This window comes from Lagopus leucura, unplaced genomic scaffold (assembly GCF_019238085.1).
Source record: "Lagopus leucura isolate 7727_CA_CO unplaced genomic scaffold, USGS_WTPT01 Super-Scaffold_739, whole genome shotgun sequence".
Classification (NCBI taxonomy): domain Eukaryota; kingdom Metazoa; phylum Chordata; class Aves; order Galliformes; family Phasianidae; genus Lagopus; species Lagopus leucura.
This window is the reverse complement of record NW_024962255.1, coordinates 21,462,988-21,606,489: the sequence shown is the minus strand read 5'-3', so window position 1 is coordinate 21,606,489 and position 143,502 is coordinate 21,462,988. Positions and strand designations below refer to the sequence as shown.

The following is a 143,502-nucleotide window of genomic DNA, read 5'->3' as shown; positions in this document are numbered from 1 at the left end:
GACTTTAATACTGCAATCGCACTGCTCAGCTCAGAAGCTCAACCAACAATCTTCCAATCAACAAAAACAGCCAGTACTTGCAACTCAAGCTGTGAGTGCACATACAGCTAGAGCTTTTAATCCTGCTTCACTCTGGGAGTTGATCCATGTGCACCAGACCCAACAAGATTCACATCCATCACGCGCTTCTCATTGGGGCTCACCTGCCAGCATCCCTTGTCACACCGTGCTCCCACTGCTAACCCAGTCCATGGAGGGCCGTGCTGTCCATCAGCTGCTGCAACTGGAGCTGGCTCTGCCCCTGACTCCTTCAGAGGGAAGGTGACTCAGAAAACAACAAAGAAGAGCCAGCTCCCAGGCCAAGCTCAAGGAGGGCTTGCTGAGGACAAGCCCTGTGCAGCCTCACTCAGCACGAGCCTCTGATTTTGTGCCTGCAAGAAAAGCCCAGCCTTGGGCTCACAGCTCAGCACAGCCAAGCAGTGACTAAGGACAAAACAAACCAGCTGCAAATATTTGAAGTATGTGGATGCTGGGAGGGGAGGGGTTACTGCCTAGCAAGAGGAGAAGGGATGAAACTAGGGCGGGGAATAATTAATCTGAGGGAAAGGCTAAGCTCCCTGCCAGGAGCAGGAACTGGCTGGGGTAAAAATTCACTCTGAATTTAGATAGTCAGCCCATAACAGAATATATCCACTGCTCTGAAAGCAAGAGACTAAATATACTGAGTATTTCACTTCTCCCTGGGAGCAGTGACAGAAATCCAAACCCTAAGGATGAGCTGAAGAGGAACAGACTGGGGCACTTCTCCAGGGCTACCAGGACTCAACACAAAGTTGCCTCACCTGAAACCCACTGGTTCCCTCTGAGGCCTTCTGGTGAAAGTGGAACTGCAGCAAAGCACATGCCTGAGCCTTGGTGGAGAACAGGGCTCATGAGATGCTCACTGGCAGACAGGTGAGGAGCCCTGGGAGGGATTTGCATGGCCTTCCTGGGAGAGCCCCCTCCCAGCTCCCCTTAAGGCAGATGGGATGCACATGCCTCCTGTCTGTATCCTCTCCTCTACCATTCACTCCAACGGTGAACAGAGCATTAATAAAAATGACTGTGAGCAAAAATACCAACAGAAAAAAAAAGAATGGAAAGTGAAAGGCCTTTAAAAGGATATTTTAAGCAGATAATCCAAACACTGTTACACAATCAAGGAAGAGAACAATAATGATGGGTCTATGCTTCAGCAAAAGCAGCAAATGTAAACAGATACATGAATGAATATACAAAAACAGACAATAGACAGTAAACACCAGGAACTGTTAAAAAATGAAAATGAGAAGGAAGATATCAAAAAGATTCACGGCAGAAATAAGAATTCAAGTTTTAGTTTCAAATAGTGGGAAAAAATGTGACTTTATAATCCAATTTTATTTCCACTCCAGACAAGAGAAAGCCTTTCAATGATCTAGTTCCACTACTAAGGGGAGAGAGTAGAATTCTTGATAAGTTGATGAAAAAGGCAGAATTATATGGTAAATGTCTCTTCCCATTTGAAAAGCAGAAGTAAGACCCTGCAAATTAGCATCTGAAACTTGCATGTGAACAACATCTAAAAAAGAGGGCACTTCCAGTGAGATTCTCCAGGGACTGTATTTAGAGTTGGTCCCATATATATTTTCAAAGTAAACAGAAAAAACACTGCTGTTCTGTAGAGAACCAAACACTGATTTTTTATGATGATGATGTAGGATGCTGTACACTAATCACTGACAAAGCCAAGGTATTTTACTCAAACCAACAAGTTTAACGCAGAGAAAAATACCATCAACCAAAAAGCTCCAATTTAGCAGATAAAGGTTGGGCATTGAAAGCTGAAAGGCAACACATCAGCATGCAAAACATTCTAGAGTGAGGATGAGCATACAGCACCACCACGACTGGAGGGGTCTCTCCTTGGAGCAGTGGGCAAACACATGCGAATCTTATCTCAGAGATGCTTTAATCAAAGAGCTCTCTCACTGTGCTGCACTGCAGAGTTCCCCAGGCCCAGCTGGGAGTTGTTTCCAGATGCAGCTCCTGCAGGCAGCCCCTGCCCCATTCTGAGCCTCCCCGAGCTCTGCTCTCACCTTCTCCTAGCTTCCCCTCTGCCCTTTGGACATCCTGGCACCACAAAACCACTCCCTTGCCCTGGGGACAATACTGAGCAAAGTCCCACCTACCAACACAGTGCAGCCTCTGGAGCTTGCTGAATCAAATACCTCGAGAGAACAAATTTCACTGTAAGCTGATAGCCAGCCACAGCCTGCAGCCCTGCTGCCCGGGTGGCTGCTGCACTGTCACACTGTAGTCTGCACTCTAACCTCCTCCAAGGGCAGCACACGCACGGATGCCTCAGACAGATGCTGGCAGAAAGGGTACAGCTGCAAACAGGTCTTCAGATACACCTCTGCCCAACACAAAGGGGCTCCTTCACTCATTCCACACAGACCCCACCACCTTGCAAAGAAAGGCCTAACCCCACAAAGTTGTGTGCGTTCCCAGGCTTTCCTGGGGGGCCCTGCTGCCTCAGCACTAGGGCAGGGTTAAGGAATGCCCAAAGCCACCACAGCGACACCTCCCAAGCATTTCTCTGCATACCTTGCTTCTCCTTCCTGGTCTGTACAAATTCTGAGCGCCGCAGGGTGCTGGGAGCCGTTCTCCTGTACAAACTGTTTCTCTGCAGTGAAGAGCTTGTTCTGCTTTCTTTCTTGGCCTCCTGCTCCCAGACGTGGCTCCAGTCTGGTCGGCCCGTGCGGACCCTTGAGTGCTCTGCTCCTTGTTCCCCACAGCCATTGCAGCCCATGTCCCGTATCCTTGACTGTCTGCAGTAGGGGTCTGACCCCACGTTGGTGCTGCTGTCTCCTAAGGACCAAGATGTCAACAAGTGAGCTCCATGACCTCCAGACGTAACACTGTAGTCCATGGCACGACTTTTCAGCTGCTTGTGCTGCTCAGAATCTCCACGATCCTTCAGATCCCTGATGTTTACATTCTGCCTTTCCTGCTCTCTAAATTCCTCAGAGCCTCCAACCTCTCTATGCCACTTTTTCCTTTCCCTACTTATTTCATAACCTCCATCTTCTCTACACTGCCTCCCCCCTTCCCCATATCTCCTGTCCTGCCTACACTGCCTTTCCCTTTCCCCACAGTATCTTCCATTCCCATTATAGTCCCTAGGACCTCTGTCCTTATGCCACCTTCTGCCTTCCCTGTACTCTCCAGGGCCTCTGCCCTCTCTGCACCGCCTTCCCCCCTCCCTGCCCTCCTCAGGTCCTCTGTCCCCCCTGTACTGCTTTTCTCCCACCTCAGGATTGCAGCCTCTGTATTGAACAGCCTCTCTCTCATTCACCCCACAGTTTCTGTCCTCTGTAAATGGGCTTTTGCCTTTCCAAACGCTGTCTGCTCTCCTGTTGTCCATGTACTGGTTATCTGCTTTCCAAAAGCCTTCACAGTCTCCGTTCATGCTCCATCCATCCACAGAGCTGCCCTCCCCTCTCCTGTCACTGTTCCAGCCTCTGTCTGTTCCCCTCTGCGCCCTGGGTCTCTCATTGCAGCGACTCTCACTGTGCAGGCCCACGACGTCCCCTCTCCTCACAGCACAATCTTCATACTCCCAGCTGAGGAGCCGTGACTTCCGCCTTGAGTTTTCTGTGCCATATTCTGTCCCAGGATAAGAGCACATTGTCCTGCTGGGATGCAGCTCCCTTCGCTCCTGCTCCCAAGCCCACACTGGGGCTAATGCCTCTTCTCGCTCTGCTCTGGCGCTTCCTTCCCAGGTGCAACGCAATGCAAGCAGCGCTTCCTGAAACCAGCCAGCAAAGGTAGGAAGAGGCTCGTGCCCAATCGCCGCCAGCCCCAGCCTCCTCCACCTGCTGCCCAAGCTAATCATTTACCAGTTAGGAGCAGGCTTCCACTGCCCAAACCGGCTCCACTGCTTTGGCAGAGCCCACAGCCTCCCCATGGGCCGCTCAGAGGCAGAGAAAAAGTAGAGCAATGGGGCATGAGGAGGCTGTGCTCTAAGACCAACATCCCCAGGGAAGGGAAAGGTGCGTGTGAGACTGCAGGGAGCCACAGAGCAGATAGCGGGTACTGGATCTCTTTCTCTTGCCTCCACATTCCTGCCAGTTCCAGCAGGCAGCCTGCAGCTTGAACACCGTAGCCGGGCTGAGGCTGGGCTCTGCTCCACGCCTCCTGAGAGAAACTGAAGCCCTCAGGCTTCCTTTCTAACCTGGTGGGTGCTGAGCCATCCTTCTTCCAGTCCTCACCCACAGCCCCTGGGAAGAGCAGGAGGCAAGCAGCACCGGGGCAGAGCCAAAGAACAAGCCTGCAGGGACAGTCTGAGTTATCTCCAACACACAACAGAAGCTTCCAGCCCTCCGGTAACTCCTTGTACCACAGGATTCAGCATATCCCGTTTTCCATATCACAGAACTGAAAAAGCAAGAGGTGACCACAACATGCCCTGGACAGAGAGGAGAGTCCACGGATATCACCCACATCTCAGCTTCCTGCAGCACTGTTAGTTAATGCACAACTCATATTCCATACTCCCAGTTGGGAGAAGGCAAAAATAAACGCATCAGACCATCTTGCTCCAAGTGTTGGAGGATGAGCACTAATCCTGTGCTGGTCTGGTCTTTAGCACAACCTTCAGTGTACGTGCAAGACATGCCTAAGAAGGAACCTGCAGATTTTAAACATGTTTCAGAAAAACACATACTTTTCCTTTGATGCACAGAGAAGTTGGGTCTCCTAAGGTTACTCCAGCCCTACTTTGTGCCCTTAGGTAGGGCACTTATTTACTATAGGAGAAGAGAAGCTACTTTCAAACCCTCAGGTCTCTTGAAGGGGTGAAAAATGCTCTGGGACTACTGTGGAGCTATCTCAATGGGCACAATGTCCCTGCCAGCATGTTAGTTCCTGCCTAAAACTTCCAGTTCAAATAACCAACAGAGCATGGGTTCAGCAGGACTTCCCTCTGTCAAGAAGCAATGGGACAGAGGAGACGTTTCCCAGAAAGATCTGTCCCACCAGAAAATTTCCCAGAGATACATCCTAGATTTGCCTTTTCCTAGCTTCAAACCTCGTATCTTCTAAGCATCCTTCTTGCACTCCACTGATGTGGAGGCTGCGGGTCACCCTGTGCGCTGATATCATCCTTCATTCCCACGTGCTCTGCATCAGACATGATCCTGAATTAGAGTGCCTGGACTCCACAGTACTGATTAAGTGGTGGGAGGATGGAGGCAATGAAATCAGAGTGAGTAATTCCAAGGCAGGAGTTGGCATTTCACTCCACCTCCCGCATGCAGTGCCCACATTTCCTGCACATCGTGGGTTTTAGGAACAGAAGTGCACTATAAGAGCTCCTTGGAGAAGCTGGGGAGAAGGGACTGTGGGAGATGTATGTGGTCCTGCTTCCACTCTGTCTATTGTATTACCAAGTATAACGAAGTTAACAGCACTGATCTCAATATTATACAGCTTTTCAAAGCCCGAATGTGCCCATATAAACCAGACAAGTCTCTCCTCCCAGAATAAAGCCAATTCATGATGATTTGCAGCACCACAGTATTTACAAAAATGCCCCAAATCAAGAATTAAGGAAGACTGGTTCAAGTGGTGCCTGTACCTAGAGGGGACAGCTGTCCCAAAGATCCTCTATTCCATGCTGCTGTACTCACCTCTCAGCTCCTGCAGCTCCACGCTGAGGCTCTCAATGTTGGAGTCACAGAAATCAAGGTTCTCCAGGGTCTCTGCTCTCACCAGCTCATCCTGCTGCTCCTCCAGCAGCAAGCTGAGCTCAGTGCGGGTCTTCCTGTAAGCCTCCAGGTCTCGCTCCACCTCTCCAATCCTCATCAGCAGGATGGAGCAGGGGGAAGTTGATCCTGTCCGTGTTGCATCCTCACGGCTTTCCTCCGTATGCTGCTCTGCTACATTTGGCTGCAGCTGTGGAGGGACCATGCTCCTCCTCTGAGTGCTTGATGGAGGCCGGGGAGCGGGCCGGGAGGGCTTCACTGAGAATGACAGAGACCGGCCTTTGGGCACAGGAGTTGTTGCAAGGGTGCTGGGCCGAGGAGGAGGTGGTCTCAGGGCCTTCCTCCTTTCTGGCAGCTTGGCATGGGGGACACACTGAGGAGACCCACGAACAATGTCCTTCTCAGAGCTATAGTCCAAAATAGAGAAGTGGCGGGAGACCTTGTCCTGCTCAGCACTGGTACTTGAAAGACTCTTCTCAAACTGCACCAGTTGCTCTGTCAGTTTGGAGTCAAGGTCTGTGCCACTGTGCCCCTGTGTTGCCAGTGAGGAGGATTCCCCCCAGCTCCCAGCCCATGTGTCCAGTCCTGTGTGGACACCTCCCCAGCTGGAAAAACAAGGTTTGGACTTTTGCTGGTTGTCCACCAGACCATCCAGGTCCTGAATGCTGCTCTGGTTCTCCTGGGGCTCTGACGCTGCCCAGCTGCTGGGAGGAGAAATGGTCTGGCTTCCGCAAATGTCTGGTGAGAAGCAGGGAGCCTGTGGGGGCACGGTGGGACTGCTTCCATCATGCTCAGGCAGGGCTGGAGGCTCCATTACACCTGCTTGGTCAAGCTCGCTGCTCTGCTGTGGAGGCAGCTGAGTAGAAGGGAGAAGGCCGTTGACCGTCTTTGTGCATTCAAAGGGGAGGGAATCTGTTGTAGTTTTGGGATGTAGTTCCTGGATTCCTGTGTCAGGAAAAGCCTCATGCTGCCTTAAATCAGTGCCCAAAGGAGCCTCAGATCTACCTGCTGTGTGAGACTCAACAGCGTCAGGCTCAGGTTGTGCAACCAAGCCATCCTCCTTGTCCCAGCTGTCTTTGTCTGGCAAAGAGAGAACTCTGGAGCAGGTGCTCTCCAAGCCTTGATGGACAGTCACTTCACAGCTGCCTCCAGTGTGGGAATCACCAGCACCCACCTTTTCCTTGCAAGGGTCAGAGGCCTCTAGTCTCACAAATCTGTGTGGGAAGATACCACGTTTCCCTCTCAGCTCCCCCTCTAGCCAGCCATCCTCCAGAATGCCCACAATCCGAATCCTGTCACCCACTTCAAAATCCAGTTCCTCAGACTCCAAGGCTTGGAACCGGTACAAGGCAACACCATAGGTGCTCCCTGGCTCCTGCCTTTCATCCTCTCTGCCATCTTCCTCCTGCTTGGTGGGCACTGTCCCATTGGTGTCACAAGTTCTTGCAGGCTCTTGATCCTCTGAAGTTCCTGCTGCTCTCAGAGGAGTAAGCAGCTCCACAAAACCTTCTGGGAAAATGCCTCTGTGGCCTCGGAGCTCCCCCTCAAACCAGCCAGGCTCTGGTATGCCAACGATGTTGATCACATCCCCTTCTCTGAAGTCCAGCTCCTCCTCCAGCTGAGCAGAAAGGCCCATCAAGGCCCGGGCTTGGCCCAGTGAGTAAGCAGGCATCTCCAGGAGAGAGTTGTGGGACAACTGATGGCTCCGAACTGAAAGGCACAACTCCCGCACACATGATGAAGGGAAAAAGCCCTTGGAACCCCAGCTGCTTCGGCCCTGGAGCCAGCTGGAGGCCAGAGAACCACCCAGGATCACCAGGTCTCCTGCAGGGAATGAGACACACCAGTTCAAAACTGCCCTCCTGACTGCTTCTCACCTCTTGTTCCTGCCTTCCTGGGGCGTTATTGGCTGTGGCTAAGGCCCGGCACTCCACACAAAGTGCAGTGTTCTGGGGGTGCACAAGAGCAGACTGGAGGTGAGGCATGAAGCATCACCAGTCTCATGCATGCAGATAACTAAGATTCACGGTTTTAGCTCCCTGACTTTCTAGTTGCTAAATAGTCAAGTTGCTTTACAGATTGATTCCCACCCACCCCATCTCAGACACATGTCTAAGATTTGGGGATGGGAGGGCAGTTAAATGGTAGCTGTAGGCCTACCATAATCACTCTGGTATTTGGAGTTTCAAGGGTAATAATACAACAATACAAGAAATTGGTACCGAAGGGTGGCAGGAACACAAAGCTCCACATGCCATGGGGTATCAGGAAACTCTCCCTGCCACTCTAGGGAAGATGCTGCAACTAGGCTCACCCTATGCTTCTGGAAGAAGGGGAGGAGGCTATGAGATGCAAAGCAAAGGAAGAGAATGGGGATTACCTCTCTGTAATGACAAGCTCCCTGGCTCTTGAGATGTGAAGTTACTGGTACAAACAAACAGCTTCTCTCCTTGCTTCAGAAGGGGAACATCCACCGATTCCACAAAGCTGCTAGGAAACTGCCCTGCAATGAGAAGCAGCTGTCAGCAATGAGTCCTTTCTGTAGCCCACCACAACTCCCTCCACCCTCCTTCCAGACCCTGGGATCTACTTTTCATGCTAAAGGAAAATGCTGTACCCACAGCTACCCAAAGACATAAGCAGCATGGAGGAAGAGGAATAGGTCTGGGAGGCAGAAATTTCTGAGGCTTTAAATGCTAACAGAGAACAAAAATCTTTATGTCTTTGGCTCACTCCAGGCAACCAGTACTATCAGCACTGAGTTTCTAGGAACAGATATACCAGGTTTACTCCTTCCTCTTTCACTGTTTAGTTCCCCACTCATGGTCATGACAAGGACCGGGATACAGTAGTGCTAGACCACAACATCAGTGTCTTCTGACAGGGCACATCCGCCTTGTGCTTCTCACTCTGTAAGGCTTGGCCCCAGCACAGCCTCAGCACTTAAGTCAGGACACCAAACTTGGGAAGGCCAGACCTGTAATGCAGAGGCTCTGCCACAGCTCCAGCACTGCTAAGGCTGCAGGAACCTTCCCCATTTTAACACCTCATGCAGCTATTTCACCATGGCACCTACTGCTGGATGCCCCACTATGCTGAGCAGGCCACAGCCGGGCAGGGCCATGAACACTTGTTGGCCATTTGAAGACTTTACCCAGCTACTGATTTCAGTCCCAGCATCACTGGATATAGCAGAGCCTGCTGCAAAGCCCACTACAAACATCACTGCAATCCTTTACAATTCATTGCAGGCAGAAACGATGGAATATGGCCAGCAGCACTTCCAGCATTCACTCATGATGTCTACTCAATATGATGGTTGCATTCTCTTTTAAAACTTGACGACATCATATTGAAGGCACTCAGCACTTTCAACTGGGATTAGGCAGTTTCCCACCTGCTGTCATTAACCTGAGGTGGAAACAAAAGCCCACAGGCTTCCAGTTTCAGTGGCTTCCTTTACAGTTTTAACCAACTCCTCTTTTTTCCATGCCAGTTTCCTGCTCTGTACATGAAAACAACCTAAGAGTGTTAGGAAGGAAATAATGGAACTACATTAATTATTCCCCACAGAGCATTAAGTATTATTATTGGTAGACTGCAGCACTTCCACAGCTTCTACCAAAAAGTGCTTTTTCAATCCCCTGAAACTTTAGCTTAGAAAACTGGGCAGAAAACTATAACAGCTGTTCCAAGGAAAAGCAGGAATGTAAGCGGGGTTTGAGTTAAAGGTCACTAAAAACACACAGTTTGACTTCAGTGTGTTTCTTTATCTTTGAACTATGATGTACATCTGTTTGTTGTTCCTTCATAGCTTCACCTTCTTGAGAATGAGTGCATCAGTTACACTGGAAGAAATAACAGTGGTGAAGTAACTGTTGGTGATTTCTGCAGAAGTAATTTGTACCCAGTAACTTCAGCAGCAGCAGGATTAGGCATGTACTCATTCAATGCCATTTATAAGATAAGTGGAGCACAGGAGAAAATCCTTCCTCTCCACCCTTGCTCCTGTCCATCTTTGTTTTACCCAGAGACAGGCGCCTGACAGCCAACGGCTGGCAGCAGAGCCCAGACTGCTGCTGCAAGGCAGCCCCATCTCCATGGCCAGGCCTGGAAGCACAGCATGCTGAGGAAGGAGGGGGGTTTATGCTTTGAAGTGGCCTGGTTTTCATCTCACTGAAAGCTCACGTGCCTTCTCAGCATCAGTATAAAGATGAGAAACGGCTGCTTAAAACAGGACAAGACTTTCAGTGTTTCACTAAGAGCATTTTGCTGCTTCAGAAGTTTCTCACACTTATCCAAAAGTTTAACAGACTTGCACAATACTTAAGGTGCCCAGGTACTGATGGCAGCTTCTTTGGGAAAGCGTTTTAAAGTAGAAAGGAGGAAGCAGGACTGAGTCAGAGGGCTCCAGGGGGGACACGGAATCTCCAACTGACTTGACCTGACAAGGTCACTTCGCATTTCCATTCTGAGTGCATCTGTTTCCTCTTCCATTCCAGTGCCACAGCAGGTCAGCACATAAACTAGCCAGGAAATGGGCTGTCCCACTATAGAGGATGCAGCTAGCACCTAGTGTTATGAAGCTCCTGTGTTGAGGAGTGACACAACACTGATCTCTCAAAAAACAACTGAGCTGTCTCAGTGAGGTGCAGCTGACAGGAGACTGGTAGCAGGGAACCTGCATCCTCAGACTCATGTGAAGTCCAGTGAAAGTTTTAATAAAATGCATGCTACGCTGGCAGAGAGAAGGCAAGGGAAGATGTTCAGAGCAGAAGATGCGGCCTATGGACCTAGATGTGGGCACTTCCAGCTCTTACCTGTGACGCCTTCCTTTTTGCCAAGCAGCCAGAACTCATCCACCACATCCAGCACCTCGATGACATCTCCCACAAAAAGGGGCAACTCCTCAGAAACGCTGGGACAGAAATCAAAGACTGCTCGTACCACAGAGCCAGCCTCCATCGCGTGGGGTCTGCAGGCAGATTGGGACCTACAGCTGAGACACAATGCAGCAATTAGCATTAGCAGCAAGAAACGCCTGAAATTACCACATTTCAGAAAGGGAAGCCCTTCTCAACTGTAAAATGCAGTGATACTATGAGTGGGTCCTGTCCTGAGCTCACGAAACCCCTCACTGTGCTTCAGACCTTGTTGCCACAGGAGTGGGGTTCTCCAGCAGTCCAACTTGCCTTGTGCAGGCTCTGCAGCTACCTCTGCTGGGACTTGTTTGTTCTTTACAGGGAGAGAAACTGCAAGAAAATCTGGGACTGAATTCTCGTCAGGAAGGAAGCGAGAGAAGAGGAGGAAGCTCCATGCTTCCCTGACGCCAGGGCAGACCCGGAGCCTGCTAGGGCCTCTGTGGGTAGGCAGCAGACATCACTGCTTGTCCAGTCCCTTCTGGCAGGCTGGGCAAATGCAACCCCTTCCCATGTATTGCTTGCCTGAGCTCTTGTCCCTGGAGCTAGTGAAGAATGCGAGGCTCTCTCTGAAGCTCTGGGAACAAGGTGAAATTCCCTCCTTGGAAAGAACTTGAGGGCCATATCCTGCACCCAGAAAGTCTGCCCCTTCCTTTAAAGCAGCTGCTACGCAAAGACCCTGCTGCTGTCCTCCCACACCAGGGTGACAACACTGCAAGGCATGCCGTGAACAGGGCTGTACAGCCTTGCATGGTCCACCTGAGCCCTGGTGAATCAGGAACACTTGCAAACACAGAGCAGAAACACAGCCCTGCTATGGAGGTATGGCAAACTTCCACCACAAGTGCCAGCAGGGGATCCAGCCAGGGAAACGCTTTCTGCTGACAAAACTGCCATGTTTATCCAGTCAGACTCACCTCCTGGGAACAAAGAGGGTCTGTGCTCAGCAGAACCACATCCCTCCCGCACCAGCCATGCCCACATTCTGCCACCACTGCACCTCCGCTCCCAGCCCTGCACCCCTATGCTGCTCTACTCTGAGCACGTGAGCTCCTTGAGGCCCGGGCTGCACTGCCATTGCCAGCACTATGCTGGCTGAACAAACAAAGAGCCCAATATCCAGCCCCGACTGTGCTATGCCACCAAAAACAGATGAATGGACTGGAGTGAATCAGGAGCACAAAGAGCTGCAGTTCAGGATAGCAGGAACTTACTGAGGCAGAAAGAGCAACAGTATTACAAACATGACCATGTGGAGTAGAGAAAAAGATGGAAGGGCCACCAATGAGTTTAGAAATGCTAAAGACAAGAAAGCAGCTCTGCAATGTGTTGTGGTGGCTATGGCACAAGGCTGAGCTCAGGGTCCTAGAAGTATCTGCCGTGAGCTTTGGGGACTGTTTCAAATGAGAGAGGACTGAGAGGGGCAGGTACCAATGGGTTCTTCCACGCACCCAGTAACTGCAGTTACAATGGAGAGCAATTTAAGGACTGACACTAATCCACTTTCACATTGCAGCAGTCACCCGCTATGGAAAGCAGGGAGGGGACGGGATGCTTGCTAAGGGCCGGAGCCAGGACTGTACAAACCCTCCTATGAGAATGCAGGGGATTTCTGATAAGCTCATGCAGATCACTGATGGCAGTGGCCACTTACATTTTCTCCAAACCCTCACCTAGACAAGGAAGCCTCCCAGAATCTTCCAGACTGGTAACCTGTACAGCCCAGATCCTCACCTTTAATGGTGGACATGAGCTTCTCCCAGCTCCAGTCCAGGGCGGCCTGGTGAGAACAAACATCTAGCAGCAGTTTATGCAGACGCTCCCAAAGAATGAGCAGAGTGCAAGGAGAGCCGGGCTCTGCCTGAGATCCCAGTGAGTCACAGTCTGACTGCTGGCTGGGAGCCATCCCCTCTCACCTCCAAATGGGCAATCCCCCTGCCACAGGGAGGGATTGCCCTCCAAACCAAGCAAATGCTGGGGCTGCATCCTGGCAGAGGTCAGGGGTGCAGACTGCAGCAGAGCTGCAGCAGGACAGCATTGCCGCCTCCGCCTAGCAGCAGACCCACATCCAAAGACAGCCTCACCGTGCAAGTATGAAGCGCAGCAGCAAGCTCACTCCACTGAGAACACACTGTCTCTGTCTCACTGCCTGATCCTGAGCACAGTAGGTAACATGTTCTTGGCGCCCTGACACTACAGCACTGTGTAACGAGGCAAGGCGAATTCCCAGGGCATTAATCACTGCTCCCAGCCTCCCACATGCAGCCTCAGCACACATCACCTTTGTGGAAGACAGCCCAGCCCTTCTCGTCATTAGCTCTGGAGTATGTCTGGTCCAGAGCGGGCTGATGAAAGGGCAGACTAGAATGAAATGAGAGCCATTAGCTCAGTTACAAGATTGCTGTGAGACCTTCAGAGCAGATGGGATCATGCCACGCAGCCAAGAGGAGGCATTTACACACTGACTCAGATGACTTCTCTTCTCCCTCTTCTTTGTGTTTGGACAGGGTAGGACTCCTCAAATAAAGAGCTCTCTAAGAAAACAGTGATTACTGTTGGGCACTTGCTCAATGTGCCAGCACATAGATGGAAGCAACTCTACTGAGGATGGTGATACAGATGCACTTTTTTACTCTTTAATGGCAAGGATGAGTATATCGATTTTGTACCTTAGAAACAGGAGTTCTTTCTTCCCTGTTTTTGCTGAAAGATGCTGAAGGAAGGATTTCGGGCTCTTAGAAGGTAAGACAGCAACATAATAGACCACTGTAGATTGATTACCAACAGTATTACGGCAAAAGAAGAGAGCATCAGCTCGTAGACAGCTAATCCAGCGGTATTCCTAAAGTGCTGATCAGGTAGGTAATGAGATAAAAGCAATAAAAAAGCAAGAGAACCCAACTTCTCAGACACTGTGCCCACCTGTTCTCCTCCACATAATACTTCTCAGTTTCTCAGACACAATGCTGTCAGGGCTGGGTATGGGCAGTGCTACAGCACAACTCACCAGTGCAGTAACCAAGAAATGAACCTATCACCAAACAAAACAAATGCAGTGCAGGCTTTCACATGCACAGGTGGCTTGTGCAAGGGATAAGTATGTTCTTGTGCAGCAGATGTCTCAGTCTTTTAAAAACTGAGAGCTTGCTTAGCAGTAAACCAAGTAGGATTCTCATTCCGAAAAATACACGAAAGCCAAGTTTGTTGCAATTAAAGAATATTAACAAATACCACCGCTAATCTTTATTTTTTTTATATACAGTTGAAAACTGCCATGCATTTTACCTATGCTATTTCACACCTCTTCCTGCTCACGGGAACCCAATGCCTGTCCATGGAAGATGGAATCTACCTCCAGAAACAGAGATGCCCTTCTGCCTGCTCTGTACGCTCCCCAGCTGCCAGTGTGGCTTTTGCAAGAGATCTGCAGTGTGCCCCACGGACGGGACATTGCTCACACGACCTCACCTGGAGTGCACACACGGGTCCCTGTCAGCCACAGCCACTCCCCCAGCACTCTGCAGAATGCATTGCACTGTGAGCTGCCTGAGGTCCTTGCTTGCCTGCACATTCCTGGGTGGGAGGAACAATACCCCATTGAGCAAAGCCCTGGAGATGGTGCCAAAGCAGGGACCGAGGCAAACTGCTGAGCCAGCCCCACCAACCCTGACAGAACAGACAAGCAGGGCAAAGCCAGGCTTGGAGGTGCAGAGAGGAGCCTTCTGCCACCAGACGCAGGCTGATTGCTGCAGCCCCTCATTAGGACATGCTGATCATCTCTGCAGATCCCAAGGAGCCCCCGCTGAGCTGCACACAGTGGGAAACGTAAGATCTCCTCTTATATACTCCCATCTCCAAACACCATCTGGATCCCAAGAGGAAGAGGAATCTTCTCTTTTAAAAAAGGCTTCATTTCCTTTATGACTTGACATCCAAAATTCATGACAATAAATACACTTATCATCAAGCCCTCCAGAACCGGGACTGCTGGGAAAAAAAGGCTACCTAAGCAACCACTGACATCCCACATGTGGCAGCATTTGCCACACAAGCCATTCAGGCCATGTTTTCTCCCTCCAGCTGGACACTGGCTGTCACAGCGCTGTCACCTGCCCTTCAGCTGGACACAGCTCAGTGAGGGCTGGCAGGGTTCTTGGGGCAGGCGTGGGCTGGGGAAGAAGGAAGAGGAGCTCATGTTGGGCCAGATGGCAAGCAAATGAAAATCATCTGGAAACCGGAGCACATCATCAATTGTTAATGCAAAACAGAACACCTTGCCAAAACACGTGAGCAAGGACACTGTGATGGATACTTCATGCACAGCCTCATGGACCTAAGCATGCACATAGGTCAGAACATCAGTTTAGGAGATAAGAGCTTCCCAAATCCTACCCAGGCTGTACCAAGCAGCTGCACACACCATTACTGAGCCCTGTCTTCTCCCACTCCAAAGAACACATTCGTCTCTCTTGCCATTGTGGCAAACAGACAACAATGATACGGCTTAAAATCAGAACCATACAAAGTCCCAACAGCAGCACTTGTGCTGGGCAATACCTGTGGCTGGGCTCCTGCAGGTAGGTAATGCACAATCACAAAATTAGTCACTGCATATTGAGTGCATATCCCAAACAGGTTGAACTGTAACATACAAGGATGTTCCTCAACACTTGAGCACTCTGTACACTGATCAGTATTTTTCAGTGCAGCTGGGCTTGTTCAGCCTGGAGAAGTGAGAATTCATAGTGGCTTTCCAGTACTTCCAGGGAGCTTACAGGCAGGAGGGGGACCAGCTTACTACATAGTCTGATATTGATAAGGCAGGGGGAAACAGCTTTAAACTACAAGAAGGAAGATTTAGGTTAGATATTTGCAGGAAATTCTTTACTCAGACGCAGGTGAAGCCCTGGCACTGCTTTCCAGAAAGCAATGGGTGCCCCATCCTTGGAAGTGCCCCTGGATGGGACTCTGGCCCCTGACCTGGTGGGAGGCAACCAACCCACTGAATAATGGGATGATCTATAAGGTCACTTAAAACCCAGCCATTCTGTGCTTCTATGATTTTGGGTAGAAGCTCCCTACAGTGCTTTGGTTGTTGGATAGGGAGTCCATAAACACAGAACTCCAGTTTGAATTGGAAGCTTTGCTCTTTGTCCTCCCTTCACTCCTGTTCTGTGCTGCTTGTTATCTCCAGAGAAATTAAATCCCCAAGGAGAGACTGTTGATACTCGATATCATGTCGACCTATGCCCTGCAGAGCCTCTTGGTGCTCCTGAGAAGGAAAAGTAAAAGATGTGTCATGCAGAGCTAGGGTTGAGCAATCACTACAGGGTGATTAGGAAAATACTTTTAGGAAATCATCAGTTAATAGAGTGAAGTGCTGTGCAAAATTCCAGGTGCCCCACCTAGACACAGATCACCACCTCTACAAAGTCCGTCAGAACAGCCATTCCCTGCACTCATACTACTGCTGCATGTTGAACCGAGATTCTGTGGGCAGCTACTGCACCTGGTGCTCTGTGGGGATCCCACCTTCCTGTCCTGCACTGCTCAGTTCCTCCTGCCACGCTGTACCTCAAAAGTTTTTCTACATGTTTTTGATGTCACTAACCCTAAGTGGAACAGTAACAGAGTGGGCGCCAGGCATTAGGGAAAAGGGGCACTGAGAGAGTCTGGAGAGAGAACTGAAACCGTTGTCCTAGTTAGAGCAGTGGATGTCATGAAACAAACAGCAAAATAAGGCAGCTCAGAGATGTGAGCTTTAAATGTGCTACAGAGGGCTCTTAAAACACACAGGACACATTTGAACACAAGGCTAAGCACGACTCACAGCCAGAGGAGTGAGTCAAGATGAGGGGGATGATGGTGACGTCTCTCAGCACAGAACAGTACAGCTTCCGAAAAAAACCTACAAATTCTGCACCTAAACTCTTCCAGGCCTTTTGTGAAGGTAACAACAGAATTGCAATGGAAGGAGAGGAGAAAATGGCAGAGGCTAGGGGCAAACAAGCTACTTTGGGCAAAACTGAAAATCATGGAAACATGAAAAGCCCGAAAACAGATGTTACTTGCAGTGTATTACACAACTTGAGGCTTCCTGGGCACTCTGCAAGGAGAATGAGATGTTTAAGGAGCACGCTGGGGGCAGTACTTCCAACAGCAGAAAGGAAGCAGGGCTCAAAGGCCGGACAGCACTGAGGACCAGCTGAGGCACTGCCAGAGGGTCAGCACCAAAGCTGCACTTTCGGAAGCTACTGAGAACGCAGCAAACATCCATCCCCCATTGAAGGCAGCAGAGGTTCACCTCCAGTACGAGCAGTGCTGAGGGACAGGCGCTAACTGGAGCGAGAAGTAGTAACTTCTCCCAGAAGATGCTCACGGAGGGACAGCTGGGAAAGGCACAGCTCTGGGGTTCCCCCTCTCCGCGTGGGAACACCAGGCCGCCCCTCACCGTGCCGTCACCGCTCCGGGTGTTGAAAAGAGACAGCCCCGCGCCGTTCCCGCAGGGCCCACCGTGCACGGGCACGGCTGCAGCCTTCCGAGCTGCGAGGCCGCTCCGCCAGAAGGCACGGCGGGAACGAACCGTGCGGCCCCGCCGTGCCCACGCAGCCCGGCTGTACCCAAAGCCCCTCCGTGACCCGGCCGGCAGGACAGTCCCGCCCCGGCAGCAGCACCGCGGCCGGCGGGGCAGCACGGCAGCGGCCGAGGGCCGGAGGAGCGGGCGCGGAGGCGCAGCGCGGTGCCGAGAGGCCGCGCGGGGGCCCGGCGGAGGCGAGGGCCGAGGGGCGCGCGGGGCGGGGGCGGCCGACTCTCCGGGGGCGGCGGCCGGGCTGGGCCCGGCTCTCCACGGCGGGTCCCTACCTGCTCCCGGCCCGCTCCGGCCCTGCGGGTCCCGCTCCCTCCTCCGCCCCCACCTCCTCTCGGTCCCGCGGCCGAGCGCCCCGCCCGTCCCCGAGCCGGCCCGTCCCCCAGCGCCCGCCCGGTCTCGCAGGGCCCCGCCCGGCCCTGCGGCCCGCCCTCCTGCCTCCGCGCGGCGTGGGTGTGCGGGGCGGCCGCGGTCGGAGCTGTGCCCTCTCACGGGCGGCGGCGGAGCGGCGGGTTCGCGCGGCGTGCGTTCTCCGTTGTGCTGCCAGAGCACCGAGGTGGAGAAAAACAACCCGCAGCCCGTGCTAGCATGGGGTGTTTGTGCGGCGCGGGGGTCCGGCACCGCTGGGCCCTGGCTGCTTTTCCTTGCTAGGCCAGAAAAAGCCTTCATGTCCCGTGGGTACGGCACCACGCTGCATGGCCTCACGTCCCAGGGCAGTTTGGCACAGGTTTGAGCGTTTAGCTACACTTCTCCATGACAACCAGAGCTGGCCAGCAGCGAGGAGCAGGGCTGTGAAAGTTGTGTCGGGCATGTACGAACTTGGAGCTGGCTGCCTGCCTGCTTCGTGGCTGTGCAGCACTGAGCTGCTGCAGGGTCCTGCTGCACGAGGACTGGGTGCTCTTCCTGCAGGTATGGCCCTTGTGCGTGCTTTGCTGCAGCTAAAGAATGACACCAGCCCCATGTCAGGTGAGCAGTCTGAGAGTAGAAGGAGCTGGCCACTGTGCAGTGCTCTTTGGGAGCTCTCAGTGGGACCAGTGTGAGACATGGAGGAGATCTGAACTGCATACTGTCAGTGAGGAGCTTGATGCAGCTCTGCAAGTGTTCTCCAGAGTACAATAAAATGACCCCGCAGGTGTCTGTATTCACAGGGCCATGGGAGCACCGCAGAATGGGGCTAACGACAGGTGGCAAGTACAGCAGCATCCCTTTGCACAGCCCTTTGCAGGCAGCAGCAGAATTAGTCTGAACTAACAGATGCCAAGATAGAAATAACGCCATCCAAGCAAGTCTTTTTCTGGAAACTAAGCCCAAACCCAGCCCCACATATCACAACAGACCCTGAAGCTGAGAACCCCCAGATTTTCCCACTAACTTCTGTATTGGGCTGTATGCAATTGGGCAGCCATGTCCCTCTTCTCCCTTTGCCTCTGCTCTTATATGGTGGCTCTGAGCTTTTCATTGCTATCCTCACTTCCAACCTTATCCTTGGCTTTGAGTCTGGTTTTGTTCCAGCGTTCCAAGAAAAGCTACGCACTTAAAAAAGGCTTGTATATTTTTATCTGTGAGATGTGTCTCCCTGCATGCCTCCACTTCACAAACTGTTCTTCATACAATCACCATTTCTAGCTCTCTGATTTAACCACAGCATTGCTGGAGAGTTCATCCTCCCCATGCTCTTGCAGCTTCCTAGGTTAGTGCAATCACCAACCCACCTCTGCTGACATTTCCAGCAAAAGTGTCTCACTCTTCCTGGAGTTCAGCTTTTTTTATCTTCCCTTTTTCTGCCTACTTTGTGCCAGCCACATCACACACACTCAGATCCCACCAGCCACTCCACTGGGGCTGCTGCTCAAGCTAGGATCCTCGCAGCCTTGCTTGCAGAAAATTGCCCCAAAAGGGTCAGGTTGGGGCACTGCAGCCTGAAGGTAGGATGTGAGAGGAGGAGGTATGTGAACTCTCAGTGTCTGCAAGTGTCCCAGAGAGGATGGGGAGGGACCAGCTCTGTAATACAGACCTGCCACCTGCCATCACCTTGGCTGCAGCCTTGAAGGATGTGAAACCACTGCACTGCAGATGTTGTGTCCAAAGTTTGTAGTTTGTCCAGTGTTTTTACCTTGCAACACTTGGGATGAAGTTCACAGCAAGCCTTGGAGATGCAGGCTGGACAGAGAGCTGTCTCGGAAACATTTTGTAACCATGTTTTCACGTGGAGAGCTTGGCCAGGGCCAAGTGGAGCTGTACCAAAATGTTCAACACTGAAGTATTCAGAGCTGGGAGGAGAATGTGCTGGACAAATCCCAGGCTGAAGAGGCTCTTTCACAACAATGTTAAGTCTTGTAGGAACTATTTCATAGGGCAAAAAGGTTTCCACAGAGCCTCTGGCTTCGCCATTGTGCCAACAGCCCCACAGCAGCCTGTAAGGTGGATGCTGCAGCTTTCTGTCCTGGCCCAGAGAAGACATTGCTCTCCTTCGCCCATACACCGGAAAGCAAGGGGAACTGGGTTGGTCTTACATTTTCTAGGACCACCAGAGGGCAACATGGGAGCACCCTGCAGCCAGCAACTTCTGTGACTGTGCAGGGTCGCTGATGGTGTGAAAAAATTTAGAGAATTTGAATTCTCTAGATTTTATGAATGTGGAATTGGCCACCATCCCTGGCCCACAGTGACCTGCACAGACTGAAACCACTCACAGCCATGGCAACATGTGCTACTGATTCTGGCACTTCTTTGTAATAGCATGAACAGATACCCTCTCAGGGATGGTTTGCCGTGCCTTTCCAAGAAAGGCTGAGAGAGCCTCTGTTAGCAGGCAGAGGTACAAGAGTGTGTGTACTGCTAGGGCTGAAAATGCCACCAGCAGCAGAGACAGGAGAGGATGTGACAGTGAGGAGTTGGACCACGTCTTCTCTAACTGAGCTGCAGTCCACATGCACTGTACCTGCACAATGCACTGCTGGTTGGTGTGCATCCACTTTTCCCTCCATTGATGGACCCAAAATTCAGTTTGTCTCAAAGGAATGACAAACCACCTGTCCTGCACACCTTCCATTGCTCATTAGCTCTCACCTAGCTGCTCCTTACTCAGACTAATAGCTTGTGTTGGCTGAAGCAAACCCTTCAGAGAGCCATCTGGTTTGGATCTGAAGCCATAGGGAGTCAGGATAATCCACTGCCTTTGTCGGTGTGTACCGTTTCATCTTGTCTGACTATAAATAATCCCAATGAGCCACCAGGAAGTCCCATCCACACGGCAAAACAGATGTGACATCACTCACCAGATGACCTTGGATCACCACGTCCCAGCGGTGCTGCATTCCTCCTTGTGGTGCTGCAACCCAGAATGAGTATTTGTCCCGCTGTGTTTGAAGCTGGACAAATAACTGCTTTAAAACTATCCTTCTCCTAACTACAGACAACTGTCCTTACCTGAGGGTGAAGCTCACAGCATGGACAAGCCAGGTTCCATGTGCCTGGATTGCAAGGGCAGAACTTGCAATCTGGCTGCCTGGACTCATTCTTCCTGCCATGCACCAGTGTCTGAACACCTCATGTGGGCTGCAGTGACCAGAGTCAGGAGCAAAGGGAGCAGAGCTCTTCTGGATGGCCTGAGGGCAGGAGAGCATCTCCAGACACACTCCCCATATGCATTCTGTTGAGAATTACTTCACATCTTGCTCAGGGATTAAATATTTCCTTATTTAATAACCTAGTAACTTGGGCTAGTTTAATGGATTGATGGAAAGTTCACTGGCTGGAGTCTTCAGCCAGGCCCTGTACAAGGGCTTCCCTCCCTCTGCTCTCAGACAAATCTGTCGTCCTCATCTCTGGGTCCCCCGGCGCACAGCTCTGGGCACTACCTTCTTCTGAAGGGTTTTGTTGTTCGTGCGTGTGCCTGAAGCTTTCCGCTCTGGGGCCTTCTTCACCACATCTTGTTTGAGCTGGAAATGCACCTGTAGAAAGGATAACACCACCCATGTAGCAGTGCTGGCCCTGCAGGACCTGCATCTGCTGATGTCTTCCAATCTAGCTCTTGGCCAAGACAAGCATTGCTCAACTGGGGGCTCAATCAGCGTTGGGATACAATGGGAAATTGGTGCTGTGAAAGGCAAGTGGTTGAGTGGGGCTCCTTCTTCATCTTTTCTCACCAGAGAGCAGAGAAAATGCACTGCTTTGCATCTCTGTGAGTGTTTAGTACACAGAACAGCTTAGGACAAAACAGACCTTTTCAACTGCATCTCATTAGCTGAGTCCTGCTTAATCAATCTTTCAGTAATGACTGTTTCTGTTAGCTCCAGGCAAAAAGAAAATCCAAGAGAGAAACTTCCATCCAATCAAAACAGGATCAAACAAATGGCTGTGGGGTAGGGCTGGAACAAGGCAAACAAATCCCTTCATGGTAGGGAAGGGGTGGAGGTAAATGGGGACAGGTGGGCTGCGAAGTCAGACCACCAGGGAGCAAAGCAGGTAATGTGGAGAAAGGAAAATCTATTACAAAGGAGAACCAAAGAGCAGGGTGCTTAATCCAGCAAAACAAAGGCCAGGGCTGGGCTCGACAGCTCTCTATAAATACATAGAGAAATAAATACCCGGGAAGAAGAGGAGCTATTTAAAGCACACTGTTGGCATGAGAACAAATAGGGATAAACTGACCATAAATAAATTTAGGCTGAAAATTAGAAGGTTTCTAATGCTGAGAAAAGAGCACTGGAAGGACCTCAGAGGCTGGACAGGGTAGGATGAAGAGATGGAGAAAGGGGAGACCATTACAGTGTAATTAAGGCAGAGCCTTACCAATGCGTGCACAGAGCACCAGACATTCTGGGATGTTGCAGCTGGGGGGCTTGCACCCATGCTCAGCAGAGCCTCTGTCTGAGGCCCCATTCTGTTCCCAAGGCAAGGGCTCACCATCCTCTGTTTTTATAACTTATTTCGGGTTGCATAGTCTGCTCTCAGGAGGGTCCTGTTGGAGCACCAGCCCCACTGGGCAGATGACATGGGAGCCAGCACAACAGCCCGGTGCAGCTAAGGCTGCTTGGTGAGGAATCGGGGGCACATGGCATTGCCTTCACCCTGGGAGCTGCTGGAGTTCTGTGTCTGACTCACCAGTGAAGGTGCAGCTGGGCCCACGGTAGCTGTCACCGTTTGAGGCTGGTAGCCCTCTGCTGAGGCTGTGATGGTATAAGTGCCAGGCAGCAGCAGCCGGAAATAATCCCCCATCTCTCCTGAAACACAAGGTGAGAAGAGAAAGCTCTCAGGATGTGGAGAAATTGATATTCCAGCAGCACTCGCTCAGTGCCCATCCTTGAGGATGTGTGTCCTCCAAACTCCCAGCATTTTTTAGCCTTCTTTCTCAATCTGCTGGCAATGTGAGGCCAGATTTGTGCTGGCAGCCTGCAGGTGATGTCTCCCTAGAGCCACACAGCAGAGGTCAGCCCACAATAAACACCAAATAACAGTGCATGGCAGCACTGGCTGCACTGCTCTCGGCAGGGAGATGCAGATCTCAGTATTGCTGGTCAGACAGGAGCAGGCCTAGGGGCATCCACGGTTCCAGTCTGACTCCCTTTGCACAACACAACCCTTAATTCCCATCACATATAATTTGGCTGCATTTGGGTTACCAGCAGCTTTAATCTCCCATCAGATTGGCTGCTCCCCTGCTTGATTCTTCCCATGTAAGGAACACTGGGAGCACTTTGTGGTGCTTGGGGATGGGGGCTGACAACAGTGGGGAGCAGCATGTTATGGATTAATGAGAGAATCTGAGTATATACCCATCTAAGGAACTGCATGGGCACTACGGATCTGTGTCATGACTACAAGTAGCCTGTGTCATTTCAACTGAGGTGGGCTCAGCCTGGTGGGAAGGAGGTGGAGGGAGACCTGGAGGAAAGCTGCAAGGATGACAGAGCCAAACTTCTGATACAGTGGGCAGGTTCACAGAGGGCAGCTTGGGAGCTGTGGGGCAGATTGAAGAGCACAGAAGCACCACATGAGGACTGGAGACCCACCAGAGGTGACGTCATGACTGATTCCCTGGACAGAAATCACTGCTCCTGCAATGCCATTGTTGTTCTCGTCTGTAACCATCCCTTTGATGCCCTGGTGAATCTGTAGGGAGGGAGACAGTGCTGGGTCAATGCCCCTCTGATGCTCAGGAGGGCACTTCTGGGTGCTGGAGGAAGGCAGAGCTCTGGAAATGGCTCTACTTCTCCCTTTCCCTGGACGTGCTGGCTTTCCCCACCCCAGCGCTCTCAGTGCCTGCTGCTCCCCTGCCACCTGAACTGCAGAAGAGGCGTTCAGGTCCCAGCTCATCTCCTCACCTCTTCAATGAAGGCAACAAGTGCCTCCCGGTTGGCCATCCACTGCCGCTCCAGGTCCTCCTTGGGGGGGAATTTATTGCAGCTCAGCTCCAGGGTGATCTCAAAGCAATTGGTGTAGAGGTAATTGAAGTCTTGCATGCCTGGAAGAGGAGAGCCAGTGGCCAGTGGAATGCAACATTCATCCCCATGTCCCAGCCCTTCTACCAGAATTGCCCCTCTCTCCTTTTCAGCCCCAGGATGTCTTGCCAGTCTGCACCCCACTGGGTCAGGTGCTGCCCTGCCCTACCTTTGCTGAGCGAGTACCAGGATGCCCCGTTGGTGATGCCATCAACAAAGTAGTCCCCACAGTTCCAGCCGCGATGCATCCAGCCATGGGCATACGAGTATGTCTTGGCTAGCTGAAAGAGCGTGGCCAGGAGAATGTGTATTAGGAAAGTTTGGGCAACTTGTGTTTCTGGCATCCTTTATGTCCTTCTCAAAGATTGCTGTTTATTTTTAGATATGAAGGCAGGGTTCAAATTCGGACAGTGGATCCAAAGCCTCTCCTTTGCATAAGACAGTTTGAAGAGCAACTGCTGTTTGAGTCTCCTACTGCACACTCTATAGGCAGTGGTACGGTTCAGATGCTGGCACAACCTCATTCTGCCAGCAGCTCTGTTATTTCATTGCATTTTTGACTTTGGAGGCTGTGTGTGGATTGCTCGCCTCCTCCCCAGGCTGCAGCCCTGCTCCCAGCGTGTCCTGGTGAGCCCTGTGCTTCCCAGGAGGGCTGAGCTCCAGCTCACACTTATTTTTCTCATTAGCTGTTCTAATGCCTATTCTTGTGCTGGGTTTCTGTGTTTCCTAATGGAAGACTGAAGGCACAGTTCTGTGGGACATTCAAACAATGGAGAAAAAACACAGGCACAACCAGTGCTGTTGGGACCAGCATCCTGTCCTCACCTTCTGGAACAACTTATCATCAGGGGTGGGTGTGTTGGCCGTGCGCCGGTGGCTCCGGAACCGCTGGTCTTGAGACTTATCGTAGGGATAGTTGGCCACCACTGCACCGCCGTGCAGGTTGGCCGATAGCACAAAGTTGTAGCTGCCAATCCACTGGATCACAGCCAATGTCTCGGGCTCCACCTGGGAAGAGCAGAAGGGAAGAGCTGTGATGAGCATGTCAGTGCTATAGGAGGATGAGGCAGCACTTGCAGCACTGCAGGCCGATACCTGGCTCTTCCAGTTGTCGGGCAGTGGGATGTGATGGTTGGGCCCGCTGATTTCCCCACTGTAGTACATGAACGTGTTGAGGTCAGGGAAGTTGCGGTTCAAGTCCACCCCATTGGCATTGTTTCTCCCCGTCAAGTACCCAATGCCATCTGGGCCCTGTGGGGCAAAGGGCATTGTAGGGGTGAGAATAGAGTGGGGCAGCACTGCCACAGCGAAGCAGACCTGCAGAAGCCCCCCATTTCGTAGGGTTTTTCTGCCCCTACCATCTGGAAGCAGCGCTCGCTTGCCTGGTACCTGGTTGGCAGCCACTTCGTACCCATCGGGGTTCATGGAAGGCATGATGTGGATGCGCGTGTCGTGCAGCAGTTGGATGATCCGCTCACTGCCCCGCCGGTACTCCTCACATAGGAACTCTGAGAGCTGCAGCAGCAGTTCACGGCCCAGCACCTCATTCCCGTGCATGTTCCCCACGTACTTGAATTCCGGCTCCACTGGAGAGAGCAACACAGCAGTAGCACCATCAGCTGGGGCTGGAGAGCCCATTCACGCTGCAGGGAGCCCAGGGGTCCCCCTGTGAATGGCATAAGATGGCCTCTTCACTTGGAAAATGCAGAATTTAGTGAGGGATGGCTGAATGGTCCTCATGTGGGCTGCTCTCTGTTTTGCCATAGCCCAGGTTCGCCACTGGGCTGCTGCTTGCCTCTGCAGTGGGCATGCAACCAGTGTTGGCAGAGTGAGAGATACTGGAAGAATTCACTTAAAAAAGAAGCCCAACTTTCACATGAAAGGTACAGACAGAACAGGCATTGGCAGGCAGAGCTCAGGGATCTTGTTGCGCTGAGGTTTCAGCAGCGATTTCTGGGGTCTGTGACAATGTGAGAAAAAAAGTCACCTGCTCACTGGGTGCCTCCTGCTTCCAGACCCTAACAGTGCTTCCAGAACCCAGACATGCTTAGAGAACTCTACATCTTCCCAACCCAACCACACTGCCAAAACCTAACAATGCCTCCAAAACCCAACCACACTGCCAGAACCCAACTCTGCTCCAGAGCACAATAATGCCTCCAAAACCCAACCATGCCTCCAGACCCTGATGATGCCTCCAATACCCAATCATGCCTTCAGAACCCAACCACACCTCCAGACCCTGATGATGCCTCCGAAATCCAACCATGCCTTCAGAACCCAACCATGACTCCAGACCCCTACAATGCCTTCAGAACCCAACTATGCTTCCAGAACCCAACAGTGCTTTCAGAACACAGCAGTACTTTCAGAAATCTCAGTGCATCCGGACATGCTGAAGACAGATGCTAAAACAATCCTAGTTTTGGCACAAGATGTTGCTTTTCCATATTTGTTGCCAGTGACCTTTGGATTGCCATGCCTCAGCGAAGGACATTGCGGGTGGGCAATATGTGTTGACCTGGTTAGGTTTCAGGAGACTTGAGAACTGACTTAATTAGGTAATCCAGTTATTAAATCTATAAAAACATCTTGGGGTTATGTGCTGCCTTCATTTAAAAAAAGGTCTCAGCAGGGACTCCTCACATGCCTTGAGTCTGAAGCAGGACTTGTCAGCCTATACTGATACACAGACCCCTAAACATTATCCACACAGACACAGAAGCCTGAATTACTGCATAAAAGCCAACTGACTTAAAGTTTTCCTTTTCACAGTTACTTTCCACGGACTTCAAAGAAGCCTGCAGAGTCTGAAAGACACCATACATGTGGAAGTACCCAGAAGCAGGGCCACAAGTCCATGCTGCTTGGAGAACTAGGCGCAGGTCGAGATGAATCTCTGCCCGGTGCCCTCCCGCAACCCTCCCAGCTGCAATCCTGTGGCTCTGCCAAAGCAAAGCCTGGCAGAGCGTTATCAGAACTCTGGCAAAGGGACCACGCAGCCTGGATGTATGAGCCCCTGCTTTGATGAGCAAGCAAAGGTTTGAGAAGACAAAACATATTGCAGGAGGCAGGCAGAATCTTGCCCCAATCTCTGTGTGCTGCTGCCAAGGTGCAGCGGGGCCACTCGGCACCGGGTGGCGGGTCTGGATATCTGCGGGGGCCCAGCACCACCCCGTGCAGCCTGGACAAGGAAGGATTGCACTCCTCCCTCCCACGTCTGCCTGGTTTTGGGGCAGAACGGGGCGGCGGGGCAGGTGGGTGCTGGGACGAGCTCTCCTGCGTCATCCTGCACTTATAAACAGAGCTGCGGCCAAAGTACGCGCCGGGGCCGCGTGCCCAAAGGCAGAGCTCCGGCACCGGGAGTCCCACCCGGGCAGAGAGGCGGCTCTTGGCCGTGCCCCCTGGTGCCGCGTGGCAGCGGTAGCGCTGTCGGGGCCGCCCCGTCCCGGTCGCCGCCTCACCGTACTTACGGGGTTCGTGGATGCCGGGGTAGTCGCTGAACTCCAGCACGTAGAGGTGGCGGCCCTCGACGCTGCGTCCGATGCTGTAGATGCGGGTGACGTACGGACACTCGCTCTGCACGCGAAACAGAGCCCGCACCATCTCCTCGTAGCGGTGGTGCAGGAAGCTGACGGCAGCCGCTACCTCGAGCAGGAGCAGGGTCCCGGCCAGCGGCCGCAGCCACCCCGCCATCGGCCCCCGGCTCCCTCCTCCCCGCCCGGAGCTAAAGTGCAAACTGGAACCAGCTCTTTCCAGTTCCCCCGCCAAGTGCCAGCCCCCTGCACCTGCGGACGGGGGGCGGCGGGAGCGGGGGCAGGGATGCTTCTCCCGGCCGCCGGCTGACTGCCCGCTCTCCGCCGTCGGGGAAGCGTCCAGAGTGCTGCTCACTCATTAACCGGACGGCAAACAGGACCCCGCGCCCCGGGAGGCGGCAGCGCAGCGCTGGAAGCGGGCGGAGAGGAGCGGGGGCTCCGCGAGCCCGCTTCGCCGGGAGGGAGCGGGGCCCCCACGGCAGGGACGTGCCGTGACCGAGCCCCTGCGCGGGGGCAGAGCCGAGCGAGGCGGGGGCTTCACGGCGCGGGCGGTTCCCCCGGCCCCATTCCGAACAGCGCTGCTCTCCTGCCCCATCTCCTGGGGAAGAGGCGGTGGCACCGCGTCGGCACGGCTCCGGCTAGCCCCGCACGCCCGCGGCACGGCTGGGGCCGGGGATGAGGACAAGGACAGGAGCAAGGTCGCACTCTCGCGCCTTTCTGCCCGAGCAGCAGTCAGAGAGCAGCGCGAGGTGCGATGCTGCAGCACAGAGCTCTGCCATGCGAGGAGGGGACACGACGGTGCCCTCCGACATGCACCGGGCAGAAGAGAGCCCCAAAGCTTAAAGGCAACTGAAAAGGTCTGGCTATGAACAGTTGCAGAGCGATTCTGGATTTAGAGGAAGCCAATTCCCCTTCACTTCTCTGCCAGAGACGTTCTTGCCCAAGGGTGTGCAGTCATCTATGCTGCTCTGCCCATGGATGGACGCAGTGTTGCTAAAACACTCAAAACAGCAGCTTTGCTGCTCTGTGATAATAACAAGGCATCCCTGCTCATAGCTTCAATGCAAGCAGTGCAGGCTGCAAAGATAGTAGTTATCATACTAATGCCTTCTTCCAGCTTAGCTCCATTCCACCACTTCCCTGTTTGCCATTCAGCTTCAGAGCAACTCACATTTAAGCATAGGATCAGCATCACAACGTCTTTTGTTAGCTAATGCAAAATGGCCCTGGGGTTGCCAGCTCTTCCCTGTACTGATAGCCAAGGAGAAGCAGCAGAGACTTGTGGGGCAACTGTAAGCAGGATTTGGTGGGGCAGGGCAGGCTGAGATAGAAGGGTGCTGCCAGGGGACACATGGAACAGTGCACACTTTCCTATGAAGATGGATGACACTGACGTGGGGAACAAGAAAAAGAAATGGCAGAATGCTGGATCCTAAAAAAGAGCTGTGAGCAAGATTTGGGGTGGGCGGAGAACACATCTCATGCATGATGGGTCTGGAGAATTAGTCAGCATTATCCATAACACAGGCGTGGAGGCAGCCCACCACCAGGCAGCAGGTTTGAATCAAACAAAAGGAAATAGCTCTGCACACAATGCACAATGAAATTACCTCATCAAAGCTGAGAGTTTAATGAGAGCAAAAGGGAATAGGATGAAATCACAGGGAACATCCACGGGCATCCACAGCTCGGATAACTACACAGGGCCAGATGCAGGCATTTCATCACACATCCAACACATTAAAACACTGATAGAAGCAGAAACAAACAACATAGAACATAGAAACAACACAGGAAGTAAACAAAGACATCATTTGGAAAATGCAGCAAATACATCTGGGACAAATCATCCCCTCTCCCCAGATGTTCAAAGACACAGCAACTTTGAAGCAGAAGGGGGAGCACGAGCAGGAATGTGTTGTGCCACAGCAGAGAAGTGGAGATGAATGCAATTCCTACATTCCAGCCCTTAACCCCACTGCTCCTCTGCTCATGCAGGTGACAGGATCCTGGCCTTGGACAGATCCCTTGTGGTGCCTGAGATTTCATTCTGGCCATCTTTTTACCAGAGAAAGGCTGGAAAATGTGAGGAAAATTCAAGATAAGAGCTGCATGAACAAACTGGGGAGGGTGCACACTGAAAGAAAAATGAGTGGTGACAAGCATGTTTACCTTGGCTGGGCTGCAGCTGCGTGCAGAGCTGCGGCCCTGAAGCAAGAGGTACAGCCTTGCATCCTTCACCTGTTTTGCAGGGATGATCATGAAGGCACTGTGCCAGTGGCGCTGGGGTGAGAGAGAAGGATGGCAAGGACAGAAGAATGCAGGCCTGCAGTGTGGCGGGGGGAAGGGGGACAAACTGCTTTGGAGAGGTCAGGATAAAATGAAGCCAAGAAAAGACGAGATTTTGGCACTAGGTGCCTTCCAGGCACCAGGAGATAGGAAAGGACACAGTGCATTGCTATGCCGGGAGGGAATGCTGCCCCTCCAGCCACCAGGAGCTCCAGATCTGACCCAGAAGAGCAGTGAGCAGCTGTCAGCAGAGGAAACCTCACCTCAAGACTTTTCCATCTTCTATGCCAAAAGCTTCATCCTACCCCTGGGTCGTTCCCATCTTCTGGAAAGCAGTCCGAGAGCATCACTGGCATGGGTTAAGAAGTCTTTATTGTGATAAGGATACAGAGATCGGTGCGTGTATCAGAATAAACTGAGACCCATTTCACCAGGGTGAAGCCACATGAATTTCACAGCCGAGTGGCAGGGCACAGAACTGCTGTTCTCAGCCCATGCAGAGGGGAGGGCTGGCTGTACTGGGTGAGGAATGAAGGGTACTTCTTAAGGTCTGCTGCGGAGTGGGCTGCTCTCTGCAAGAGGGGTGGGAAAGCTGCATCCACACAACAGCTTTCTCTTCTCTCCCCTAGAATGTCACTGACAGTTTTGCCTCTGACCCAACCCTGAGGTGAATGGGAGAGAGCTTGTGGATGTGGAAGTCATCAGTCCCAGAGGAGTCAGACTGCTCCTGTGCTCAGCCAAATGAGCAAGTCATCTGCAAGGAACCTTCCCAAACAGTACTGCTCAACATCCTAGTGCCATGCTCAACCCCTGTGCCATGCCACTCACCCTGCCGCACCTCTCACGGCTCCTGGTGATAAAACACAGGGACAGGAGAGACCAGGGGTCTGGACAGCCCAGTGGAGCTGAATAGCATATAAATATATTCAAGACAAGAACATGTGGTGTTAAAATATGTTTTAACCCAGAAGAGCAAAACTGAACAGGAGCTAGGAGCTGGAAATTAAAGCCAGACTCTAGCAAATCAGAAATAAGGCACAGATATTTATCAGAGAGGCAGATCAACTGTATTAACAAAAGAAATGATATGACATTACTAACACCGGACATATTTGGAAATTCCCCCCACTACCTTTCATAGTATTCATGGTGGGTGAAGTCCTTGAGTGACTCTGGAACATACGCTTGAGCCATACACTGCTGGGTCAGACACAGCACAGAAGCAAGGAAATTAACATTCATTAAATCTCATAACTGACCCAGGGTTTTGGGCAGCTTCCACAGACAGAACCCTGCAATGGCAGAGGAGGTTGTTGAGAAGAACCATACCTTTTGCTGGGAAGGCTCAAGCACAGCCAGTGAGTGATACGGGTCTCGCCACAGTAGGATGCTCTTGGCCAACCTATTCCTGGAGCCTCAGCTTGCTTGGTGGTTTAAATGGCACAGCTGGTATCCCCTTAGAAATACTAGTTCTGAGGATTGTCTCATAAATGTGTTCCAGAAGTCATTAACTTTTAAAAATAACATTATTAATATATTGCATTTATCTCCTTTGGGGCCTTTTACCTTTTGATTTGTCGCTGCTTTGTGAACAGAACAGAAGGAGAAAGCCATGATACCAGGCAATCAGCTAACTCCAGAAGCAAAGGCTTACAATGGTAATACTGTGGTACCTGCAAGTAAAGATACAAAGCACTGCTGAAGCTTTTCTCACAGGTTCTGTACTTCAGCTCCTTTCCTCTGGCATAAACCCTTAGCAGGGACCAGAACAGCAGACTGGCACAGGCTCTCTCCATGCCAGTTTCCACGTGGATTTTCTGCATCTGTTTCAGAAACTTCCTGATAGATCTGCCAGACAAAGCTAAGCAGCACTGGCAGCTGCCTGCTCCATGATGAGCTCTTCTACCTTCCTACCCTGACCAAAGATTATTGTTAAATCTCATCCTATATACATGTCCTTGGAGAAAATGACAGAAAGAAGGCTCCACATCTATATGAATTCCCACATCTCTGTGTTTGCAGATCAAACAAACTGGAAAAAGAACAAACAGTGTGGGGAAATGTCATTTGTGGGTTGACCTTGGTCACTTAGAGAAATGTTCTTAGAACAGTATGTGTTTCAGCAGAGCCAGGCAGAAGGCAAAACATCTCATGACAAAAGACTGATGCACACCACGAGACAGCAGCCATTCTGGATTGCCATGGTAGGAAAATAAGGCCAACTTGCAAGAGCTAAACTGAACAAAACAGCTCCTTATGAAACCTTGAGTGAACAGATCTGACCCTGAGATATATGAATAGGAAAAAGAGTACAGATCAAGAGAACAAGGGCTATTACTTTTATGTACAGTGTTAGGGCATCTACTACCACTTGCTGCTGAAACCTTTGGCATCCAAACTTCAGATGTACAAAATTGCATGGAAGTTGACTCAAGAGCTACACGTGAGTCAAGACAAAGCACTTTACAGAATGAAGGTCAATATTTAATATGATACAATGCTGACTTCCAAGCACCAACAAGAATAGAAGGGATTTTGATAGCAAAGAGTTAGTCGTTTTGGAACTGGTGGATCAAGGTCCATCAGAAGCTAAGGCCAGCTAATTCAGAGCAAAAGACATTTTTGGAAAAAATGCCCTAACATCTTACCATAGGAGAGGGTATATTTTCCCCTTTACCTTCAGTATGTCATGGCTCCTACTCCAGGCATGAACTACAAACAAGTAGAGGACATTTTTCAGCCTGTACTATGTGGAAGAACAAGCTGGGAAAGCACAAAAGCCCTGAGCTCTGCATCTGTGTTTGCCCAAGGGAGAAAGCTTCATCCCTGTTGCATCTCCTGCTTTTCCTGCAACTTTGCTCAGGGAAACAGGTGAAGATGACCATGCCATGCCTTTCTCTCCACAGTATCTGCTTTCTTTTGGCCTCCAGCACACGTGTTTCATTAGGAGAAGAGATTTCTTAGATTACCTCCCAAGCAAATAGGTATCAGTGGTTTCCAATTGCCATAAAAATTGATTGCTGACTTACCTCTCTGTTTTGGACTACGGAATAGGTAACAGAAGAAAGTGATTCATAAACCTGATCAGTGGCACCATCTAGTTGTGCGCTAGAAGATGGGCTGTGGTAAGTGCACTTACAGCACCTAGGTGTTACTGTTTGGGGAGTAGCCTAAGCCACGAGGGAAAGGCAAATTTTCCATGCTTTCGCTGATGGAAAGAGAGGCTGTGTGTGCCCTCATGCTGGCTCTTACCAGCTGTCTTTTTATAAAGGGAAATGGCCCAAAAAACATTTTCCCTAGATCAGAGACTGCTGTATGATCAGCACAGTGACAGTGGATTGTTTTAATGGATGTATACTTGGAGGCACGCTGATCAGATCAGAGTTCCTGTAGATATATGTGCTCACTACTTGTCAAGAATCCTTGGCTAGGATGATGGCGTTTCCTATAATAATCAGCAATGTCTGGCTGGGAACTCATGTCTTGATGCACAGTCAACCTAGGGACATGGGAATGGCTCAGTGTAAGAGTGAGCCAGCTTTGGTCCAGCAAAAACATCAGGAAGACGTGGGGAAAGAGGCTTCTTGCCACCTGTGAAAGGAGCAGACTGCTGCCAGAGCCCAGCTAAGGACTGATAACCACCAGCATGCTCAGTTTCTTCATTCCCATCCCTTCTTGTCCTAGAGTGACATTTGGGAGCATGACCAGCCTTTGAGGGCTAGCTGGCTACAAGTGACCACGCCTGGCAAGCAGAGGTGTGCTGGTGCAGTTTCCCTGCTGGAATGGCTCTTGGGAACAGCTTCAGCAGAGGAAGAGCTGGATCACCCAGTGTGATCACTCCCAAGAGCTCAGTGGCATGTGGGACCCTGAGATTACTCTTGCAGGAGCACTGGCTCCCAAAGATTGGTGCTGCTTTTCTCTTTATAACGCTATGCACAAGGCAATAAAAAAAACAAGCAGCAGAGTTTCAGTGAATGAAAATACGACCCATTCAAGAAGAGAACACTCGCTTGTCTGTCCGTGGTATAGAGGTGGCGAGCCTGATGTCCCAACATCTGTCAGTGCAAGTGAAACTTAAAAGAGACAAATGCCCTTGTTGTACACAGTCAGTAGCTTCAGAGAGAGGGACTCTGCACTACAGCCTGGTCTTCAGTGGGCTCCTAGCCCTGAGCAGCTGGGGCGCCTCTCCCTCCATAGTCTTCCTAGACGATCCCTTTCTGCAGGCACTTGGGCTTGTGGAAGAGAAGCAAAGCAAGCAGGATCACTGATACCAGCACAAGGGAGCACAGAACCATCAGCCCCACATAGCTGCTGTAGGAAAGAGGAGGTGCAGGAGGCTCCTCCGCAGGGATCATGTTGGTCAGGTTCAGCATGTAGCCCAGTGTCCAGCCTGCATCGCTGCTGCCAATCTGAAATGGAGAGGAGCAGAATCAGAGATGGAAGGTGCCAGGGCAGTATCATCCCTGTGGAAGATGGGCAAAGCTGTATAGCAGAGGTGGCAATCAACATACCTTTCCAAGGAAGTGGATCCTTTGCCAGTTCTCTGTAGTGAATCCATAGCCATTTTCCAGTAGAGAGAGGATGTAGGCTCCGGAGAAGCAGTATTCGCTCAGGTACTTTTCTTTTATTTGATGATACTGTAGCTTCACCTAGGAAAAGAGGGAGAAGTCACCAGGCTGCTAAACCTGTGTTCCTGCAGCTCCAGCTTGCACTTGAACATTCACTACAGGTGCTGTGGGAAATCTTCCTGTGCCTGCCTTGGAAATTACCCCCAACCACGCATCCTATTAGGAAGCATTAGCAACACTTGGGACTTGGGCAGTCTGCCCCAATGCAGAGAAGCAGCTCTGCTCACCTCATGCCAAGGCCGGGCACAGAGTTTCTCAATAGCACTGGTCACTTCGTCCAGGGTGAAGGGGACATCATTTGTCAGGTTCAAAAAGTTCATCACAAAGTAGAAAGCAGAAAAGGCCTGAAAGAGAATATTTTAACCTGAGTAGGACAACAGTAATCCCACAAGACAGCTTTATTTAGAGAAACAAAAGAAACAGTCAGGTGAGCCGGCTGGCTTCAGTAATGCTCACACAGTTGTGCATGAATCACACTGGCCTGTGACAAGCTCTCCTGTCCCTGGTGCTGGCCACTGGGAGGGACAGCTTTAAAAATGAATCTGTAAATGAAGTACCACTGCCTCGTAGGCCGGTATCTACTATAGTAGCTCTTATATTTGTTGTCTTCACAGCCAGACAACAAAGACTATTTCTGTAGTTTCATGTCTAAAAAGTTATCTTGGAAATGAATTTCTGCCCCATCCATGGATAATACGCTCCAGCATTGTTCTGAGTTTCTCTTCTTCTGATGGTCTGAATTATAGGGAGTTGAAGAATGCAAACCTACCCCAAAGTCCCCCTGTAATGGAGGTAGATATATCCCATTGAAGGAGCAGCTGGAGTAAGGACAGTTGGTTTTGTTAAAGAGATTCTGGATATTTCTTCGGCATTTTTCATAATTCCCCTCTCCTTCAATATGCAGCTGGCTGAAAGGGAATTGTTTTTTCTCGACTGACGTACAAGGGTTTTTGAAGAAATTATTGATACTTATAGTTCTCTGATATCCTTGGTGAAAGCATGGATCAAAGAGGCTGCCGTTCTCTGTGCTCTGAAAATAAGATTCACAAAAGCTGTTATATTTCACTCTAGAATAACACACTGGGAAAAAACCACAAGAAAGGGTGACCACAAGGCACTTGTCATGATACATCATGCCAAGACACACAAACACTGGGTCAAAGGTGAGGACAGACTTAAGGCTTTAGCCGTAATTTGGGACATGTGGCTACTGCTGCTTGCTCTGTTGCATTCTCCCTTTCAGACCTTGGGCAAGTTCCAGCCATATTTTCTGAAGCTGCTGTTGATTTGGGATTTTCTCAGATGGTGAAGCACCATCTCCACCATCTTTTTCGGACAAGCACAGTATTGCTGCTATCCCATGCCAATCAGTCAAGGCATCTCTAATTAGTAATATCTTTGAAAATGTTGGCTGTCATCTGTGAGCATCTAACCAAACTTTATGGAGGATAACACCACTTTCCAAATCCAGGCTAAGTGATGCGACATTTAGCCAGGACACAGCAGCACCAGTACGTCAAAGCTGTGAGAGTCCAGGACCTCCGCGTGCCACCCCAGATGTACTTGCCTGTAGGTCCCTGGCCAGTTTCTGTTGCAGAGCCTGGTCCTTTCCATAGCAAAGGAAGCTGTGTGTGTACACTTGGTAGTCCTTGCCATAGAGGCGGAAATACAGCAAATTCTGTGGGGACTCAGAAGAGATTTCAGCTGGTACAAAGGTAATCTGTGTTGAGGCTCCTCCAAGGTCTAATGCTCCTGATGTCTCACTTATGGATTTCAGGGAATGTAGAAATTTTTTCCAGCCAGACTTGAAAAAAATTCAAAGCACAGATACATCAGGCATGGAGAAAATGTACTCAGGAACAAAAAGTCTTCGTAGAATAGTAGCGGAAGGACAGAATGCAGGAAAGGGAGTACGGCTTCAAGGGGGGCACGAGATAAGAACCAGAACAAGGTACAGGCTCAGAAGAGCACAAGATGGATCACATCCAAGTGTTTGCAAGAGGTTGAAGAACATGTAACAAAAACAACTGCTATATGAAAAATCAATTTACTGTTTCAGTGCCCAGATGACTTATAAACCTGATAGTAAAGAATCATCATCAAATACTGAAAAGTTTTTTTTTTCTTTTTCTTTTAGCCTGGGTTGAAAATGACAACAATGATCATCTGGTTTCAACCCCCCTGCCATGTGCAGGGTCGCCAACCACCAGACCAGGCTGCCCAGAGCCACATCCAGCTTGGCCTTGAATGCCTCCAGGGATGGGGCATCCACAACCTCCTTGGACAACCTGTTCCAGTGCGCCACCACTCTGTGTGAAAAACGTCCTCCTAATATCTAACCTAAACCTCCCCTGTCTCAGTTTAAAACCATTCCCCCTTGTCCTATCACTACCCACCCTCGTAAACATCTGTTCCCCTTCCTTTTTATATGCTCCCTTCAAGTACTAGTGACACTTTGCAGATATTTAACCAAGCACAGAAGTATTTTAGATCAGTAAGTGAGGAGGATGCTGTACCTGTGAGAAGTTATTGAAACTGTTGTTTTATTTCAGTGCTCTAAGACTACCTACAGTAATTGCTGATGCAAGAAGCACAGCATCCCGATCTGTGATAAATGTCTCACAGGGAGCCTCCTGAAACACCCTCATGAACGGCATGATTCATACAGCACTGCCAGCCAGTGGTTCAAATCTGGACTTGCCAGTGATACAGTACCTGCTTGAAATTACCAAGCAAGTAGTTAATGGTGATCCATCCATAGGCTCCTTCTTCCTGACCACTGATGATTCTGGCGCCCTGGAAATTGAAGGGAGCTGAGCGTAGTGTCTTCTCGACTGAGGACAAGACTTTGTCAGCTGCATCTTTATTTTCCAACCTGAATGAATGGAAGAAAGGATGGAGTGACTGCAGCTGACAGCCCTCAGCAGCTTATGGGCTTCACTCTGAGCAGATAGGCTGCAACCCCCCACCAACCGTCAGTCATAACATGACAGTCCTTCACATGGATACATCCAGCTGTAACTGGCTGTGTCTCTCGATCACGCCTTGACAGCACAGCTGCTACCAGCCCGGACACAGACACTGCAGTTGGCAGCAGGAATTGGAGCATAGCCCCCCTGCTCTCCTAAAGAACATTCCCTGGCAAGGATCACCCTGGGGAGATCCTTTTCACTTTTCACCATTTCATAAGAGACCATGTCTTATGATATCCCAGGGATTTTCCCTAGACAAAACACATGAAATTAGCTCCCTGATCCAGCCAGGTAACAGGTCTGAGTCACCCCAAGAAAAATCATAAATTTGAACTGTATAAAGTTACCTTAGTTTTGGTGATTTCAGGCCAAGTCGAGGTATGCAGGGAGTTAAAACATGACAGGGCACAAAAACTGTGGGTGAAATCTATTACTAGACTGTGAGAGATGTTTGAACAACTTCTCCAAGTAGCAGTTTGGGCATGGCTATGCTTTATAGTGTCTGTGGTGCTGGAGAAAATGGAAGAGGGGAGCAGGTGGAAACAGACCTGCCAGGCAAGTGGGGAAGAGTCTGGGGAGACTAGAGGTCCAGAGAGATGGAAATCTGGGCACAGCACCAACTTGTAGCATTTCCAATGACTTCACTGCAGAGACACCGCTTGGTATCTATGGTGCTCTAAGGTGCAAGGGAAGAAGATGAACACTGCGGTACCTGAGGAGCCGCATGCCAGCAGTTGCTCCGAGGTAGACAGGTGTCTCTCGATGCTGCTTTGAGGGAATCACCTCTTCTGCTTGTCGGAGGCACTGCACCAGAGAGGGACCTGCCTTCTCAGTAGCCTGGGAATAACCTGAGATCCCTGGGCCTGCAAGAAATTGGAAGACTTCATTGCACCATCTCCAACCTGTGAGGGCTGTCATGAGCCTTGTCCACTAAACAATATCACTAGCACGAGCAGCAACAGATTTAACCACCCCATTTCTAGGTTTTAGAAACCCTAAACCATCAGTCATTCCTCTGACAAAAACTGTGACTGACACCATCCTTTATGCCTTCCAAAACCATTACATATCTACATAGCAATTAAATATTAAAAAACAAAACAAAACAAAAAAAAAAAACCAAAAAAACACAACATGCTTAAGTTTAGTAACCTTGTCACTTTTTTCCTTTAAAATGAGATCAGAGCGTTCTCCTTTATCACTGATGTTTATCAGTGCTTTGGCAAGGGTACACACAGAAATTGCATTTTGTTGTTGTCAAGTACAACCCTTAGTGTAGCTCTTTCCACAAAGCATTTAAACTCTGTGCATCCCCAAATGAAAGGAAAAATGGACCCAACTTTTCTCTTTGGAAGTTCAAGCAACAAGTTCTTAGCAGGAAGCAGTGGAATATATGTTAGTTCACAGATTTAATGCTGCTGTCACTATTGGTCAGTTCTCCAAATTTCATCTCCACCACCTTTTTGCCACATTCTCTTTCCAATTCATCCCCTTTCACTGCTTCCTTCTTTCCTCTTACCTTCAACTTTACACACCTCCACCTGCTGCACCACTCCAGTGTCATTCTCCTTCTCTGCTGGCCACTCATACACATACAGGTTTGTGTGGGACGACCCCGCATCTAGCACAATCCCGTACTGTGGACAGAACAGATCCTGTCATCACACCTGAGCCACTGAGTTGGATAGAGCATATGCATGAGCATGGGCAGAAATGAACAGCAAATCTGGCAACTGTGGGGACATGCCACGTCATTACTCTCCCCATGCAGTGTTTTGTTCTAAGTTTTCACTTAAGGGGATGAGAGCAGTAGCAAGATTGTAAATGATTACTTAGGAGATGGTCTCTTGTGAAGGCATATCTGTTTTGATCAGATTGCTTAAGATGCATGGAGCCTGAAAGGGAGATCAGACTGACCCAGCAGGGACAGCAACATGTCCTTGAGCACCATGCATGCCTAAACCTCTGCTTGGCTTGTTTTCCTATAAGAGCCTCAGCTTGTAATACCTTGACGTTCTTCGGAAGTGGCTGGTTTTGGGTCACTGCTACAGCAATTAAAGCAATTGCAGCCAATGTGGAGAGAAATCCGAGTATGAGTAGAATTTTCCTTGTTGTAGACATCTTTGGTTTGCTACCTGTGACTAGAGCAGAAAAAGGATGTTAGCATCCCTGTAACCCAACTTACCTCACCCCAAAAGTCTTCAGGCATGTTCCCGTGTTCCAAATACTGTTTGCATGGGACAAGCACCAGCTTTTTCCATTGCTCTGTCTTTGTTTCAATAACCACTGAGAAGCTGAAAGAACAGACTGCTAATTTAAAAACAACAAAGCTTAGCAGAGCCAAGAGCTTTAACCCCTGCCACACTCTGTCACTGTATACCTTGTGCCAGGTTCTTACAACATTAAAAAGAATTTACAACATCCTTGTCACTGGTAATGCATTTAAAAAGTCTAACACTAACATTTCTGAATCACAGTTTAAGCAGTGCTGTCCTGAACTTTGGCAATGCTATATTAAAAAAAAAAAAGTAAATTAATTTTTTTGTAGTTTAAAATACATTGTCAGCAGTAGAATTATTTTAAAAAGCTACTTATGGTTGGTGGAAATAATTCAGAACCAATATAGCTTTTGAGTTTTCGGAATATACTAATGGCCAGCACAGTGTTGCCTATTGTATTTTTCTACTTTGGCTTCTCCTTCCATCTCCCATGATGGAAATTTCAGTTCACAGCTTAGGCTCAGTCACTTTAGTATTGTTTAATAAAATACGATCCACAACACAAAGCTCTAGACAAGGTATCTGCAAAAATATTTTGTAGACTTACAATCTAGCTGTAAATGGAATAGTTTCAACTATTGGCGCTCTAGTACCTGTTCTTTCTACTATATGAGATCTATTTCTACCCACACTGAAATTCCATAGTCAAAAGCACTGCTTGCCTTACTGCTCACAAGGGTGCTAATTTGTCTTATCCTAGTACACAAATTCTCCTAGAGATGTTTAGAAGTCTGTTATGGGTCATTCAGGGTGACAATACCTCCATGCAGGCAGAGATATCAACTACCTTCACTCTCCAAGAAGATAAAGTAACCATGTTTGCTCTGCATCTGTACAGCAGAACTTCAGTTCCAGAAGTTATTGATTCTCCAGTCCTTTAGGCAGTACTGGAGTAGTTCTCCAAATCCTTCCAGGCACCCCACATCACAAATGCAAATATAAGAAGCATTCATGCTCAGAAGAGAACCACCTTCTAACCACTCTGTTTCACATCAAAGTTGGTCCCAGATGCCAGAACTACACCAAGTGTTGTCCAGCCCTACAAATGACCCAACATCCTGGAGTGACTTCATTTGGGCTAACTTCTGAAAAAGATGGGGGGAGTTCTTGGAACCTCTGCATCTGTAGACAGATAGTTGCTTTCCATCCATCTAAGGAGAATGGAATCTGAAAGTTCTGAGAAAACTTGTTCCAAAAATCTCCCCACAAGGAGGTCCTTGGGGAGCCTAATGCTGACCTGGAGCTTTGTGCTCTCCCACTGTGCTTACATGTAAATCTGCTGATGCTAACGGCAAAATTTGGAAGCTTGTTATGCTCACATTTTGTGACTGTCTGTTAGAGGCACAGCATGCTTGCCAATATCTCCAAGAATGTAGCTTAGAAAAAACAGTCTAGTACACATACCAGACAGTAGGAGGGCAGAATGCATTTTATATTGCTTTCTTCAAAAGGGCCCCAGAACTCAAGGCTTGAAATGATTAAAAACAGCAGAGTGTGACAGCTGGGAGACTTTTCCTCCTGATGGAGATAGTTGGCTCAGGTTATGAATGTACTGAACATGTCCATTGAACAAAAATGAACACTAGAAAAATGAATACAAGCAGGTGATATAACTAGCTGCACAGTATAGATACAAATGAATCATAGAATGGCTTGGGTTCAAAGGGACCCCAAGGATCATCGAATTCCACCCCCCCCGCCACAGGCAAGACCACCAATCTCCAGATCTGGTACTAGACCAGATTGCCCAGAGACCCATCCAACCCACTCTTGAACACTTCCAGGGATGGAGCACGCACAACCTCTTCAGGCAACCTGTTCCAGCGTCTCACCACTTTCTCTGTGAAGAACTTCCTCCTGACATCTGAACCTTCTCCCTTTGAGCTTAAAACCATTCCCCCTTGTCCTATCACTGTCTATCCTTGTTAAAAGTTGATTCCTGTCACATTTATAATCCCCTTTAAATACTGGAAGGGTGCAATGAAGTCTTCTCACAGCCTTCTTTTCTCCAGGCTGAATAAGCCCAGATCCCTCAGCCTGTCTCTGTAGGGGAGGTGTTCCAGACCTCTGATCATCTTCATGGCGCTCCTCTGGACCCTCTCCAACAGCTCCAGTGAAGCATGGTTGAAAACTGGAACTGCTGCTGACAGCTGCACAGAAAACCCACGTAATAGTTGCCATCTTTACTCTTGTCTAGAAGCAGCTACTAACAGCCTTGTTGGGTGCTTACTGTCACAGAGCTGAAAGATGGCATGCCTTTGCATCATTCTAAGATATTCAGATTTCCTGTCATGATGAATATTCTTTGTCAACTGCATCTTTTCAGCAGCAACAGGTTAGGAACAATTTTCCTAATGAAATGGGCCTAGAGAAATCCCTTGCCTGCAGGCAAAGACATAATTTTCTGCATCCCACCTGCAGCCTCAGATGAGTCATTTATTTTCCAAGGCATATTATTTTCTTAGTCCTGAACACAACTCTCACCTCCTGAATTGTAACTCAGTGTCACAGGCCCTTGTCAGGACTGTGACAAGGACTCTTGAGACAGCGATTTCATTGCTGTATCCCATACCAGAGCATCCATTTGCATGAACTGTTATGCTACCAAAGACTTGTTGAAACAAAATACAAAGTACAAATGATAAGCATAACTCAGTGAGTAAGCTAGCAAAACCAAAGACCTGCTAAATGGCACTTTAGAAGAGTATAGATTGAACACAATTTCTTTTAGACATTGCAAAATCCAGATAAAGAACTCAATGCAATTAAAATTTGACCTGCAATTTGCTCAGGAAGTTGAGGTATTTGAACAAGCTCCTTTTCCTATACACTTGGTTATTTCTATCAACTCTAGACATAACTGCAGCTCCTGCAATGCCTACGGAACCTACGCTTTCCCTAGCCTCCTCCAGCTCCTCTGCACTTCATGTCCATGTTTCTGCATGCTGTGCTGACACTCCTCAGCCCCCACTATGCAAGGCAGTCCTTCACGCCCAGCACCTCTGTGATTGCCAGGCATCAGCACTTCTTCATCAGCAGTTTTCCACAGCTAAATACTGAGCATGACCTCCCAGCTTTGTTTCCAGCCAGAGCCCAGGACATCTCTGTTCTTTCTCCTGTTATGTAAATGGTGTTAAAAAATATCATGTAAGGCCATGAGCAGGCATAGCAGCTATGCTACTTTTCTCCCCAAGCTGGGGGCCTGGTTGCTGCACCCTGCCCAGCTGCGCAAGCATGGAGTGCTCTCCAGATGTTGGAGCACAGCCCAGCTGCTCATGTATCTCTGTCTGTTTCTAATTTTGGTCTCTTTGTTGTTTTGTAGGGGCTGCTGCTGGCTCCGAGTGATTGGTGTGGGGCCCAGAACATAAACAGATCTACTATCATTTCTGTCTCTGAGTTAGCTATCAACTGAGAGTGATGCTGGCAGGCACTTCAGCTGGCAGTCGCTCTGCTACAAAATCCCGCTGCTCTTGGTGAGGAACCCAGGAAAGCTTCATGGTGTGGGAGGCAGCTTTGTGCGACAGCAAGCGATCAGGATTGACCCCAGCATCTCCCAGAGCCTCGAGACAAATAGGAAATTTCCTCCAGCCAAAACCACACTGTCCCGTGGCCTCATCAGCCAGGAGATGTCACTCATGACCAAGGCTGCCACCCCCCTGCTCCCTTCTCACTTCGCAAGTAATGTTAAAAGCAATGAGGCAGCCAGCTGCTTGAAGAGATGCAATAAACAGAAGTAACACTGATTTAGGGAGAGATGCTGTGCATGGTCCACAGTCACTCTCAGTTCAGATAACCTCGCTGTGACCCAGCATCTCCACTAACTAAAATACAGTTCCAAGGTCTGGCTTAACACAGCAGCTAAAGGTGACATTTGCTCTTAGCTTTGGATGCTCACACTCAGCCTGTTACAGAAGGGCTGTGCTGCAATAACATTTCCACTGCACAAGTGCCACACTGACAAGTGACAGCTCCCCACTCATCACTTTTCTGCTCTCAGTATACATTTGTACAGCCAGAAACACTCTCATTTTCAGCCTCAATTTATTGCCAGTACATTCCCTTTGTCTTTGGTCCATCTCTGACTCAAAACTTCTGCAGCTCTCAAATGGCCTGGAATTTATTAACTTAAACCAATTCATAAACAACAACCTCTTCCAGATTTTGCCTTTCTGGCCTTCTCTGTCTACCTGAGCAGTTCAGCAGCTCTTCTCCATGTACAGAATTACCTGTTCTTTTCTCAAGCACTCCTGACCTGTTCTGCAGAAACGAGCCTTGCACAATTATGTGCCACTTACACTAGGAGACGCTGCATTCCCAGCCTAAATGAAGCAAAGTGGGGACCTCACACCAATGCTACCTCAGGCTCACCAATCACAGCCAGTGATGAGACATCCTGACATCACTCCTATGCCACCCCAACAAACCCACATTTAACTGCATTTAATTAAATTTGCCATACTTCATGCTCTAAGGAAAGGGAGTTCCAAGGCACTACCTGCCATCCTTGAGGCTCAGAATGATGTCATAGACTAAGACAGCATCACACTGAACCGTGCCCATCTGTTGCTCTTGCACTGATCACCCACGTTACTGCATAGTCTGCTAGGAGCCTCCCAGCAATGGGTTCCCTGAGCAGTTTCCAGGGATGCTTGCATGTTTGTGCAGTCGTACAGCCCAGCTAAAGGGCATATATAGCCTGTGGAACTCCCTAACTCAAGCAAATCAGAGAGCTCGTGATGGCAGGGAGAGGGGATGGCAGCAATCAGTGCTGCTGTTCTGCCAAGGTGCATATAGGTTACATACATTATCCTCCTGCTGGGAGAGAATGAGCTTTTGTTAGTCATGAAATTTGTCATGCTGAAAGGCACACATGGCGAGGTTGATGAGGAATATTTTGCTGCAAAATGATGTAAACCACATGTGTCAGGAAGGCCTTTTATTGGGCTGGTAAGAGGCTCAGGGTTGCCTTATTGATACAAGACCATATACAGTATATGAACTGCTTTGGTTTGAGAGATTCTCCTTCAAAATATCAGGACAAGACATTGAACACTTTGAAGTTGGACTTCAAGGTTCAGACTAGCATTTACATCACTTTTTGTAGCTATTATGTGGAACTGTATAGGGAGCTCTACTCCAAGTTTTAATTGTTCTTTGCGTCTTAAGTACTAGCATGATAGCTGGCCCACACTGTGATGCTCTATACAGTTATAAATACACATTTAGTGGATTATAGTTTTCCAGATGAAGTGCCCATAAATGCTAACATATAAACACTGAAATTCCAGTGAAACCGATAATCCAAACAATGTAGTATGCCTTTTTTCTTGGATGCTGTTTTTCAGATACACTTGCTATGAAACTGCACAGCCCTACCAATCTCAAGAGCTGGCAGACGTGTAGATATAGGCTATGCAACCAGGCAGAAAAGTTTAACCTTGTCTTGAACCTACAGATGCGTTAGCGAGCTGGGAGATGGAATAAAGAACGTGACTACTTGTGATAGCACCAAGTTGGGAGTTAAAAGCATGATGATAAATAGGACTGGAATATAAATAAATCTGGAAAATAGGGAATCCCCAGGGGAAACCACCAGCTCACTTCAGTAAGGACAAGAGCAAATATTTGCTCTTGTTTGGAAAATAGGCATCACACAAAGTCAGTATAGTGAACAAGTAGTTAAGCAGCACACACAGAGAAAACATTCTTGCAGCTATAGCAGTTTGAAGTAATCCTTCCCTCCATCTAACCTGGGTAGAGCCTTATATGAAGTTCTATGCCCAAGTTTGGACACTGCCTTTCAAGAAAGATGTACACTACTTGGAGAAGCTCCAGAAAAGAGCAAGATGGATAGATCTGAGATCTATAAACTTGACCTGTGAGGAAAGATTGAAGGCATTGGATTGTTTAGTTTAGAAAGAGATGAGCAAGGGAGACATTAATCATCTTCAGACAAATGAAAAGTAAAAGGAAAAGAATTTCAGCAAAATCTGTGATAGATGTCAGGAAGCCAGATCTGACAGTGAGAATGGGTAAGCCATAGGGAAGGTGGTAAAGCAGGATCCCACGTGTACAAGCATTGCTTAGGATGGGGGCACCTCATCTTTTTGCTGCTTAACAAGTCACAGCTGGAGCATGACCTGGGGAAACTGCATGGGATGCTTTGGAGGAGCACTGTGTTTCAGGGGAAAAAAATATGAGGAAAAAAAAAGGCATACCACATTCCTGGAGAGCTGGGGAGTGCTGTGAGAGCTGAGCAGTGGCAGCAAGGGACAGAAACAAAGGAGCAGGCATCACACAGAGTCCTTCTCTCCCTGCCCACGGCTGCCTGCGCAGCTGGAAGTGGCCCCGAGGGGCTTTGTGCAGGTCAGTCCCACATCCCCTGTGCCAAAGGAGCCGTGTCAGAGAGTTAAGGGCAGCAGGCCCTGCCAACAAACACCCTTTTGCCCTGCACACAAAGCACATCCTTGGCAGAGACCTTCCCACTGCAGCACATGCACAGCACAGCCCGCATGCAGCTTCCCAGCCCTGCTCCCTGCCATTATACCCCAGCCCCACCAAAACTTCCACAACTCTTTTCATTAAGTCATCTCTCTGTGGGAAAGCTTTCTGCTGGCTTGCATCCCAGTAGCTAGACAGAGATATTCAATATTCTCCAATACAACCAACAAGTGGCAAGATACTGCTGACACAATGACCTTTAGACAGTTAATTTCCACATTTATGTGATGTTTTATTAGGCTTCCAAGTCTGGACTCTCTTTATGATCTTTCCTTCAGGATTCACACATCAAAGAGGTTTTCAAATCAGAAGAAACAACTGTTAGCAATTACATCAGTTGTTACCAGATGACTTCTGGCATAAATTTGTGTTACCAGCCCATTAAGGCTATAATTTAACTGGAGAAGATCTATTGTCATTACCCACAAAGCTTGAAGTTTCATCAGAAAATATCCTGTGAATTCAAGCTTATCACGCAAGTTATTACTTAAATACACTTAGCTATCTAATTATGTAAAAGCATCTATTTTTCTTACAGGAAACAAAGCAGGCTCGAGCACTAACATCCTTCGGTTTTGTTTCCACTGATAGTTCCAATACACTGACTTGCAGTGGGACAGTATTGCTGCTAGACATCCTTTTGTGCTTAGTGCCCTTCAATTCTCTGCTGTTCTTAAGTGTCTGGCCGTATTTTCTTCTTATGCCTCTTTTGACCACCTCCTACACTTTCTGAGTTTGAATATGCATTGATTGCAAACAGCTTCATTCCCCCCCCACCTTTAAATACATATCTTTCTCACTGACGCTATTTTCTTAAAATAGCATAACTTTCAACTGTTAGATTAAGGCTTCTGGGGAAGAGAATAAGTTATTAGGCTGTTTCTGATTTGCATTCCTTTTGATTATTTTAAATACTCAGTTGATTCAGCTCAAGTATTTTGACTTTGGGAAACCATTTTAAATTGCTACTAGACGTTATTCGTTAATGCAGACTAACTATGAATTACTTATTTAATAATACTCATCTATCAGAGCAATGTTTCTTTCTCTATCAGAATTAGGGCGTATCTTTCTCTTTGGCTGATAGCTCCCAGCTCAGCCCCCGCACCGCTACTGCTTACAAGTGTTTAACAGTTGGTGGTAAAGTAGTGGGACCATTACTTTAATAAGCAGATTGGTGATCGGAGGCACATTACCCACCCAGCACAGCTCCCCTCCTCATGCTCCATCAGCCTCCCTGCATCAGCACCATGCAGAAGTTGCCATGACAAAAGAAAGGAAGCGACCTTAAGGAGAATCATTTCCCACCCCAAAACCCACACTCGAGTGAGAAAGTTCAGCAACTTCCTAGAGAACAAAGTCTCAAACATTGCAAATACTGCTAAACCCCACCAGATTATGGCACAGAAACAACCACAGAGAAAATATGTCCAAACCTCTCAGTACCCACAGTGTGTTCTACACCATACCAAGTGTCAAAATATACCCTCCCAGTAGCCACCAGTTTCCCCATTTGCCCTCCCCACCAACAACCACTCCCGCCTTGCAGGGCTGAGGCTGCATCTCAGGGAAGTTTTTCTCTGAATCACAGATTCCTGGGATTGCTTTGCACATCAAGCTCCACTACCGCTTTTCAGGGGCTTACTTCCCCAGCTTCCAAAACAGTAACGTGGCACCAGGAGTGCCACATGCACACAGACTGAGTGGCTGCCAGAGGAAAAGCAGAGCTTCTAGTGCATTTCAGCACAGCAAAACAAGCAGATTTTCTCCTAAAGTTTCACTTCCCATTGAGGATCAAAGGCTGTCGGGGACTGGCTGCAGAAGCACAAAGAGGACTCCAGACTGACACAGTGTCAGCAGAGCTGCTGGCAAAGGCACTTTATGATGAGGCTGCATAGGCAAAAGGATGGATGCAGCTCACCTATGCATGGGATTTTGCCTGTACCTGGATCTCACCACTCCTTACAAGTATGATTTCCTTCACAGGTGTTTCTTCTTCTACAGGAGCATGTCTCAGACCTACAAGATACCCACTGACCTTTTCCTTCTCTAACGTGCATATCACTCACTCAGCAGAGAAATTGGTAGTGACTTTCCCTTTGCAACTACCTCTAGCAGATGAAGTGAGAAGTGCTTTGCTACCAAGGCAGGGCAGCAGGCCTGATGTATCCTTTCAATAAACAAAGGTTAAGGTTGCACGCATAAAAGAGATTGCTTGCTAGTTAATCTCCTTCAGCTTTTCCCACTTACCTCCAGCTGTCAGCACTGCTATCTCCTTTCTTCATGGCAGAGCACAACACTGGGAACATCTGGGGATAGTTTTTGTTTCCTGCTGAGGAATGCCTCCACTGCTTAGCCTTAGCGGAAAAATATACTGATTTCTCAGAGGTCAGCTTTAATAACTAAGATTCCCACAAACCATTGGGAGGATTCAGCTCATGATATTTGGCATGAATATCATGCTCTGTTCCTTATGCTGCTACTATTTCCATTTCAAATAGCAGGAAACAAATTGCCCTGTGGTATTTTTAGGGATAACCAACAGGAAGAAAACAGAGGACCAAAGCCTGTTGTAGGGCACAGACCTCAGCAAAATGTCTGAAAGTAATAAATAAATAAATATATATACCAAAGCCTCAGGGTTGCAAAAGCAGATTTGGGAAACATTAAGAGTTAAATATGGACCTAAATTTTCATGGTTAGAAGCCTTGCACTTAGCAATGCTTGGAGCCTCATGGAACAAAACAGCAAAGGAGTTTTGCCAGATAAATTGTCTGTGACAGGAGAAGTTTCCAAAGTTCAGATTATTTATTACCAGGATATACAGTGAATCTTGAGGAGAATCTGGCTCAGGAAAGGAAATCCATTTATAATCAAGCCATAGTCTGGGTTACAATTTGCACGTCTTCCTTATTTCATTCCTTATCATTGTCTCAAACAGTTATACAGACACAAAATGCTTTGGATAAGGCTGTGTGGACACACTACAGTGATAACGAGGGGGTGACACTGCAAGAACGCACCCCCAGGACAAGTGCCCCTGTCTGCATGCTGCCTGTTGGGGCTGCACTGGAGGCATTAAACCAGGATCTTTGCTGAGTGATGCTGGCAGAGCCTGCCCCAGGGCAGAGGCTTATTTCCTCACATCTCCTGCAGGAACATGGGAGTTATAAAAGACTATTTATTAACAGCTCTGGGACAAAAGAGCAAGAAAGAAAACAAGACCATTTATAAATCAGCTAAGGAGCAAACTCGTGACTCTAACAGCCCCATTTGTAATTCCTTAAGTGTGGCTTCGAGCTGCCTTGGCTTCTCCTTAGGATGCCGAATCAGCATATCAGCTCTACTGGTGCAGTAAATAGCCAGATAAGGACAGAAGAGCTCAAAAGAAGAAAGCTTTAACTTACACTGTGACGAGATTTTTCTTGGCTTCCACTCCCATTTGGGAAAACTGATAGCGGTCAACTTTCTCACCACTAAAAACCAAGCAGTGACTCACATCTACATCCTGCAATCTAGGATATTTGCTTTCCTTTGGGACAAAGTAGAATTAGGATGGAGAGAGAAGACTCATGCAAGAGCTGTCTCAAACAGTACTATTCAGTACTTGTTGATCTTTCAGATCGTCCTGAACACTTTACCAGACTTTCTCCTTTGATAACATTTTTCAAGTGGAAAGAAGAATAACAAAACACTGTTATGTTTAGGAGTTACCCAGAGCAGAGAAAAGCTGAGCTGAAGTTTCCAGCAATTATCAGTACAAATTCCCCAGAACAGATACGTAATGTACCATTATTTTTTTTTTTCCTTAATTAAAATTGGCTGGGATAGGATTTCTACCATGTGGACTGAAAGCCATGTAAAAGCAGCAAGCAATATATGAAAATGACGGAATATCCTAAAAAAACAGCATTAAAACCATGTCTACAACACCCATTCAGACAATTCCCAACAGTGGGCCACCACCTGCTCACCCTTTATACAAACACATCAGAAACCAACTTGGTTCATGTAGGAATGGTGAAGGCAAACATCTGTTGAGATGTTTCAGCTTTGCTCTTTCCATTACTGAAAATTTCTAGCATCTTTCCTTGTTCTCCTATTCCATCCAATATTTCTGCCAAATAATTTCCATCAGTTTCTCTCAGCCCAATATGGGCGTGAGTACATTTTTGAACCACTGATCATGTGGAGACAAACTTATTAAACTCTCCTGACTTTACTCAAAGTGACATCATAAACAAGTTATAAACAAACTAGTTTCACATCTTTTTGTAATTTAAGTATGGAGCAGTTTTTAACAGAGCAATGGTACAGGAGATTAATGTAGCAAAAGCACAAGTTCTCACAGAACAGAAAGAGGATGCGTGTTTTACAAAATCTTTTCACTCTTGCTCATTCCCTCCTCCACACTTGGTTCCCTCATACTCGCACTTCAAGGTCTGGCAAAATTCCACACAACAGGGGACCAGGGTTCATAGATGCCATGCGTCCTCTCTGCATCCCTTGGATTCTTCCTCGATGGCACCAACATCCTGTTGGGCAGGTCTTTTGCTAACACTCAGTGCAGTGAAATCTCTTTGCCTCGGGATCTTGCTAACTTCAACCCCAAGAGCCCTTGGACAGCGGGTTGCCCAGGCTCTGCTAATTTTGATTATCTTTAATGCCTACAGTCTGCCGTCCTGATAGAAGAGAAAGAAGAGGTGCATATGGCAAGCTGCAACCTTGCTGCCATCTTGTTATTGGAGACAGGTTTTGTCCCAAGGAGCCATCCTTGTGGGGCCCTTATCAGCACACAGGCCTCCAGCTGACGAACTTGTGGGCCTTATCGGGGTGCAGAACACAGGGCTTGTCACAAAGACCAGCTTTGCCAGTATTTACCCAGCTTTACTGCACTTGGTCACAGTCAGGGTTATCAGTACACAGCAGGCTTTTAGCCCTTGCTGTTGCTTTATTCAGCTCTGTAATACACATACATTATGCTTTGATCGGAACAATTTGTCTTTCTGCTTCTTCACCTGCACATCTGCCTTCTGCATGTTGTGCCCGGACCAGTGCTTTACCACACACCATCTCTGCAGCTGTGAAAAGGTCCGTTTGGTTTTTTAGGTCTTGGGGACCCCAATAAAAGCAGAAAGAAAGAGGCAGATATCCAAAGCAGCCAGTCAGGGCAGTGCTCAGCACACAGCTCTGTACTTGGACATCGTTTGCCTCCTGCCCGGAGCACCCAGCGTGGCAGAAACAACGCAACCTATCCCTTAGGTGTTACGTCTCATTGGCAATGCTGGAGCTTCACACAGCAAGCAGCTCCCTGTGATGGTGCTGGGTGAGACTGTGTCACCTCTGTCGCTCAGGCCTGGCAGTGTTCTGTCACCGTGCTGACACAGCACGCATGGCACGAACATCAGCCTCCTCCATAAAGCTCCTGGTGACACAGGAAAGTTGCAGCTATCCTGCAGCAGGATCACAGGACTCACAAGGAGGCCTTTGTGCACAGACTTTTTCCCATGCTCATGTCACAGCCTTCTCTCAGCAGATCCACAGATAACACTGGAGCCAACCATCATTTCTCTGTCTGCTGAGGCTCAGCCTTCCCCTAACAACAAACCAAGGCTCCAGCACACTTCCTCCCACTGAGGCAGAGATCCCAGGGCCTAAGGCAGCAGCAGCACACACTTCAGCTACACCTACTCTAAAATTCATCTTCCACTGCTTTGGTGTGTTCTCTCTTGTTTTCTGCCAGACAAACAGCAACTAGGGCATTATTGGCCTAGTAAAGTACACACACATGACTCACACTATAAGATCTGTGTAGTTCTGCTGTTACTTTGAAAGTGTGAGAAAAACAAGAAATGTCATTGAGGCTAGAAGAAACATGAAGAAAAATAGAGGCAGCAGAGCCCCACTGCAGGAAAGAATTACTCCTGGATTTGTTCCCCACAGTCCAGCTTCAGGGATGGAGGCAGGAGAAGCCAGAGTAAGAGAGTCATTTACTACTTTACATTGGCGTTATGGACAACCTTACAGCAGTGCTGCTGCATTTTATGCAATTTCTGTGACATGCTAGCAAGCCTAAGACTTACTGTTACACCACAACCAAGGTTCCAGAGATGTGGTTTGCAACGTATGACAATGTACATTTATGGTTGCAGTCTCTTGAGAAGTAAATGAGTAGAAAAGCCTCTCCAAGGTCCCTATTTATAGAAGGAATCTATTCCTAGCAAGGCTGACGGGATCCAGTTTGTAATCTTACAGCAACACAAAAAAGCCCTCTAATTGGTGGAGAAATTACTAGCCTCTAGAGCTGAGACACACTTTGTAACCTAAAAAGCAACAGTAAAATTACTGTGCTTAACAAGAAGTTCACAGCATGGGGCCAGGTTCTGTTGCAAACTATTTTTAAGATGAAGTACAAAAGCTTTGTTTCACAGTTGGTTTAACTCATCTGCGAGCTCTGCCACAAAAAGGACACTATTCTGCCTCAGTCTGTCTTCTGCTAGTGTTATACCCTGCACTTGTACAAGTGCAGACTTTTTAAAATATCCCACCAAGCTGCTCTTCAGATAGGCCCTGTTCTCTGGTCAGGCTGTTGCAGCCACATGTGTACTAACCAAGTCACAAGAGCAGTGTGGGAAAGGAGCAGAGTTCTGACTGCCCTGCTCAACTGGCTGGGTAGATAGCTGAACTCAATTCCATGTGTTACACTGTGTGATTTACTCCTCTTCAAACTTCTGATTCATTTCAAAATAAGACCTGACTTCTCTCTTGCTAATGACAGAAGAACTCCTAAACAACACTGCTGGAAATTTTTTTTGTTGTTGTTTTTGCCTTGTGATTTCCATGCCTTTCTGTCACAACAGTATTTCCAAGTCTTGTAAACAAAACAATCATTTGCTTTACTAAAGATCCTTTCAGCTTCAGCTGGCTTTGTGTTTTGTAGTCTCAGACAAAGCTAACAAACAGTAAGTTTCCTACACTGTTTCAGGAAGGCAAGGCCAAGTAGAAGCTGCACATCAACTTATTGGGCATATTTAACTCAAGGCAAGTACTTCAAAAAGCATTCCTCACACACCTGCTGGAACCAGCAGGTAAAGGTTGAACTTGGCCAAGACAGGTATCTTCCCTGTCCCTCAGTTTTGGAGAAGCGTTCCCCCTTCTTACCACAGCCCAGAGAGGAGCAGGCAGAGGCTGCAGACACCTCTGCCCTCAGCTGCAGTCATTTAGTTAATATATAGAAACCACAACAGTTCTCTCAGCAGACTGTGAAAAAACACTGTGAACTGAGGAACAGAAGTGGTTCATACATCCTCAGCTGCTGAGTCACCTTTTCCAGGCAGCAAGCAAAGCTCAGAGGCCAATTCTTACTTGAGCTCTGGCTGACAGATTGCAGGCAGATAGATAGTGAAAAAAAAAAAAAAAAAAAAAAAAAAAAAAAAAAAAAAGATGACTTTCATTACTTTGTAAAAAAGAGTCAATTTTTCCTCCTTTCTGTTCCCCAAGAACAATCCAGCATTCCCCACCCTGCATGGTTAGGCGGAAAGTTCTCAGGAGGATCAGAAGCAGAGGGAGAGCACATAACAAGCAAAGAGACATTAACTTCTATTTGTGCAAATTAAAAATGCTTTAGGAAAGGTTCAGGTGTCAGCCAGTACACCATTCAGCCACTATGAGGGTTATTTCAAGAGTAGTAGCCAGGTAGCATACAGCTAAACAAAAGCCATAGGGAGCACGGGACAGTGCAGGGCAGGCTGATGGGCATACATCTCTTACCAGAGACTTAATCACTGCTTACACAATCATTTATATTACAAAAGGAACCTGAAGGCAGACGGTGAAACAGAGATGCAGATGCTCCCGGGAAGCTCTTCCCAAGCTGGAAGGGACTAGCAAGAGCCCTAAAGGATTCATGCAAGAGTTAGAGCAGGTGGCAGATGCAATCTGCAGCATTGCTGGGGCTGGCAAAGCACTGCACACAGTGACAAGTAACTTGCCTGCATTGCCCTCGGGCAGGGAGAGCAGCAGCTTACAGCCGGCACAGCAAGGGGCAGAGAGGAGATGGGGCCCACAGAGGAGGCTGGGAAGACTTTTTCCAGCCAAATTTGGAGCAGGGTGGCAAGTGCACAAGAAGACGCGAGTGGATGAATTTGCACAGCATGCACTTAGCTGACTTTGTTTCTTTCCATCTGGTCTCTCACACTTTGTCCCTTAATTCACTTCTTAATTTGTACTGCTAATGCAGTACTGTTTCAGAGCACAGGGCTGGTTTTATGTCATGCCTCGCCTTACAGTGAAACTCCCACAATAGCTTTGATCCAAGTGACTTTCACCCTTACCTCCTCCCCTCCTCCTGTTCTCTCACTTGGGCTGGTGTTGGCATTCAAGCCAGATAAGCTGAAAATTATTTCAGGGGGGAAAAAACAACAGTGACAGCAACAACAACAAAAACAATAAACCAAGGCTGGAGCCAAGGATAAGCCTCTCTTTCATCACTGAAGCATAGACTTATGTCTAACTACACTGACCACAGAAGCACAGCTTTGGGCTCTGATGCTCCCCACACAAGCATATTGGAAGTGCCTGCCGTAACGCTTCAGCTATGCTCAGGGAAGCTTCTGCCAAGCTGAGAGAGAAAGACAATTCTCACACTCACCTCACAAAAAGGTGTGTAAACATAATTGAAGAAATGCTCCCATCTAACTCATCTTTCACAAAATCAACTGGGGCATTGCTCTTGTGAACATAACCCAGAATTTTTCAACTGCAGTTTGATTGCTTTCAAGCAGTGATAATCCTTTGTAGATTGTCTTGCCAACCAGTGTCATCTCAGCATCATTTAGTTCGCCCCCAAATTCAGCCTAACCCCTTCTGTCTTAACCACAACCCAGTCCCTTTGAGCAGACACTGCTGAAAGAACCTGGCTCCTATCTCAAACCACTTCAAGTCAAATAAAGCTCAGCACTACATAGCCAGTGAGCACAAGTGTTAGTAAAAAGGCAATGTTAACTGCAAAGTCAGGTTCACTTGTTGCTCTCAAACCAGAAGGTGCCAAAGGTACAAAGATGTCCGAGGAAAAGAAGGAATGTGACCAAACGTGGTATTTTTGCACCATATTAAGCCAGTTAAACAACTTGGGAAAGGCCAAAGACTGTCACTTACAGTTTCTATGATCTTCCCCTTTCAGTTGTTCAGCCTCTTAAATTTATTCTTCAAAAAATTCCTTGAATGTTTTGTACATGTTTCTGGTAAACACTACTTAAGAGGCAAACATAGGTTTACTTGGCTACAGGAAGGTTGCCTAGAGAATAACTTTTCCTGTCTACCATGCAATGCAGCCATGCTTATGATAAAGTAAATAAAATGTGAGTTAGGGCTATCACATACAAATATGTATGTATACCTACATGCCTTAGCATTTTTTTTTTCCAAGACAAAATAGCCTGGAAATCGTTCTAGTCCGTTCAGTATTTGAATGTCCAGCTTTCTTCCCAAAGTTACATTAGCTGTGCTTTTACAAGCTGGCTTGAAGCCTATTATTTGCTCTTTATGTTTCCAACCACTCTTGGCTTCCTTAGACTTTTTCCTCTGACTTAATTGGTATTTGTACTGCTCCTCCTAGCATTGAAAAACTCCATCTGTAAATTGGAATGATTTTTTAAGTGTTTTTTAGATCATTATTGAAAATATCTATTGCCATCAGACCTGTTGCAGAATACCACTGGAAGCACAGCTGTTGAATCATGATTTCCTTTGATAACTATTTTTGAGGTCTGTTGTTAATCAGGTTTTAATCCATTAGTTCATTCTTTCCTGGAGAATCACAAAGACACTTTTGTAATCAGAAAGAAAAGAAATTAAAAAAAATCAGAAACGCATCTATTGCTGTGGAGGCAGATTTCTATTTACTATTTGCAATCACATTTGCTGTCTCAGAAAAATAAAGCAATAGCAAATAATATATTGGAAAACAGATCAGATAAAGAACTGCTTGCCTTCTTAGCTCTACGCTCATCCACCCTGTGGCTATCAAATGCTGGACAGGAAGATTTCCATTTCCCCTTCTGTGACTTGGTTCCCAACCATCTGGGAAGTCAGGTCTTAGGGATTCCCTTAGCTTGCAGCCCAGATTTACTGAATATTCACTTGATTTTTAAGAATTTTTTTTTTCCTAAAAATTCTGTAAGCCTCCAACTTCAATTAAAGAAATTCTGAAGAGGATGCTAATAACAATAATATATATAAGACAAAATGGAGCCTGTTTTTTCCAAATGAAAATCATGCCAGGCTTTCTTGATATCTATTTCCTAAGTCAGCTGGCTCTGTACAGAAAAAAAGATTTCAAGAAAGCAAGGGTCTTGGAATATTATGGTACTTGCAAGAGTACTTGGGAGTGCTTTCCTCTCTGTAAACAGATTCACCAGCCACTGTGTTTCAAACCAAAGGGAACACAATCCTACTCTTGTAAGTAGGACTATCTCCATTTTAGGACACAGATTAATATCCTTGCTTGAAGGAACCACACGAACTTACAAGTTTGCTCCCATCTGGGATGAGCAATTTCCTATCTGGTTCTTTAGTTCCTGTTATTTTTGCCAGCATTATCCATTTCTATAATAACATTATTCTGAAGGCCTTTCTGGGAAGTTTCATACTCCATAACCAACCATTAAGACTTGATCAGACAGGAGGATTCTCCAACAACTTACCACTGATGTTAAAATAAATTGATAACAGTTCCCTAGGATATTCTATCTTTCCCACTGTCAGTGATTTCACTAATGTTTGTTGAAAATTAGCATCAATGAGCGTAAATATTCTAACCAATTGGAGCATTTAATCTCAAATTGTTATAAAACTTTATTTCCCCCATGAATCTTAATCTAACAAAACAAGCTACTTAGTTATAACACTACATGAAATGTTCCTTTATACCAAAATTCATTCCTCTTCAAAATGTGGGAAAACATTTAACTGAAACTACTGTGCTTTTTTTTCCTGCATCATCTTTACAATCTTACCCTTTCTACTTCCAAAATGATTACGGGGTTGCTACATACACATTATCTTGTTTCTACAACACAGAACACTTCCTTTGAATTGTGCTGGCTCCTACTAACTTAATTTAGAGAAAGTGCCAACATGTCAGGGAAAAATCTAATCTCCCACAATTCACAGCCAGTACGTGGTATCACGTGTTCTCCATTTCCTCTCTTCACTTTGTATTTACTTGTTTCAACTTCTGTTTGCCTCCTTCAGTGCCCCCGCAGAGCTGGCCAAAGTCATCCTCATTTTTGTTTCTGGAGTGCTATTCAGTTCATATTCTTTGAACTTGCAGCCATTATTGACATTCCTTTACATTCTTTCCCTCAGCTCTTAATTTACACTGCTCCATGCTGGAACAATCCAGTCCATAGAGAGCAGTCACCTGACAGCAGCAATTAAGTCATCATCTCTATAAGCTGTTCTGAAAGTAATGCCTCCTATTTCATTATGTTGGCCCACCACATCAGAGGCGGATGTTGGTGATGTGGCAGTAGAGGTTGAAACTTCTCACCATTTGTATGACAGATGGCAGCAGAAGGGGAGTCTGACACAATGCTGTCTGAAATGGAGATGCATACTGAATTCCTCCACGTAGAATAAATGGCACCCATTGATATTCATTGACCACTGCTGAACGTTTATGGAGATCAAACAGTGGATGTGAGCACAGTGAGGTGGTGGGAGGTGTGTTTCAGCAGTGGCAACAGACAGCAAGGTGAAAGACAAGCCGTGTTCCAGATGGCTATGCAGATGTTTCCTAGCCTGGCATGCAGACTATTGGTCATGGCTGGCAAAAATGCATCGCTAATGGTGGTGACTATGTTGTAAATTAGTGTTTTGTAGCTGAACATCTGCTTTATCAAATAGTGTTATTGTGCTCTTTGTTGTAGTTTCCATGGAGATAAATAGGAGGCATTATTTTTGGAACAATTTCGTAGAATTCTACAATAGTTACTACCTCTTGCTCAGTTCAGTACCTTCTGTGCCCGATTCTACTGATTTTAGATCGACTGAACTTCACTGCTGCCTGCATGATATCAGTACCATATTTTCCCCAGACTGAAGGTCCCCACAGTAACATTTGTTTATTTATTTATTGACTGTTACACTTTGTGCACAAGAAGTTATTCATGCTGACCACTGATACAATCTGTTGCTCTGTAGCACCCCAAGGAGAATTTCTTCCTTGGCCATGCTAGCATACTGACCCACATTTCAATGCAGAGCTGATAGTATCTGTATTAAACGTACGGGTTTCCTTCAGATGAGGAGTAGCGTTTCAAGCCTGTTACAGCCCCTATACACAAAACAGGCAGAAAACAGGTCTACCTTCACTCCTGACTGCACAGATTAATGAGCTAACCTCCCACTTCCACCAGCCTATGCTTTACAACTTGAAGTGCATTAGACTGAGAAAACATTTCTTCCACTCAAAAAACAATTAACTGCAGTCTGTGACATTCAAAGCACGGAGAGGACTAGTTGGCCTTTTTATTTACTTGTAGAAAAACTGAATCATCTTTTGATTCCCTGCTGTAACGCTGATGAGAGCCTTCTGGACAAGAAGCTATCAAACTAGTGCAAACTGCTGCCCCTAAGTATCTAGCTCAGCTCAGTAGCTAAGTTTCTGCCCAGATTCTTACCCGTTTGCTACTTGCCTGCATGTCTGTGCTTCGGCTTTGTTTTAAAAGCCCCACACAAAGAGCCCCGTGCTGTCAGCAGTACAGAAAGACAGCCCGTGCTGCAGAAGTTGCTGTAAATAGTGTAAGCCATCCAGATAGACAAAAGCAGATTTTAAGCTAGAAAATGTTTCTGCCAAACGTTGTGCCACTAGCGCTGCTGTGCTTCATGCTACGCGCAACAAAGCGGCTGATTACAAAAGGCAAGCCCTGGGACAAGAGTTCAAATCAATAACTATGCAATAAGCATCTTCAGCTAACCGCTGCCTGGGGCTGCAGTAAGGCGAGAAGGCTTCTCGGAGGGGAATCCTCCTCTTCCTCCCTCTCCCGAACCGGTTCTCGCTCTGAGCCCGAGCCCAGAGAGCCCCCAGCACAGCACAGCGATTCTCCCCACCTCCGAGCTAGCGCCTTCCACCACCTTTAGGCTTTTTCTGGCTTCCAGCGCCCTTCCCCGCGCCGCGAAGCTCGCTGCGAGCAGCGCCAGGCTGCACCAGGGAGCCCCCGCCGGCCCCGCCGCCTCTTCCCCCGCAGCGCCAGGAAGGGAATCCTCCGCACTGACGGAGCCAAACTTCTGCAAAGCGCAGGCACGCGCCGCTCGGCTGTGCCTCCGGGGGTCCCCCGCCCGCCCACGGCCAGCCCGGAGGACCCCGCGCAGCCTCCGGGGCAGGAGGGAGGGAAGGCAGGCAGGCGGGGACGCCGCAGCCCGCTCTCGGCTGGCAAACGTGCACGAGCTCGTCGAGCGCAGCCTCCTCCAGCGCGATGCCGGCACGGAGCTGCCTGCCTCCCGCAGCGCCGCTTCCAGCGCCCACAGGACGCTCCGTCCTTACCCTTTGGCTCGTCCATCAGTGCCGGTGCTCGCTCCCTCCTCCCCGTCTCTCTCTTTCCCTCTTCCTTTCTCAGCCTCTACCGGCTCTGAGCCGCCTTAGCGAGAGGTGCTCATGTGAAAATGGGCGCTACAGTGGTCCATAGCAGTGGGAGGGGTTAGTTTACACGGCACAATCTCTCTGACTCGGAGGCTGATCTCCCGCTCTTCTCACAGCGGGGGTTTCCTCGCAGCCACCCCGCTATCGCTGCCGCGGGGTCCCCCGCCGGTCAGAGGGTCCCGATGGTGCCTACCTGCGGGGGCTGCGCTCTGAAGCAGGATCGCATCGCTGGCTCCGAGAGGGGATGAGGTCATTTTGGCTGCCGAAAGAAAGCGTTATGTCAGTCTTTCAGGTCATGGAGCACTGAGCAGATTTTGCTTTGTAGAAGTGAGGTGCACGGAGAGAACCGTCCCGTGCTGAGAGACCCACCTTTGCGTGTGAGCTTGCGGCAAGAGGAGACTTGCAATAGTTCCTAGTCACCTGCTGTGCCTGCACCTTAGAAAGAGCTCACACCTCTATGCACACCCTGGGGAGCTTCAGTAAGGAGCCAGTTATCAGTTACCTGCTGGGAAGCCTCAAGGGACCCCACCGACCTGCTGCCCACCTCTTGCCCAAATGAAAAACATGGGCTGGCACCAGATAGGTCTCAGCTCCTCATGTTTAGGCCCTTTCCTGACAACCCATCTTGGGCCCCCAACCCCACTTTGGGCATAACAGCCCCTCATGCCAAAGGGAGTTGCCATCTGCCCCAGCTGCCCCCGCTTTTTCACTTCCTCCTCAAGGAATGGCAGCTCCCCAAGGCTCTTCCTGTCCTTGTGTGTTTCCCTGCTGACTGCTCAGAGGGTACAGGCATCAGGGCACAGTCCACCACTACCACTGTGCCTTTACTGGTTCCTGCTCCTCTGGAGCTTTGCTTTGACTGACTCTCCTTCCTGCTCCTTGGCTGTGACATGTGGACATGCTGCCCTGCCCAGCTGCCCACCACCAGCTTCTAGAGAGCTTCTTCTGAGAGGAGAGACAGGAGGTGCTGGGCCCTGCAGGCTGCTGCTGGGGCTTGGAGAGCCGCGGATGGGCACAGACCTTCACAGCCCCTCTAATCCTCTTGCCTTTGGGCAGCCTTCTGACTGCAGGCCACAAGCTAGCACTAAGGAACAGCAGGCTCTGTGCCAGTCATTTTCATTAAGAAAACAACACAAGAAAGCAGTCCTAGAGTCAGGCATTTGTGCTCAGATAAGTTTGCAGACAGTGTGAGGAGGAAGCTTGAAAACAGAAATAAAAAAGAGGAAACCAAGAGATCAGGATGTAATTTCCACACATCTTGAGCAGGGGTTAAGTATAGCAAAGCAAGAGATGAGTGCCACTCTTCTGTTCCTCTGTCATAACACAAGTATCCTGTGCAATTCTGGAGGAACAAAACACATCTTAAATACCCATCTTCTTCCCAGCCACACTAAGATCTTAGTCTTAGCTATCTCTACATTTAAACAAGCGTATGTATCTAAAAACACTGAATATCTTCATAGATGTCTCAAGTTTGCTGTGTTAAAGATGAGCTATACTGCCTTTGGGACTCAAAAGGAGTAAAAGTGAGCTCTGGGACACTTTGGCTCAGTTTCCAGCAGGAAACAGAAGGAACCATCACTGACACTGGAATCCCATTTTAGGATGGGAGAACAACACAACCATAGGAAAGAAAAATCAGAGGCCTGGGAACAGATGTGCCAGCATTAGAAAGACAAGTAGCTTGTTTCTGCAGAAAGAACTGTTATGAAAAGATCTAAAATACTTCAGGCCGTCCCATCACCACTCAAGAACAGCACTCAAGTCCTTGTGCTTGTTTGCTTAGCCCTGGGGTATATATTTAGATGACAACATCCAAATGTTTTAGGAAGAGAGGAATGGCAGCTTCAAGAAAATCTGTGTAAACACTGGCCTTAACAGAGTTTGGCTGAACACCCCTCTGCTTTCCCAGGCTTCTAGTGTTGGTGTGCTGGTTCAACTCAGCACCAGCAGCTAAAGCAGCAGCCCTGGGAAGGAACACAGAAGGTACACAGCCCTCCACTCCCAGTATCTGTGAGTCAGACAGATAAGTAGTAAAGGTCTCCAGAAATACAGGAATGCTTTAAATTGGTGGGACCAGAGGGAGCAGAATTCCTTACAAAGAGAGGCCGTTTTGAGTGATTCAGGTGGCTTCCATTTGGAAAGAAAGGCAGAGAAGAGGAACAGAAAGGCAAACATCCAAAAACACTGCATGTGCCAAAAGGTATGTCCCTCCTTATCCCTCTCTGCTTTGAGACTTCTTGGCTCACACATCCCATGTTGCAATCACCCCAGACACGGCAGTTTTCACAACACATAGATCAAGTCCTCCTCACATCGCCCTGGCAATAGGTAATGTCTGAATGCTTAATTTGGATACCCCAAACATCTCCTTTGTGAAGAGCAAATCTCTTGGATGACTTCTAAAGAGACAGACAAGAAGCAACAAGCTCTGTGATAAGTCACTATCTGCACTCAAATTTATTTTTAAAAAATGGAGGTAATGGAGAAAGGAAAAACTGCTTTTGTAATTTAAGTAAGAAGATAACATGACCTTCACCTACAAGCTCCTCAGCATTAGCTTTATGAAACACATAATTTATAGGGATGATGTGTCTTTCTTTTACTATAGTTCCTTGTCTTGGTTTAAATATCTGTAATCATCTTCTCAGAGGATATCACTGTGCTGTCACCTACACTCACAGATCTCATCACCCAGGACCTGTGTATCACCTTTAGGATAACACCTTTTCTACTGCATTTTTGTCTTCTATTTTTTAAAAAGCATCAGTAAGTATTACTGCTTCCTCTATCATCCAACTCTACATGTCTCTTTCATTTCTTTGCTGCTTCTTTCTCCAGGCCATATCTGTATTGCTGGTTCCTCTTCCATTTTAATGTAATTTCCTCAGTAATCCTGAAGCTATTTTTCTTTGAAGTGCAACACATAAAAATACCCAACTTGTTAAACACTGCCCTGTCATCTCCTTTTCTGACTGCATTCTTCTCCAGCCCTGTTCACATTCTGTAGCTTTTGCCCATTTCAACTTTTTGTGGTACGGGGATCATAGTGCTCAGACCTTACTTACCTGCCTACTGTTTGTGAGTGATGCCCATAATACTGATAATAGAGGAAGTGATGTTCATTGAAACTGGTGTTTAAAAAAAAAGAAAAAAAGAAAAAAAGAGTTCCTACATTTATATGTAGAACTCAGTCACTTTACTAATTAATTTGTTCATTATGTTTCTCTAAACAGCAAAGCTGTTTAATGCAAATTGTATTTACACCAAATAAGCAAAATAAGTTATCATCCTTATAGTTAAAAATCCATGAAGCTTCAGTAAAACATACAAAGAGATTTTCTCATGCAGCCTCTGGATAACAGAAGCAATATGATTGATGAGCACTGAAATATTTTGAAGGTGCAGTACCAAAGGCCTGCTCTCTAACTGCCAACGTGGTTTACACATTCATCAGCAAATGATTTAACTCCAAGACAGGCCTGCAATACTATACTCTATAGGCTCATCATACCTTCAGTGCTGTTATATCATATGATTAGAGATCCAATCGCCACCTTTGTTTCACTTTACAAATCTACATAAAAGTAGTAAAAGTAAAAATAATTCATTTCATAAATTCTACAGCTTAATTAAAAAAAAAAAAAAGTGTTTGAAAATGTTAACATGACACAGGGTTCATTAAAACCCCATTAATGAACAGGGTCATTAGTTGCAACGAAACAGTTGCTCTTTCTGCTCAGGTTATTTAATACACCTGATTTTACCCATGTCAGCTGTAAATGTTCTGAACTGAACTACAGAGCAATTTACTTGTATATATATATATACTTTAATAAAAACCATCATGGTCCCAGACAACACTGGCAGCATCCTGGCCTATAAGTCTGCTTCTCAAACCATTAACCATCATATTAATACAAGGTATCAGAATTCCCCTACTGGCAACTGAGCTATTGCTTTCTCTTTGAGATAATCAGGCATGAAGTAATATCACTGATTTTGAGCAAATACGCTTGTGCTGGGACATTCCTGAATAGTTAGATCTCTTATTCTCAACGTTTGCATCTTTTAGTATCTTCCTATTGTTTTATCTGACAGAAGTAGCAGACAATCTGATAAAATGAAGGCAAAAACCTTCCAATGTTCCCACAGGAGGGAGCTCTCTTTGGCCACGTGTGACATCGCTCTCAGGAACCATCACCAACTGCCTTAATTTCCTAAGTCTCTCTTTTGATAGCATTAGGCCAGTAACACCTTGAAGAAAGGATGTCTGTGAAGTGAAATCAGTAAAACTTAAACAGAGTAAGAAATTAACAACAACAACAAAAATTCTCAAAGGCCCAAGAATATAGACCAAGAAAAAGAAAAAAAGAGTGAATCAGGAGTCAGTAGTAAATACATAATGAATAGATATAGGAAGACAGTGAACATTAGTTGCCCTGTTTAGCATGTAGAACTTCACAATACCTCCAAAACATCAACTGCAGAGTGAAACTAAGGAAAGTAAACTAGCAGTGGCATTCATGTGTTGAATAATTACTATCTTAAGATAGAAGAAAGAAAATAGTCTTCTTATCTGCTCCTCTGTGTGATTTCATGACCAGACCTCAATTAAGATTTAATAAAACAAAGATTATCATGCTACACATTGGTAGCCAAGACAAAGATTAATATTAAAGTAACCCAAAGCACCTATTTTCAAAAATGAACCATGTATATTTAGATCAGATTAAGTCACTCAATTCCAGTATTTTTTTTTTTTTCAGATAAAAGTACACAGAATGCAGAAAACATGCATAAAATGAAAAGGAATAACTTTAAGTTATTTTTTTTTTAATGTCTGAATTCAGCCTGACTACCCACTCACCCTCTGTTGAGTGATTTGTTCTTCATTAAGTGAGCATCTGCAGAGGAAGACCAGTTGTAGCACAGACACGTTGTCCATCAGATGTCACCCAGTCAACAGCCAAAGCAAAGTTGACTGCATCCATCCAGAAGGACTATCTGAAGAGTGTCATAAAGGGAGATACCATAAGAATCCTGACCATCTTTAATTTGCATATGTTTGTTAGCCATAAATATACCCACGATATATCAGCCCACCTGCTCTGCCATGTTCTAGAGGCAGAAAATATTCTTCTTTCCAACAGAGCTATTTAAAGTAGGCTTTGCAATGTGAAATCGGTAGGCATCAGTTTATGTTGGACCACTTACTACCTTATTCCAAAAGGGAATCACTAGATCTTCATAACTGTAGAACCTGCTGCCTTCTGTACACCTCACCTGATGGCAGTACGTCTGTTCTGAGTTACTGCATGATAGAACCACAGAGAAACTGTCTCTAGAAATGCGAGTTCTCAGATATTTTCAGTCATGCTTTCAGATTTGCACTGCGCTTTTTCTCCATGTGAATTTATATGTGCCTTGGATACAAATGTTTCAGTGTGGTCACCTTACTTAGTCTCTGGGAGGTTTCATGTCCTGTTTTCTTCAGTTTTGCACTTCAGCAGACCAATAAAAATAGGAAGGAAATGGACAGACTGCAAAGTAGCCCTGGATTTTAGAAAATGCCCCATCTTCTTTCACTGATGATGGGCAGTTATTACCTCCACAGGTACAAATACTTCATGTTTACATAACTTCTTAATCCCATTCCAATCCTCTTTGAATTACCAGAAAGAATTAAGTAGCTATTATGTTTAAAACAAGCAACTTTCTATGTACTTGCCTTGATTTACAGCTTTGGCAGAAAAAGGTTAAGGCTTGATGATTTCCAGCTGTGTGAAGCCTCAGCTTTAATCCTAAATTTACAGCCTAATTTGTAATTTTATGAACTACAGAATTTGTGCATATATACAAAGCAGAATCAATTCAGGGTCCAAAGACAAATGACAGAAATAGCTTTCTAGCCCTTCTATTTCTATTAGTTGTATCGGTTGATTTCCTTTTTATTCCTTATCACCAACTCCAAGTGATATCTGTTCCGTATCTAATTTATACCCACAATGAATGACCAGACCTGCCTCCTTACTAAATACACCTGTACCATTTCAAATCACGCTCACCTGTCTCTCCTTGAGCTGTCCTGTACACCCAAGCACAGCTTTTCTCATTCAGCATGCAGGAGGCATCACTCATCTCGTTTCTTCTATTAATACATCTCCCGCTGGGTATCCAGTTTAAATGGCCACGTGTATTGTCACCTTTCAAAACTTCCTGCACAACTCACTTTTAGGGATTTTGCCTCCCAAGTTTGGTACATTAACACAGTCAGTTAGAAATTACATTCAGCTCTCATGTGTAGGCACGACCTTATTTGTACAGTGCTGTTCTTACCCACGTGTGCTTTCTGTGCTTGGATGAAGAAACTAACCACCTGTGCAAATTCTGCTGGTGATATTTCCAGCCATTATTCCACCCTAAAACAGCAATTGCATTCAGCAAATAAAAAGCTCACGCTGTTGGGGTGACAGGACAGGTAGGTGGGTAGTGGCATTGCTGGAGCAGGGTCAAGCAGTACTGGCCAGGAAGGGATGTAGCACCACAGGCAAGGCAGCAGCTGCCACCTCCTGGCTCAGCTCTTGGTAGTGCTGCTGGAAGCAGCAGCAGAACGGCTGCTAGCATTCAAAAGCAGTCACTTGCAAGCAAACAGGAATTTATGGGGTTTAGTCCATTTCTTAAGAGACTTTTAAGTGAGAAAAACAATGGTAAAAACAACAAATAGTCCTAGTTTCAAGCCCATTAGGGAATATCAAATTTCACAATCTGAAATCTAGGTTTAAGTTTTAAGCTTCCTTCACTAAATGGATAACTGGTCTTTAAAGACCCTTCGGTCATCATGCAAAATTTCTCTCCCACAGCTTTCAGCTGAGAGAGTTGTTCTGGGAGTCCAGAATGGACTTCTTCCCTCCTCTTCTCTCTTACACAGCACAGACATCCCTGAACTCAGCTACGTCTGCTAGAATAACATTGCAGCACACAAAAAAATCAAGCATGCTAAAAATACATACTGTAGGTATAATCCTAATTATGCTTAGGTTAGAAAGATTTAGTAACCTTGGAGATAGAAAACAGTGTAGAAATGATATTTTTAGCATCAAGGAACTTCTCCAAGCAACAATACCACACAGTACAAAAATATACCAGGTCAGTACGCTTCAGAGATTTCAGATGTTTCATCCTCTTATGGGCTAAACCATAGTACTCTTCGACTATATTACTCTGAAATGTTTTGTTTTTTTTCTTTTCATACTTATGTTCCCCGTGAACAAAAAAAGCTATATAGGTGTGCAAGGATGTAAAAGAATTTTAAGCATTTCGTCATTACAAACTGAACCTAACTCCACAAAAACTGAGTTACCCACTTCATTTCCACTGTTTTCATACTGAATTTGCAATCTGAGAGCTGAAAATGCCAGTCTGAGTCTGGGTGGAGCGCAGCAATTTCTCAGGGGTTCCACACTGGTTGGTGTATACCTTATAGCTGAAAGCCATCAGGCTTCAGTCACAGGCACCAGCAGTCTCAGTTAAAGAATGCTGTTAGAAGAAAACCCCACATTAATTCTCCCCTCAGAATCATATTTGTGTGCTGACAGTACTCCCCATTCTCTCCTTGGTTTCTTCTATTATGAATGTGCCAAACTGGCCTGCTGGAGCAAGCACAGCAGCATGCCAGCCCTTCCTATCTCCTCACTGGATAGTGAGTGGAAGTGTGTCCGTGTGTTTACGTGGGACTGTACAAGGAAATGACTAAAAACTGTGTGAAAACTGTTAATAACAGCTTTGTTATATTAATAGCAGTTTATTTTCTCCTAAATAAAGTAGAACTCTTCTTGTGTTGCTTGAGATCTTTGCCCCTCCCTGGTTTGATGCCATGCTGGGGAGATAGGCAAGCGTCATGTAGTGTAACTTCTCTAAACGTGTATAGCAAATGAAATTGAGCTTGAACACTTAGTGACAAAGGCTATATATGAAAGCAGGTGCACTGAAGATCCATTAATAAGATTTACCAGATCAGCTTTATTTGTCATTGATATCCAATGCATATCCCTGAAGCTGTGCCACTGTACGCCGCCCCAGTAACTGGCACATGCTTTACCATAGGAAGGAAACAGAGTTTTAGACAGCCTGATTTAAATGCAGGCAAATTTAAGTATTTAACATAGGAACAATAGGGTTCTTTGTGGCAGGGAAAAATGTTTTTTCCTCCAAGTGCTGGCAGATCAGCCACAGCCTATTCGGCTTCTCTGTTGCTCTCAATGCTTTTCATTTTTTTATACTCTGTTTCAAAGAACAGTCTGGAATTGGGGGAAAAGTGTTACCTACCACTGTGACAGAGGCTTGCTTAGCATTATGAAATTGGAAAACGCATTTTCCCAAAGCACACTTTCATTTAAACTTACAAATCTCTTACAAAGCTCCCAGAATACCTGACGAGGGCTACAATGGAGCATACAAACACATGTACAGCCAACCTCAATGCATTGCTCTTTTCTCACATAGCTTTCCTTCACCACGCTCCCTTAGCATTCACTTTTTTTCTGTTTTTTAAATTTTCTATTGCTCCTGCTCCTTTCCTGTTTCTTGTTCTTTCTCCTATAACTACTCACTTCCTACTATACTTCATTTTCTCTAGTAAAAATATTTGTTCTTACTTTTACATTAGGCTTTTTCATCCACATTTTTCACATCTCTTTTATCTGGAGAAGACTTAGGGCAGCTGTCACGGTACAACTGGTGTGTTCTTATCTTTCAAAAATTCTAAATGATATGCTGCTAAACTATGCTTAAGCACGAAGGCTGGCTTTACTTTAGAATGGTGGTAATAACAACAACATTGCATGAAATTGTTCCCAGATGTAGCCTATAAGACTAAGTTAAAGATGACAGCATTTACAGTACTCTAATCAAAGCACTGCATGATTTATGTACTAGTCTATCATCACTGCTCTAAATGACTGCCTATAACTGAGATCTGGCAATCATTTTACATATATTAAACATACTTATCTCTTAAAACATAGTAATGATAGCAGTAAAGGACAGCAGTGACAAGCTGAAGATCTACTGCAGAATGTGCTCATTTGTAAGGACTGTTGTTTCTGTTTCTTATGCAGCAACATTTACGTACAAAAATTTGTTTAAAAGCTACTTGGATGAAAAGATGGTCACTGGCAGAAAGCTAACATTTAGACTCTTTATTTAATTTTTAGAATATTTGCCTGTGCTCTAATAACTGAACTTGTTCAAACTACAGAATATACTCTTCTGATTCTCATTAGTAATTAATTCTTTTGTTGAAAGAGACAGAACTGCAGCTGCTGATTTATTTCCTTTTTTTTTTTCACTCCTCCTTTTTAACTCCAAGGCATGAATCCTAAAATTCTGCAGATTGACCCTATTCCCAGCTGACTGCTCTGGGCACAGGAAAGGCAAAATGCAGTAATGCTGTATTTATTCTGAACATCTATTTTTTCCTTTTATGTATTTTTAAACACGCATCTGTACAAGTCTCCTGATAAAAGAATTCTGCTGGAATTCTTCCAGGCAATTTTCATCACCTCTTTCTAATGGAAGTTGGATATTTGTTATCCACTCCTCAACATCAATCTAATAAGGAGAGCTGACCACTACTGTCAATTTACAGGAGGGAAGGAAAAATCCCTTCACTAGTAATATCACCTCTCCAGACTCACCCTGTTCTGTTCAGCAATCTTTTACTTAGCTTCTTACTCCCATTTCAGTATCTCTTTCCATGCAGTTTTCTGTTTTTCATCCTCACAAACTTAGAAACCTAGCTATTCTTGATGAAACTTTCTTCCTTGAGCCCTTCCTTCAGTCACCCTTTGTATGGCAACTGCTGAGTCACGGCCTGAACCTCTGATTGATCACCTGAGGTGAGCCATGAGTCAGCCAGAGGAGCACAGGTGAAGGCAATTCACCTGTGCTACCGGAAGGGGTGGAGCCAGGCTCCACCCCTCCTGGACCTATTTAAGAGCTGGCTACCAGAGGGGAAGGATCTCTTCTGGAGATCCTCCTCTTTGATATCTTCTAGTGAGCTCAACCCAAGGGTAAGCCCTTCTACTTATTCTCTTTTGTGATCCTTGTTTGCCTTACTCTTTTTGATTATATTGCAATTATAACATCTTGGTTATACAGCTTTGCCTTACTCTTTTGATTATATTGCAATTATAACATCTTGGTTATACACCCTTTTAATAATGAAATCTGCAAAACTACCTTACCCTCCAGTGAGCTGTTAAGATGGCTTTAAAAAAAAAAGAAAACAAAGCAGAAGACAAGCAACAAAATAAACTGTCCAATACAAAATCTCAATGTCAGCAGCCTTAGGCATTGCATTGAATCCTGGTCTTACTCCCTCAACTGCAATTCAAGAGTCTGAGTTCAGGAGCAATTTGGGACTCCAGCCAGAATCCAACAAAAGAGTGAAAGAAGATCCGGTCACTCAGGCTAGAGCTGGAAACTTGAAACAAACAGCAGCCAAATCACCTCCACCATACAGGACACCAAGTGTGCTAATGTGCTTCTGTAGGGCTGCTGGAGAGCAAGCAGACTGAATGCAGGTAAATGTTCAAACTTTTAGAAGCTGTAATGTTCATTACAGTTCAGAGACCGACTATATAAAAATATTCATGCTACAACATTTGAGATTCTTTGCAAAAACTAAAAATCTGAGATCAAACTATGTTTTGATTGCCTGCTCTGTTAGTCTCTTAGTTCAGGGCATTTATTGACTTCAATTTCTCAACATGCTGAAATGATGCAGTGGAGTACTGGGATCTTCTGTTACAAGACAAAGGTCTGTACTCACGGCTTTCTCAGAGTGAGGAAGAGGTGAGATTATATTCAGTGACAGTGCACCCAGTGCAGTGCTTTCCTGGCTTGCCTGTATCTCCCTTGGTTGTCTACAGCCATTTCATGCCTCAGCACCACTAAAACACTCTGCTTTTATCACTTTTATTTGGGATTTGTGCTGCTTCTTAGGCACAAATATCCCTTCAGGATCCAAGCCATTCCCCAGGGAAACACAAATACAGACTTGCTTGAGGCAGAGCATGTGAGCATTGAAGAGTTAGCAGACAGACACAAATCATGGTTGCTGCTCTTTGGGTCTAATCCCAGGCTCGGCAGAGCACAGAGCAGCCCAGGAGCAGTTTGGTCAGCATCCTGGGGCAGCTCCATGCTAAACAAAAAAAAGCGTCCTGTCCTGAGGGCTGCCCCACAGGCTGTTGGTTGGCCAAGCAATCAGTGCATGGATCAGAAGGACAGGGAAAGATTAATCCAGACATATTTCCTGAGTTTGTGCCTTCTTCCAAAAGATGTCCTGTGTGAATAATGTTATCTGCATATTTTGATGCACAAATACTATCTGATATGTTCCTGCTGTAAATGCAAGTCCCGCGAGCAAGCAGCAAGAACTTCTTCCATGCTTGTCACCAGCCAGCACTAACGGAAGCATCGAGTAGTACACAGCACTCTTCTCCCTTTACACACAGTTTTGAGTTATATTTGGCCCTATGGGGTGGGCCAATGTCTGGAAAAACCAGACAGCTTCAGTGGTGAGATTGGAGTGAGAGTTTTTCTGAGGAAGTTAAGGAACAACCAAAACCATGGAAGCAGCAGTGGATGCTTCTCTGACCCCCTAGCAAATGAATGGAAAGTAATTTAAGAAGTATTTTCAAGAGTTTTACTGCAAATATGACCATCATTTCTTTAAGGAGTTGATGTAAAAATAAAACAGCTGACACTGTCACAGGTGAAATAACTTCCTATCCTATCCAAATTTAAGCAGCCATTAGCAGAAAACTTCCAAATAAAGCATTTATAAGAAGGGTAAAATGCAGTCTTTTCATATATTTAAAAAAAATATCATGGTAATTGAATGCTAACTTAACCACTGTGTGTGCAGCAGGATTTGCTTATTGTATGGTAACTGTTGAGTCACACCCTGAAGCACTGATTGAGCACTTGGGGAAAGGACCAGTCAGCCGTGGGAGCACAGGTGAAGGCAATTCCCCTGGAAGGGGTAGATTCTGGCTGCACCTCTCTTACACTTCATTTAAAGGCTAACTGTTTGGAGATACCTCTCTCGTGGAGTTTTTCCTATGAGTCTGGATCTTCAGAGATGGGTGAGCACTATTCCTTTGTAACCCTTCTATCTGTGCTGTTATACTCCTGTATTGCCCTTTTGCTGTTAACCTTTCCACTTATAACACTTATATATTTTTCTATTCAAAGCTGCTTTTTAATGTGCACCACAACAAATATTCTTTTCTCTTGATAAAGCAGTAAAATGGAATTATGATGCATTTACCTGGTGTTCATGCTGTAGAAACAGAAACTTCAGAGTTCATTCTGAGGGTCATTTAACCCATTCAGGCACCTTTGATAGCATGATTTTTTTTTTTTTTTTTTTTCCATTATGAAGGCTATAATAAGAATACTACAGATCAAATACAATGAAACAGCTTTATCTCCAGAGATTTTCATAAAGGGTTATTACAGAGATGCTGATTTAAAATGTTAAAGTGATTTTTGGGCACATCACCTAAAATCATAACCATTCTAAACACTAAATTTTTTATTTAAAATATTAAGGTATTTTACTAACATATTAGTTTAAATGACATAAGGCTTTATCAAAGCATTTTTTCCAGCAGAACTTAAGCCCCAACAAGTGAAGTTGATCTCGTGCCTGAGGCATCTGCAGTCCTCCAGCAGAGACCTCTCCCAGTGCAGTGACACCAGGTACAGTGCTGTCAGCACCACGGAGCGAAGGGGTTGGGGTCTTTGCTCAGAGAGGTGTCAGGCCCTGGCATTGCTGCCCAGAGAGCGATGGGTGCCCCATCCCTGCGGGTGCCCAATGCTGGGTCAGATGGCCCCTGGTCTGGTGAGGAGCACCCAGCCCACGGCAGGGAGTTGGAACTAGATACCTTTAAAGTCCCTTCCAGCCTATGCCTTCTGTGATTGTATAGTGTGTAAATGTAATAGTATTGCTAGGGGCGTTGTTTAAGGCTAAACAAATATGACTATGCACAAACACTTTTGACAGCTACCCAAGATCAATATTTGAACACAGCAGAACTGTTCAAGTAATACAGAGAGCTGATTAGCTAAGGAGATAGGTAAATAGCTACCAGGAAGTCCTTAATTATATAAATCTGCTGGCTGAAATAAGCTATTGACATGGATATAAAATATTAACTATAAACATAACTTAGTCAATACTGTAGATGCATTGCTCCACCTATTTTCACAATCAGCTCAGAGTTAAATGGTCGCTGCAGGTAGTTCTGCCGTTTTCAATAGGGGTGTGTAGTGATGTCTGTAATCACTGTGAGCCAGCAGGCCAGGATGAACACAGCAAGGAGAGCTGCTGAAGCAGAGCGGTTTCTGTTTCTGAGGATGATACCACACTGCCACCTTCAGCAGGAACAGCAAATCAACATTAATATGAGCATTTTCCTCCGTTCAAAAAAAGAAAGGCTAAAGTGATCTTGATTTTTGTTACAAGTGAGCATTAAACACACTTTCCATCCCCATGTACTGCTGGCATGAGCAGCATTTCGTTGTCATGAAATAAATAGATTAAGCACCTGTACCACTGAAGTTTGCCGTGTTCTGCTAAGGCTCCTTGAATATAGGAATAGCGGGGAAAGACAGGCTAAAGAGCAATGATACAGTGGTAATTATTCTTACTTACTAATTAAACTGGTTTGATGTGAATTTTTCACAGGTATACTGTGGTTGAAAGTAAGTCAGAACCAAGTAACTTGTCTTCTTCCCCCCTATAAGCATACAGAAATACACATCTACAAGAACCGATCTCATCTAGCACATACATGATTTAAAACATAACATTAAATGTTCTGTTGGCATACTTAATGTATGCTTTAGCTATCATATTCTCTGTACTTCTTGATATATAACCTTACTTTTATGGTAAGTCTTGTATCAGTTCAGCAGAATACACTCACCTTGGAATCTCTTGATTTCTTATTTGCTCAAGCCTGTACCAACAGATGAAGAGCTACAAAACTGCAATTTCAGAAATATTAAGGAGTAGCTTTTACTTATTTCACTCCCAGATCCTTTTCTCTGTATAGCCTGTGTTCTCTGATTCATTATTCATTTTCAGGGCACAAAACCGTATTTGTATAGATTCCCCTCCTGTCTGTGCTTATGCCTGCTTTTGTTCTGTTATGAATATCATAATTCATCAGTAAGACAGTCAGACACATAGCAAGGAGATAATGCAGGAAAAAAGCAACAACTTTTTTTCATCTGAACCCACCTTTTATTCTCGTATTTGTCAAACTGATCAGAAAAGTATGCCAGAGTGTGCATCCCTGGGCCAAACACAGGAGCTGAACTTCCATAATCTTGCTCCTCATAATTTAGGTACAGACAGCTCCTATCTTCCAGCTGTTTGCTGTCAGCCCAAACCCAACAGTAGAACATTTGGCCTAAAGATATTAGTTTTCCAGGTTCCTCCATTGATGGAGTATTGTAGTGTTATTCTTATGGTCTGGAAACTCGGTTGTAAGATCATTTGTGTATAGCATTGTTACATCATGGTGGGATGTGAATTCAGACAGAAGATTAATGCCTCAATTTGAACAACTACTAACAGGTAATTTCAATCTAAACTGCAAGCCTTTAATGGAATACATGTAAAAAACAGAAGGAAAATTAAGGACAGAAACAGTACCATAGAATAATAAGAAGAAAGCCCTAGGAGCCATTAAGGTTTTTTACCTTAAAAAAAAAAAAAAAAAAAGTATTTAGAATAAGCAGTCTAATATTAAAAATATACACAAAAAAGTGCTATTTTGAGGCTCTGACCACTGCAGTTCAATTTTTAGATGGCATCTTCTATGTTTTGCTGGTTTTAAGAATGCATATGCAGTTAAAGCTGTACTTTTCAAATGCATGAGTGATGAGGAGACAAGCACTGCATGTTGCAAGAACTGTTAATTTAGTAGACTTGAGCTAAATTATTTCCTTAGTAATTTAAAAGAGACCCTGAAGATAATTCTCTCCAATTTCATCAATTACTGTGTGATTTTGAATCAATGTGTCATCCAGGACCGCTGTAGATGTTGACTCACATTAACTTCCACAGAGCGATCCTTACATGTCACGTATATCTATAACTCCTTTTGAACTGCCTTTGGCATTTCCTGTTCTCAGAAGTAGTTTATTCATGTCTGATAGATCAGCCAGATGTGTATTTTGCTCTGGAAGTAATCCTCCTTATTTATCTCCATGGAAGCTACAGCAGATGCAAAGAGCACAATAACACTATTCTCAGCTACAAAACACTTTTTTCAACACCGTCACCACCATAAGTTATGCATTTTCACCGGTGATGAAATCTTGCTATAATCTGACAGCTTTACAAAGAGAAATTCCCAAACAAATAATGATGTGGCCATCATCTCCTTGAAGTGAGCTTGTAGAAAGTTTAACCTCACCAGTTATTGGCTTAAACACCATTAGTATTTCTACATAGTAAGAAATGAGCGGGCTCATACACACTGTATTTATAACACAGTAAAAAGGAAACCGTACATTTTGATAAATGTAAGGTTAGTAATTTAAGTAATATTTAGGATACTATTGTCTTGTTATTTTTCTCCTTGCATATGCTTATATTAAGCAAAAGTCCTGCAAGCAGTTGTTACAATCTCCGTGTTCATGGGTAAATGTTAAAGTAAATATCACTTAATTCTTCTTCTGTTTATACATAGATATTAGTCCTTAATAGCATATTAGCGTCTACACTGAAGGAGATAAATAGGAGGAAGATTACGGAGTAGTGCATAACCAACGTTAGAATTTGGCTCAGTTTCCCCAGTGTGCTTTTCAAACTTAAGAGAACGTTAGTGATAGGAACTTGTAAAAAATACTGTGTTAATAACTATGGAAGCAAAAATAAATTCCTCCTGTTTGTAAAGGAGAGGAACTTCTACATGGTCTCCCTAAAACTTTAGGTTTCTAATGTTGTGACATGCATTGATATACAGTACAGCAGCATAAATTAAACTGCAAACAGATAAGGCGCATGGTCACAGCACAGTGCAAACCTATTTGGGCTGGAAACAATTCTTTTCTGCGAAAGCGGCATTTCAATTATATATCATCAACTCCTTTCATCTTGCTCAGATCACATAGCAGGTAGGACTTGGGAAATGAATCTTTGATATATTAGTTTTTTGTCTTTTGCATGTCTTATGCATAGCTGATGATAAAAAGCAATGACATTTGAGAACACTGTTGGCTGTTTTAGGTAGACTGATCATGGAGTAGGTGAGAGCAGAAAGTGGCACTTTTTAGCCAGCTACTTTCATGAAGAGAAGGAAAGGTTCAGCTGTTGCTCCAGCTTCCCTCTGGGGAAGACAAGTCAATGATTTTACAGTGATTTGGCATCACCACTAGGGCTGCACAGCAGCAGTGCAGTGAACTTGTCTGGCTGGACACTCACTGCATGCCTGGTGCCTCTCAGCTCCTCCTATTCCTGCTTACAGTTGCAGCTTCCTAACCAAGCCCAAGTGCATTTATCATGGCCCACATAACAGCGATGCTAGAAAGGTCATGATGTATGACATCGTTAATAAACTATACAGCTCCCTGCAGTAATGGAGAAGGTGAAAATGGCACCTTGATGCACTTGCTTGAGGCTTTTTATTGATAGCTGAACAAGTACATTCTGCTCACAATTGAAAAGTGAGCATTTCAGGCTAGTGAGACAACCCATCAAGCCATGTCTTCTAAAACAGCAAGATACATCACAGCTGGAGGCTTACAAATTTCCGCTGTCCTACTAATAAAGTGGAAAATTGTATGTGATGCAAGGCTAGTACAAGCCTGCCTGTTCTCGGCAGAATCAGTTAATCTACCTAGCCTTTCAAGCACTGACAGCATTATACAAAGAAAATCAATCGCCTGAGATAACCAAATCCACTGTCTTCATCTCAGCTTTTTCACTTATTTCATATAATTCTGGAGTATTAACATTATTATGGGCATAATGGAAACATAAGTACTTCATTAAAGCCAGCACCTGGACATATGTAATGGCGTAGAAAGAGCTAACAAAGATGGGACAAATGCATCCTTACTGCTATGAATCAAGTGACAAGCGATACAAACAAAAATATGTGCTTCTCAAAACAGCCTCTAAGGAAACAATGGCTACAGGTGGAGGTGCCTTCCCCTTCCAGGGTGGCTTCACCCTGGGGTGCTTTGACACTGTGTGGGAAGACCTGAGCTTAACATCATACCAGAAAGCTGTGACCTGATCTGAAGGTGTTCAATGCAGCGTGCATCCTGACTGCACACAGCAGCATCTGCACTGCTCCAGACTGAAAGGCAGGGTAGTGGAGCCCCAGCATCAACACACTTTCATTTCAGCTTATGAGTAATCCTGCAAGAGGTCAGACCAACATTAAAGCAAGCCATTAAGCCTCACTGACTTCAGTGAAAGAAAGAGGTGAGAAGCTTGCTTGACAAGTCTTGACAAGCAAGAATTTATCAAGAGAAGAGAAATTTAATTCCTACGTGGATCTAAAAATGAGGAAAATATCCAATACTTACAAAAAATGATTGTATTTTGTGACTCTTGCTGCAGGTAAGCAAGAATTTGTTTTCTGAGACTGAGCTGCAAGATACAAAAGGTGACATGCATTCCTAAATTTGATCTACTTGTGTTTTACTACCCATATTTTCTCTGCAATAATCTGGGACGGTTGCAGAATATATTGCCCTGAGGTCACTGAGTAATCATAATCATTTCAGCGCAACTATTCATGCAGCCTGTATTAAGTATAAGAATTTGTATTTTCATGGGCAAACATTCCTATTGGAGTGTAGATTGTATCAAGTTTTAGAACACTGGCTCATCCTCTGCTACCCATAAAATATATAGTAATCAGAAGGCTTTTTTTCCTGCAGAATTCTAAAGCTGGAGAATGTTTTGTGGTGTTATTTGCATGTCTTCCATACGTTAGCTGGGACACTGTACAGTGAAATATAGTTACCCATAGTAGTTTCAAATAGATACTTCCCAAAAAAGCAGATGGGAATCCTCAACATTGGCATTACCTATCTCAATTTTTAATCAAGTAATATTCAAATTTCATATGCCAGCAGGTGTTTTTCTGACTTTTTGCTCAGCATTTAGCTTAGGTGCAAGATTGAATTATTTGATCTCACTTTCAGGTCCTCACCAAAACTGCTTTTATTCAGGACTGGCTTAGTAAGAATTCCAAACATTTGCTGTTGCATTAATATCTCCAGAATACTACCCACAAAATGTTACTATATAAGTAAAAATGGGAATATATTTTTGTTTATATTTTGTTGATATATTTGTTATTTTATGCATCAATATGATACTTAAATAGAAGTTATAACCTTTATAAATAAGCCCATATTTGTTACTGGGAATGCATTTCAAACAATTAAAATTTGATAGCTGATCAGAATTAATACATCTCAGGAATCCCAGGGATGCAGGGGTTCACTGTATTTTCCATTATTCTTAGGGTGCCAGCCGTTGGAAGTCATTACAGATTATAATGCTTTTTTAATCAGCACTGCAGATTACAAGAGGTCACCAAGGCAACAGTTTGTACTGAAAATCTCCCCCAAAACAACTTACCTGACGTAGGTGCAGAGGGCTAAATGCATGGAGTTAAAATGATTTCGTTCTGGGGACATCCAAATTTTGTGTGTTCTGTGAGTCTTTTCTGCAAGTCGTTCTCTGAAACCATTTCATTACTCTTTACCAGCCTGAGGATGAAGTCAGCTGATTTTCCCAGCTGATGAATGGCTCTATTCAAGGATTTGAGCTTGGGGTTAATAATTGAGCCGTCCTGCTCCAGGGCCAGCCTCAAGGGCAGGTGGCAGATTCCGTGCTTCAGAGGTCCTACTGCTGCAAAGGGAAGGGGCAGGAAATGGGAGCCAGAGGCACTCGGTAGAACCCTCATAATCCAGAGTTAGATTAAGCAACATAAGCTTTAGTTTTACATTAAGACTTTACTGACAAACTACTATTCCAAGTCAGGGGAACCAAATTCATTTTCAGCACTGTCATTTAGCTGCTTCTCTGCAGCAGAGAGTACTGCAATTGCTCATGGCCCAGCTGCTGTCCCAGGTGACCCGAAGTCCCAGTGACAGCCATCTTATGCTCTTCTGTGGAGAGAACAGTGCACCCTGCATAGAGTTTTTTTTTAATGCTTCTCAACTATCTTAATGGCTTGAAGACTTGAAATCCAGATGGGTGCTGTTTTCTGACTTTCTTAAAAGTGGATTACCTTTCAGATTTTTCCATTTGAGGACTATGAATGGTAATAGGCAATGCCACACTGCTGCTTTGAGTTTTCTGACAGATTTCCCATCTGTTTTAAATTATGACCTGCAGTTAGAGGGAACTTGAAATACATGTTAAGAAATAAGTAGGAAAATCCCTAGAATTTTCAGAATCTGATACTTTCCATTAGATATAATCTGTGCTCAGAGTACTAGTGGGAATAATAAACAAACATCAGCATTGTTTCTATGCCAGTTAGTAATAGAACCGTCTTTAAAGCTGTTTTCTCAGTTCCATTGCTGTGAAATGCCACATGGGACCAAACCTGCTGATTCTACTTGCAGCTGTTCTGTAAAAGAAGAAATCAGGGATTTTTTTTCTACTGGGGTTCAAGCTTTATGCCTGACTGATGAATGAAGGATAAGCGCTACACATGTTACAGTTCAACTGTGTTCAAACAAGAGATGTGAGGGGAAGCATCCCAGAGCAAGGACACGCAGCACGTATTCCTGACTTAATATCAGATCAGCATTCAGTATTTGGAGGGAATGTGGGATTTCATGTTTCTAATTTCTCCTGCCCACAGATGCAGTAATAAATAAAGGCTTCAGGCAATAACAGCGACAGAAAGGCACAAGACAGCAAGAAAATACGCTCCACTTTTTCAGAGATGTGCTTTTCTTTCTGGACCTCAGCCCTTGCTATAGCTTGGGGCAAGATTCCAGTGCTGCAGCAATGGAGCGTCAGAGCAGCCTCCTATAAGAAGGCATGGGTAATCATTTTGTAGATAAAGACACAACAGAGGACATATGCCTACTTCTACCATGAGGCTAGCACGTGCTAGAGAAAGGAAACAAACCTTGGATCCTTACTGCTAGAAACCAATGGACTGGACCTCTCAGAATTTGCCTTCCTCAACTGTCAACATCAAAAAGAAAAGCAGTGCCAGTGGTTGAAACCAAAGTTCATAGAATCATAGAATTGTTTGAGTTGGAGGGGATCCTTGTAGGCCATCTAGCCCAAATCCCCTGCAATGAACAGGGATATCTACAGCTCCATCACAGTGCTCAGAGCATGCTCCAGTCTGATCTTGAATATCTCCAGGGGAAAGAGCGTTCCTCTTCTGTCATCTCTCTCCTCTGCAGCTTGGACCAGCAGTTCCATATTTTGACACTGGTAATACTGACCTTGTCAGGAAGGATTTCTTTTGCTTTTCTTTATATCCTAACTGCAGGGAGTGCCTTCTGACAGTAAATATTAACCTGTCAGACATTACTTCCCCCAACACAGCCTGGTATAGGAATTGCATTTCCTTCATCTTGTGTTGTATGGAACAGCATTACTCCAAAGAATGCGATACTTTTGTGCACCTCCAATACATAGACAGATCCTGAGGAAAAAGGTCAGAAAGAAAAATAGTGCTAAAGCTAACGTTTTCCTTCCAATCTCTGCAGAGCAACTTGAACAATGTTACCCGGGAACATCCGGAACACCTGGATAGCATGGAAGTTTCTGGCCAAGGTGGCTGGGATGCAACTATTGCAAGCAGGAAGACAAGGCAATCAGTTTTATGAGAGCTTTGCTTCAGGTACATGACAAAAGAAGTACAATGGGAAGTGCCACTATTGATTTTTTTTCGGCAGACATCCTTCACCACTTCTCTCTACAGCACAGTCAACTCAAAGCCCATTGAGGGGAAAAGGAAAAAAAAAAAAAAGCATCGCTTACCCAAAGAAACTAAAAAAGGCAAGAATAAGCAAAGAAATGGCAGCAGCTGCTCAGTGGCACCCACGGGGCTTAGCCATCACGAGCAGGGGGGGCCCTCACTGCCCACCCTCACGCCCCCGGCCGGGGGCGGGCTCGAACCCGCGGTCCCGCAGTCGCCGGCCGGCTGCCAGGCTGTACGGAGGGAGGCAGCCCCGCACTTCGACCTCTGCCGCGGCTGTAGGTAGGTACGGCACCGCGCCTCGGGACATTGCCCAGCGCCGCTCCTGTCCTTCCCTTGTCGTGTCGTTCCTCCCCACTCTGCTCCATTGCTTTTTTTTTTTTTTTTTTTTTTTTTAATAACAATTACAGTTCTCCCCCCGTTTGAGGTATTAAGATGCATTCCTTTAGGATTAAAATATCAACAGCCAGAATAAGTCAAATTACCATTGGCAAAATAAAGGTAAGATCTAAGGAGTGATTTCTATTTCTCACCACCTTCCCCTGTAAAAAAAAAAAAAAACCAAAAACAAAAAACAAAAAACAAAAAAACAAAACCAAAAAAGCCTGCAAAAACTTGTTTTTATATGTACTGCTGGTTGACATATGGTGAAGCTTCTACAGGAAGGATAGTTTAGGAACCAGCTTCCCTATTTTCCCTCATCGCTCTGCCAGATCTGTACTTCAGCTCAACATGAAGGTCAACACTGCCTATGCTTTAAGAGAAGTGTGCAGTAATTGAAGGAGAAATGCATTGGTTAAGCCTGTTGTTGAGTATTGGGTCATAATGAAGGGAAATATTTGAATTAAGTGAAAGCATTTTGTTTTTCTAGCATGCTTTTTTCAAATAAAAAGTAAATCCACCCAGCTAGCAACAATTTCAGCGTCTATTCAAACGTTATAAACAGGTACTTAAAGGCTACTTTACAATACGATACAACTCCAGGTGATTCTAATGACTGTCACAGAATATTGCTAAAGCAATATGTACTCACAGAATGGGAAAAATTCTGAAGCAGTCGCATGCTTATCCCTGTGGGAAGATTAGTTAAATATGCATTAGTGAAGGAAAAAACACCAAAAATACATGTTTTAATGAAAAAAATAGCGAGCACTTTCAAAGCCCTTTTTGTGATTTCCCCTTGGAGCTCTTGCTGACTTTGAGCTCAGTTCCACATCTGATAGAGCAACACCCTTCTTCTGAGTTGCACTTTGAGTATGAGCACACAGCTGAGCCCAGGACACCGAACTTATTTGAGACTATTCACATTTTTGTGTGGTTGGGTGGTAAGAAGTATTTCATCTGTGAACATCGTTTGCTAATGTGTATGTCTCTACTGAGTAATTTTAATTAATTTGGGCCAGCTTGTCTCAAATGCAACAGCTTCCTTGACTGAAAAAGACAGAAATGCTTTAAAATGTGATTATCTCCTGTCTTGTCTGTCATCCTTTTGCACTGCTTGAAATGGTTTGGGAATCTCCCACTTCCTGGACGCTTAGTTCAGCAAAGAATTAAAATTTGAGACCCAAGCTGATGGGAGGTGCTTGGAGGCTGTGTCTCCAGAAAACTAATGCTTTCTGCACAGGTTTTGACTGTTCTTATGCCAGTCTGTCAACAAGAAAAATCTATTATGCAGATTCATAGTTTGCATGGACAACAAGGCATCATTAGGCTATATTCCTCCAGCTAAAAGCCTTGCAGTTGTAAACAAAATCAACCGCAAACTGGGGGTCTGATGCTGTTGTGAATCTTAGGGGCATACTGAGAAATACTCAGCCAGGAGGAGAGATGGGGATGGCTTTAAGCCTGATCTGCTACCGCAGGGCTTGGGCCTCAAGCGCGTGTTCAGTCACGTGCATAGAAGTCTCTAATTCTCTTATCCCAGAGGCTGCATGGAAGCAAGCTGAGGGGAGATGAGCTCAGTTCTGGGCAGTTTCCACCTCACAAGAATGCTATATTGAAGCTCAGATATCAGGGTGTGTGTGGGGGGACTCCTCCAGGTTATAAGCCAGAAGATCTTAGCTTGTTCTTAACTTTCATAAGGAATGATAATTGAAGCTGGCATCAGAAAGACATAGTTTCACTTGTCTTTTCAAATCAAGTTATTACTTTCATAATCTGAAGCAGCATATTCTGTCCAATGTGATGAATTTTCAACTATTTATATTAATCTTATCTACTTTGATAGTGCCCAATCAAAACAGTGGCTTCACTTTAAAACGGGCTGCAGAAACAAGTTAGGCTGGTTTGTATGGCTAGTCAAGTATGGTTACATACCTGCTTTCAGCTTTCACTTATGGGTCCTTTAGAAACCTGATGACCCAAAGTTCTCTCCCAGGTAGCTGCCAGGTCTCAGGTGACCAGGAACTAGTGCTCGAGAGATGGGTGTTCACTGTGTTGAAGCTGCCTGCACCTTTCTTGCCAAGTTAAAAGTGCCTTTGAGGTTAGATTGATCATCTTCAGCCTCTTAAGGCTGTATCGATCTTCAACATTCATCCTTCAAATAGTATGAGAACTGAGCACCTCTCTACTGTTTGCTGCTGTGGTATGGGCACGTGAAGGGTGACCATCAGCCACCAAAATCTATGTGATAGGAGAGTATCCATGGCTGCCTAGGGAATTGAGCACAGGCATCTTGCAGTGCTGACGTACACCTTCAAAGCCAGCAAAGGTCTGAGAGACAAGCGTATGGCAAAGAAAGTGATAGAAGTGCATTTGAATGGAATACAGGCACTACAGAGCAATAACAGGCAATGAAGGAAAATTGGCTCACCTCTTCCTATAACCACTAACAGCTCAAGAGGAGCACAGTCTCTATCCAGAGAGATACTGCCTCCTCAGCTGCTAACCCTTAAATGAGGGTGAGGAGGGGTGCACTGCTTGCATCTGAGCTACCTGAGTTAGCCATGCCTTCTCATCTGATGCTCGACCATTGATTCAGGCTGTGGCCTGGCAATTCTACTGTAACAAGCAACCCTTGAACATCTTCAGATGTCTGTAGAGGGCCAATGACGCAGATAGAAGAACTGGGATGTACCAAGGAAAGAAAGTATAAAAACTATGTACACACATGTATAAGCAAACGCAATCTCACGAACTTTCAATCAAATTGCTGTGTGGCACACATACAGATTTTTCAAGCCATATTTAAACAGTAAGGAGTGGCATATTTAAACAGTCACAGGTTACTCTTGAATACATTTATTAAAACTTATTCTTTGATTGCTTATTACTACATCAATTTTTATAGGTTGTTGAAGCTCTGTTTACTGTATTATCATCTCAGTGCTGTGATACTTGGAAATAGGACACCTGACACTTACTCTCTTGTTTCATGAAGGTAAATTTCAGAATTGCAGTGCCCTGAACACCCTGGTGTTGTCAATCTAGGATTCTTTTTTCAGAAAACTTTAAAACTGTCACAAAATTTCTGCCAGTTGATTTATTGTTTGAAACTAAAATGCACAGAATAAAAACGTGGATGTACAAAATAATCCCATTCTGTATCATGTAAATTACGCTGATGCGTATACATTGATAACTGAGAACTTGGTTAGCAAAAAAACCTCAAACTAGAAAGGCAAATGTATCTAACAATTAGACAGTATTAAGTGTGTGAAAATACTACTAGTGATTAAAATGACTCCATTAATAGATTTCTCTGGTCCAATTTGTGTCCTTCCAATCTATGTTTTGAAGACTTTACATGTCATCTTGTGTTATTTGGGGTACTGAAATATATATTGTATATTTGACAAAAACTTATGAGCATAGAACTTGAGAGGTGTTCTACAGGTAAAAGGAGCATACAAGAAAGCAACAATTTTAGCTCTTACTTCTATTATCTGGCACTTGTGGCAACTCTGTTGATTAGAACATTGAAGCAAAACTGAAATCCAGCACTTCATTTGTGAGCTATTGCTGGGTATGTCAGCTGCAGGAGCTCAATATCCCTTCAGCTCCTAAGATAGCACTGGATGGCCCTATACTCAACATCTGTCTCTGCAAAGGAAACATGACAAGACAGCTACTTTCTGTGGACCATGTAAATCTAAATTTCCTTACTTGCCCAGGGAGACTTTACTTGCTTTATGCCCCTGCCAGGCTAGAGATATGCCTAGGGTTTAGGAATAAGCTAGCTGGTGTGCCAGCAGCCAGTTGTCAGACAAATAAATGGGGGCCTCTTGTAATAGGATGCAGACATATGCATTGGTCCACTCACATCCATCAGTTCCCAGTGAGATCTGCTGCTGCCCAGTTTTATTCCTTCTAATTTGATCCATTAAAAACAAACAAACCATGCTGTCAGTGACTACAGCTCAGTTGTGTGCAGTTGATTTCACCTAGCGATGAGCAAAATTTAACCTTCTTTTTCACTTGCTGCTTGTGCACAAGTGAAGGAAGACACAGGATTATATCCCACACAGCTTGGAGTCGATAAGGAATCTGCCCATAAGAACTGCAGAAGCCACTTCCAGGTGGCAATATATAAAAATAAAGGCAGGAATGAAGAGTGAATAAAGAGCTTGGAAGTGATGGTGTCATACTGGAGCCACATCCTCTGGGATTTTCTATATCTCCCCCTGTACTTCTGAATCATGATTGCCCCCATGCATTTAATTCCCTTCCTCCCACTGCATCTTTATCATTTTCAGCTTTCCATTGTTTTCCCTACAATTAATTCATTCTGCTCTAACAACTGGAAGACAGAATAGAAAGCGTCCAGATGCACTGGCTGTGATGCAGTTGTGGAGGGCAGTGTGGGCAGAAGGCAGAGCAGGGTAGGGAGCTGGCTGCCTTTGCCTTTGGGGTTGAATCCCTCAGCCAAGCGCTTCTAGGAGGTTGTCACTCAGATGTTTGGGTGCAGAAGTCAAAGCAACGGCAACGCTACTTCAGTTTATGCTATCTATAAAACCACTACTAACACTTTTAGGTAGTTCTATGATTTTAGATGCCTGCAACAGCAACCATGGGAATTCAGGCATATGGCCCTTACCATATGACAAAATGCCTTTAGTAATTTTTAGTCTTTTCCACACTTCTGCTTGTGGATAAGATACTGCAGTATAAAAGGCATTTCATGCTTTGATTCATCTTCACAAAATTAACTTCCAGTGAAATTTTAAGATACTGCCACTTCCTCTGCCAGCTCACTGCCTCATCTCGTTTCATTCTCAGGTTTGTGAAACTCAAGTAATCCACTTCCATGCTGAGATAGACACCAAATTCTCAGGAGAAATGCCAGAAACATTGGATACTATTTTATAGTCTTAATCTGATCTGAGTCAAAGCAGAAATCACTGTTGCTTCATTATATAGGAAGTGAGAGCAGCTATTTATTACCTTCACCTCAATTACTTCCTGAAATCTTTAGTACACAAAGGTGTGTCAGTATGTGCACAATAACCTGGATTGTGTGTGATGTCTGGTAAAACCAAATGGCTTGATAGTCCATGCAAATAACAGGTTATGTGCATTTTTCCAGGCTACAGGAAAGAGGAAAATATTATGGCTCCTGTTGAAGTAGCTTTAATATAGTAGCTTTAATAGCTTTTTTAGTAGCTTTTAAAGTAGCTTTAATAACATACACAGGAAAAAATCCTGCTGAAAGTGTATAAATGCATGACAGAAGAAATCCAGATGCCCAAGCATGCAAAAAGACAGGTGCTAGTGGAACAAAACAGCTCAGTAAGCCCTTTAAAAAATAGACTGTGTGCATGCATACATGCGTGCAACTGCAGCAGTGATGCATACACTTAGCTTAATTGTTGTATGTGAAGCTGCTTAAGAGCTTAGTACTGCCCAGTTGTATTCCTTGGCTTGCTGGCAGTGTCCCTTGGTAGTGATGGGTGCCAGTTAACGTGCTAATTAGATCTCTCTGTTAGTACTTCTTATGCAGAAGAGAGACCCTCTTCTTCCTCCTAGCTCTCCGTTCTCCCTTCTCCAGCACACAGAACTAATCCTCCTACCACAAAATCAGTTTGACCCTTCCATGTGTTAGAGACTGAATAAAATGCACCTCCCTTAATACAATTGCTAAGTTGGAATGGATCTGAAGGCAAGCTAGTTGCTTTAGAAACATGAGTAATTAACTCAGTCGTTTGATCTGCAGCACTGTAAAAACTAAAATGAGTACAGAAATATCCATAGGTTTTCTTAATCTGCTTTTAAAGGATCTTAACCATATTAGGGGCTCATAGTAGCAATTCAAAAGCTAAATATAAAAGAGGCTTTATGAAGTCATTATAAGCTTTTCTGGGAAACCAGAAAGATCATTCTTATTTTTGGTGCATTATCCTGTGAGATAAAGATAGCAAATCTAGCAAGTAACCATCCAGAACGAGCTCCACAGCAGAGATACTGCGACACGAAGCAGGGCTGTTAGAGCAACAGCGTTTGGAGAGCAGTGTTCTGACAACACCATCTGCTCAGCTGGGCTGTATCTTCCTATTACAGGCTCACATAATGCCCCATGCATGATTTTCTGTGGAAGTCAGTGTAAGAGCTGATGATTTATTTTGACATTAATATTTACCAGGCTGGTGTATGCTTCAATATTCAAGATGTTGAATATTTTTGCGTATTTAAAGAGCCATTCAAGTAGCTTTTCTCTGCTCTTGCAGACAGTAGCAACCTATTTTGCCACTTACCACTGTTGCAAGTCAGATGCTATTCAAATGGCATTACTTCAAGCAAATACCAGTAGTGCTGCTTTTGCTTGAATTATGAGCTAAGCCAAAGGTTACTTAAGGGCAAAAGAAGGGAGCTAGCATTTTGTGTTGGCCAGCTGAAGGAGAGTAAAACAAAGCTTCAACAAAATCTTAGTGGTATTATTATAAAAATTCATTCTTGACACTGAAAATAGTGTAATTTGATTTTCCCTTCATAAAATCTAAGAGATATTTCATTTGTATTTAACATTTAACAATTCTCTTGCTGATTCTGTCTGGTGTTTGTGGGTTTTTTTGTTTAGTTTTCAGGTAAATCTTTCAAATAATGTTTCTATGCTTCGATGAAATATAGTATAAGTTTGAACAGCCAGAGAATTTCAAATCTGTGGAATGACTGCATTAAAGCATTTTGATGGATACTATTTTCATCCAGAAATGGATTACAGAGCTGACAGATTACTTTCAAATAACCATTATGGTTGTGAATCATACTGACAAGAGCAAAGAAATTCCATTCAGAAGAAAGCATCTTGCCTCTGCCATACATTTTGATGAATGTGGATATTTATGTACAGTTAACAGATTTTTTTTTTACATAGCTAGAGATAAAAACTTATCATTTTAATTTATCTGCTGCAACAGTATTTCCTCACTAACTACAAGCTTACCATAATGTGCATCATAAGTATTGGTACTGCACATGGACCAGAGTTGTTGCTCCAAAACAGCTCTGAGTTCCAAAATGGATGGTTTGGTATTTCATCTTGAAGAGTACATTGATATGCCAGGGATGCACTCACTCACAATTGGAAACAGCACTGGCAAAACTCAAGGTGCTTATGATTTTCCTGCATATGTCTGCAGCTGTTTTTCAAAACAATTACTTTTCCAAATATTGAAAGGATAAATGTAAAAATGAAAGAGTTCCTGTACACTGGAATGCAGTTTCTGCTGGCAAATTAAATCTAGGCTGAGCATCATGTTGTTTTATTAACTTTGAGTTTTAATTCTTGTAGACATTTACTAATACATTTCTAGCAGCAGCTGCTCAAGGTACAACTCCTCCTGTTTGTGTTGAAAACCTTGTGAAATTTGGATGTTTGGAATGCAAATATGAACTGTAGAACATGAACACTGCATCTTTTTCTTTCACTTCCCTTCTAGGAGCTGCAAGAACTTTTGAAGCTGGACCTGACAATGTGCAGTCTGAAATGCTGCAGCTTAGATGCATTTTTTCTTTTGGTGCTGTGTAGGTAAGAAATATTTACTGAAAATTATTATTTCCTCAATCTATAACATCAGTTATAGATTCATCAGAACATCAATCAGCTTAGAGCTAAAAAGCAAATCAAGCCAATCAAGGTAAAGCCAAATCTACTTGATAGTTGAACCTTCCCTCTTCTAAACATTAACTAACCTGGGCATTAATAACAAAAATACAGGACTGAATTCCCCCATCAATCCTCTTCACCCCTTTTACATCTTTTTCACTGAGAACACCAATGGGGGAAAAAAAATGAACTTGATCAAACGGTCCTTCAAATGAAGGACTACTGTGTAGAGAGCGTGAATATCATATTAGACACTGGCAAATTCAGAGGGGTGCATGGTGCTCTCTTGAAGCACCCACCTTGCCTGAGGGCAGAGGCATAGAGCGCACCTCCATGTGCTATAAGCTTGAGGTAGCAAAGTCATCTTTGTGAACTCACTGCTAAAGAAAAGTGTCTTAAGAATTGCATGGTTGAAATGCATACTATGCTTTGTAGATGAAATTGTGAATTCTTAAGGAAAGCTGAATTGTGTTAGACTGGAAGGTGCAACTGATCCCTCTCACGTACAAATAATCCTGCTAACAGTGCAGTTGCCATGGCAAAAAAAAAAGAAAAAGCCCCATAAGACAGAAATGGAGCACTTTAAAAGTGAAAAAAATGTCTTCTTTTGGAAGGAACGTATTTTATAAGCAACTTTAATAAGAAAATGCAAGCATGGGCAGGTTAAACAACATTGCACCCACCATCCTTAACTACCTGAAATATATTTAAAACCTGCTTAGCCAATTCTCTTTGTAGAAATACCTTGCCTGTTTATCCTCCTAGTAAATACCTCATGATAAGGTTCTGCCTGAGCTTTACTTTCAAGTTGATGTGCAAACACATTTTTAGATAAAGCCTCACTTAGTGAGGGCAAGTAGCACTCTCCTAAGGGGGAATGTAAGACCTCTCCCTCCTTTGCCTTCTGCAGTGCTATGCAGACATTGTTGCCCAGAATACATTCAGTTTTACCTTGTCAGCTGTGACTTGCTACACACTGTAGCTAATAATCATGGCTTTGCACTAGTAAAGTTGCAAAGAGATCAATGTTTATGCAGTCTAACAGTGATAGGACAAGGGGGAATGGCTTTAAGTTAAAAAAGGGGAAATTTGGGTTAGATGTTAGGAAGAAATTCTTTACTCAGAGTGCAGTGAGGTACTGAAACAAATTGTTGAGAGAAGTTCATCCCTGGAGGTTCTCAGGGCTGGATTGGATGGGGTGCTGGGCCCTGACCTGGCAAACAGCGTATGGCAGGGGTTGGAACTGGGGAAGTTCTGAGGTCCCTTCTAACTACAAACATTTCAGATGTGTCTGAGTAACAACTTGCTGAATAATGCTTCTTATTTTCACTTTCAGTATGAAGTTATGTTGTAGATATACATACAAAAAATCTGTAGCCAGTGGATTGTGTGGATTATCATTTTTCCAGAAATATTTTTATTAATAAATAAGAGATGAATAAATGTATGGCAAATTTATCAAAGTAATCAATACAGCTCACAGTTTTAATCACTATCAAGAAACAGCTTAAAGACAGGAGTTGATCCCAAGAGCAGCTCCCACTCATTTCAAGAGAGATGTTTCAAATTAAGAATGCCAGCCCAAGATTATAGGGTTGGATTCAGAAGACTTTCTGGGGTGTTGATGTTCTGTCTAACTTAAAGACCACTTGCATTATTTAAGTATTTGTTCCTATACCTGGGAAGTGGTAATACAATGCCACTGTTTCAACACTGCCAATTAACCAAGAGCCATGGAATGCACAGAATGCTTTGAAGTGGAGAAATTAGCAGTGATGTCGGTGATCCTGCTGCTGTTTATATGTGAAGACAATGCAAAAGCCAATATCCCTGAACATGTCTAGTGTGAAACAAAAAGCAACACCTTTGATTGTGTCTGCAAACCCTTTGCCTGTCAGTGGATTGCCTCAAAGAAGTTTTTGGCCCAGCTTTTCCTGAGGGGTGCGTTTCAAAGGCTCGCTCAGACTGTATTTGGCATTTTGCTTTTCCCTTCTCTCAATTCTGAGGTGTTTCTGCCTCTTTCATGATACATAAATCTTGATGAGAAATAGCCAGGAACAACATTCCTGCACATGTGTCTTGAATGTACTTTTGTTTTAAATGTGATATGTACTGCTGTTTAGGGCAGATGCTCCCTCTCCCCTCCATCCCCCCCCCTTTGGTTACCCAGTTCTACTAAGTCACTAGGTTGATTGTGTCTTAAATAACAAGCAATTGTACCTTCCAGACGTAGCCCAGTTTGTTAAATATTACATCTTCTGAACCATAAGAATAGCAAAGGAAATTAAATCATTATAGTTCAACTTTCACAGATGCCATTATGGGCCACTGAGCCCAAAGAGTTTAATATGTTTGTTATACCTTGATAACCCAGAACAGAAAGCTTGGAATGTTAAATTATATGTGTATATGTTCAAGTTTTTTTCCATAAAAGCATATTATCTCCTCTGTGGCTGGAATAGGCATTTCAAGGCAATTAAATGTGTGCCAGTGTATTTTAAATACATTAAGAAAACAGAAAAAATGGAACACTCACGTAGTAAGATTTAAAAAAAATAATAGTAAATAAAAGGGAAGCTCAGATGCAGTGATGAGAAGATGTACAGGTATAAGAAGAAACAGCCTTAGATTTTACTGTCATCCTTTGCAATCTCTGCACAAGGCCATGTAGTAGATACTTTTTTCTTACAGACAGGTATAAACTCGCTTGCTTAGTGATGACATGGGCATGAGCACTGAAGAGCACTTTAGAGGAATCAGGACATCCTGTGCTAAAATGTAGATAAGCTAAAGCACTTAACACGTGTAACATCTATGTGTTCTTTGCCTTTCAACACAGTTTGCTTCTGAGTATGCCGGCAGTTACCTGAGTGGGATCTAGCAATGCACTGTGCTCAAGTTGGAGAGACAGCAGGTTTTCTCTTGCATAGGATTTCTAAATGATTATATGGCAAAATATAGTGCAATAAATTAAACTCTGTTAATTCAGTGCATAAGTTACTTCACAACAGCCTTTCCTTGGCTAAAAGTTCATTCTTAACCATAAAATCAACAGAAGAGAAAAACATGAGACTACACATCGTATGTTGATAAAGGAAATCAAGAATTGTCCTGGGAGATAAAACAAGTGGTCTAAGGAAAGTACTTGCCAGCCTAAATAATGCCAAATATTCAAGATCTATTTCTGCAGATCGGTGTTTATGAGGGCAACACACCAGACCACTCCATGACCACATGCTGATCTGCAGAACAATATTATACCCTTGCAGTGAAAAAGCGGCAAGTTTTTCTTTATGGTTTCACAAAATGTGAAAATTATGCAGAAGCAATCCGGTAAAATTGTGAAATTAAACTCATGCAGCTCATTGAGCACTTCACTGAAATTAAATGTAAATTGCAAAAGCAAGAAAGTCTGTTACAAGTAGAGTATTTAAGAAATGAATTAAATTCAAATGCATTTCTAATTCCCATAATTCTGTAGGATATAAAACTGACATTCTTATTTATATGCACACTTGAACTCAATGTGACTTTCTTTAAGACAAAAAAGAGCTTAAGAAGAAGCAGTCCTTATTACTTAAGTCTACCCTTAAGTAAACGATGAGAAATTCTCTTTTATCAATAAAGAAATAAAAGCCTGGTCTAAAAGAAGAGAAGTAAAAAATAGATGAGCTCCCTAAGTCAAAAGGCTGCAGATTAAAACTGGTTTCATATGTGGCAGTTGGGTCCAGTAAACAGAAAAAAATTAAATAGTAATAACAGCACTAAAAGGTTGACAGTAGACACTGTTTCAAACCATGATTTTGGGGCTCTGAGCCTGATCTAGTGCCTGATGTAATGGTTGGCACCCCTGCATGTGGCTTGGAAGTTGGAATTGGACAGTCTCTGAGGTCCCTTCCAACCCAAACATTCTGTGATTCTGTAATTTTATAATCTTAATGTGAAAGACTGGATTACTGCTTGTAGTGGAAAAACTAAGTGATGGCTTGAAGCAGTGACTGAGCAGCTAGTGGGAAGGCAGGGCCAACCTATGGGAGCTCAGGTGCATGCAATGTATCTGAGTGACCAGAAGGTGTGGAGCCAGGATCCACCCCTTCCCAGGCCTTATTTAAGTGTTGGCAGTGGAAACAAGAATGTTTTGCTGGAGATCCTTATGTATTTTAGGCCTTCTGAAGGTAAGTAGCTTCTTTATTTCTGTGGCTGTTGCAGTTGAGCTTGCTGCAGCCTGGGAGTTGGCTGCTCTGTTGTCTTTGCTGTGCTTTCTGTTGTGTTATGTTGCAGTTAGATGAAATCCATTCCTTTCTGACAGAATTGCTCAAACTTGCTGGAAAACATAGTAGTATTGCAGTCAAAGGAATGCATTATGAAAGGCTATAGGCAGTCCAGAAATATAGCTAAACAGAGCAAGTAGAGATTCTAAGAGCAGCTCTGAGGGGATTAGGAAGAGGAAGCTGAGTAATAACGAGGCAGAAGCAAGAAAGCTCCAAGTTGGGTGCTCACCTAGCCATGGCTTTGCACTACACTCTTTTCCAAAAAGCATAGTTCTTTTCTTTACAGGGCTGGGTTGCTAGTGCTCCTATATTACTAAGAAGAGTTAAGAGGCAGAGCTAGGCTGGGGGGAGGATGAGCCCCCATCCCTTGTAGAACATTCTTCTGATGAATTTACAGATGGCTGCTCTCTGTCAGAGCCTCTGCCCACAGCCAGATAGGCTTCCCCAGGTGAGTGGCTTCCCACTGTCTTTGCTTGTTCTCAGCCTCTGTGTGAAGCTACAGTAGAGGCCTTAATGCAGAGGTGAGTTTTGTATTTACTTGTCTGTGTTTAGCTGATGAATGTTGTATTTGTAGCTGCTTTTGAACACAGGAGTGGTGTGTATTCTTATTCCTCACTGATTTTGCCCAACAGGGTTATTTCTGTAACCTATTTAAAAATGTTGCTGTAAAAGCAGGCTTTTAGAAGTGTTTTTATGCACTAATCTCTGAGGCTGGTTTCTGTCTCCCTCCAGGAGCTAAATTGAATGTATTTCATTATGTAAAAAGAAGCTTAATTTTAAGTACAGCAACAGACAATCAACACCCCACCCACATTCCTAGATTAGTGCCCTATTTACAGAGAAAGCATTAAGGAAGACTGAGCCACTTTCTCAGGTGAGATACAAAGAAGTGCTAGGCTTTAGGATACGAAAGCAGTGTCTTTTGTAAATAAGCAATTAACACAGTTTGTCAAATCTGGTATTTTCTAGAATGGTTTTTTTCTGCAGTGCTGTGAAATGCAGACCTGCAAATAGTTTATGTGTTATGACCTGCAATAATCATCAGTAACCTTGACCCTAATACATATTGGTCTGGAACATAATCTTTTTTATAACTGATGGTAGTTTTTAAAAACATCCTCGCTTTCTTTCTTTTAGGTCTGTGCAGGTTTCTGAAGCTGAAGGAAAAGGTGAAATTCTTCCCCCAACCATACAAAATATAATAAAAGGATACAACAAATATCTACGTCCATTTTTTGACAGTAAGTAGAAAAGCTCAGTCATGAAACTCATGCTTGAAAATCAGTGATAAGATCAAATGTTTTCCTCTGTGCTGCTGCTTGATAGCAACTCATCAGATTATATTTGATGCCCTTATCTAGAGTAGAATATAGTGTAATAGTTTTTGTGGCCCAAAGTGTATGTATTCCAGGCATTCACAGACCAAACTTCCAACTCTGTAGGAAACTTGGTTATTGATGTTTGTGTTTCCTCAGTGAGGCATCTATAGAACTTATTTAAAAATGTAATTTATCATAATTTCAAAAATATTAACAATAGAAAATTTTAAAGGTTAGAAAGTGCTACGTATCATGTTGCTCACAAAAGCACAGGCAAATCTTCTTCCCCACCTTGTACCACGTGCATCTATTATGTGCACAAGAGAATTGCCTTGAGTATTAAAGATCACTGAATGGGTTCATTTCAGAACTGCAGAGGTAAATTAACTGAAAATGTGAGTTCCTTGTGTTGGAAGACCGCAGTCACCAGGTTGGAAGATCTGTGTTCAGACCTGTCTCCAGCACAAAGTCTGATGTTACTGATATCTAGTACAATCATCTTTGCACATCTGAAGTCTTAGTGAACCTTCCTTGCCCGATGCTGGCTACTGAATGCATCAGAAATACTGATGAGGAGTTGCAGGCTTTGTGGTGATAGATTTCTTCCTGGACTAGCTGCAGAACTCAGAAAGTAGTTTGCGCATTGGAAAGATGCTCAGCTTCACATGTCTATCAGAAAATAAACCTACACAATGAATGCTAGGCAGTTGCTATTAAATTAGAAATTCAGAAATGTTAAGGGTTTCGAGCTAAGGCTTTTTATATGCTTTTATATCCCATTTAAAAGTGATTCTCAGACCATGCTGTTACCTCTTGCTGTCCAAACACCTGGTTAGACTATCAGCCTGTGCACTATGGGCAATTGCCAAGGGCAGTTTTTGAACCAATTCTATAAAATATTAAGAGAAAACCCATATTTTGGATTTGGGAGAGAAACAATTACTGGATTTATTTTATTGTAATTGCCTCAACTGCTGATACAGCTGCTTTTAGATATTTCTTAATTATGAAATTATTAACAAGATGAAAGTAATAATGACAACTAAATGAATGACAGTTTGAGATGTTGCAGAGTGAGAAATATATTAGTGACCACTGAACTTAGTTATTACGTTCATTACTTCAGTGTGGTAATATATATGCACTGGCACTGCTCTTATGGATGTACTTTAGCAGATTGCAAACAGAATTGCAATACAAAACCCTGTTATCTTGGTTAACCATCACCATAGCACTTTAGAGATATGAATCTTTTTTTAATGCTAACAGAATTCTTTTCTCAGCTGTTGTAAAGCAGTAAATCTGTAGCTCTTTTTGTGCCTGTGTTTTTTTTCAGAGGGGTGCTAGGGACTTTCTCAGTTCCCTTGGAACTCCCACAGGAGCTCAAACACAGCCCAAGCCTGTCATATCAGAGCCAGTCAAGCACTCCTAGAAGTTGTCAGAACTGCTGCTGGCCAGAGCTCCGGCATGCGAACACTTGTGTCCCAAAATCTGATGGATGTACAATCACTCTACTACTGAAAGAATAGGTTGACACTCTGAAAAATATATTTTACTGTTGCCAGATGCAAATGCAGAGTTTGTGGTTTCACAAAAAATGATGATTTCATAAAAATAATTTAGGTTAGGATGACCCAGGTTGATCCCAATTTTGTGCAGCTTTTTTCAAGATTGTTTGGCAGTGACTATTGAAACAGCCTGTCCAATTGCATCAGTATGTCAGTACTGATTTACTATGGGGAGGGAAGTCATGTTTCTAGGAAAATGAACAGAGTGTATATGAGCATTAACCCTGAAGTCTGTATTTGTTGTATAAAGTGCATGAAAGTATTCCTGTGGAATGGGAAGAATATGCAGCTGGCAGCTTGAAGCCAGTCTTCTCAAGATGCTTGTCTCCCTTTTTGTGTCCAAGATTTCTTTACTTTCAGAAATGTGCAGAAATATGATCTGTTTATTTGTGGGATAAATACACTCATAAATGTGTGAAGAGACCAGTCATAAAACTAGATGGTGGTACTTGTTTGCATCTACAGCATTTTCAGCTTAATGCTAGCTGGGTATAATAATAGAATTATGTAATCCATAATGTTGGAAAAAACCCTGAAGACTGTGTAGTCCAGCCATTGATCCATTACCACAGTGCACACTAAACCACATCCCTCAGTACCACAGTTGCCCTTGAAGACCTCCATGGAAGATGATTCTGCCTCCGTGGGCAGTCTGTTCTAATGCTTACCATTCTTTTGGAGAAGCTTTTCTTAATATCTGACTTTGACCTTCCCCTGGTACAATTTGAGGCCATCCCCTATTTTCTTATCGCTCTTGCCCAGGAGAAGAGGCCAACCCCATCTCAATATGCTTCCTCTGAAGGGAGTTCTAGAGAGCAGTAAGGTCTCTCTGAGCCTCCTTTTTTTTCCATGCTAAATAGTCCCAGTTCCCTCAGCTGCTCCTCGTAAGACTTGTGCTCCAGACTCTTCACCAGCTTTGCTCTTCTTTTGAACATGCTCCAGTGCCTTAATGTCTTGTAGAGAGGGGCCCAAAACTGAATGCAGCACTCGAGGTGTGGCATTACCTGTGCCAAGTACAAAAAAATCACTTCCCTGATCCTACTGGTCACACTTTCTGATAGCCAGGGTGCCATTGGCTTTCCTGGCCACCAAGGAACAATTCTAGCTCGTGTTCAGCTGCCTATCAACCATGAACTGCCATGTTTAACACTGAAATGTGATTTTTATCAAGGGTAAGAGAGCGAGAGGTTGGCTTGATTTTTCAGTGTAATGTACTTCATAGTAATTTCAAAGGTATTTATCATTGAAATTTTTCTTCAGGCAGGGAATGGGAGATTTCTGATGGGATGCTGCCAAAATATAATCATATTCTAACAAAATCAGTGCTACTGAACTCCTTAATATGAGTTTTTAGTTAATAAAATGTTCATTGGGCATAAACAAATGATAATAAAATGAAGATTTTTAAATTTCTGTTTCTTCTGGCTTTAGGGAAAAGGAATCTTTACTTGTCAAGGAAGTATTACTGCAGCTTGTAGTTCTTATGTTTATGCTTACGTTTAGTTCTTGTGCCAGGATTTGCATATTCCTGAAAATTAACCCAAGTTAATGAGATGAAGATATTTTTCCTTAGAATTTGGTGACTGTGCATGACATTAAATTGTCTTCTCTTGCATGGATTAGAATTAGTAGGTTTTGTAGATTTTCCTAGATTTCTGGATTAATCTTGCTGCCTCCTCCCACACAGGTCATCCCTGCAGAACCTTGCTGCCAAAGCACAGCCAGCTATGCCGAGCAGACACTGCTGTTCCCATCTCTACACCTTATTAGGGTACTTAACATTAGATTAGATAAAGCCAGGCTTAGTACCTCAAGAATGTGTAGGCATGTAAAATTGACTGAATAGTCAATACATTTTCTGTGCTGGGTGGCACGTTCCAGTTGCTAAATTATAGTGGTACTCTCACATAGCTTTTGATACGCAGGAATCCTAACTGGACTTGTTACCTGTCTTTTCTGTCATCTGAATATTACTGTTTCATTTTCTTAACTATAGCATTTTAGTGCTCCAATTTGAGCTGTTTCATCAAGCAAGTCTTAGATAATCTGAACAAATAAGCTTGGGAAGTTCTATTAATAGGTTAGAAACACTACCTAATGAAGAATGATTTTAGCTGTTCTTTGGGCTGGAAATGGAATATTTTTATACTAGTATTAGTAGATAGTGCCTCTCAGTGTAATATCCATGACAGTCTTCTAGATAGGTAAGGAAGTCTTCCTTAGGAAAGCTGACATAAGGGATTTCAAAATGTGCAGTTATTTTCCTTAAATGTGCTACATAACCCCAACGCTTTATCGCACCCGGACAAGCAGATTTTAAAATTTCTGCTGAAACTGTGTGGAATGATCTTTTAAGTGTTGTGCTAAACCTCTCTGAATTAATGAGAAATTCCTGCTGACTTCAGTGAGCCCTGGTTCAGGTTCATGGGGTTGTTAAGGGATGCATAAAATCTTGTAAATAACTTTATACAAATAGATTTTGTTCTGTGATTGAATGTGATAATTTAAGTATTCTAATTAAAAAGAGAGAGACTAGGAAAAGGTCACAGCTAAGTGTGTTTGAATATGTAAGCTACTTTCAAGTAGTACAGAGAAGTGCCATCGTTAAATCAGTTACTCTAAACCACATTTATAATATCATTTTTCCATTGCTTTTTAATGAGCAATACTTTTCTGGATCGCAAGGTTTAAATTCGAGAAAGCCAATCAAGTCTTCTGGTCCAATCTTACACGTAGCCTCGGCACCACATCTTTCCCAAATGTTGTTTATATTAAGTTCTAGTTTAATTAGATGAGGGCAGTTTGGTCCTCAGAAGTTTAATGTTTACCCCCGAAGATATCAGGAGATGCTGGGATGTTAAGCATGTCTGAGAAGTTCTGATTTGGTGAGACAAGCTCAGAGGGCACGTAAGAAATTAATACCAGATAATTGTCAAGTAAATATTATTTTATGTACCAATTAGCTTTTCTCCTCTGGAGCCTGTTTACAGGTGTAGCCATGTCTAATCCTTCAGTGAAAGGCAAAAAGCCCAGAGTATACATGTGGCCACTTGTATGATGGGGAAAAAAACCCACCAAACACAACACCTGCTGAATCCTTAAGACTTGTGATTTAATAAATGCATGACTTGATGCAAAAATATAAACTTCAGCATATGGACAGTAATGTAGATTTTCCTTCCTTTCCCATGGAAATAAGACTGTGAGACTACCCCTGTCAAGCCCAGCTTGCTGCAGGACAGATTTCACCCCCATTCGCAACTGAAATGCTGAATTCTAGACATTCAGAATGATGCTCAATGCTTAAGTTCAATTAGAGAAAATCAGCTAATATGCAGTTTCAGGTTGTTTTTATCATACACAAACTGGGAACTTTATTAGCAAATGTAGTACTATATCACTGGGTGCCTTCTCTGTGTGCTTACTGACACTGTTTCCTCTTGGAGGAGCTCAGTAAATGTTATTCCTTAATATTCATATTATAAACTCTCATGTTACAGTTCCAGAGTTTTTCATCTGGAAAATTTCTGTCTCTCTCTATTGAACTCTTTATGCTGTTTACACATTTTTTTTGAAATGTGGGAAACAAATCTCATCCCAGCAATCTAATAACAGCCTTGCCAGCACAGTCTAGATTGTAAGGTAACTTAAGTCTATGTATTGCTCCCTGTTGGAATGGTACTTTTGCCAGAGTATAATACTGAATGCTCATGTTGAAATGATTATCCGTGGTGACCACTAAATCCTTCTCAAAGGCCCTGCTTGCCAAGAGAGTTTCCTGTCTTATACATACTGCCTGCATTATTTGTCCTCATATTAATTGCTTACATTTGGCTGTATTTTAATACTTTTTTTTTTTTTTTTTTACAAACAATTTAAGCTACTAATGTTACTTTCCCCATCAATTTTTTTATGGTGTCCATAAACTGTACTTGCAAAGATGCATCACTGTCTAAAGATCGTTGATGCAAACAAATAGAATTGAACCTTATTCCTGCTAGAAATGGGTCTGTCTTCTGATGTCTTCATATTAACAATTATAGTTGAAATCTGTCAGAAGGCCTGTCTTCATCTGTTCAGTCATTTCATATGACATACATTTGTCAAGAAAGATGTCTTGTGGTAGGAAGTTAAGTACACTGACAAAATCCAAGTGTAATGTATTGCTTTATCTAGAAGTCCCATAATATTTTTAATTCAATATTACTGTGAGTTTGATGTATTCTTTCAAATAGCCATTTCTGTTAAGAAATTTCTGAATACCAACATTGTTTTAAGTTTTCTTGAACTGAATTTAAGCACTAGTGGCTCAGCGCTAGCTATTCTTTATGTTGTTGACTGATTTCAGCAATAGGTCCTTGGAGTTGCAAGACATAAATGACTTGGTGGTGGTTTGCTTTGTTGGTACAAACTTTTAACAGATCGTGATCACTGCAGTGATCCAAAAGTAAATTTAAAGTAAGCTGTTGACTCTTCATTGTGCATCTGCCACTATTGTCTGCTTTCCCATGTGGGATTACTGTTAATATCTGTTAAGTGCATTAAGTAATGGTCTCAGTACATAACATACATTTTTAACTTATACTGAAATTTAGATTTTGAAATTTGATTCTAGACCCTTTTGCGTATGTTTGCCACATCAGTCAACTTTTAAGACTCAATTTGCTAATGACAAAACATGACTTCAGATTTCCTCTGATCTGTAGTTTTCTGCTGAAGTTGTTGTTATACATACAATTCTGCCAAACACATGGAAATGTATGAACTGACTTCCTCATCTGGTCTACTGCCCTGTTTTTGAAGTTGTCAACAGGAGAGCTTTCAGTGGAAGTCCAGAGGAAACCCTGATAGATAATTATGAGAAGAGTCATTCTAACTGTTGTTATCGATTTACTTATTTAGTAAGGTGCCATAAATTATATTATCCCCACAAAAAAAAGCCAAGCAACTAAAAAAATCCAATAAAAACAAACCAGCCTCTCTCCCCCCCCCTCCAATAGACCAAACCAATATCTTTGTAACTGTAAATATTGTTCTGACTTAATTTTTAAAGCACAACTGTTCTCAGCATCTAATGTTAATAGAGGTCCCTTCCACAGTTTCCTTCAAGCACGACTCATCCTTCACGTGTTGTTGGCATCCCACTATCCTCCCAACCTGGAAGATGTCTGAAGAAGTTTTCCTTTGCTTTATGAAACCTTTTCTGGGTTGTACTCAATCATGATGCCTTACTTGTTTTTCTCTATAGGTCATTTGGTTCAGACTCTACTCCTGAAATTGGAATTAGTGCTTGAGCTTTCACTCAGTGTCTGTTTGCTCCTTCACTGCTGGTGTGCTACATAGGGAAGCACACATGGTTTAGCATCTCAGTCTATGAAGGAGTGTGAAGCTCATTGGCCTTGTTTCCACAAATTATTGCTTTATATGCTTTAATTGCGACATGACAAAGCCATAGCTCACCTTCATAGAGTGAAATCTTTCTCCTTCACCTAATGGCATCACCTCTTAAGAGATTTATTTTTTTTTTTTTATAATTCCCAGGATCAGAAATACAAATGGGGGATCCCACAACCACATCTAGCCAACAGCATTCCCTCTGCCATTTTTCTTCCTCCTACCCTACAGTCCGTTGAAGAGACTTTAAAAACTAGGGAGGAGGATTACAATGCTTAAGGCCTTCAAGTATGTCCCTCATTCCCTACTGACCCAGAAAAACAGAATCTCCTGAGAGAATTGCTTACGGCTTTTCTGGAACCTATGTTAGTTATCTTCTATCAAATAAATTATACTGGAAGCTATACTACTGTTGGCTATGCAGTTATATTATTAGTATTATTTTCACTTTGACATGTGGCAAATATCTCCTTAAAATATCTGAGGAGATGTCATTTTCTGATGACTCTTCATGAAATCTTGGCTCTAGGCAGGCTGAATGCAGAGCTGAAGCATTTGGACTGTGGAGACTGGCAGGGCTAGGAATACAGATCAGTTTTGTTCTTACTGCATGTTAGCACTTGAACTGCAAGGCAATTTGCTGCTAGAACAATTGGTCTGAGCTTAAGTGCATTGATGCACTTATTGATGCACTGATGATACTGAAGTGTTGCTAATCAACATTTTCATTAATCTGCATTGCCTTAAACGAGGCAAGAATAAATATGTTCTTACCATTAACACAAGATGTGATAGTAGGGCAGAGTCTTATTATTTCTAGCCACATCTCACAGATAGCTTTATGCTATATTGTTCTCAGAGAGGACCATCATTTAGCACTTGCATGATGAGCTCCCTGTTCCAAATGTTTGTGATAATTGGCAATATTATGCTCTGATGAGGTCATACGGGAATCTGTAAGATAACAAGCAAACTAAGACAGGAAAAAGCGTATAAATCACACTTATTTTTTAAATCTCATGACTTCTGAAGGTCTGACACAGTGTACCTGTAATAATTGTGCTGTTTTAAATGCTGTATTAACAATATTTTACCTCTAATGGTAGAGTACAATGGTAAGCATAAAGATCAATTGACTCAATTGCTGTTGTACTCTGTTAACAGTAGGAACAGAGCATAAAGGTATTCTTAAAGTGACAGAAACAGAAGAGAATGGAGCGAAGCAGAAGAGCAATCTGTCAGTGGTCTGGGAGCTTCTCAGTCAACTAATTTTGTTCTAAAGTTAACCTCCATATTCTTTCAGTTGATGAATAATTTCTTCTCATCTCTAGCTACAGTTTGTGCTATATAATAAATAGAGGGATTACTATCAGGTGCTGCTGCAAGCCTGCAGTCATTTCTTAAGCTTGATCTTTATATTTTAACTTTCAGCTGAGTCCAGAGTGGAGCATTTATGGATTCTTCCAGAAGTGCCAGATTTTTGTGATTCAGAAGCTGTCCCAGAGATTTATACTTCAACACTTGCTTTACAAATTGAAATAATTCTGAAAGAAACTAAGCACACAGATGTGTTGCTTGATGCGATAGTGTGTCTGTCTCATCTTTCTGATCTCTATGTTATCTAGGGTCATGCAAGAGTTACTTACATAATGCATTGCATGTGGCCCGCAGGGGGTTTCAGCAGCATGCCTGTGATGTATGGGCACTATCAGCTCCATAGATTGTATCTAAGCTGTTCCTTCATTTTAAAGTGTTGCTTTCTCTTCTTTTCAAATTATTTGGAAAGATGCACATATTTTATAGGGATTTCTTTTTGTATCTACTCTGTTAGTTCTGCACATATTCAGCCAGGTCTGATGTCACGTTTCCATGACAATTCTGCACAACTGCATTTTAAAATGCACGACTGGTAATCTTCTGGCACTCTGAAATACCTTCATAAGTAAATGAGAGCCCGAGTGTACTAACATCACAATAACATCACGGCCACTACCTGGATAAAGTGTTTAATCACACTGAATCAACATTTGTCTGACTTACTGTCCTTATAAATGCAAGCATGTGTCACAAGCTAACTGCCAGTGGTCAAAAGCAAGATGTTAAAATTCAGAGAAACAATATAGACGATGTATTCTTAAGCAGGCAGTAACTAAAGTCACTCAGACATCCCATCTGTGTCTTAAGCATGTGACATTGCCAGGAGCATCTCCTTTGTTTGCCAACATCTGGCAGACCAGATGTTGCAACTGGAGGAATTCTTTCCACTGCTCTGCACCTTGGAGCAGCAGGGTGTGATGTACCATGGGGACTGTGCCTTCCACACCTTGCTCTGCGGCATTTTCCCTTCTACTTTTCTTTCTGAGGAGAAAAAAATCATACAAATCCACCATAGGAAGTAAAACACATTTGTTAAAGCCATGGTAATGTTAGCCTAGTAATACTGTATTTTGGCAGTGCGATCAATGAAATTCTTTTCTAGTCTCAATTTGAGTAATACTTTCCTTTTCTTGCAGATGGTCCTGTGTCTGTTGGAATGAGTCTGGATATTGCAAGCATTGATACCATATCAGAAATAAATATGGTATTGTAGCTTTTATAATCTTTTTGTTTTGTCAGTTGGTAAGCTAATGTCTTGTGTTTACATTTGCTGGCAATGTGACTGAGGTTTTTCCTCTTGATTGGTAGGAGAAATAATTTAATTCTTCACTGTAGATGGGAGATTATAGCACTATAGTCAGTACTGAATTGCAAAGGACAAGATTTCTAGACTAAAATCTGTACTGATGGAAATCAGATCACTTGTAGATATAAACAGAAATTTGCTACTGAGTATTAATCTTAATTAAAGCCATATAGAACAGTATTTGTTTTCCAAATGAAAAGTCTAAATCCCTACACATTTCAGAGAATTAGATATATTTGCATGTGACTCTGAAGCCACTCCCTTTCCTTTTGTTTAGAAACAATCATAATATTTTTTCTTTTACTGTCACATTAATTTATTCCAGCTGTTTCGTTAGATTTGTATCTGTTCTTTTTGAACAAACTATGAAATGGAGTATACTTCTCTAATTAAAGATCTGCTCTTGCTGTGTAGAAACAAAAGACAAAATTCATTATTCACGTATTCAATAGTGGAAAATAGGGATATGTGGATAGTAACACATCTTACCATTAAATTACTCAGACTTCTAGATAAATGGAATCTGAGAATTCCTCTTGTACTTGGCAAGTATTCACAGGTATTTAGAAAAGGAAAAGTAAGCTCTGAGCTAAAGATTGAGTTATCATGATGATTAAAATACACCATAACATCAAAAGTTGATTAAAAACATGTTAAGAAAAAGTGTGGTTTTAATGTTAGACTACAAGGCATACTCAGATTGCAGGTGAGTTGTCCTGAGAGCAATCTTCAAGGTCTCTATAGGTTTGGCGCTGCTGTTTCCCTGCTCTTGTTACAAAGATATATTCAGCTAAGAGGTGATGATATCTTTAATATATTTCCATAACTTCCTATTACACTTCATTCTTTTGCCATTATGAATGTGAATTTATACAACTTTTTCCCACAGTTTTCTTAAAAATGCATTATTTAATGGTTTATGTGAACAAAATGCTGTTTGCAACCACTTATATAAATCATTGTAAGATTTAAAGATTTACAAAGACAGATTATCTGCTGTCAAAACTCTGATGACTTCAGCTGATTTATGGCCCCAGGCTGAGGCCCTCAACATTTACTGTAAAATTTCAATGACCTTAAGAACAAAATCTACTCGAGATAATATTTCTTAATGACAACAACATCACTTCAAGTGCTGGAAAATGTGGCCATATGAGGGCCTGTGCTACTGCTGTCCAAGTGCCTGCATTTATGATTGGGATACAAAGAGTCTCAGAATATCATGCTCAGCAGCTGGTTCCGTGCACTTTAGTAACATGGAATAATAATGATTTGTTTAAGTGATATATATATATATATACACACACACACACATATTTTTATATATTTTTACATATTGTATTTCAGGATTACACAGCAACCATATTTCTGAGGCAGCGGTGGACTGATGAGAGGCTTTGTTTTGATGGCAATAAGAGTTTAAGTTTAGATGGTCGGCTTGTGGAAATGCTCTGGGTTCCAGATACTTTCATAGTTGATTCAAAGAAGTCTTTTCTTCATGATATCACTGTTGAGAATCGTTTGATAAGAATATACCCTAATGGAACAGTCTTGTATGCTATAAGGTATGTATGTATGTACCATATGCCAGCCTTTGTGTTTGGCTTCTGGTTACACTTGAAGCTTTTCAGGTTAGCATGGTTTTATGCTTTAAAAGCTGTTCTATTTGTAGAAGTAGAATATACATAGTTTTATAGTTTTACAAATATGTAATATGGTTGATTGATATAATTAAATTATTAGATGTAATGCCAGGTCTCATTTTCAGACCTTTTAAAAGGATACCCTTCCATACCCTTTAAAGGGATAGATCCTTTTGCTTTTGTGCAGACCAAACACAGGAATTGTCCCTTCTGCTATTGCAGTTGTTTCGTTGTTGAATCATCACAGAGGAAGGAAGCTACAGTGACTGATTTGTTATTTATTGCAGAAGACTTCACGATTCAATAAAGTCACATGGCTTATTTTTGTTCTTACTGATGAAGTTTTATCCCCATAATAATCAGTGTTACTCTGTTTTTCAAGGATTACCACAACTGTTGCATGCAGCATGGACCTGACCAAATACCCAATGGATAAGCAGACGTGTACCTTGCAACTGGAAAGCTGTAAGACAAGTTGTTCTTAGTATTTGTATACCGCTAGAGAAATATCTGTGAGTGATCATTTCCACAGACCGCTGGCTGTTAAGTATTACTGAAGAGGCTGGAGTATTCATAAAAGCCAAGTCACAACACGTGAAATAATTAAAATAAAATCAAAATAGTATTTTCACTCTCAGATAAACTTGTGAAGCTGTACTGAAATACTAACGTTAAATAAAACCAAGGGAGATGCCACTAGGTCTGTTCTGCAGGAATTGCTGCAGTTATTCTGTTGATCTCTAGGGGGGGTTCTTTGAGCAGGCATTTTTCAGCACTGCTGAGGAAATATGTTTTTCAGTCATTTTTGCCTCTTTTCTCACTTTCAAATATTGCGATTTTTTTTTTTTTTTTACCTGAAAGAAAGAAATTAGGATAAGACTTATTTTTAAGGCATAGAGTTCATATTTCATTAACTTACTGTCTTCATATTGAAAAAAGAGTAATTGGATAGAGAGTTCTGTTCAGAGAGGGGAAATACAGAGATCCTTCTATGACTTATTTTAATTCTCTCTGTGACAGTGCTGTGGGAAAAAAATGTCATAAGCAGAAGGACCAACACTAAATCTCCTCTTTTAAGTTCTCACTGCATCTCTGAATGTCCATGTATTTTTTTCATTGAAATGCTTTCTAATCATGGTCACTTTGCAGTGGTTATCACTGTGTACGTTTAAAGTTAATTCAATTGTTAAGACAATATCAAAATATTTTTGTTTGTTTGTTTTTGGGGATAATGCAGAGTGACGCCTAAGAGGTGCTCTATGAGATAGGAAAAAAAAAAGTCAAATATTTATTAATACATATTCAAAATGTTCTTTTGGAAAGTTTTCAAGTACTTATTGAGTTTTATTCTTTAGCACTTCAGAACTGTGTGAGTGTTCATCATTTGTGTTGGTAATGACCAATTATAAGATGGCTTATGAATCAAAGGGAATCAGCCCCAAACTTTCCTCACACAGCAGTCCCTTTGGAATCAGAAGTTTTATGGCGATAAGATCTGTTTAACAGTGATTCCAGTAAGAATTTGTTTTAATCTCCAATTTGTTTTCCTTTGGAAGAACATACTGGTAAGTCACAATATAGGGCTTTATATTAAACACATGGCTTAATGAGTCATATAATATTCACTTCCAGGATGAAATATATGTCCCACCAGAACATAGAGCTTTAAAAAAGACATGATTTATTAAAAAAAAAAAAAAAAAAAAAGCAAATTCCCCATATAATTAAAAATAAACATTGTTCTGAATGATTCCATCTGCTTTGTCAAAGCTCACAAGCATCTGCTGTCCAAGGGAAAAACTTAGCAATGTCATCACAAAAGCTCCCATGTCATTTGTATTTAGTTTTGAGGAGAGCAGCTAGAAAGAGTGAGTGCAGAAGGAAAGAGTCTATCTTTAGCCGTGGCCCTTTTCTTCAGTGCACTGTAATATTTTCTTACAGATACACTGGAAATGGTGCTTGCTTCCTCATGAAATAAGCTACATCAGTTAATAGGCAAATTATGACATCATCATTACTTGCAAATACCATTATATGAAGTTAAGAATGGTGAATGCAAATGTAAATACACATCCATACAGACGCTCCTAAATAAAATATAAAATATGTAGCAGGTATTTCAGCTGAAATGAGGTGTGTTAGATGTTAAACACTGATGTAAAGGCAAACATGCCATGATATTGTGGTTTTACACAGTAAAATGCCTCTAGTGGTCTCTACAACATACTCTTTTATTGTTAGTAGGCAATAGCACAAATTATGTTCTACTTTCTACACAGTGAGGCACTTTAGAAATTTCGGGCTCTATAGCTTTTTCCCATTTTTGCAGTGCTTCAGAATATTGTGGAGCACCAGTTAGTGCTTTAGGAGTGTTTGTGTTCACGGCCCTGTGGGAGGTAACACCAGCAGTCATTCATAAAGGGCTGGGGGCTTTTTTCCTCCCTTTATCCATCCACACAGGCTGGTTCATGTACATATTCATTTGTGGGCCCATCTCTGAAGTTTTATTTCCTTTTTCATCTCGTCCTTTACCATTTATGCAGTGAAGAGCCATGTGAAGGCACTCAGCTTGTGCTTGACAATCAAGAGAAATTAAAATTAGCAACAGAATGGTAAAGAAACTCATTTGTATTAGGCATTATGAATATTTAATCCCAAATTTACTATTTCTGTGGTTAACCCTGTTGAAGGTAGCTGTTCACACCATATCAACAAAGCACAGGAATGAGACATTTTGGGCGTGAGGAATTAGTGAGAAAGAAAACTCAATGTAGTGTTAAAAAAAGAGATTATTTGTAAAATATCATAGTTTAAGGTTCTTGTCTATATATTGTCTATAATTTTACAGTTAGTCAGGTATTAATTCCCCGAATAAAGTATAACATTACACAAAGGGAGCACTGTGCTGTTTAATTTTACTGACTCTTGGGAAGACTCAGGAATCTCTTCACAAATAGAGTTTTGGAATTAGTATTTCGAAGGTATTATTGCATGTAGGATGACAAAAACCTCCTAATTATTCAATTGGTGAAGATACTTTGGAATGAGCAAAAGAACCTCCACCTGAAGATACGCTTGTTTACCAGTTAAACAAGTAGGTTGATAACCAGCATAGTGTTTCCTTGAAGTGACATTTCTGAACTCCCTGTTTTTCCCACATAAAATGGCTGTAAGAGGTTCAGTACTTTCTTGACACTGTAAGAGCTGGCGCCATTATATTGAGTATAAAAGTGCTCTTTTTTATTTCTGTGATTCTAGAGCTTTGTTCTTTCAGCAGTACGTACCCTTGTGCAATGTATTGCATTATTGTCTCTGAGTGTAATTTACTTACAATTGACTGGAGCCTAAAAATAATCATCTACTTGTGGTTCTGTGCCCTAAGCTTAGCTATTAACTTGCACAATACAAGTCTGTCAAATGCAAAAATGATTGATCTAAGAAAGCTAAAGGAAAAGATGTTCAAATTCTCCCTGTTAATATGTAAATTACATTAACATAATCTTGAATTAATCATATACACTAGTCTGAAAATTGCCTGCCTTTTAATATAATGGGAAAAAGCTACAGAGGTATTTTAGCAATAATTGTGATGCATATTGACAACTTCAGCACCTAGGCTGGTGTCCTTGGAAAGGGGCTGAACTCCTGAGCCAAGATCCATCCCAAGTGATGACCCAAGCCCAGATTGGAGTGCAGCTCTGGAATGTGGGTCTTCAGCTCTTCGTTTCTACTGATGGGAAGACTAAATACACTGTAGCGACCAAGAAAGCATCCTGGGAATCCTCAAAGGGCATGCTCAGCTTTTTGTCAAATGCTGGCATTGTTGTGGTTCCTAAAATCTTTAAAGCTTTGTAGCTTTTGCTTTTTAAATGCCATGTGGTACTACTCTCTTTTGTTAGTTTATGTATATACTATATACATAAACTATGTTCATGTATACTACAATAAAAGACATAAAAAGGATTGTCTCCAAAAAAGACAGCTTTTAAATGGTAAGAATTTGTCCATGTTCAGTCTTTGGGAGTTTTATTGCAAACAAGCATTAACATTCTGCCGAAAGTTGTGTTGTTTATGTCTCATCGTACTTTCAGGCAGATGAATAAGAAACAGCTGACCCATAACTGCTCTGCACAAATTAATTATTGTGTAAAATAAAAAAACGTTGCCTTGTGTACCTCTACAGGGGGTTACAATATCAACGATGTCATGTTTTACTGGACTAGAGGAAATGATTCTGTTCGTGGATTGGACACACTCCAGCTGGCACAATACACAGTGGAAGACCACTTTACTTCAGTATCTGAAGCAGTATATGAAACAGGTAAAAAAAACCCTTATAACGTGTTCTAGATGTGGTTTGGAATATGGCTCTGGAAGCAGTACAACATTGAGGAGCTTAGTTGATGCTTACTTTTTGAATGACATTTTTTGTTTTCTGTTGGATTACATTATTGAAACTGCACACAGTTCTGTCAGGTGTTGCCAGCAGAGACCTGCTACTGTAAAGGCTGAGACCTTGAAAGCATTTTCTTGGAGAACATTCTTTTGGAGATCATGCATTACCTAGAGAATAATGAGCAACACATACATTACTCATTCTGCTTGATGCTGGGGAGAGTTCTTATGAGGGAATAAGAGCCTGTAGGTTGGGCATTTAGATTTGAGACCTTTGACTCTGGGTGCTCAGTTGAGGACAGTTTCTAGCCTTTCTGGAAATAGCCAATCTCGTTTTGTTAGAAAAAACAAAAGCCTCTTTTCAGCCATGGAAATTTCTGTGACTATGTTGGGTGCTCTTATAGCTGCAAGAAGTTGGGCTTCATTGCTAGTGCATGTAGGGATTGCTTCTTACCTTTGATGGCTTCTGTCCAGCGTGTGGGCAGCAGAGTGCAGATCACACATTGTTAGTGTGCCCAAGAAAGGATCGGAAACATTTCCATGGACCTGTAGGACTTGGTCTCTTTTCTCTCCTTCAGAAAGATTTCTGAGGTTTCCAGGTGTGCAAAAACTACTTTCTGCTCCTTGAGTTGCTCTCAAGTTCCTCATTGCTGTTATTCATTGTGTAATTCAGTTTCTCTTCTGCCCACGCCAACAAGCCAACTGCTGATCTCCATGTGAGGTCACGTGCATCCTTCAAACCTTCAGTTTCACTCAGAGTCTGTTACTAACTCTGAATTATGGAGATATTGTTTCAGTATTCCATGGTTGGATATTTCTACTTTAACGATACAGCACAGAGAAACTTCAGGATCTGATTTCAGGCATTAGTTGGACTGAAAGCCCAAGTTTTCTAAATGAATATGACAGTAGAAATGAAACACGTAATAGCAGGCTTCAGGATCACAAAGTATCTTGCTACTTACATAACTGACATCTGCTTGCCTTCCTCCTCTCTGCAGCTTCAGGCTGAACAGCATCAGACTCCATCAGAGAACGATTCTCTACTGCTCTTCTGCCCAGAAGGGTATTAGGACCTGTTCACTACACAGGAAAAAAGGAGAGGAAACCTGCTTAATTCTTATCAACTTCTTTTATTTATCAACCTGCCTGTTTATTGATTTGTGACAGATTTTAGACTCTGGCATAATGTTGTTTTTTACGAGGTGGAATAAGAATGATCTCCAATGACTAGGGGCATGGTCTGGATTAGGCATGCTCTTCAGTAAATGATGCTGTCTTCTTCCCCTCACGTTGGCAGCAGTAATATGCATAAAGTCAAAATCTGCTCTGATTTAATATGTTGTAATGCTTGCAGCTTAATTTGATTAAGATTTCCCACCTCTACTTGTTTCAGTTCTCCCGTTTAAGAAAGCCACATTCTCAAGTGCTCTACTGTACTTTTAAATGAAATCCCATAATCGTCTTCATTTTCTGCTGCATCTATGATGGAGGAGCTATTTTCTGTGTATTTCCTAGGAAAGCAGTGCCTACTTTAACCCATATTAAAAGAAGAGCCCCCACAAGTTAAGAAACTGTGTAATCAATTTGGAGAGGAAACTTTATGCTTTGCATTTTCAGACATTATTAATCACATTAAAAAAAGTATTTTATAAATAACAGTTGTGATTCACAAGGCTGATGCGAAAGATATTAGAGAAGAGCAGTGCTGTTGTATTTCCTAACATAGCAAAAAAAGCAATCAAAATTTGATACTCTGTGAACTTGAACAGACAGTACAGCTGTTCTGTAAGTGAAATATTGTACAGTGATGGAGAGCCCAAGTTCACGTACAGCTGTGGACAAAGCCAAGATTAGAATATGGTCAGCAAAATCCCTGCATAAGCAACTTCAGTATACTTAAGAAAAGGACTGCATGGATTAATCTTGTTTATAGAACACTGTGTATCACATAATAGTAATCATGTTATAATAATCACATAATACGAAGTGGCTTTGTATAATATTAACTAGAGGGCTGGCTGGAGTTTTGTGCTGTTTCTGCCTTGCTACAAAGTAATTTAAATTTGGACATAAGTAAATTCATTGCTAGAACCACTTCCTGCATGTCTTTAACTATAATCCTTATTCTGCAAACACTGGTACATGTGCTCTTGGACCCCAAAACCATGTGAGTGCATCAGTGGTGGCTGGCTTTTTATTTTAGTTGTCTAGCCAACACCACCTGCATCCTCAGAGTAACAAATAGTGATGTAAAAATCTTGCATTTATTATTGGAAAAACATGAAAGCAGTTAAAGACTGTTACAGTCTAGCTTTTTGTGTAAATAATGATAGAAATAAGGTTGGAATAGACTTTAACAATTCACTTAATCTGTTCTTATGTCCCAAGACAAGCTCATCTATATCAACAACGCACTTCCTGACAGATGTTCTTAGCAGTAAATTAGACAAACCTCCAACATGTCTACTCCTCAGCCTTTCTAGATTAATTTTTTTTCTGGTGATTATGCAAACATATTTTCCTTGTGTCTAATCTTGATCTCCCTTGCTACGTTTCAGACCCATTATGCACTGCATTGTCTACTGTGGATAAGAAAGACAAATTTCCTGCTGCTTTTCAGCAACCTTTCCCCATTTCTCATACTAATATTTTCCTTCTCTTTAATTCACATAAACAGTTTTTCTATTGTTCTTCTATTGTTATCCTTATTGTTCTTCCATGGACTTTCTCCTATCTTTGCTGATGTGCAGCACTCAAAATTCAGTGCCCTGAAGTCCTCTGTAGAACTAGGGGATTACTTCACACATTTCATGAACTCTGTTCCTCTTTATCTACTTTAGGTAGACTTTTGCTTTTCTTGCAGAAAATTCCTGTGCACTGCTGACCTCGTTTTTCAGCTTTTCAGCTAGTAATTCCTGTCTGAGGGCAGGACTTTTACTTCTATTGAACTGCATCTTCTTTTGCTGAGGCTGTTTCTGATATTTGTCGTTATAATTATGAGCACAGGTCCTGTTCTCCAATGTGCTGACTGTCGTCTCTGCTTGGTATTTCTAGGTATGCTACGGTGTGCTGTCCTGTTTGCCAGTGAGCAATTCTGGGTGCAGGACAGACCCACATGGATTATATTTTCACAGCAAGTCATAGCTAATGAATCTCTCTTAACACTTCTAATCAATGAAAGAAGCAAAAAGGGGTTTGATTCCTCAGGATAGTTGGCTGCTGCTAACTCTCCCTCTGTGCTGACTGACAACTTCCCTTAGCCTTGCTCTCACTGCTGCACTACCGCCAAGCCCTCAGAAGCAGCAAGGGTGATGAGCTCAGTGTGCTCAGCCGAACACGGAGTCCTCAACCCCTGTCCAGAAGCCAGGGAGAGTTTTTTCATGCAAACCTTTCCACTTAGCAACTGTGAAGTCAGCAAGGTCGCGCATCCAAGTGCTACTACTTTGGCAGAACAAAAGGATGGACAGAAGCATAAAGTCAGCCTCCTGTCCTTGATTCACACAGATAATAAAGCATTTGCCTTTCTGAAAAAGCCTGCAAAGGGAGCTGGCTGCTGCCGCATGTCTGCAGTCTGTCTGCAGTGTTTTTCACAGTCTTTCTCACAAAACAGAGGTATTACCTTGCTCAATCTTTCTCACTGCTCTGCAGTTTCTTATTAGTTAGCAATCAAACTTTTCTAGGATTTTCAGTTTTCCTTTTTCATGATGCAGTACACTGAGTAATTTATGTCATTCCCTTTGTCTGTTCTTTTATAATCTGCAATTGCTCTCCAATTGTTACTTCTGATATTGTCGTCTTTGCCATGCAGGCCTTAAAAACAATCTCAGAAGTGCAGTCAGCACAATCTTATGTGAGGACTATCTGGTCAGACTCACTTAAGATTCAAGCAGTTGCATATTCATGTATCTATTGCCAAGTACGTGCAACTTGCCTTGCTGAGCTCGTTGCTCGGATAATCGTTCTTTTTAAGTGGAGTTTTCCATTTGAAGAATACAAAACTTTCCATCATTTGATCTTTTTCTGATAGTTCTGTGGTGCTTCACAGCATATATTGAAGCTGCAAAACAGTTTAGAAGGAGAGCAGTTATGGAAAATGCATTGAAGATATGATAGCAACATAAAAACATATGGAAAGGCAATGATTTGAATGAACAAGGATGCTAGGAAGAGGGGATTTTTTGCTAACTTCTGGAAAAGTTGTTTGTACTGCAAACAAAAATACAAACACAGGGAAAACTTCCTGTGGCATAATTGTTTTTGTAAGGGTTTTTGTAGAAAAGCTAAACAGGCAGACATATCTGCACACAAATACTATATGAAAGTGTTTGTTTCTTAGGAAATTTGAATTTTCTAACTCTATTTCTGTAAAACATTTTTGTGAAGATGAAGCACATGTTGAGAAGCCTCTCCTGATCTTTCTTTTCCTTTAGTTGACCACTGAAAGGCAAGTAGGAAAAGAGGTAGTTTGTAAGATCCTGACTGTGAGCAGTGGAAGGTTATGTTGAAAAATATTGTTTCACAGCTGAGAATTTGCTCTATCAAATAATGTGCTCTTCGAATCTGTTGTAGTTTACATGGAAATAAATAGGAAGCATTACTTTTGGAGTGACCTAAGCATCCTAATTTCCAATTCTCAGGGAAGTTGCATTACATTGGCACAACTTATTTGTTGGGTGAAATTGGAGACACTGCTATTTTGTGTATTTGTTGTAATCAAGCAAAAAAATTGCATACTGAAAATTACTATTTTGGCAAATAGTTAGACACTAAAGTTATATCCTGTACTGTTCCCTTAAGAGATGCAAGCAGAGAAGAAAGTGATACATCGGTAGGGTTGTACTGATGAGCTTGTGGGAGATGTACATCACACGTTTTAGCTGGCACCCAAGGAGTGATCATACATATTTAATGATAGGGAAGGATGTGCTCTTTGTGCCTGACTGCACACTCTGTGCAGGACACCAAAGTGCTTCTTACATAAAGAGTGATGTAGAGCTTTCTTTTGCGGGTGTAGAATTCATCAAAAAGTCCATAGGAAGCAACTGTGGGAAGATGCTCCCATCCCACAACACCTGAAGTCAGGAAACGAGGTCATTATGGATCACGAGTCCTTCCTTCAGGCTCCTCTGCTGTGAGTTTCTGCTGGCAGGGGGACCAGAAAGAGCAGGGATGCAGCATTCTGCTGTTAGATTTTTGCTTAATTACAAAATGGATGATCTGGAATGATAATGATGCATGTTTATTTAAGCCAAATTTCCAAGGCAAATTGGAAGAGAAATAAACTGTCTTCTCTCACATTCAGAAAGATCTGCCTTAGACCTATATGTATTCTACTAATGGGGGACAAATGCCATGCTGGTATAATTTTTACGACTCAAAAAATGAAGAAGTCAGCTGGAACCACCTGAAATTCCCTGAGGATGGAGAATCCTTGCATTTTCTTGGGTGCTCTTCTTTAAAGCAGTAGAGAGAGCTGGAAAATATAGAGAGACGGCAGTCTGCTACCTAGATTTGTATTTCATCTCAGCTAGAGCTACTGTCTAGTTTTTTACGTCTGTTCTCTAGTGAATTCTATAAAGCCAAAGAAACTCAGCTTAATGTTCTTTCACTGTGAGGTAACATAAGTAAAATCACCTCATCTTTTTGTGGGTTAAGAGTAGGTGCAGAGACAGCCATTCAAGTTCAACACATATTTGACAATCTATTGAATGCAGTAATGTGAGACCTTAGTAAGTGCTAAAGCTCTGCGTCTGCTGCAGAATTAGCTGTCTGCACAGAGATTATTTCCAGCAGATTATCATATCTAAATTGGAGCCATCACACGTTGAGGTGACATCTGTCATGGGCCAGAAACTTGAATAAAAAAGTCTCTGTTCATTTAAATGCAAGCATTTTGTTCTCAGTCAGTCGAGCAGGGTGCAGGCTTGTCACTTTAGGAGTTAGCCTGTCCTGTACTTGAGTTAACTACAGTAAAGGCAGGATTAGTACTGCAGTGCACCTGTTTCATTTTTGATCTGATTATGGCACCAGAGCCTTAGGTATACAAGTCAAAGTGGATGAGATAAGGTTGTTATTCATCATTATTATCTCACAGGTAACACACATAATAGCAGTGGTGAATCAGTTTACTTTTAAACATGATAACTTTTGGTACATATGGAGAGTGGAGAACTCATTATTTTGTCATATTTTAGCATGGTAAGTATGCATTACATACTTTTTCTTGCCTCCTTCCTTCAGTTTATTTCAGAAGGAGCTTATTGAATCTTATATATAGGTTGCATCAAATTTTCCATTATAAAGGCTCTTCTGAGCTCTGTGTAGAAATGCTGACACCATTATTATCATCCCCCTTTGCATTCTGGCAAGCAGAAAGCCTTAAGGTTAAAGAATTGCCTTTTCTTTGTTCCCGGAAAAGCCACTCAGCTGTAAGCTTTCACATCTCTATTTCTCTTTGTTGTTCGCATTGCTTCAGAAATGTATGGCATCATGAAAAATAACACCAAAGAACACCAATGAACATTCTAAATGCTTGTCCACACTCTGAAATTATGGCAAAATGGCAAAGGCTGACTTTAAAGTTTGATATTTTAAACTAACTTCCCACATACGCAGTTTTATGCTCAGATAAATAGAGTTGCTGGGAGATAATGAGGGGAGGATTTTGCTGTATGACCACTCAGTATTGCCTGTTTCAGAGTTTTCCTCTAAGTTTTAAACTTCCTAACTTTTGAGTGCTTTACTTTGACGTACTCTGCACTTTGAATCAATTTTGGTACATTAAGTGGATGACATGGTAAAAATCACAGTACTGATAGAGGTACACTAACTTAGTGCCCCCTTTTTCACTTTAATATGATGATAATGGTATAAATAATCTTTGCACCTCCTGCCTCATGGACAGATAAAGTCTACTGCCCATTTGTGTATCCCTTTTTCCATCAGCCAGAAGCTTGTTGAACTCAACATGCTAAACTTACGAAGAAGAAGCCTAAATACAGTATATTTTTATCTTCAGAAGGAGAATGAACTGCCTACCAAAGGACTGTTTAATCCAGTAGTGAAATTGCAAAGGCAGAAAGCTGAAGTCAAGTTAAGATTAGAAATTAGAAATACTTTTTTTTTAATACATTATTTTAATCCATGTAACAGGTTATTTGGTGGATGCTTCATGTCTTGATACGTATAGAGCTCATACGGGTTGATTGATTGAAAGTCTTTCTGTGAGTTGCTCTTTCACAATATTTTTTCATGCTCTTTTCACAGGACGCTACCCCAAGTTAGTGTTTCACTTTGAGCTCAAAAGAAACATCTTGTATTTCATACTAGAGACATACGTACCATCAATTCTCCTGGTTGTGCTCTCCTGGGTGTCATTTTGGATAAGCCAGTCATCCGTTCCAGCCAGAATCTGCATAGGTAAGAAACTGATGAACCAAAACTAAGCCTCTTCTTGAGAGCATGAGAGATAATGGCTTTAGGCTGTGTCAGGCTATGTTCAGGTTTGGTATTAGGAAAAATTTCTTCTCAGAAAGCATGGTGAAGCACTGAACAGTCTGCCCAAAGAGGTGGTGGAGTCACTATCCCTGGAGTTGTTCAAGATGTGGTACTGAGGGTAGTGTGAGTACTGATGGGTAGATGTGGTACTGGGGGATGTGGTTCAGTAACCATGGTGGAGATGGGTTGGTGGTTGAACCACAAGGTCTTAGAGGTCTTTTCCAACCTTTATGGTTCTAGGAAACAGAAGTCAGAAGATTGATTTCTTTATTGGAGGTATTTGGCATGGATTTCCAAAAGGTGCAGACACTTCTGAGTTTCATGAAACTGTTTTTCCAGTTTGCTGTCTGCAGCACATCGTAGAGATTCCCCTGGAAGCCTTGCTATTCTGTAGCAAAGCAAAAGTCCTTGGGAGCTACAGGAGACCCAGAGGCAGGGAAGGCTGCTGGAAGCAGAAGAAAACTCCATCATTTTGGGAATAATTTCAAAATATTCAAGTGCATGTCATCTGCAGACAGAATTCTGAGTTGTGTTTTTTTTTTTTTTTTTCCATGAAGGTGAATGCTACATACTAATTAACACATGAATAGTAAGAGAATTGTGAGATTAAGTATAGTTAATTGCAAGTAAAGGAGATTCTGAAAGGGAAAAATGCAGATCAGTTCTGATCAGACTGCAGGTGGGGTAGGGAAAACACTTCTATAGAATAGCAAAGACAAATTTCACTTTAAACGAGGCTGATGGACAGCTGGACTGAACAAAATGATATCTGAACGTTTTAATGGAAGCATTTGCATAGTATTGCAACGTGTTAATAATAAATATACTTCCTATGACATGAAAATCCTTCCCATTCTAATTTCCCATCTTCTCAGCTTTCCAAACACTTTTCTTCAGTATTTTTAATGTCTTTCCAAAACATGTCACGTGAAATGCTGTGGCATATTAGGAGTTTATGAAGCTCAGGAAAGAGTATCTTGTGGATTACCAAATGCAATGGAAGGCCTCGTTGCTATCTTTGTTTTATCAGAATTTATATTTCTGTGTCCCACAGGTGTTACCACAGTCCTCACTATGACAACGCTGATGATGGGAGCCAGGACTTCACTCCCAAATGCTAACTGCTTTATTAAGGCAATTGATGTGTACCTTGGCATCTGCTTCAGTTTCATCTTTGGAGCATTGTTAGAGTATGCTGTGGCTCATTTCTGCACTCTGCATCGACCCAGTTCAAAGGAAATTCCAAAGGTATTTTAACTCTCTTATTGTTGGCCTACAAAGCACACTTCAATTCTAACTGCTGAAAAGAATAAGTTATTTTATTTAGCACTAATAGTAAATGTATGTAAGGAATTTTATATTTTAATATAAGTATAGTGATAACTAAATAATGTCAAGAAGTAAGAAAAAGGTTTTGTATTCCTGAATCTTTTTGAAAGAGGAATCAAACAAAGTGAAAGACCAGTGTGATACATGTACAGGCCTTTTCACCTTTTCTCTTGTATACACCTACTCACTGTTCAAACATTGGATCGAGCAAGGTGGTTTGATCTTATTGCAGTACAGAAAGAAAAACACAAAGAGCACAAGCATTAATCACATACCATTTATGAAACCTTCTGCACATGTATGGAATGTGAGTCAGCTTACTAACAGAAAGCTTCATGCTTCAGTTCCTTGTAGCCTTCCACCTACATCTTCTGTCTCAGCAGCTGCAGACTGTGATTCACTTTCTGTTCTGCGTCATTATTATAGCAGTGCTTTTTATTGCTCTAGTGAGCTTCCCAGAACTCTGAAATGCTGTGAAGTATACTTAAAATAATAAAGGATCAAATCAGCGTAGGCATTTTTGAGTCTGGTGGTTGTCATCTTGCTGAAATAATCGGGACAGGTTCATGAGAAAGTTTTGTCGTATCCTCCATCTTCAGTGCAGTGGAAAAGAAATAACTAGAAAGTTAGAAACCGATTGTCTTCAAGCTTTTCATTATAGAACAGGATTCAATATGCAAGAAAGAAAATAAAATTTTAAACAGAAAAAGGTGACACGTTTCTTAATAAAGCACAGAAAATGAGAATATGACAAAAAATACAGGAAGAGGTTTGGTTGGCTGCTGTAAGGTTAAATGGCCAGAAAAAAAAGATGACTTAACAATTTATGCCAATTTAGAGCATCACAAATGGCTCAACCGAGTTCCTCAGCAGGTTCAAGAAACAGGATAATGAATTCTAGTGCTGCATCTTAAAGACCATGAAGGTAAACTAAAATTTTCTACTGTAGGATTTTGGCTGTATGAATGTCAGATGAGTTGTGTAAATGCACAGAACTGTTTAAAAAAAAAAAATGCCAAGAGATGTAGTGAGTGAAGAAGGTTTGAAAAAGGGGCAGAAAGGCTCCCATTGGGTTTTAAAAGGCATAATCTAACTGGGGAATGTCTGCAAATGAACAAATGCTGGTTATGATTGAGGTTTTGAGTGGAAAGCCTAAAAGTCATTTTTCTCGGCAGGGTAGCATCAGTAACAATTCCCTTTGAGCTTATCCATCTTGTGAAGTAAGTGGCTGTCATTTGCTCATTGAGTGAAAGAAAAAAGAAAGCTTATTGGAGGTTTGAATAAGAAAGTCAAGTGTTTCAGTGCTGCTAGGATGATTAAGCATCTTTGGATCTGTGAAGGGCATTAATGACTGCCCTTGCCTTCACCTACCTGAGTCAGCATCTCTTGTGGGACACAGGTGCCAGTGCTTACAAGTGAAGCAGGCATGAGAACTCACAGATTTGAAATGTGCATGGAATTAGGTGGAGGTACAGCCCTCAAGCAAGCAAGGAAGAAAGACTTAAGGTGCAATTCTGAGATGGACTTAATGACCAAAGGGGACACTGTGTCACTTTAGGCATGTTTCCTACTTTCTCTTCATCAGGAGTGAGCAAATGCAACTCACTTCTTGCCCACAGAAACACAAGCCACATAGGGAAGAGGTAGCTGGTGAGTCCTGGATCAACTCAAAGCCTTAGAGTAAGGAAAATGCCTGTTGTGTCTTTTTTATTTATACTGTAGCCAAGGAGATGAGCGCTGCTTACTGAGCAGGGTGCCACTGAGAGCACACCTGGCTTGTATTTCTCATTTCTCACTGTGAAAACAAAATATCACAAGGATAGAAATACTAGCTAAAATGTCATGTCACTGTCTAGCAGGTACTTAATGAATCTCTTTGTGATTATCGTCACCACAGATGTGTTTTCCTCATTATCACATGCTCCTGTGGACATAGGGTAATTAGAAATCTCACTTCCCAGTTTGCTGTTCTCATACAAGCCAATACCACATTTGCACTCAGAATTCTATAAATATGTTTTAGAGGTGAATTGAAAGTATAACCATCTGCCTTGCATGGGAATTAGTTGTGCTGCTTTCTTTTTTGTTCCTTAAAACACTGGTGCACTGGCATATGAAGTTCTTTTGAGGCTTTAAGGATCTGTAGTTTGAAGTAAAAACTGGAGAAACAGCTCATCATATCTGTGCTATTGCAATGTTCAGTTGTGTGGACTGGTCCTGCAGAAACAGCTTGAAAGCTAATGGCAAAAGCACAGGATCCACCTGCTGTGAGGACAGTCAGACTGACTGTGCCATTCACATCAACTGTGTGGCAGACTGCCTGAATGAAGAGGCTCCCTCTTCAAAATCCTGTTTCTCCTTTTTCATACAAAGGTGTGCCCTCCTATAAAACAGAGAAATCCTCCTTGGACTTCATTCATCTTTCACCTTTGTGTTTTCCTCTGGGGCAGATAGGGAAGAGGGTTGAAAACTGAAGATTACATGGGCAGTGTTGTGAATTTAAGACGTTTCTATGCCAGCATCTTATGATCTGTACAGACACAGAAGAAGCTGCAGGTGTGTGGCATTCTTGGTTGAGATATTATGAATCTTGAGCACCTATATTACTGCACCTATAGTAGCAGTAACAACTTCCCTCAATTTTGCTGGCTGTTAGATGTCAGCAGAAACTTCAGCACACCCCAGATGGTGGCAGATGATGTACTGTACTTTTCCAGGATGCTCTTGATTTTATATCCCAACAGAGCCCTTCCTAGTGCCAGCTTCCATTTTCTTATTGACAGCTGGAACGCAGGGAAGTAGGGGAAGTAACATTAAAGATTAGAGCCACTGTTTTTAACGTGGAACATCTTAATCTATCTTTGCATTCAATTCTCCATAGCAACCTGGAAAAGTCCCTTGATAGTCCAGGTTATAAGACTGTAGTTCTTATAAGCTAGTGGTTGTGACTGTCCTTTCAATTAACTGTCCCTTTTTTAAGCAATGTGATACAGAACTTTTGCTGTAAATACATCTGAGAGAGCCCTGCCTTGGCACACTGTGAAGGGAGTTGAGTACGTATGCACCACTTTTATAAATGTCTCCTGGAGAGTAGAAGAGAGTTCAGAACGGCTTAATAAAGCACCAGCCTCCTGTGAGTTGTTCACATGCAGTTGTGTGAAAAGAAAAATGGCACGTACACAATGTCCTTTCATGCTCTGCAGTTCAACTAATTCTGTACCGACTTTTAGCCAGCCCTACCTGAGAGACGAAGAGACTCAGACTGAAAAATGCCCTACATCCTGTCATTTTTGAAGTCCAGATGTTGTTTTTTTCTCTTTTTCCCTTTCTAAAATGTGAGAGTGCTGGGGAAAAAAATATATATATCAGGATCTTTCTGACAGGTTTCTGTATTTTGCTCACTGCTGGAGCACTGGGTGCCCCAGATCAGCAGCAGTGCGTGGTTCGAGGTGCCCAGCAGTGCTCCCCACTGCTCTGCTGGGCTGGTGGGGCTCTCTGAAGCAGGACAGCGTATTTCTAACAGCCAAGTCACACAAAAAACTCCAGATTTGAGGTGTTGTTTGGTTTGTTTTAGGCCTCAGGCTGGAAGTCTGTGGAGTGATGCTCTTTGTGCTTTTCGTCCTGTCCTTTGGTTTCCAAATTCTTACACAGCTGCGGCAGACTAGTTGTGGGGTGAACAAGTTTTTGTAGTCAGAGTATTTTTAGGATGACGCATTGTGATGAGCTACATTTATCTCTTCCTAATAAAGTATACTAGGCTTTTTTGGCAAACGAATAGCAGTAATAATCCCATTTTCTAGCTTCGTCTGTTCTGTTTCACTGATTTACCAGACGCTGTCCAGACTCCACTTCAATTTTCAAGGACATTAGTAATTTTTAGATGGAAAAATACCCAAAAACCATGCCACTTGCAAGTACCCTGGACAGAAGAACAATTCTGCACTGGCATGGAGATCTGTCAGGTGGCTTAATGAGCTCTCTGTGTCTTTAAAAGCTGTATTTTTTCTAAATGAGCTTTTTCTGTGACTGTACCTGCAAACTTCTGTAGAGTTTGTCCTTATCTAATGTAGTTCTGATGCAAATAGAAAAAGTGGATTACTCAGAGGAAAGGGATTCTGCATTCTACATTTCACAAATAAATTTTTGGTCTTCTCTTGCTTCTGTGCTGCTCCTTGGTCTGGAAGGTAATAAAAGCATCAGAAGAAACATAAAGTTGTGTAGGACTGCTCAAATAAAGATAATTCCCCTTTTAAACTGTTCAGAGTTAGGAGTAGTCTAGATACACATCTGGAGCCAAACTCTGGGGCTTAGATCTGCTGTTATCTGCAATATCTCAAACCAGAGTAAGACTCCAGAACTTTCATGGAAGTTTGTTTACAGCTGAAGCTGCAGCTGATGTCTAATCCCGTGTCCTCTGAGTCAGTGGCAGAAAACACACCAACTTCAAAGGGTGAAGATTTCATACATGAACTCCATGGCTCTGAGCCATTTCTAATCAAAGAAACAAAACCCACCAGAACACCAGCCGGCTTATACAACATTCTCCAAAGAGCTGTCTTGATGCAGTGAAGCACATGAAAATGTGCTTAACCTTAGTATAACTTTGAACTTTTGAATGTAAGTTTCAGGATTCAAAACGAAGTATGAACTGTTTGGTACTGAAATAGTTGTGGGGCTTTTCCCTCTTTATGATCTTTTTGTTTTTATTTCTTGCATTTTGTTTTGTTAGTTTAACTAATTCAGTTTTTATTATGAAGCACAAGGAATGGAGCACCTAGCTTCGAAGGCATTTTGTATTGCTGAGTGCTTGATTTGGGGTGCAGCCAGCTTGACCAATATCTGCCATCTCAGCCACCTTCACCGTTCCCCCAACTGGGGCTCTGCTTTACTTGCTTTGCAGAAATTATGTTGCAGAAGATGACTTGTTATTGTGGATTTGCTGCTGTGTTAAGCTTAATGGGCAAATGGGCCATATTTGAACACAACTAGCTTTGCACTGTGGTCCTCCGAAAGTTTTTGTGGTGGACTGTCATGTAAGTTGATGTGTTTCTCCTGTATATGGAGGCTTTGAAAACTGAAAGGTGCTGTCTGTACCTGTGGTTTCTCATCCTTGGAATCAATGAGTAAGCCAAAGGAAGAGCTGTAAGAAAAATCCTATTATTTGCTTCAGCTCTAAAGTAAATAGGGCAATGAAACATGAACTTATGTTCCTGCTGTGCTGTTTTGTTTCCTGTCAGGATGAGGATGAAGGGACTGAAGAAGAAAGGAATGGAGTTCTGGCAGCAGTTGCTAACAGTTGCAGTGCTTCTGACACCACGAACAAAATTGATTCAGACAAGGGCAGCAAAACCAGCATCAATGGCAAAAAGGAGAGAAATAAGCACAGTGGGTGTAGCTCGCCAATGTCCATAATGAAAAGTCTTTTCTGTATCTTTGATTGTTTCCATGTTAAAAATCCTTACCGCATAGACAACTACGCCAGATTTTCTTTTCCATTATCATTCATCATAATTAATGTATTTTATTGGGTATATTATTTGTATTTCTAAATCTTTTGAGGTGTAAAACTGTCATGGCTCAATATCTAGACAGGAGATATGGTTGGTGAAGTTACAGAAGAAGGAGGAAGCTGCCTTAGGGAAAAGGGATGTTGGTGGACATGCTCTTTTCAAGCTTTTATGCCAAGTCTCATTAACTATCTTTTCTGCTGTTAAATGACTGTCATCTGAAATTGACTTTCCTTTTAGCATGCATATCCCATATTACACTATTTGTCAGTGGCCACAGTGTCCTTTTTTAATATTTTAATGGCCAACTTTGTAAAATAAAAGTTATACAGCATTTGCTTCTGAACTGTATTGAATATATTTAAAAATAAAGATGATGAAGTGTTGTTTTCCTGCTGTACTTTCAGTATTCAATTCCCTCTTACTCTCTCAGTAATCAGTAATTTTTTCAGATTATGTAAGAGAATTAATTATGGATTAAAGTATTTTTGTTCCCTTGTAAGAAAGTTTTGAAGATGTGGGCTACCACCACCACCCTAGTAACATGTGCAGCTTTGTAAGGTCACAAATACGTACCAAGACCTATTCTTTATACAGGCCTCCCTTAGGTTCAGTAGCTTTTCTGCACAGGTGCATGGCAGAACATAGAAATGGACTGGAGATGAAAAAAATAATCACATCCAGACAGGTTTATTTCCAAGTGAGGGCATAGGTGCTGGCCGGTCCTTAGTGGAATACGGCTGTTTGTGCTATGCACTTCCCACACAACTGCTTAGGTAGCTATTTGCATAAAGATGAAAAGGTGTACTTCCTAAAGTCACTGAAAAACCTCTGGATATACAACAGTTCATGATGAGGAGATGGAAGGTTTTACACAGATGAAATAGTGAGTTTGATTTGCCCTCACAGCAAAATCTATGGAAGTATATAATCACTGCACACTGGTATACAAATAGTAGATTTTAACCTATTCAGGCATCTTCTCTGTTGTTTGTGCAAATATCCTGTCATATTTTCAGGCCACTTGAGGCGAATGTACAACAAAGGACACACGAAGTAGGTGAAGGGGAGTGGCAGTGCCAACTGATGATGCCTCTTCGTGTAGTTTACTTGAAGATGCTGAAGATGCTTTGCTTTTTGTGCACCAGAAGGCAGTGCCAGTCCAGTGGATCAGCTTCCTTCCTCTATGAAACACCTGCAGGCCAGGACTTTTGGCATAGCAGCTGTTTCATAGGTGTTTGATGCTAGGAAAGCATGTTTGACCTTAATATACTTTTTGGTCTTTCCTTTCTTAACAGAGAAGTGTATCTGTTCTGAAAATAAGATCCTTTGCAGCATTATTTCTTTCATTATCATAAAGAATCTTTTGGAGATTTAAGCATCTGAAGGTATTAGTCCTTGATAATTTTTCATTTTCTCAATTATTTGGTGTAATTCCCTTAGCCAGCAATGTCATAGGTGACTATAGCATGCTGCCTGCTTAGTAGGGTGATGCTTGGGATGTTAGGAGAGTATCTGAAATATTCCACCTAAATCAAAAGGGAAATACTGAAAAAGATGACATTTTACAATAGGCACTTGCTAACTCTATCATAAGTGAAAAAGGCACTTCATATGAATATCAGAATATTTATTTTTAAATGTTTTTAAGCAATTTAATGCCCCATTTGAATGCTCCAGTCAACACATATGGCAGCAGAAGTTAAGGGCATCCATCTGCTGATTTGAGTCCTATTTTCAGCACCACGGTTGCCTTTATTATCACTGCAGCAGGAACCTACATAACTCCCTTCCTTTTGTTGCAAGTCTCTTCATTGTTTGTGCTAATTACGTTAAGAGGAATGTTATGTCTTTTGGCATGGGAAAATATATTAGAAGAAAGTAAGTCCCGCATTTTCACCCTATAATTCAAAAGTAAACGAAACATAAAATCAGTGGTTAAAGAAAAAATACATCATAGTAGAAGAAGAAACAGATGTAGCCCTTCTGCTTTCTACTAATGGCTCTTGAGGAGAGGCTACTGAAGGGCTGACACTGCTGGTACAATTCACTTCCTGCAGCAGTAGATGGAGCTAATTAACTACTCTTCATGATTGAATGAGCAAATGTAAATGGCAAGTTCTAGTGAAGGAGGACTCCAGAGGAAAGCTATTACAAGCTGACATTTGTAGAATGGTAACTAGGTCATGTTTACAGTGACAGATTAATTAAAATCAGACAAAACAGCATTGTGAGGTGCGCTGTTGAGGACTCACTGCTGTTTTGTTTTTTTTTCATTAAAGGTCAGGCTTCTCAAGCCTAGACTGCTGTTTCCATCATTTTAGCTACCTAATCATTATCATATTCTGCCAGTCTGCAAATGTAACATCAGGACCACAGTACCTTGTGTTTGATGCATGACTTTCCTGTTCATACGTCCAGGTTTTCTCCTGCAGGTTATAATGTTTCAAATCATAGTATTGTGGTATCTGAGTATTTCAAGGTAGGCAGATCAGTAACAGTAACAATGGTTTTCTTGTAAATTTTTATAAATCCGAAATAAATATTCCCAGGCAGTTCTCTGTCATGCTGCATACAGTTGATACAAGGATAAAATTAATCTTAAAATGAAGATTAAACCTATTGGAAAAGTTTTTCTTGTAGATAGAGTTTGCTGAAATGTGGGAAACTGAACTGGGGAGCTTCTCCCTGCCTGAATGCTGAAGGCTGGGCTGGCCTCTGCAGGGACCTCTGAGTCTTGACAACACTTACAGCTGATAGGCTTGACATGATTTCGGAGTCCATAATGAAATTGCCCTTACTTGTTATGTAAGTTCATAATTAAAACCAAGGGTCCACATGAATCACATTTCCAGTCTTAGCTCTTTATCAGTCTCCATCAGGAGGTGTCTTTTCTTCCATCATAGTCAAGCTTTCCATTCTCAGACAGAGAAGGGCAAAGGAGCATTTGAGGATGTTTTGCTCCAATGTAATGAAATTCTGGCATTTTTTTTTTTTCAAACTGGAATGGACCCCATTTTCCCATTCAAATGCAGCCAAAACTTTAGAAGACAAAAAACTGTAAGACTTCAGCACCATCACGTGCACACAACCACACCTGATTCCTTTTCAAGCTCTGCTTTGCATTTACATTTAATTCAAATTTAACAGCTGGATGACTTCATCTGTATTGCAGAAGCAGCTGTACTGCTGTTGCTTTTCTTGCTATAGCAGGTAACTGATTTGGGAACCAGGAAAGATTTGATACCAGTATTATTTGATTTCTCAGAAAGTAGAGGAATGTCTCTGGTTTAAAGGCAGGTCAGGAATGGATCCAGAATCTCACAGCAGTAGCTCTAGCTGAAGGTTAACTGTCTTGGAAGAAGAACAAGCAAAGTCAGGAAAAAAAGAAAACCTGAATGAAAATTTATAATAGATTTCAAACTTGAACCACAAATTGACATTCGCAGCTTGTATGCCCCTAACTCTGATGCTGATGTTAATGATGTCGCTATAAGGAGCATTCATTGTATTTCAGAAGCAATACCACACTTGTGGGATTTGACAACATGGGGAAAGCTGGCGTTGCATCCGTTGACATAGACATACCTTTGGAAAATGCAAAAAAAAAAAAGAGATAATCTCCTCTTTTCCCATTGTTAAACCAACGATCTCCCTGCTGAGGACCCTGTATGATTCCAAGAAGAATGGCCTCATGACCAAATGTTCTGTGTTTTGTCCACACAACCACTCACTGTCTCTCCTTATCTGTTCTTTTGACCATGAAAGAAGGAATGAACAAGAATCATTTAACAGTGCATTAAGGGAACCTTCTGTACATTTAACGGCATTTAAATGCTAATCCATTAGACTCATTCACTGAACTGTGCTATACTTGTGGCTAATTCAGTCCCAATCAAAGCGATCACTACTTGCAGCAGTATGGTTTTGTTGATATTTAACGAATACAGCTGCCTTTTCCTGAGGACTTTTCCTTTCTTGTGAAGAAAAGTAGACCTACAGGAGCAGCTTCCACCCTTGTATTATCTACAAGTTGGTAGTAGGGATCTGATTCAATCCTTGCTATAGTTCTTTAAGGTTTACACTGACAATGCATTTCTGACAAGTACTGACATTCTTGGCCTCTACAAACGATATAATCCTCAAAATAATAACGTAGCAGATTAAGGTATGTGTGTAGCTAAATATAAGCTAAATGTTCTCAATGTCTTTCATGGAACGATGAATAAGAGAGATTGAATGTATTTTCATCATTTTTTCCCATCATTCTTTATCACCTTTGTATAACTGCTGTGCTCAAGTACTATTCTCAGTACTTTTTGACATTCTTTTGTATTGAAAAATTCTGGGATCCTTCTCTGTTTTCTCTGAAAGTAAAATATGAAGTTCAGCATGTGGATACTCTAAAGAATTTGAAGTCTGAGGTTTCTTATATTGTAGGATAATTTCAATTATTAATTAATGTCTAATAAATAAACCTTTTCACACACTACTGGTCCAACTTTTTACTAAGCCTGATAACTAAGATAACTCCAGAGATAACTCTAGAGATTTCCAGATACTTCTGTAGACGCTCCCATGTGGATACCAGATACTTTGCAGACTGTACCATTTTAAACCACATAAGCCCACAGGTGCTACAGTCTTATTCCAGGTGAGAAAAAAAAAAAGGCCAAGCTCAAAAATGCAGACTTCTTGTTCTGTAACTATTACTTGCCAGCACATTCCAGCTGCTGCCTAAAGCCTCACTTAGGCTTTTTGAAAATGAGGAAATACAATGTCTATAATGCTAGAGATTTTCTGCAGATGATCAGTCCCTGTATGTACCACCAATCAAAAATATTCTAAGACACCAAAGGGAAGAGGCAAATCCATTATTTCTACCCTAATATCCTAATTTCTCACTCATCACTTCTGATGCAGTGATGTCAAAGTTGCATTTGCTTTGGGTTGCCATGAATTACCTTGGAGTATTTGGATGGTTTCACACCTTTGTTTCTATAACCCAGCTATAGTGTACCTTTTCTGTGAGCAAGTGCACATACTGTGCCAACCTGAATTTCTTTTATGTCACATTGCTTGAAATAACATGGAACCAAAAGCCTGCTTCAGTATCTTTTATATCTCTGCAGATATTTCTATTCTAGTTTTAGTATTTCCCTTTCCTGAAGGTCCTACATTGTTTTTGATAATGTCAGGTCTCCAGATGCACTGTTGTTCTGCATGAAAGATGACAGAAGGACAAGCCAAAATCATCAATTTTAATGATATTTCAACGCCATCCTTGTCTTGTGTCATTCCTGTGTATGTTGCAGCCATCAATCTATGTTTGTCTAAAAGGGTCTGTGCCAGAGCCTTAAATGTAGATAGGGCTGAAGAGGCCAATTTGTTATGATTTGACAAGGTCTGGCCTCATCTGGCAATCCAGAGTGGCTGAGTGCCTCTAGTGAATTGTGCATCCATTTTCTCAGATCCGAGCTGCTCCATTAGTTTTCAAGACCCTCTTATCTCCATGCTTTCAATATGCACAGTGGTGAGTGTACACTCACGCTGGTAATGGAAGGGTCATTCACCCCAAAGTGTCCCTCCAAACTATAAGGGACTCTTCTTTGGCTATGGTCCCTCTTGTCTCTTTGGGTTCATTTCCCCTTTGAATCACTACCCACGCCATGGGGAACCTCTATCCATTCTTCTCCCATCAAGTGTCCTCTACAGAATATTTCAGAGACTGAAGCAGATTGGATGAATTGTGCTTGAAGTCAGATGTATTGATATATACACCCATTAACACACACTTCCTATTTTTCTGAACCCATTGTCTCATTTTCACCAAATGTTATAAAGGAATAGAAGTCTCTAAGGTGGGTTGTTCCTTCAAGCTTTATGAAAATAGATTTTTAGGTTGGAGAGATATCTGACTACTTCTCTACTGAGAAAAACAAAACAGCATGAACTCGAGACCTTTTGAATCTCAGATAATGCATACTGAAGAAATCACGTTGCAGTGCCTCAAATGTAGGGAAAGCTTTGGTGACAATTTACATCTTCCAGACTTGAGAGTCTATCAACACAGAAACACAAATCTGTAGAAAATCAAGCTTCATTAGCTCTAATATTCGTGAGCTGTCTTTTCTTTCTGGTCCTCGGAGACTGGAATGCAAGGCAAAAGGACAGAAGCACTCTGCTTTTTCACTGAAGCACAAAGGGAGTCAGAATTTATGCCTTCAGCCTGCTGTGTGTGAAAACTGTACAAATGATGCTGCTATTGCTATAGAAAATATTTATGTCCCTAATCTTCCTATTGCTCTCATTTCCTTCCCACTTTCTTCCTTCCTTCATCTTTGTAAATACTCTCCTTTAGTATTAGACTGGTGTTTTTTCAGCTGAATTTAAATCTCTCTCTTGGTGACACGAATGGAATAAGAACCCATCCTTACGCCTTCACCTCCAGCCCCTGTGGCTCATAGAAATCAGGCTGGGACATCAAGGAAATGGAGTTACTGGATGAAGGGTCTTCACCTTCATGAAGAACAATTAAAGCAAAATATTGGCTTGTAGCTGAAAGAGATTTATTGCATTCATCTGTCAAGAGGACTGTGTATTTGTAATCCCGATTCAAGTGCAGGTCACTGGAATTTTACAACATATGCAGAAGATATTTTATCTAGATCATGAAACATAAAATGCTGATCAGGAGAGGGTGCTCTCAGCTCATGCTCTTTTGCTGTTGCTTAGAACACTTCGGGAGTCTGCAGAATTTTCTTCTCTGTTGGGATTAATAATTTCTTCTTGTTTTTCAAAATGTTTTCCGGGTATTTTCACTAAATAGATCATCCTTTGTAATGCACCACATGGAAAATATAGGTTCCAATCTTCACTTAATTCTAGATTTCTAAAATACTAAGAATGTTTTCATTAATATTGCTATAAGCCATTCCACAATGAACTTGTTCCATTTGGACCCAAACTATTTTTTAAGTTATGCTTATATTCTCATGCAGCCACTCTCTGGTGAATTTTGTATTTACAGGAATTGAATTGCTAGCATCCATAGCTGAGTGCTGAGAAAAACTTAAAACTGCAAGAGGAGCAATTCATCCCAATAACACTTGCATTTTTCTACAGGCATGAAAAAGTAATAATAACATATAACGTCAGTGATCAGTGTCCAGTTATTGAAATATCTGAAATGCCTAAGTATTCACAAGCAATTGACAAAATGATCTTTAGAAAAGAATCACAGAATCACAGAATCATTAAGGTTGAAAAGATCACTAACATCATGCATCCAGCAAACAGCCCATTCCCACCTTGCACACCAACCCTGTCCTTCAGTATCACATCTCTATGGCTCTGAACACTTCCAGTGATGGTGATTCCACCTCTTCCCTGGGCAGCCTGTGCCAGTGCCTCACCACTCTTTCTGAGGAGATATTCTTCCAGACAGCCAACCTGAACCTGATCTAACAGATAGAAATAAGCCTTTTAAAAATTTGTTGATATATGCACCTGGCTTCTTCACTTTTCAGAAGGCCAGTCATGTACAGTGATGAAATTTTACTGTGCACTCAGCTCTGGAACACAGGAATAAGTCACAGCTATAATCCTTCATTTCTGCAGGCTCGTTTTGCCTATAGCAGAGGGTGAGTTCAGATAAGAGGAAGGCACACTCCTTTAGTTGGTGCAATGCACTGCTTAGTTCTGGCCCAGCCTGCTGTTGGAAGAGATCTCCCTGACTCTGATTCCCCACTATTTCACTTTTTCTAGCAATACCTGCACTTGCACAAAGTGTCTGTAGCCATTTGTTACCAGTGCATACCAAAACTGGCTGGTAGGGAGCCTCATACCTCTTGTACTCAATAGGAGTGAATGAAATGATTTGTAAAAGGAGTCTTGCCCTGTGTTTGTGTGTATATATATATGCATCTCTATATGTACAGACATAAACATGTATGAATATTTCTTGTAAAAACATGGCTTTATGAGTTTGCTCCTTTTGTACTTCAATGACTGCTCTTCAGTTAAGAACATCAACAGATCAAAAATCAAAGCAAGTCATAAACAGAGCTCCTGCAGTCCGCATACAGAGAGGAGCTGCTCCACAGAGTGGCCTTTTGGAAAGAACTAAGAAAGCAAGCAGAAGAGAAAATAACCTCCCTGCCTCACTCTGTAGGCTTCAGTTGGTGGGAAAATGGTTGATATTTGCTGGGACTCTGAATAAGGAAAAGCTTTCTTCCACCATTTTAGATGCAGGTTTTTGCTGTTTGTTGTTTTTCAGAGAAAGAAGAAAGTGAAGTGAGGCAACAGCAAGCACAAAAACAAGAGCTGTTTCCTTATGTACTGCTTATCTGAAAGTGCCATGTAACAAAGCAGGTAAGCTGTCACTACTGCTCTAATGATTTCTGTCCAGGTCCTTGTAGTTCCTGCTCTCCTCAGTGTGATAGATTGAAAATGAAGTACAAAGCGGGCAGCGCTTCCCCTGCTGCGGTGGAGAGGAGCTTGTTCCTGGGCTTACGTGGATTACTGTGACATGAGATTCAAAGATGTGTCCAAAAAAACCTTGTGAATTATTGGACATCCATCGCATAGGGAAGAAGGAAGGCCAAAGATCGTAGCTCAATCTTGTAACTACTTAGGCTGAGAGGGTCAGTGATGAGGGTGCATTAAAGTCATAGGGGAAAGAAGGAGGCATCAGATCAGCAGTAACTGGCATGGGTAGAAGGCTGTATCAGTACAGACTGAATCATATCAGTAGTGAGAGCCACTAGTGTGTAGAAAGCAATTGCAGAGCAATGTTCACAAAATCATGACCTCTCTGAGATTAGGGCAGGGAGGACAGATATTAGTGACCTGCACTGCAGCTAAACTACTGCAATGCAGACAGGAGAATTGTTTTACCCTTAAGATCTAGCAAGTATTCCAAATAAAAATGTGTGTACAGTGTGACCTGAGAGCTGGTAACATTCTGCTCCCACTGCTGCCCAGAAATCGGTCAGATCCACCTAAGAGACTATAATGATGTCGACATCAACCTCTCAGTTTCTAAATGCTACACCTCAGTAGCAAAGGAGTAACAAGAGCCCCACAAGATGACACTTTGGAAATCTTTTTCACCTATTTTCTATTTGAGCATTCACCCAAATGAGGTCTTTGCCTTTGCAATTGATAAGATGTAGCCAGATCAAAGCCTCTTGATTTTCAACAGATTTTACTTCCCCTTGATAAACCATAAGGAGAACTGTAGCCTCACAGCACCAAGATTTTGGATTCTGCAGTGCTAGGCCCATTGCTAACTCTCTCGGTGTTTTTTAATTTGGAATTTGAACCTCACCACTAACGGAAGTTCAGAGCCTTCGACATGAAAGTCCTTGGCTTAATAATGCAAACTGCCATCAGCAGCTATATGTAACATTTAAAATAAGAGTAATAAGACTCTAGGCTGACTTTGGGCACTCCACTCTGTTGCACCTGGGAGCACCTGGACTCTTGGGGCATCTTTCAGGCCCCATTTGTTTTCTTTGAGATGACCTTCATTATCAGGGCAAGTGAAGGCACAAGGAAATGTGTTGGTCAGAAGTTGTAAGGTAAAGAGAAAAGTTTGATTTTTATCAACGCTGTGTTCTATTCAAAGGAATTTCAAATACAGAAAGACTCTGTATCATCATCACAAGCTCCAAATCACAGCTTTCGGATGTGGAAGGCCAATAAAGGTGAATATATTACATAAAACAATTAGCTGCAACCTTTCTTGTATTTAAGGCAAATTTAAATCAAATGTCCCAGATAACTCCACATAGTTTTTGTAGTTTAGTAGAAAGAGATAATTGCTTTTCACAGGGAGTCACTTTAAAATTTTTTATTTTTGATGCCTCAGTCTGCAAGGAACCAGCTGAATTATTCTACTACTGAAAATACCTAAGGACAATGAGCTGTTTTTTATAGATCACAACAAGGAATTTATATTCAGTATTTCTACCTTGGTTTATCTCTACCTCCACCAGCACTTTCAGAGCCAGCAAATGACCTGTGAATAGCTGCTCCTCCGGCCCCAATATCTGAGGGAGCAGCAAGCTGTAAATTGCCATGGCTGCACATATCCTTAGCCACTCACACATGTTGCTTTTTGCTGCCCATGAAAGCCTGATCTGATTATACATACAAGAGTAAATTTCTATGTATTGTTTATTGCTATTCAGCTGGTGATTCACCCACACATAATTTTTTATTATTCACTAAAAAAAGATTTTTGGTTTTTTATTCACTAAAAAACACACATGGTCTGAAAGCTGACACTAAACCTGATTTCTCTGCATTGATTAGTGATGATTTCACATTAAAAAAAAAAAAAAAAACACCAACTATTGCCAGTATATTTACTGCATGGAAACATAAGGATATTCTGATTATGGATTCTGTTGTAGATCCTGTTATCCTGTCATGCAAGCATAAGGATCTACCTTTCAGCTTTTGGATCAATTCTTAAACACTCTTGAGTGAATACCACTTTACTGCATAGTGGAGTGTTAGCAGAAGAGTTGGAAAGTGTCTGTGCCATTGAATAGGCAACATCAGTGATTACCCGTGGGATTTTGGACCTTGGAGGAAAATACAAGCAAGAAAAATTGAAACAATCTTCTAAAAGACCTTGGAATGTAATATATATTTAAAAAGTCAGCATGAATTTCTGCATAAAACTAAAGCTGAGAGCATCTGACCGATCCTGCACCTTCTGCATCCTGCTGGTGAAGCCCGTGGGCTTCCACCTCAGATTTTTTAAAGGGATGAAAATTGAACTTTAAAACAACAGCAGTTGGGTTTTGATTTAAGACAGGCATCTGAAAAGCTGATCTGGTTTTCTTCATCCGTAACAAAAAAATAAAATGAATATTTTATAGTTGAAACTCAGTTGTGTGTAAAAACCCACAAAGCTATTTCCTCATTGCAATAACTATAATTGTATTGCTTCAGATAGCCCACAGACTTCTCTATAGGACAGAGAACCATTCAGTGCCATGTGAATTCAATCCTTCTCAGAATAATCACAGCTGGTGCATAGGGAATAAATGACTGGATGAAGGTTTGCGATGCCATGCCTTCCTCTGACATGGGGATTTCAGCTGTTTATGGGATCGTGCTGGGACCCTTCATCAGGTAAGATGTTTGATTTGGAAAGGCTTTTCAATAATCCTGGTTTTGATAGTGCAGTTGTACTTCTTTTCTCAATGTTGGGATATGTTTAAGGTCTATATCCTTAACAGTGACTTTCCAAAGACCAAAAATCTTTATGTGGTGTACTGTAGGCCTCTAAGTAGGGGATTGAATGTTGATCCCTATGCTTAAATGCTTTGCACAAAGATAAGCAGTAACAGTGCATTTAATATTCATCTGCTGCCTGTATACGCACGGGTCTCCTAAAATCTTGCCTATGAGAGAACTGTGTCTGTTTGAGTCTATTGCCAGGTGAGGCAAGTTAAATGCAAACTTGTTGGTTTTGTTTATTCATAAAACCAGAATCTAGTGTTGATAATGCCCCTGGAATTGTAGACTTAAGAGATAAAACTCTTACATTTAGCTTCTTCATCTCTTCAAATTCTATGGATTTAATATGTTCTTTCTTATCCTGATACATATATACATGTACTTTTTTTTCTTTTCCTGTTATATATTCTCATTAATTGAAGGTTTCTGAAAATTAGCCCTCAGAATAAAAGATAGCATTCTTTTATTTTTTTTTTTTTTCCTCTCTATTTTTTTCTATTTGGGAATGCCCATCTGGCTGCAATCAAATGCATTTGGGAATACCTGTGTGGCTGCAAGCAGGTCTTGAAACCTTCTGGCTAACATCCTGGAAAGGCTTGTGGAAAGATATGAAAGGAAAAATCTGATTGTTTAGCAGCTATTGTGTGCAGACATTGTATTCCTGCTCCAACTTTGTGGGTGTGTGTAGGTGTTCATGTGAAAAAGATCCAGACTGAGCTAATTTTCAGAGCTCCAATGTGTAATAATCCTATACCCATGGCCACCCTCTAGCTGTGTAAAGTAAAGAGGGAGAATGCAGGGAAAAAAGAGATTAAGAAATGTTGAACCAAAGTATGTGGTTGAACCAAGGGCATGATGCTTTGAAGAAAAGAAAATATATCTGAACTTTTAGATGGGATAGATGTATTTTTATTTATTTGTGATGCAGTGCTTTGTGCTACTTCTCTGGCAGGGACCCAGAAGCTCTGTGAGTCTTGGGGAAAGGCTGAGAGAAAGATGATGCTGTGGGGATTTCAATCTTGCTGATTTATGGTCTTGGTTATGCTGCTTGGTTAGTAGATCATGTATTATTTCTTATAAATGACAAGCTTCAGAAGAAGGTAATATTTTTGTCCTATTTCAACCTTGATTTGGAATGCATGATCCCTTAATATTTTCTTAATGTTTTAATTGACACAAACCAAAGCGAACTAAAAAGCGAGAGTTGTATGTGATGGATCCCATTCATTAAGTGGGCTGCCCATACCATAGCTTGTCAGTCAGCAGAAGAGCTGCCCTGCCAGCATTGACACAGCTCCCACCCATGCTGCTCCTCTGTGCTGGAGCCCAAGCTACAAACAGCCCTAATAGAAGCAAAGAATGGTGCATTGTCCTTTGCTATACTGAGAGACTGCTGTGAATTTAATTTGGGGGGGGGGGGGGGGGGAGGTTCTTGTGCTTGAAAGCAGAAATTAAAATTTCCTTTTCTTGGGAAACAAAACAGCATTGTTTTTTGTGTTTTTTTTTTTTTTTAATTTTATTTTTGTTTTTAGACTCATGAATCACTTTTGTATGTTCCTTCTCTGGGTATTTCTTGTTTCTGTAGATGTCATTGTAGGTGTAGCTGCCCATTGCAACTGAGGACAGATTGGTGTTAAAGAATGGGTAAGGGACATTGGACTGATTCAGCTCTTTGGTGCCTGTCTGTTGGTGTGGCAGAGGTTTATTGTTTTGAATCTGATACACTCTCCCCTTCCTTCTGTGCCAAATCAGGCACAGGGCATTCTTCATCCAGTGCTTCATGAATGAAGATTTCCAATACCAGTTAGCTACCAAAGACAATACTCTTCTCACCTTCCATTGAGTGCAGAAATTATCTCTTCTGATAGGTGGGGAAAATTATCTCTTCTGGGGTGAGGAGAAATAATGTGTCCAGTAAGTTACCTAGGGAACCAAGGTATTGAGAAGGAGTGGATTTGCAACAAGGTCTGCCTGAGGAAAGGTTTGGATCATGTCACGCTTATTTGCTTCTGTGAATGTTTTTGATGCATGATGGCAAGAAGGCTTAGATCTCTCTTTGCAGCCCAATTTAGAGTTAATGATCAAGTAATTTTTACAGGGTGTTCACTGTATCCTACTTAAATAATTCTAATGTACATAACTCAGTGCACTTACTGAGCCAATACAGATCATCTTTACTGAAAACTATTGAGCTCAATAACACTAAAGAAAAATGTCGAGAATCTTACTTATATACTAAGTTTTTCAAATATTATTTCTCTTACAAGTCATTCAAAAGTTAGCCGTACTCAGAGGAAATGGGGTAAATAGTAATATAAGGAAAAATAGGACTGATTATGTCTAGCTCCATGTTGTTTGCAGACAAAGTGCTTGATTGAGTTTGTGATTCAGCTAATGAGAAGCTTTGTTTGACTTCAATTAATGTTTCACCAGGCTCTCAAGCTGCCAAGAAATTAACCTATGTGGAAAGAGTATGTTAATGTGACTGGGCAAGCTCTTGCTTAAACTTCTTAAATTTAAGTCCTGAAACAAGACTGCAGTAAGCAGAGGTTACTAAATCTTTCTGACAGACAGAAGCCTACATAATCGAACAGAATTTACTGGTTTTCCCTGTATCTAGTGTTGATAAATAGAAGATAAATTTGAACCGACCTCAGTGGAAGATGAGACCTTTTTAACTTCTTCAGGACTTGCTTTTCAGGTTACAAATGATGGTAACCAGTTGGCATGAAAACATGATGTACAGCACTGCAGTAATTCACAGAACATCTACAGCAGTACAGCAAAGTACTTACCAACACTGATACTAGGGATCTCCTGCTTTTATAGCTACACAGTAGCTGTAGGGCTCTTCAGTCTGGATATTCTGGCTATTTACATATCCAGAGACTAACACTTACGAACCAGGTGTGAGTTGTAGAATACTTTCTTTCTGTACTGAAAAAGATTTTCATAGTAACTTTGTAAGACCAGACTAAGCAAGTGCGCTCCGCTTGCTAATTGTATCTAAAGACAACTGAGACAGCCTGTGGTGCGAGTTTTCTTCCACATGTGGGCTCAGCTTCTTTTTCACTCCTCCTTGTGCCGGTCTCTGCATAGGAGACATACTGCAGAGCATTCTGAGTGCCCCCAGACACTTGTATGCAGGGCTTCTTCTGAATTTATTTCCAAAATGAACCACTTATCATGAAATGTTCTCAATGGAAACTCTCATAGACCTTCTCTTATCACCTTTTAATTACTGTGTGCACAAATGCATTAACAATGTGAGTCAGTGCCACGTGTCCCACTGGTTCCGAAACTTTTTATCTCTTATCCTGTTTTATTAACAGTGGTGGAGATACTGCTTAACCTGCTTATGTGCTCAAATCCTACTCTTTACCCTGTATGAAAGTGAATAATTGTGTATTTTTTTTTTTTTAATCTATCATATACGTTCCACTGTTAAATGACTGTTAGTCTGCAAATGCCAATTAACCTACTAGTGAACTCACTGAGGAAATTAAGGCTGCAAGGCATTTTCTCAGCCTTAACAGCCACTGAGAAGTAGCATTAGGGTAATCATTCACATATAACTGATGGAAAATTATATACTTGAGTATCTAGAGGAGAGACACACATGCCTGCCTATTGCAGCTTGAAAGACATGAAATAACTTTATTTCTTGGATCCACTCTGGCTGGTAACATTTCACATTAACTCAGTGGATTTAGCCTTTAGAATTTCTGAAGTATGAACAAGGATGCAGAGGCGCATGATAGAGGGGAAACCCAGCTACCCTGTGTCAAGAGGTGATAGGATGTTACGGCAAAGCTGAATACTTTCCCCCTGCATCTACACATCTGTAGGCTTAACTCACTTTCTCTCTTGTATTTAAGTGAGAATATCTAATTGCAGCATGTAATTAAGATCATGCATCTCTGAAACATAATTTAGACTCTCAGTTTTTCCTTAGTATCTTGTCATTACCAAAAGTAATAATTCACGGAAGTTCAGCAGAGTCTCCCAACCTCTAATTTTCCAAAACAGCCAGTATCTGGATGGCTTTGCATATCAGTTGTGTTTGTGATGTCCTTTAGTTTACCAGTAACAGGAAATCATTCCATTAGTCTGTAGGCTTTTCACATGGAGTCACCATACAACCTCTGCTGGAGCTAGTACACAACAGGTGCTCTGTAACAATATGTAATTTCTGTTCACTTACTACGTGCTCAAAGGAATCTAGCTCAAGATCAGTCTTCAAGCAATTACTTGTGAGCATACAAGAAGGGATTATGTCATTTTTTTTTTTTTCATCTGCAGTAATTGAACTAAAGGAGCAAAACAAGCTGCAGACTGAAAATGTTACTGATAGTGTGTTTCAGTTGGTTATGCAGGCAAGTACAGTGTCCAAGGGTACATACTGTTAGTTCACTGTGAAATGGTGACTTCAATTGATAGTGCTCATTACTATTTAATTTCAGAATAATTACAGGTGTTGTTTTTTTCCCATTAATGACAACTTAGCATGTTTGCTCAGAAACGTTATTAGAATCTCCTGTAGGTCTTCCCACTTTCAATATGGCAGCGTGTTGTAGAGGATGTCTTTCAGTTTCAGCGATTAAACTGAAATTATTGAGGTAACTGTGTTCTTCTTTAAGCAAATGTGTGAAAATAAGCAATGGAGACTCTTTTCTATTTACATAAACAATAGAAGTATTCCACTGAGAAATTTCAGAGATAAAGTAAATTACAAGGATTTGTGGAAGCTTGTTTTAATGCTGATCTGTGACGGCACATTCATAAGATGATCTGGAACAAACTTGGTACACTTAGTTATCAAAAAGTTAGTTTACATAGGAGTTCAGCTAACGTAGATGAAAAGACTTTTCACAGCATGATATCTGTTCAGGAAGGATAAACGATCTCAATTTGCCTTGTATTTGTCACTGTCTAGGGATGCACACCTAAGCAGTCAGAGCTGAGCTGATTAAGTTTCTGTGCCCTGAGGAACAAGGAAAAAGTTGAACAAAGCTAAGAATAAAATGCCATTTTTTCCATGTTCAATCTATTCTCCTATATTATTATACTGTTTTTTCCTGAATTCAGTTCCCTTCACTAAAAAGAGAAATTAATAAACCTGATACTCAGAAGACACTCTCTTGTTTCTTCCCCCCTCCAAAAAGTAAAACTCCACTACAACCCAACCTGAACACCGGTTCCCAACCTGAATGCCCTTCCCTTGCCCTGTGTGTTAATGCTGTTTGAGGGTTGGCTGTCCATACACCTAGAGTTCAAGCCACAGATACTCAGTTTGATTTCTGGAGAAACCACAGCAAATTTTACACAGTAAATATCTTGTATGGCATTTCAGCTCTGTGTTATTTCTGTTATTTGACAGGATTAGTTCCATGGGATTGCTGCTTCCTTCATATTGTATTTTCACATTCTAACTGACTACCCACACAGATGCTTGTTCTCCCTTCCTCTCTCATAAAAATAGAAAGTGTTCTCCACGAGTATTAAAATAAATAATGCTTTAAAATGAGTTAGAGCTGTCAAAATATACAGCATGTGCTTCAACTAACATGAATTGTGTTTTCGCTTATAAACAGTGAGTCAACGGAGTTGGTACATCTTTATCTAATCTGAAATATGCTTATTAAGCATGGGAGAGGAGATAATTGTTCCTGTGAGGTCAGAAGGCCTGTAGGAGAGAAAGGAGCTGTCAGTAAAAAGAAGAATGGCCCCAGTCTGTGTGTTTGGGTGAACTCCTTTCCATGATATCTGTGTACACTAAAAATGGAAAAAAGGATGGGATCAAATGGAAAAAGAGTACCAAGATCTATCCATTAAGGTTAGCAAATGCCTGACTTGCTTGCAGTGTTTTTAATCTCTGTAAGTTCCTAAAGTTACTACTATTCCCTAATTAATTAAATTATGTAGATTATAAATAAAAGCATTCCATTTAATATGGATTTCATAGCCAATATTAGTGTATGCAATTGCCTGGCTATCAGATGCTAATGCAATTCTGTTGAAGTTGTGATCTTAAAACTTAGAAAAATGCTGATTTGGATCAGCCTTATAAATATCTTGGTAGGAGTTGTGTATAAAACATAACAGACAGCAAAACTGACATGTTTTGTACCAGAACAGAATCTTGTTGCTCAGTGTTGCTCAGTTGATTTACACAAATTTCTATCCCCAAAGAACGTACACACTGATTACACACTGATTTTGGACAGAGGACAGCAACAAAGAAAGTTACTGTAGACCAAACCAAAGTTTAAAGGCAGTGGAGTATTCTAAGTATTCTAATTAAGACATACTATTTGTGTGCTCGTCTCTTTTATGAGAGATCTTGTAAGACAAATGCTTAGCAAATCCTTCAAATCCATTTTTTTTTTTTTTTTTTGTGTGTGTGGTTTTGCTGACATGGAAGCAGATTATGAGGAGAGAGAGGAAAAGGGTAGAGAGCCCAGCTCCCTTGTGCTGCATAGATGGAAGGCTGGGGAGAACATAAGGCCCTTGCTGGATTAAATTTCCTGTGGCTAGTGTTTGTACATTCGGAGCCAGATTATCAGGTTAGATCTCAGTCCTGGGAGACTTCTTCCACACAGCGCCCACCCACTTGCTAGAACTGCTTCATATGTAAGAGCCAACTGCATTCTTGAACTGTGAGTGGTACACAAAGCATCCTGGAGGTCTTCCCTTCCTTTGCAATTCTAACCTGCAGTGGAACCTTCAGCTCCATTTTTGCACCCAGAATACTGAACAGAAGCTAAACAGGGTTATTTTGCTACTTTATCCATACAGAAGTAACAGACCATTGTTTTGGTTTAAGTATAAAAGAAGTACTCTGGCTTTCTATCCATATTTGCAATAAAATCAGAAATCTTTCTCTGGAAAGAGCTTGAAAAAGGATTAGTTTTAAGAGATTATAGGATAGTTCTGGTCTTCTTCAAGAGAGAGAATAATAAGCAGACAGATCTCCCTTTCAAACACGCTCCCTGACTATCACTTATGAGCTCTGTTGCTGGAGTAATTCCTGTTCTATTTCCAGCATCCTAAAGAGCAATGACATGGAATGCTTGCTACAGTGCTCCTCGTGTAGGAGTAAAAGGAACAAGAGCAAATAAAAGCAAGCATGTATCTTCCATTACTCTCATTTTCTAAAGCAAATCATTTTTTCTCTATTATGATCTGCCTCTACTTACTGCTGATAGACAAGTCCTTCCCATCACTTCAGTGGAAGCATCTGTGTTAGAAGGTTGGCAGGAGAGCCCCCATTCAGCAATAAAGGAGTACTGCTGCACAAAAAGTATGTTTGGCTTTCATAAACTATTTTTTTATTTTTTTAAATTTTTCTATTTTCGTTATCTTTTGGAACATCACATTTTTTTACTCTGTAAGCTGTAGAAAACCATTTCAGTTCTATCAGCTCTAAGAGTTATTGAACATGAGTAGTCAAAGAGCTGTTTCTGAATAAGGAATTAGATTTTCAACCTTTCTAATCTTTCTGTATTCTCAAGGATTCTAGAAGAATAACATTATTTGATTGTAAAAGTCTAAATTTTCCATTTTGTCCTATGCCTGAGTATTTTGATGCATGTTTTGAGTGCATTCAAATTATTTCCTCTGCTTTAATTCTATGTTGTCTTTTCAAAAGAATTTTGAACTTGAACATTAAGCTGATAATTACAACGTTCCTTTTAGGGCACTGAACACATTTTTGTCTGGCATGCTTTACAGTGAGTCCACTATGTATGACACTGTCTTAGTACAAGGCTCACCCTGTCTTGTCTTCCTGATTAATTAGAAGCAGATTGGAGCCAGAGTTTTGACTGGTGGAAAGTGATTGTTACACAGCCAGGGACAAGTGATTTTCCCACAGAGTCCCTCCAGTATTCTAGAGCCAAGTTTAAAAATATCACAGCACTTTAATATTTACATTCATCATTTTTAAAAAATGAACACATGGAAGAATCTGTAAGACATGGTATAACAACAGCCATTGTTCAC

At 42.9% G+C, this 143,502-nt stretch overlaps 4 protein-coding genes and 1 long non-coding RNA gene across 18 annotated transcripts in view; 2 read left to right on the top strand and 3 right to left on the bottom strand.

Annotated features, from left to right (window-relative positions):
• LOC122175326 (dynamin binding protein) overlaps window positions 1–17,628 on the bottom strand; it is a 29,136-nt gene extending 11,508 nt beyond the window's left edge. For 3 of the 5 annotated variants that reach the window (XM_042862917.1, XM_042862918.1, XM_042862919.1), the window contains exons 1-5: window positions 17,570–17,628; window positions 10,610–10,788; window positions 8,170–8,292; window positions 5,715–7,613; window positions 2,629–2,892 (exon numbers count right to left, since the gene is read on the bottom strand). In XM_042862917.1, the coding sequence (XP_042718851.1) occupies window positions 2,629–2,892; window positions 5,715–7,613; window positions 8,170–8,292; window positions 10,610–10,754 (2,431 nt within the window). In that variant the 5' untranslated portion in view covers window positions 10,755–10,788; window positions 17,570–17,628. The remainder of the gene's footprint in view (window positions 1–2,628; window positions 2,893–5,714; window positions 7,614–8,169; window positions 8,293–10,609; window positions 10,789–17,569) is intronic. The other 2 variants (XM_042862920.1, XM_042862921.1) reach the window with 1 other exon arrangement.
• A 3,351-nt stretch (window positions 17,629–20,979) lies between these two features.
• On the bottom strand, window positions 20,980–27,583 carry CPN1 (carboxypeptidase N subunit 1). Its single transcript, XM_042863517.1, has 9 exons — window positions 27,211–27,583; window positions 25,127–25,323; window positions 24,833–24,988; window positions 24,563–24,745; window positions 23,907–24,018; window positions 23,621–23,760; window positions 23,309–23,408; window positions 22,401–22,519; window positions 20,980–21,247 (listed from the first exon to the last, which is right to left on the bottom strand). Exons 1-9 carry the CDS (start codon window positions 27,431–27,433, stop codon window positions 21,116–21,118), a joined length of 1,362 nt encoding a protein of 453 aa, XP_042719451.1. The 5' UTR covers window positions 27,434–27,583; the 3' UTR covers window positions 20,980–21,115.
• A 2,334-nt stretch (window positions 27,584–29,917) lies between these two features.
• Window positions 29,918–78,424, bottom strand: ENTPD1 (ectonucleoside triphosphate diphosphohydrolase 1). Of its 8 annotated transcripts, none has more exons than XM_042863166.1 (12): window positions 78,273–78,424; window positions 64,455–64,591; window positions 59,778–59,843; window positions 39,170–39,303; window positions 38,682–38,799; window positions 37,875–38,025; window positions 36,906–37,065; window positions 35,758–35,994; window positions 34,960–35,220; window positions 34,418–34,534; window positions 34,074–34,211; window positions 29,918–33,971 (listed from the first exon to the last, which is right to left on the bottom strand). In XM_042863166.1, the coding sequence occupies exons 3-12, from the start codon at window positions 59,836–59,838 to the stop codon at window positions 33,765–33,767; spliced, it is 1,584 nt and encodes a 527-aa protein (XP_042719100.1). In that variant the 5' UTR covers window positions 59,839–59,843; window positions 64,455–64,591; window positions 78,273–78,424; the 3' UTR covers window positions 29,918–33,764. The 8 variants fall into 8 exon arrangements, with proteins under 8 accessions (XP_042719100.1, XP_042719102.1, XP_042719101.1 ...); XM_042863168.1 differs by lacking the exon at window positions 78,273–78,424 and adding an exon at window positions 77,207–77,239; XM_042863167.1 differs by lacking the exon at window positions 78,273–78,424 and adding an exon at window positions 73,311–73,387.
• LOC122175477 lies at window positions 71,673–80,412 on the top strand. The gene is made up of 3 exons (XR_006177415.1): window positions 71,673–71,736; window positions 72,268–72,355; window positions 80,378–80,412. It is a non-coding gene; the product is annotated as an uncharacterized LOC122175477 (long non-coding RNA).
• A 421-nt stretch (window positions 80,413–80,833) lies between these two features.
• On the top strand, window positions 80,834–124,566 carry LOC122175406 (gamma-aminobutyric acid receptor subunit pi-like). Of its 3 annotated transcripts, none has more exons than XM_042863070.1 (10): window positions 80,834–80,871; window positions 88,464–88,552; window positions 94,039–94,142; window positions 103,696–103,763; window positions 105,213–105,430; window positions 105,891–105,973; window positions 109,692–109,829; window positions 117,173–117,325; window positions 118,458–118,651; window positions 123,970–124,566. In XM_042863070.1, exons 2-10 carry the CDS (start codon window positions 88,497–88,499, stop codon window positions 124,279–124,281), a joined length of 1,326 nt encoding a protein of 441 aa, XP_042719004.1. In that variant the 5' UTR covers window positions 80,834–80,871; window positions 88,464–88,496; the 3' UTR covers window positions 124,282–124,566. The 3 variants fall into 3 exon arrangements, with proteins under 3 accessions (XP_042719004.1, XP_042719003.1, XP_042719005.1); XM_042863069.1 differs by lacking the exon at window positions 80,834–80,871 and adding an exon at window positions 83,926–83,968; XM_042863071.1 differs by lacking the exons at window positions 80,834–80,871; window positions 88,464–88,552 and adding an exon at window positions 92,775–92,805.
• Window positions 124,567–143,502: the final 18,936 nt, after the last annotated feature.

Coding starts and splice junctions, on each gene's coding strand:
- LOC122175406 (XM_042863069.1), top strand. Junction 94,143..103,695: donor TCTACGTCCATTTTTTGACA/GTAAGTAGAAAA, acceptor CTTTTCTTGCAG/ATGGTCCTGTGTCTGTTGGA. Junction 117,326..118,457: donor TCCAGCCAGAATCTGCATAG/GTAAGAAACTGA, acceptor TGTGTCCCACAG/GTGTTACCACAGTCCTCACT.
- ENTPD1 (XM_042863166.1), bottom strand. CDS start 59,838: ATGACCTCATCCCCTCTCGGAGCCAGCGATGCGATCCTGCTTCAGAGC. Junction 38,026..38,681: donor GGAGGTGTGTAAAGTTGAAG/GTAAGAGGAAAG, acceptor AATTTCTTGCAG/GCCCAGGGATCTCAGGTTAT. Junction 34,212..34,417: donor GTGCCCGGCCTTGGCATGAG/GTGAGCAGAGCT, acceptor CTCTTTTCCTAG/GTGAAGCTACAGTATCATCA.
- CPN1 (XM_042863517.1), bottom strand. CDS start 27,433: ATGGCGGGGTGGCTGCGGCCGCTGGCCGGGACCCTGCTCCTGCTCGAG. Junction 24,746..24,832: donor CCGACAACTGGAAGAGCCAG/GTATCGGCCTGC, acceptor TGCTCTTCCCAG/GTGGAGCCCGAGACATTGGC. Junction 22,520..23,308: donor CAGTCATGACGTCACCTCTG/GTGGGTCTCCAG, acceptor CTTGTGTTTCAG/GAGAGATGGGGGATTATTTC.